Here is a 121,896-nt window from a genome sequence, read left to right as displayed (position 1 = left end):
TTCATCATGATGGAGGCATCAGTGTTAATGGTATTTGGCCATTGGGAATCTGCTTACTTGTCCTGGCAGGGACAGGAGGGCTTTTTAGTGAATGTCTCCCTTTTCCCCAGCACAAATTTAACTCCTTTGTTTATAAAGGAAAAAAACAACCCCAACCATGTGGGTTGTCTTTCACACGGGTTAAAACAAGCAAACTCCACCCTAAGCCGCCCAGGACTGAGCCACTGTGGCTGCCCTGGCTCTGGGGCACACGCCACCTCCCACGCAAGCAGCTGCCTGCATGCTCGCTGCTGCTCTGCTGTGGGCAGAGAGGATTTCTGCGTTTCTTTTTCATGACAGCAAACACATCTCCCCCATGACAGGATGAGTGATGCTGTTCCCTCTGCATGTGCTGTTGGGAGCAGTCACCAGCTCCACTTCCCTTACCTTGTCATTAAGCAGCAGAGACATTGCCATTTTGAATTCAAGGCTCGAAGCCAGTATGATTTTAATTTGAGTGATAAAACTAGAAGGGCTCTTACAGCAACACAGCTTCCAGAATGTGATTCAATACTTTTGGGTTTAGACTAGCAGAAAGTGGGAAGAGATCAAAACCCATTCCTGGAGGAAAAGAGCTGCTGCTTCTCACCAGAGACTTATCACACAATGCAGCTGACATGGGAGATGCTGTCATTGTGTGACAGGTCTCTCTGGAGGTCCCCGCAGTTGAACAAGAAGTTTATTTGGAACAATAAAATAGTAAACTAGATGTGTTGAAATCCAGCAGAGGGAGAGGTTATGGAGTACAGGAGTATTTTCCCTGGTAACACCCTGTGGATGTGCAGCAGTTCCTCAGGCATTTGGGGATTTTTAATCTCCAAGAGTCTTCCACAACATATCTTCAGAGTTGGGGTATGTGCTGACCCACATGGCTGTTACTATGGAAACCATTATTCTAACGTAGTAAAAAATAGTCATGTAAACCCCCTAAAAAAGGCTTAAGCCTTTTGCTATTTATCAAGGAATAGGACTGTCAGGTATATGGGGATAGCAGCAACTTTTCCAGAACACTGTCCTGCTCGGTATCAGCCGAGGGTGGTGGGCACCTACAAAAACCAGCACAAAGCTCTGCCTCCTCAGACCTCCACCAGATCTCTCATCTGCAGTGGTGAGATTCAGCTGGAGATTTGGAAATGAAACACCATTTGCAGAGTTCGCAGCTGTTTCAGTCCACGGCTGCTATTCACATGGAGAGGCTGCTGGCTTTCCTGAAGAGCCCAGGGACACATGCTACCACAGCTACACTTCCCCAGTGGCAGAGAGACCAGTGCAGAAAGAGTTCAGGGCATGACACCCCTATGCAAGGGAAGGAATTGAGGTTTAGTTATCTTAACAACCACTTCACTAAAGGCATATGGCAGGCGACGTATTGGGATGTTGAGTTTTTGACATATGCCAGAATTCTCTAAAATTGAGCTTTTCTTCCTAAACTGCCAAAATTTTTAGCTGAATCATGGAGATGCCATACACTCAAGAGTACTAATATATACCTCAGACATCTTCCCAGATCTGCTTTTTTTGTGCTTTTCCGGACCTGGAAAAACCAGACCATCCCAAGCCCTTGCCCCAGACTTTGCAGACAGAGCAGCAGCAGGGACAAAGCTGCAGTGGTACAAGGGTGCCCACCTGGTGCCAGTCTCCCTCCTGACACCCAGACCACGTCCCTGTGAGAAGAGGAGTTTTCCTGGAATGAAGTGGGTATCAGAGTGCAGCTGGCTGGATTACTTTGCACATCATCTTTTCCAAAATGGTCTTTGACAGCAAGAGCTGCGTGCATTAAGCTTGCATGCGTGGGCAGCGCTTTCCTGCTAATGCATGGTTGGAGAACTAGGTCTAATCAAATGCAACATTAAAAACTCATTTATTGAGGCACAGGTAGTTAGTCTTGTTAATGAAGGAGGCAACTGTTCATCAAAGAAGCATCATAATTTTTGGAATTTCCAATATACATAAAGACAAAGAGTATGACACAGCAAAGTCTCTGCTGCTTTGGCTTTTAAGTAGAGAGAATCTCCTTAGAGGATAGGTTATAAAACTTCTCCAAGTAGTTTATGTGATCTTTAGACTGCTTGCACTCTTCTGTTGTTTACATCAATCTTTGAGTGAAAGTTATTTAGCCTTGGTTATTTAGCCTAGTGATTTTTATGCTCTTTGTGGTGCCACTTCACTGCACAATGGGGATGTTTCTGACCCTTTTATGTGCACATTTGAGGCCTGACTATATACTGTGAGGACTCTTGATTTTTCTAAAAATACCAATCTCATATACCTAATATGCTGTGTTTAAAACAGTAGCTGTGAACAAGCCTCTCTTCCTCCTCCTTAATGTCACCTCCTGCTCACCATGTTAAGATGCCTGAAGACTGTTTCTGTATTTTTCCCCTCCCGTTGTGAAACTTTTATAGCTGAAACTGAAATAAAACCTGACTCAGGTTTGTGGGTAACAAAATTCAGCCCCACCTACTGTTTGCTTTGCAATGCTGCCTGAAATATCATTTTAATTTCACATTAGTTGTTTGCCAAAGGGGAAGCCCAATTAAAGAAACGAAGAAGAAATCTGTTAATGGCACTTTTCATGAGGAACACCACAGTAACAAAGCAGTGTGCATGCGAACACAGAAAGTGAGAGATGGTGAGCCCTACTGTGCCTGTCAGCTTGGCTGTTGTATGCAGGGAAAAAGAGAACAAAATTTACAAGGCTGCTGCTCTCTGAAGTGGTATGTGAGCTGCTGGTGAGCCTGGGAAGGAAACAAAAAAACCGATTCAAAACAATTGAAGAACAGTGTGGAGGTGCTGGGAAAATAAACCCATCGCATTCAAATTTCAAAGGGTTCAAGGGTGAAATTAAATACTATTTCCTTAGATATAAGAACCACTTTTGGAATAACAACCCCATAAAAAAAATATCGCAAGAGATTACAGCCCGGCATTTCAGGTTTGATAGACTTTGCTTTTTTTTCTACCCCTCATTGCTGAGCACAGTGTTTTATTAAGGTTATAAAATCAAGCCTTTCAACAATTCTAATGGGGTATTTTTGCAGGGTAAACTTCCACTTTTTTTACAATAATACACAAGTAGGAGAAAGGATCTGTAAAGCACCAGAAAACTCTCTAAGTGTACCCACACTGCAGGGGCCTGCCTCTCTTTTGGGGGGGCTGTCCAGAAAACTGGTGAGCACCTATTTTTCTATCTCAGCATCCAGGACTGGGGTTGACATGAAGATGAACTGTAGGTGCTAGTTAAGAATAACACTCCACAAATTAAAAACCTATACTGAACTATTTATTTTGTGCACTCACCTTTCACTGCAGCACGTACCAACTGCTGAAGGGAGCAAACAGAAATTGGTTCCATCACCTGAAGCTGACAGTCAGGTTTTCAACCAGCAATTCGCCTCATGAGATGACATGATTAGGCTGCTTGATGACAAGCAGGAGTGCTTGATTTTCTGTAGCAGAGCTGTATTATGGCCTGCATTAGTTTGCTAGGAAATCACTTTAGAAGAGCATAAAGGGTGATGCATTTGAGTTAGAGCTGTAGTACAATAAATGCCCCAAAAGTACCTCTGAAGTGGGCTTTTCCCATAAAGTTCTGTAACAAAAGGAGGTGAAAATGACCTGTCTCTACATATCACAGTTGGAGAGGTATGTAGATAGTCTATCAGGTCACCTGACAGTGGATATTAAGCATTAACGTATTTCAAATGTTATGTGTATTAACTGACAGAAATTGAATAGGTAAAACAGGTTTCTGGCTCACAATAAAAGATGAAATGGTGTTTTATATATGTTCCATATATGAATAGCTGCTCATGTAAATCAGTGTGTGTGCATGGTTGTTGGGACTATTTCCTTTATGCCTCCTGTATCTAAAGAATTTTGTGTATTGCCCCAAGCAACAAACTCTGTAGAGAAAAGTTTCAGGCTTTAAAGCAAGGTTATAACAAACAATGAGATTACCACACAGAGCACACAGTTTGTGTTAGCAGAGAAGAAGTTTAATAAAACAGTGTTCTTACATGTTGGATTCACAGATTTGTAGTACATGAATGAGAAACACAATCTAGTTTTCCCTCTCATCAATGACAAAAACCCACAGGCTGCCATCCTAATCTAAGAATGAGCCTCCCATACATCTCTTTTACTGTTCAAGGTATTTGACTTTTTGCTATAAAAGGAATTCAGGGCTACCTGTGCAGGGAGTCCACCTGAACAGAAAAATTAGGATGGGTCCAATTAAACCACTATTGTCACCTTTCATTTGCATTTCCAGGCTGTCCCATATTATTTCAGACCATATTATGCATGTCCTGACTCTCCCCTATGTCTACCTCCCTGCCAGCAATAATACATCCAGGATGGAATTTAAATAATTTTTACTGCCATCATCAGTCACATGAGTTAGGATAATGAAGAAAACTTTCACAAAATCCATCATTGGTTCTATGTTACCTGAATTGTTTCTCTCTGCACTTCTCTGCTCTTTGCTTTAGACATATCTTGTGGTTTATATCATACAAGGGAACAGCCAGACACACCTGAGAGCAAAGAGCCATCCTGAGGGGTGAGAGGAAGGGAAAACCCACCAAAGAAAACCCCATCCTGAGACTAAGACCACATGCCTGCTTTCTGAGATCAAAACTGAACAGCATTTCAGTTTGACTTAAGGGATTGTCTACCCCGGCCATCAGGCGTGTGCCGACCTCCATGTGTATGACCCAGATTTGGATGGAAAGCACTCCTCTGTAACCCAGTCCTCTCAAACTAACATCACACTGGTGGTGTGGTACAAAGGAGGAGGCAGAGAAGAGCCTGTTTTTAAAATCTGAAACACATGGCATATGTTACATGCAGATCACTTGGTTTGAGTGTGCCTCACTGTCCCTCTACACCTAGGAATTTATGAGGCACTGCTTTAGCAAAGTTTTCTCTGTTTTAAGGACTGCAGTTGTTGGTACCACTTCTGGATGACGCCACTGTTTATTTTTTCATTCATCACAACACACCTAGGGCTGATTTAGATGGAGGCACGTTGGCAGAGGCTGACCAGGTGTAGTATCAATAGCAAGGAGCCCAACTTTTTCCCGGTATGTACACGACCTTTCACAGAGACTACGCAGTTGGGTGTCGAGGTAGGGAAGGGATCAGAACAAGTCACAGGCAAGGACCACAGATGCGACTGTCAGGGAGAACCACACATGGAGCATGCAGAGGGTTTTTTTTTACTGTTTTCCACAGCTTAATAAAAGCTTCGTGTTCCTTAACATTCATGTGGCATGTGAACGGGCAGTGACCATACTGCTGACAATGCTGCCCTGTGCCTGCTGAAGCTCTGCACTGCACAGCGACGCAGGGTTTCGGGGCCAGACCCACAGAGATATTTAGGGGCCTAACTTCTATTTCAGACTTCAGTGGGAGGCTGGTGCCTAAATAGGAGTTGAGCACCTGATTACCTTTGCAGGTCTGGGCTTGCGTGGAAGCAGCCAGGAGGTGCTCCACGTCCCTTGCCTGCCCACAGGAAACGCCACTCTTCTCCAGCCGGCGGTCGAAGCGTGGTGCGGTGCGACCCTGGTGTTGTGAAGTAGCCGTTCTCCAACTGGTGACGGCCTGATTCACAACACCAGCTGCTGCACAGCACCTGAGGGGGCCCCTGGCCAGGCTCCCTGCTCCTGGGCTCCTCTGTGCTCTGTCCTTTTCCTCTGCAGTCCATCTTCTACACCACTGAGTGCTGGAAAGCAAAGTGACAGGGTTAGATCCATCGACCTCAGCAGTTACATACCCCTGTCTGTTTGAAATACAAAAGTGTGTGAAGGGTGTATGCCTCCAAGAAAAAAAAAAAAAGAAGAAACAGAAGTGGCAAACTGGCTTGGCACTCAAGCACAGAGGTGGCCATTGCAGCACAATGTGTACTGCAAATGTGTACAGCTGCACTCCTGCAACTCATTCCCTGTGCTCATCTCATGAGAGCCGGAGGCTGGAAGGTGGAGGAAGCAACCTAGAAACTCAGCCAAGCCCTCAGAGACATGGGAGAAGCAGGCTGCTTTTTCACAGATCCCAGGATGTTTTCGAAAGGAGAGCAGGGCCCGAGGGACGACTTTGCTTCCTGAGTGCACTGTGGCCATGAGCCTTCATGCCTTCACCCTGTCTGCTCCTCTGAGGTGGGTGAGACACCAGCACGTGTGTGGTCCATTCCCAGAAGCTTCCCAGCACACTGGCATTCAGGAAGGTGCTCCCCACCCACAAATGTCCTGGCCTGCAGGCCCTTCATTCCCTTCCAAGGCACCCATCCCTCAGAAGCTCTCATAAGCTGAGGGAGACAACCCACTGCTGACCAGGAAAAATGAGCTTTTTGTAAAATCACAAGGGGAGTTATGGATTCTGAGACTCAAGGGGAAAGGAAATCTCCCTCCCTGTGCAGGACTGACACTGGTGAGCATGCCAACCATCACAGCATGCACACAGAGTGTCTCTCGAGCAACACAAGGGCTCAGGGTTTCAATGCTGCACCACTACAGACTTGGTCTTGGGAAGAGCACAGCTCCAGGTGGTCCTGCAGCTTTTCAAGCAGAAAAAAAGAGGTGGAAACAGACATGGTTCTTCCTGATTCCCCACAAAATGCTGCACTGGTGGTACAATGACTCACTTGTCAGGGCTGGGTCATTCTTTGAGGAGTTACCAACAACTCCTAACTAATCTAGGGTTAACTAATCTAGGCACTTGTGAAAAATAAGCAAATAATAAACTTTATCTTGTGTATTGGAGGTCTTCCTCAGCAACCAACATCCAGAAGAAGGCAGAGTTTCTGTGAGCTAGTTCAGGACTATCCCTGGGATGAGCACTCATTGAGGAAGTCCTTAAGCACATTGGATAGAAAGAAAGTGATATACAGCCTAGCACACCTCCAGGGAGAACTGCTGGTTTTTAATAGTTCTCCTGAAATGGGCTGGATTTGGAGGCATAGGAAGCGTCCCTCCCTCCATGCCCACTGCCCAATTTAATCCAAGGGAAACTTCATGCCCCTGCAGAGAAGGGAGATGTGTATAGTCCCTGGGCAGAGAAGCGAGTAACATATACACTAGCAAAAAATATTCCAGAGAGACAGGTTATGCAATCTTGTTGCTGTAGGAAATGGAAATAAATTTCTTGACACTCATGCATGGGTGCACACTTGTAAAGTCCCACTAATGTTGTACTAACAGAGCTTTTATTTAAAGAGCAGTTTACAAAATTTTAACATGATGAAACAAAAAAAAAAGAGTATTTACATTTTATGTGTATCTAATATTCCCATCAACCTTCAACTCTGAAAGGAAGAACCAGAAAGGTGAACTTGTGTTGTGGCTGCTGCTGATCAATGGTGACATGCTAATGCTGGATGAAGGGGACTCATCTCACCAGAACAGATCTTTCACTGTCTGTGGTAGCACTGAGCACACTCAGTGAGCCCCACTGTGTCACACACAGAGCAATGCCAAATACTTTTAGTACATTCTCTGTTCCCAGGGAACACTAAAGTCTGCCACTAGTACTGTGGGTGGGAGAAGGGAAAGCAAATGATATGAGCATTTTTCAAGGTTGCTGAAATCCTTCTGAATCCTTGAATACAATCTGCACCGAAGCATATCAGATTACTTTAAAAAAGCACACTACCATATATGCATTGCTTGTAGTCTAAAAGAAGCAAATTTAAAGGCCTTTTCAAGTGAAAAACCAGAATTACGTGTTGTATAAATGAGAAATGAACGCTTAATCTACTTTCTCTCTCCTTAACACACCAGAGATGGAGGTTGGTTTTCTGCTTCTTTATGCCCTTGGTCAAATAGTCCAGTGTAGTCTTTGTGTACACCTAAAATTTTTAGATTTTAATACTCTTCCATTTTTACTTAATATGATTTTATTTAGTCATCTACTGGCAGTAGCATTCAGGTTCTTTGGCACTACATGGTCTGAAAGCTTTTTTACGATTTCAGCTTGATTGCACGCAGGGAAGTTTAGAATCTCCTGAACAGCTGAGTAACACACAGTGAGGGAACCGCATTCCCCCATGGCTGGCTAGGTCCAGAAGCCCTGAGGAAAACCACCAAACCCAAATATTTACTTTCGGATAACACTAGTGCATTAGGAGAAGAAAGTCATCTCCTATAAATAGGAAAATAAACTTCTCAGTTTGCGGGGAAAAATATCCACCAACACAAACCCACCCAGTAACACAGATAATCCTGCCTAGGAATTAGCATTTTTGTGTGTGTGTGTGTATACATGTATATATATATGTATTTAGAAACAGGAAAGAGTAATAATAAGCCGTGCCAACGAGCTGGTTTTTGTACACTGAGTTGCAGGCGGTGAGCAGGACTTGGGCATGGGGTCAGCACTAGACTCGGAGCATTAACTGCAACCCCACCCTGAAAGGTTATTATCGCCCCTAATATCCCATGCAAATAGATTTTCCTGCTTTGGTCACAGCAGTCTATTAATTCAGCCCTCTTGTCTGGTACATCTTTATCCTCTGCAGGTTAATCCTGCCAAATTCCCTTGCTGTAGTACATGTCACACAGCATATAATATCCAACAATGAAATTTTGCTAATCCTGTTTTATCAGCTTTGTTGCCTTGTCTGGTCAATCCAATAGTGAAAAACCACACATAAGGTTTTTGCCAAGATCTCCCTCTCTTTTGCCCCTCCACCCCCCTCCCTTTTGTATAGTTTCAATTAAATAGTTTGAGAGCAGAACATAGCATTTGGATATCTGCCAATGTCCTTCAGAAGCAGAATGTCAAGGCACTTAATTATATAGGTCTCCCAATTCTTTCAGGCGCCCCACCTACCCAGTCAGCTGAATTTACTAAATGCAAGTGTAAAAAATCAGCTCAAATCTCCTTTTAAAACACTCCCCATGCATTAAGGACTTGGGGATGGCTGAATAGCGACATATTTATCGCCCATTATCTTAGTAAAAGATTAAACAAATGAGTAAAGACTGTCTCATTAACAGTTCTTTGTTGTCTTGTTTACTGTTTAGTGGACTCATTAACATTAATTATTAGAAGAGGAACATCAATTATTGCAATAACCTTTGTTAAGCCAAGCAAACTGACTGCTAAACAGCAAACAGATCCTCGTTTACCAGTCAGGATTTGCATGGACAGAAAGAAGAAAAAGACAAAAACCCTATAAAATCCTCAACATCACTCTAAGGCAGGAGAGATCCAGTGTCGCTTGTTAAGTCTGGCATCAGCAGCACGTCCTGCTCCAGACCTCTAGACAGAGAATAAAAGCGTGAGTAAATTCTGAGGTTAACTCCACGAGACTTGCTTACCCAGCTCTAAGTGGCGAGATGTGAACAAAGGGATCCCTACTTCCTCTGGCGCTTGTAAGGCTGTATTTATTACACTAATGATTTTAACGCAGGGAACAGCCCTTTCTCTCCCTCGTCATCAGCGCAGTGCATATGCTTGTATAAATATAACACAGACTGCAGCATCGATTTCAGGATTCTCCATCGACACGCTGCTAGAGCTGACTGCTTCACTACCTCAGGTGAAGGGCATTCTCACAGTTGCAAGATATTATGGCTCAGGCTTTTTCCTCCTCCCTTCCCCTCTTCCTCTGATTTCTTTTTTCTTTTGAGAAAACCAATCCCAGGTGGAGATCTCCTCCCCTGCCTGAGCAGAGATTCGATGTTGCAGCAGCATTTTAAAGACACCATATATTTCAGCAGCTCTGGCAGGAGTTAAATGCCAGCAGTAGCACATCCATTATTTAAAATACTCTGAGGAGGAAAGCTGAGTCACACTAAGCTGGATCCGTCACCTCTGACACTGCTTCTCAGCCTAAATACAAGTGCTAGCCTGTGCCCAAGAACAGAACGAACCTTTGCAGAAGTACCCTGAGCCAAATCTAGAGATTTAAGATTATATTTATATACAAATAGAAACAAGGGCAGCAAAGTGCTGCACTTTCTGCAGATGCTTCCACAGCTACACGCAGTGAGTGAATACGCAGATCTGTCCTTACACCAGCCAGGTTTAGAGAACAAACCCTTGCAATTTCTGAGCAGCTGCCCTGTGACAGCTGCCCCATGCCTGGTGTCACTAGAAGCCTTCCTCTTCATGTCCGGCCTCAGCAGCGAGGTCCAGCAACACCTTCCCCTTGCTGCCCTTGTAATACATTGACTGTGTCTGGATCTCCCCACTAATTAAAATGTGAAACAATTAAGCTGTTTGCTAAATGAATGATTCTGGCCCTACAGCCTCCTGGCCAGGGAGAGAGGTCCGCAGAGACAGCATAGCCTGTTACCTCGGCATGACTTTGTGCTGACAGGACAGTCCATCCGTCTTCACATCTTTGGACAGCTGTGCTTACCTAGCAGAATGCAAACATCTCTGAACTTTGCTTACTGGATAAAAGAAAGCTTTCCTATTGCATTTCCTCCTACAAGATCAATCATACACGCACGGGCCAGACACAGCATCCCTGTGTTTGTAATTAATCGTGTAAAGGAAGAACATCTCTTCTCAATCGATTGTTATATTTGTATGCAGCCTTCCTGCAAGGGAGGGAGTAGAAGAAAATAAAAGCCAGTAGCAGACTAATAATCAGCTTATTTCTAATAAAGGCTGGTACATGCTATATATGCACAGCAAGATGCTTTTTTAGATGAGATGATTCTGTTGGAAAAATCACCTTGTAATCAATGTTGATCATTATTGTAATCATGTTGACCCCCACAGCACAACCTGCTAGATCATCTTCCTCATGAAGAATAATTTCCTGCCCTCTCAGAGAAAGAGGGGTATGCAAAGTTATTGCCCTTCTGAGGCTGACCAAGACTCAAATTAGTGGGCAGAGGGAATCAAGTGCACAGTGTTTAAAAACAAAAAAGGGTAAGTAGGTGCTTTACAGCAGATCTGAGGACCCAGGCTTGCCTTATTTCTACTGTTTTAGATCAGTCTGTTTCATTGCATGGAGTGCACTGAGCTCACTGACATTTACACTGGGCCAGAATATTCTTTATAATGAGAAAATAAATAGTCTCTGAGACATGTTCAGATGAAACGTACACTTCTGATAGGCACCATACTAGTCTAGGGTGCTGCTGCCCATTTTGATTTAAAGGAATAATATGAAGATTAGCTTGCTGAATGCAATATTGAGACAAGTCAGTGCCCTCTTCCCCATTAGGCAAACAGCAGCAGTACAGAACCGCTACCATTCATGACAGAGCTCACTCCGTGGTACTTCACACAAGCTGCTTCACAGGGTCTAATGCTTTCATGATCAAATATTCAGAAATATTGAATTGTACATGTCTGAGAAGAGAACATCCATATATTTTATGAAACTGATTTACAGCAATAGAGAACAGCATCGGTATAATTGCACTTTAAAATAAAATGCAGGTGTGGTATTATCTCCCTGACTGCCAACACTGCAGCCTCATCTGCAAGGCCGGTGAAGATCTGGAAACATCCTTCTTCCCATCAGCACCCCACCATTGCATCAGGTAACAATGCAGTCCTTGATAAATGCTCTGCTGTGGTACAGCCTCTTTCAGGACAAAGGCTGATCATTTTTATTTTGTACTGCTCCTTTCTAATTTAAATATCCTTTATCTCCACAAAAATGGAAGTTTTGCCTCAAAGGAAAAAGGACCTCAAATATCCACAAAATACCTAAGTGGACTCAAATTATGCAGTCTTCACTTGGAGAAATATATATATATGATTTTAATAAAAAATTGGATGCCAACACATCCATTTTAGAATTTCTTTATCAGAAAGTACATCTATGTGGCAACAAGCAGGCTTTCATCTGGGAAATCTGTAGCTCATTACCAGATTGCCCATTCACTGTTTATAGGAATAGCCAGCAAATCATTGCTCTGAACCCTCCCACTTGTATTTATCTGCTCCCTGCTCGACAGAGGGACAGCCCTTGGACCGGGGATGCTGGCATCTGAAATGATGGATGCTTCAGGAAGAGCATCTGAGTGGCCAGGGCCTCCCTCCCAGCCACAGCAAAGGGCATCTTCCCTCACCACCAGCAAGGAGATTTCCACAGCTGCGAGGTGGGCAGAGGCTCAGAACATGAGCATCACTCTTAGGATGTCTCATCTCTGCCCCTCCTTTACCAAAAAAATCTGGATGAAAAGAGTGAAGATGCTGTTTGCAAACACTGACCACTATAATTAAGGCACTGTTCAAACATGCAGTGTTTGATAAGGTGCAAAGAAGATACAGTCTGGGCACAACTTCACTGGCAATGTAAAATACAAAAGTGGTACATACTCGACTAAAGGACACATGGTGAGCCCAGGGCTGGGTACTGAGAGGTTACTGGGTAACCTCTGCCTTCTCTGTGCGCCTGTTTAACAGGAGACTTCAGACAATTGGCTGACATGGAAGTTTTGATGCCTTGCCAGTTGCCTTGAGGCTTCAAATCTTAGAAGATGAGATTTTCCTGTGGCATTTGACTTTTCTGCCCGAAGCCCAGAGAGCTGAGAAGGAGATAGAATAGAGGTGAAAGTAACCCACTACAAATGATAGTTCACCGCATGTTCTAAGTAAAACATACATGGAGTGCAAAGGAAGGGAATTTTCCTATTCCCACTTCTTTCATATCCATGTGACCATCACGGTCCTTTGCCCCTACATATACTGCTCTCAGGTCTGGAAGACCAGTAAGTGCAAATCATTCTTCAGGAAAAGAAGATCCCAAACTCCTTTAAATTCTATCTGCTGTTTGTTACGCTTTTTTTCACAACGAGCTACCATTCTGTTGCCAGACCTAGAGAGGTTGGAGACACACATTTCTCAAAGCCGGAAGGAAGACAATAACAATTAACAGAATTATTCAGTTCTGTTGAAGCCAGATAAAAACCACGATCTGCATAAGAATTCAAAATTATATCCCTAATGAAATGTAGTTTCTGGTCCCAGATATTTTTTCCTAAAAAAAAACCCCAAACAAACAACCAAACAAAACCAGCCAACCAAATCCCAACTCCCTTCAAAACCCTCAAAAAATCCTCCAAACAAACAAACAAACAAATGCAACAGCCCAAAGCAACTCCTAAGGATAAGTATGCAAAAGCTTCCCTTTCCTTAGCAGAGTCACAACACAACCTATGTCAGTGGAAACCAGCTGCACAAAGCCAACCCATCTTTTGTTATTGAACCAGTGAGAAAATATGAATCAAAGTGGAAATACTTCAGAGATTTCCATTAAAACTGCAGACTTGACAGAGAATCACATATGGTCAGTTGTACCACACACACAAAGTCACAGTCCTAAATCCAGCTGGTCTCCTTCATCAGAACAGGATGCGTCTGTCTAGCAGTAGTCACTGAAAGAGTGAAGCAATCTAGGATCTGGAAGAGAGCAAGCTGGAAGGAGGCATGTTTGAGGATTTCCGTTTAATTAATAGCGATAGATTTTATTATCCTCTGCCTCCAGTTTTGCTCTTAGTTCTTTTCATATTTGCTCTCTATTAATGAACAAAATATAACAAGGAAAATTAAGCATAAAATAGTTTAATTAAGCTTTCTTTTTTTTTTTCAGGGGTGGGGGGTGGGGTTTGGAAGCCCAAACCAACCAGAACAACAAACGTGCAATAAAGAAAAGTAAGCAAGACTACCATGTATTTCGAATTCTTATCATACAATATTCGTGTCTCTATGGGGGTGTGTGTTATTATGGCACTAATTTGTTTAACACAAACAAGCATAAGCAGCTGAAAATGAAAACCTGTACCTAAAGACATGGCTGACAAAACATACTCATATGTGCAAATAGGATGCTGGTAATAAAGCTAAGCTGGGTTTATTTGCACAAATAAGAGGGTTTTTTTCCCTTCCCCAGCAGAGCTGACAATAAAAGTACTCCTGTCATCACCACAGCCTCCTGCAATGCTAACATTAATTTTTTCTCTGTGTTCATGTGTGCAGGCAGCTTTTGTTAGCATTTGTCTATAAAATCATAATAGGTGTCTTTCCTTGTGCACTGGCTTGTGTGATAGCGGTTTAAGAGACAAAACCAAGCCCTGTCTTTAATATAGTGTTATCAGAGGCATCTCCCTTGGGGAGGGGTTATGGCCATCTAGCAGACACCTAGATGAGATATGTGCTTCTTTGAAGAGATATTGCTACAAAGCATTTGAGAGAAAGAATGGATGCTTAGTTAATAGATGCGCATAATTACTAATCTGTGACGCTCCTTAATGGGGGATTTTGACAGGCAGTTTTGAGAGGTATCATAAAGACATGCAATAGTGCTGCTGAGTTTGTAACTCATTCTCCTGGAATCCTCTAAGCTTAACTTTTTATTAGCTGTAATTTTTTTTTCCTCCTCCAGTGATTATTTGGAGTACCCAGCCCATTGCTGCCCGTCCCTCCCTAGGAAGCATGTTAGCACACGCATCCAGATTTCCCTCATCTGCACGTGCTGGGCACAGGCACTGCATCACAACTGAGCAGGATTGGTTCCAGTGGAGGAGAACACTGCTCCTGTTATGAGAGAGGTTAATGTGAAGAAACTACTCTAGAAATGAAAAGGAGTTAAGGTGAAAAATCTAGGGTGAGATAGGGTGTTAATACAGCAACACATCTTGGGAGGCCAGTCACCCTGAGTCAGGCTGAAAGTATATGGGGACTATGTTTTGCTCTCACTACTGGGGGCTGCAAAACCATGTATACCAGTTGGGTGTAATGGAAAAGACCATGAAACTCAGAGGCAAGTGACTGCCTTCCCTCTGCATCCCTGCATGCCAGCACAGCTGAGGGCAAGATTTCTGATTCTTGCTATTCCTGTCCTGGAGAGGCAGGATGGCCTGATTCACTGCTCAGCTGGTTTTGCTCCTGTGATTTCAGGGGATGGCCTAGATGTGCTGCAAGGAATTAACCCCTCGCCCTCCTTCCTGCACATGCCATTTTCTTGTGAAGTGTAGTATCGAAAGAAACCACTACGACAACATGTCTCGCTGTGCGTGAAAATGATCAGCACAAGCACAAAAAGCCCAAGCCCCACTTGCAGACTGTTGTGAGTACTTTAAAGCAGCCTACATTTGGCTTTTGTCCTCATAGTTCCTTTTGACTTCTATTCTACCTGGGCATCCTGGCAGGAGGTGATCATTCTTGCTAAAATCCCCTCATTTGCCTCACTGTCCATCCAATATCAAAACACACCAATGCTTTAAGCAAGCAACGCAGAAGCTCCCAGATTAACAGAGCAAAATGTGACTGAAAATGCTCATGAGATCACGCGTGTGACAGGTTAATGTGGACTTTTTTTGAAGGTGAAACAGAGGCGCTGAGGTCCAAGGGCAGCAAGTGGCATGCTCCCAACCGCAGCTCATGATGAAACAGGCCACTGGGTGTCTGCGGCTTTTCAGAAGCCCTGTCATGCATTGCAAACATATTTTGAAAGGTTTTATAAACAAATCCAAAGGAGGTTATTAAATTCATCATTCTGTGTGCAGAAGGCATGAAAAAATTGTTGTGAATCGGGTAAGTAAATAGAAGTCTAACAGCAAATAATAAAATGACATAAATAATACAAGAATGATGACTAGATTGCTGTATTTTGAGCAGATTTCAGACAGATGTGAAACAGGTGGTAATTATTTGCTACAGAGTAACTGCAATTTACTTGAATTAACTCCATAATATATTTTGGCCAGAAATACTGGTATTAAGGCAATGTTTTCTGAACTTCTTTAGGGAAAAACATCAGTTGTGTATCAAGTTGCATTTCACCACAGCGCTCGTATTTTTTTTTTTTATATTGTCAATGCAATACAAACATTAAAGCAGATCTCTAAGGTCATGCAAGCAGCCAGGGCAGCAATGAGCAGGGGCTCTCAGCAGAAAATGGACACTGGCTCCCTGCAAGAACTCCCTCTTCCTGTGGATTTCACCCCAAATTCCAACAGAGGAGCACACCACATCTTCTGCTGCCATGCTCAGAAATTTCCCTCTGAGCAGCTCCATGGGCAAAGCAATGGGCTTGCAGGGTAACTCCTGTGGCTCTGCTTCCATCATGGACCTAGCTACTGCATCTCTCCTGGTTTCAGGTGCATAAACTAATTAGAATGATGTTCCAGAGGAAACTTGCTCTCGGATTTGGCACACAATTCTTTCAGCACACAATGATGGACAATCTTAATTTCCTTCAGATGATCCTGCCAGATGTATTAATAAATTAAGACACAAAAAATAAGAATAGCAGGGTCAGAATCTCCACTGGAAAAAAAAAAAAAAAAAAAAAAAAAAAAAAAAAAAAAAAAAAAAGGAGGAAAAAAGCATTAAGCAAAAAGTATTAAAACTACCGTGCAAGGCACATATTTGCTATATTTAGTTTTTTACCCTACAGGATGATAATCCTAAAGTGGAAGGAAAAATGTGCTGAATCACTACATCTAAAAAAAGGTATTCTTCTTTGAGCAAAATATACCAGCCATGTAACACTGAATCTGAGTGCTTTTGACCCTACATTAAAATACTTCCTGAACTGAGGGAGATTAAGGAAAACCTGAGACCTTCCCAAATACATGCTTCAGAGGAGCAGGGAATTAAATCAGAATTAATGTAGTCGGAAGTTGGCATTCAAATTGTTCTGTGAAAGGAGCACTCTATCTGTTTTGATAACCCAAAGCTCCATGACTGCTGCAGGACACAGGCATTACATGAACATCAGATCCCAAACTGCCTACCTCTTTCAGGAATAAGGGCAAGGGACCCAACCTCGGCGATGCTATGCACACACGTTATAATTTAGTCCTGCAGATCCTTCATCCAGTGGCAAGGCTGATAAAAATGTGGGGGAAAAAAATGCAGATCCTCGCTGTAATTTGCAAAAGTCTGGTGTAGGAAACTTGTCAAACGCATGGGCAATGTGCATGAACAGAGCCAGCCTCTAAAAATGTACGCAAATGCTGAATTTTTGAAGACATATTTTAAAACAGGAGTCATATTTTGTCAGCTAAAACATAGTTTTACAGAAACTGTTCCTACCTTGCTTGAATATACTATGGTACCATATGGCAATTTCCACCAATGGTGGCAATAATTAATTTTTATAAAAATAATATCCTTTTCCCCCTCAACAAGCTTTACAGATGAGTATAGGGAAGAAAACCACACTTGAATTAAGCAGATACTTATGACATTCCTCCTGGCCATATAATGTGATTTATTGAGTTATACTGCAGTCTTTGGCTTTTTAACCAGATTAAGGCTGAAAAAGAAGCCAGCAACTAAAACATTTTTCCTTTTTTATTTGTATTATATTTAGTTATGTTGTATTTTTAGTTAAATAAAGTTGTGGAAGAGTACAGAAGCTACAAGACCTAATGGCCCGGATATGTAATTAATCAGATTTCAAAAGCAAGGACCTTCTATCTACATAAAACAAATAGAATCTACCCTATTAAGATAACCCATTCAAATCACAAACCTGGCTGCTGCTGGTGAGAATATTTTGCTTGGCAAAGGTCCTAAAGGTTCTAAAATTATGTATGCTATTTTTATTTCCTCCTTGGATTGGATTAGTTACTAAGCAACTGAAGTGTTCAGTTCTCTTGGTTAACAGACATACTGTATTTCATAAAATTGGTTACTGTATAGGACCTAAATGCCTGTGAAGAAAAAATAGAATCATGTTTTTAGGGGACTATTTGAATGGTTTTGTGTGATGGACTGTCCCAGCTTACATTTTTAAATGTACTCTCTGGGTTGCAAGTTTTTTAGAAGTTTTATGTCTAGGTTAGGTTTTTAAGAAAAGAGGCATCTCCAAGTCAGAGTCCTACTTGACAAGGGAATTTGATCACTTTTCATTTCCTAATGATGCCGCTAAGGAATTGGAGGTATATAATCAGTGTAATGCTCTTTGGTGCTTTAAACAGAAATAGGACACAGCTTAATAAAAAGGGAAAAAAAGGTAAAACCTGGCAGGGAATATAAAGAAGATGCCCTGAAATAACTCTCCTTTGGAGTGAGAATGATCAAGAATTCTGTCATAGAGGCAGAATACTGGCAACATTCTTTAAAGCACATCCAAAAATCCTACCTTTAGCTGATTTGATGGTATCAGTTGTAAGTACATATGTCTTCACACTGTCATACTAGGGTGGAAAAAGTACTTCAGGCCTCCCAGGACTATGAAGCATGCAGCTTACTGATGCTGAAGCCCTGTAAAAGCTCCATGGTGCACCAAGCGGTTCACCTTCACAAACTATCTTCCTAGAGCCCCTTAAACGGCTTAAAATGTGGAGCTGGTGGTGGTTTGATGTTTGATCCCCGTGCTCTTGCTTGTTTGCTTAACCCCAGCTGAAACTTCTGGCACCTAGAAGGAGTGATATGCTAGCTTTTACATAAAGTTACTCAAAAACAGTCCTTGGGAAAATGTGTACTACCAGACACACCCTGGAACCTTTTCTGAAATTAAAGACAGTGCTAGACAAGTCAGCCTCCTCTCTTTCTGAGCCAGCTGATTGCCATGTTTCCACACCCATGGTGTGGTGTGGCTGTGAATCCCAAACGTGCTCAGACATGCCTCAGACAGACAGAACCCACAGATGCTTCTGGGTCAGACATGAAGAACACACACTTGTGTGCCCAGCTGCCACATCAAAGACCTTCCCTGCTCCTCTGCAGCTTGGTCAGGTGAACTGCCTTTCTTTGCAGTCTCCAAGGAAAAAAACCTGACAAAACATTTCGGAGCTCAGGGTGCACCAAGTACCTAATTTGGCTTGCTTAGTTGTTGTGCAGTGAGGAAAAGCCAAGCTCATGTGAAGGGGTTGCCAAGCAGGGTGTCTCTTCCCTCTGCAAAGCCCTAGGGAATACCTGGTGAGCACTGGGGCAAAGAGAGGTGCTGGAGTGTGTATCAGTAGCGCAGTTGCCTCTGCCATCCATTTGTTCTGGGCAATGTGTTTAAGCTCATACACATGAATAGACTCTACTGGATGATGCTAGAAGTAATTTGAAATGCTTAAAGCAGCTACTCCATAAATCATTTGCATTCACTGGGTTCCACCTGGGCCCCCACTGTACTCTCTTTCCTCTGCTTGGCTTGACAGGCAGAGCACAAAATGGGTCACTTTCTGTTCCCTTGAATATTTCATCACTAAAAAGGGAAAAGCAAAAGGTCAGTGTTCAAAGGGATTCCTTGTCCACATCTCTGTGCAACTTCAGCAATCTGGGTAATCTCAGGACCAGACCCTTCAAGATGCACACAAGACCTCTGACAAAATCACTGCCCTCATATCACAGTGCTTTCTCCTGCATGGCTCCTTGCTGTCTCAAGGTTAATATGCACACACACAAAAATCTACTTGTAGGTACTAAGGCTGACCCGCAGCATGTAGTCCACTAGTCTGGAAAGTAGTTCAGGCAATCCAGTGCCTTCTTTCAACTGCAGGCTATTCTTTAAGCATCGCTCTTCTACAAGTTTTAAAACAACACTTAAAAAGAACCATTAGTGATGCCTGTGTAGGTACCACTGGATTGCAAGACAAGAAATGAACCCACCTTCTGCAGCACATCTGTTCTCAAATCTGCTCACTTCAGGGCCCACAGCCTTTGCACAAGCAAAGATCCTTGCCTGAAATCTGACAAATGAGCTATTTCAGAATCAAAGGGAAGGGAAGAAAAATCCATAGCTGTGACAACTCCCACCTCTGTTCTCTGGCCAGCTGCAGGGAGAGTGGAATTTCGATCACTTCTGTGGTCCTATTTAAGCCCAAAGCAGGCAGAGCTTTACCAGTGAGAGCCAACAGTACAAATGCCATCAGGAACAGTGATGCTTTTTTTCAACCAGATACTGCACCACAAGACAGGCTGCTGCATGACTCAAAATAAATGTACTTTGCGTACATTTGGGTGAAAAGCACATTTACTTTAAATTCTAGGAATTTCTCAGCTTTTCCATCAGGAATTCCTGGGGTATCATCCTGAGTCAGCCACGAGGAGGACAGCAGATGCAGAGGATCCTACGGGGTTGATGCTGGGGAAGATGGAGAAGGAGGGTGAGCAATGTCTCAGCCCCTACCAAACCAGAGGTGTAGTTTTAAATGGTGTCTAAATACCAGTGTTGAATAGTGACATGAACGAAATGTACTGGAAAACACAAAGCATTTAAAAATCAGTGGGGAGGTATTGAGATGCTGATCTGCAGTTCCAGTAAAGGACAGTCAGCAGTGCCAGTATGCACGCTACGCTGTGGAAGCACACCAGGACCCTAACACAAAGCAAAGCACAAAGCCAATCCTTTAGTTAGCTTTTTTAGGGTCAGCTTCTCTTGCTTCACCCGCCCTTTGCCTTAATGTGCAGTGACACAGCAGTTCCACCAGAGCATAATGGCTAAGCAAAGCTAACACGATTTCAGGTATAGGCACTGTTATGCCAAAGAAATAATATCAGAACCAATGTTTCAGCACCAGTGTGAGTTTGCTGGCCCCGCAGACAGAGAAATATTCCTGGTGCCCTGAGTTTCCACATCCAGAATTGCCATTCTGCTAACTACCTGTCATACCATTTCTTATAATGCCACAAGTGTGCAACGCAAAAATTCTTCAGAGATCCCTTTTATCGGATGTAGTACTGAAAAATCTTGGAGCAAAGCTGCTAGGAGGTCTTCATTTTTGACAAGTGCATGGTCCTCCTGACTTCGGCAGGACTGCTCACCTCCAGGTCTACCTAATCTACAGCTGAGCTTTTAAAACACTCCTTATTTTGAAGTAAAGAAATGAAGCAAGGAGGTTGAACCTTACAAAGGAAGGAATTCTAATAGAAATGTCTGACCAAGCATGAACTTTTATACCTTCAATTTATTTTCCAATACAAGCCTATACTCCTGCAGCTTGCTCCTGTGGGATGCAATGCACCAGTGGCTTCTAGGACTTCCCTGCAGCAGGGGATTGTCATCAGCTGCTTCGCCCTTGCAGCTTGAGCTCTGACTGCCCACCAGCAGTAATACTCAAACTACACTACACAGGAACTCAAACTGCACTCTTCCCACTTCCCAAACCACAACTGTACAAGCCAGCTGCTGATTTAAATGGAAATACTTGCAGGTTTGCAAAACCAGGTCACAGGGAGGGGGGAAAAAAATGTTGTTTTGTAATGCCTGGAGAAAGTACATGTGGGAGAAATGGGGTTTCTTTTCTAGGAAAATAAATACACAGGGAAACTCAAGTAAAGGAAAATGAAGCCTCGTTTCTGAATCGGGACAAACGGCTGTCTTCCTGGCACAAGTAAATTAAAGGTGAAAGCTTTGTCAGGAGCTGTGCTCTGTGGAAGACAGCTAGAGAGAAAAATTTAAGATTTCTGGGACAGGAAGAGTCACAAGAGATGAACATTGATGATTTAATTATCCAACTGGAGGGATAAATTAAGCTTTTGACTTGGAGTTGCATATAAAGAGAGCAATTAGACTTCTCTTTAAGAAAATTAGCATACGGTTTAAGAAGGGAGTAGTAATTTAAAATGCTAGTATGACATTGTTACTTATATGCAATGGTAATAGATCTGTATGCTAGACAGATTGAACCAGATGCTCCATTGTTTTATATCAGTATTCCTTTTCCTAAACCAGCAGACCTGGAGCTGGTTTTTACTGTTAGAAGCTGTGCCCCAGTAAGTCCATTTTCAGTGTGGACACAGCCTCCACTAAAACTCACAGAAGTTTTTTCCATTTCCAAACCCACACTGCTGCTGTGTATCTTGGATATGTATTATTCATAGATTATTAATCCCCTTAAAATAGGTCTGTGCTGTGAATCTGCTCTTGAAATGAGCTTTACATATGTGCACATATGCTTAGTTTGAGTTCAAGTTTTCATGACAGACTTGTGTACAACAGTAGCCTGTATTAATCCACTCTTCTTATAAGGATGCCTGTGTGTTTGCATATATCTCTACATATGCACCTTTACTCTCCAGGCTCTGCTGACACTGCATTAAAAAATTCCAGTGAGATGAAGTTGTTTCAAAAAAAAAAAAAAAAACCTGCCAAAACATCTCCATCAAAATTCAGATTCCCCAAGTGGGTAAATCAGTATGAGTCTTCTGACCAAAATCAAACCCTACCAATCTATTCTAGCTAGGGAACAAGTCCTAAATAATTATAAAAATACTTAGTAATTTATTTTAAGTTTAAATTATTTTCCACATCAGAAGGATATAAAACAGAAGCTTTTTTTCTATACTGTGCACCAACTTGCATAGTGGATATAAACTATGCTCTCTGTTTGGAAACCTACCAAAAATTGTTGAGAGAGATTTCATCAGTACTGAGACGAGCACTTTTGACCCCATGTAAGATTTTGCTATGGTATTCCTATTTGAACAAGTAACAATTCTGAGGAAGTCGATGTTTGCTCTGCTATCATATTTCTATCTAGTAGCACTTTCCGGAGCGAAGAAATTGCTCTATCATGCGTGCAGAAGCACTTGGCTTGCACATAAAAAGTCCCTGGAGGGTTAAAAAAACAACAACCCACCACTTTTTGAAACCCTATCAACATGCATACAAATTGCACAGCAAAGAACTGGCTAGTATAAATTTGAATGCATTTAATACCAAAGTGAGGAGCAAGACTGTAACTCCGAAGCAACAATCCATCCTTTTTGCGTACCTTACTATCAAATAAAATGCTTAAAAGAGGATTAATTTTCTATTTATGATCTATTACCAAGCACTTTTATGCTCAGATAATTAACTTCTCTAATAAAAAAAAGAGAAAAGAAAAATTATAAGTGAAGGTTTCAGTGCATTTAAATAAGTATAGATTAGTTTAATTTTCATGTTTGAAGCCCTGGGATCTCAATAGTGAAAACCTAATGTGATTTGACCTCTTTTATACAGAAAATAGGTCAATGAAAAGAAGATATAACATCTGCAGCTCTACACGTTTCCTACATTCACCAAGTTTTTATTGCTAGTAGTACTGGAGGGGAAAACATCAAGAGTAAACACACATGTGGAAGGTCTCACTGTTAGTCACCAGTTAGGAACTCCATTGTCTACATAACTTCTCACTATAACACACCATCAGAAATGACTGGGATGTACATTTACAGTGAAAAATAGCAGCTCTGCCTTTTATAAATCAGAGAGTGTGACTTACTCTGAGCTGAATTTCAGCTGTGAACACTTTGGAGAGTGTAAGAGCAGGAAGCATCGTGATGACTGAGGCTGCTGTGGGAAAGCTTCCTTGGTTGGATGTCAACTGCTGGGGTGGTGCTGGCATTAATTGATGCTGATGTGGTCCTCATCTGCTCCCAGGGGACTGTTCAGTCAGGAGCAAATGTGTGTTTGGTCTGCAGCTCTCAGGGACACACCCAAAAAGCCTTGTGCCAGCAGGAACAGACCTGTTCACGCACACATTACACTGGTGTTCCCTCCAGAACAGACCTCCCACTGATAGGTAGGAGCAAGTCTTTAGGAAAAGGAATATTTGTACTTTTCCGTTCCTATGCTGACACTTGCTGCTTGGATAAACATTCAGGTGTTTGTTTATTTTTTCCTTTATCTGTGCAAATCCTTGAAAACACTGTCCTTTGGGAGCAGGTTCTTGGAACAGCTGCCCAAGATGACAAGTGAATATTTATCTCTCTGCGTGGTTTAGTATGTAACGACCCTTGTCTCCCACTCTGCAGGTCATATTCTTATGGTCCAGGCAGCACTTCTGAGGAAGCTGTAGAGAAATGTAGGGAGTGGGCTGAGGCTGCCAGGTGGCCACTCTGTCTGTCTGTCTGTCTATCTATCTATCTATCTATCCATCTATCTAATCTCCCAGTCCCTGGTGCCACCCCATCATGCAGCATCAACTGTGAGCTCCAGTGGGAAATCGCTCTCCTGCTTCTTCCTACTCAGGGAAGTTGCCACTTGCCTTTTAAGTTTACAGGTATGCATCACCAAACAATCCCCAAGAAAAGGGAAGACATCCAGACTGATGTTAAATGTCTTGTTCAATGTCAAATGGCAGCCAGCAGCAGAACTGGAAATGTAAGCCTGGGTTCCGCATGTTGCAGACTGCAGCTATGTTTGCTAGCCTGAAGTTTGGCATGCACTTCTGAAAATGGGTGCATGGTAAGGAATACACTGGAGTATTCAATACCTTGTGTTTTCTTCTAACATCACCAGTAGTCCTCATAGAAGTCTATGTAGACTTAACTGTTTTGAAAAGGCAAAAGATCACTTTATTCGCAGGTGAAACCAAAATTACTCTCCCATCCCTTTCTATATTCAGGAAAACTGACTGAGTACAAAGTATCACGGATATAAATTAGCAAATACAGGTTGTACATACTTATTTAATACAGATTTTTTTTAAACACTGGCCCAAGCCTTTCTTTGTATAACATTGTGGGATGCCACTGTCTTACAGGGAGACACATCTCTCTGTTAATCCTCTACCTTGCTGTACATAGGAACAGTATGTCTGAGTTACTGCTAGCATGGGTGTGAAATATATTAATGCAGATCTTACAAAGGCTAGTTTTGGAGGTTTATAAAAACCTGTATATTCTGCTGAACAATTAGTTCTGGCAGCAAGGTCTTTAATCCAATAAAACCTCATTATGTCAATAACAGACCCCATGCAACATGCAAATCATACAGCTTTAGTGTCAGCTCCCTGCCTGGTCAACGTTAATGAGAAGGGCTGAGGGGGGATTTTCAGGGGTTTGGACACTGCTTCGCTTCAAATACAATTTTGTTTGATTTGCCTTTTTTTGGCAGCAGCCCATAAAAACCAAAGGGCGCCATGGCATTCCCAAAGCACATTGGGACCATTTGTGTGCAATGTGTGCTCCAAAGAGGTCAGAGCCAACACCAGTGCAGTGGCCACTGCTTCTGGTTGTTCTCTTCAATTTCAACACATTCAAAGCAAGACAAATTTCCTTCCCTTTTGCTTTCCAGTAGCTTCCCTCTCGCCTCAAGATCACTAGCCCCTCCCCTTATTGCATCAGTCTCAGCCACACAGAGATAAAGACTCTTGATTTGTTTTTCAGGAGCTAGGGAGAGAGAGGGGGGAGAAAAAAAGAAAAAAAAAGGACAAAAGCACCAGTAATAGAGGAATTCAGTGTTTTCATCAACTCTCCCCCCACCCCACCTTTAAGCATGAGCTCCAGTCAATTCCACCCAGACAATAAAGTCATTTGTCACTCAAGGACCTGCACAGGTTCGATACCTGATGTAAAGCAGATGATTGCTTCCATTGATTCAGATGAAATATCCAAGCTGAGCTGCAGCCAGGCGTGGCTAGAGCGCATGCACCATTTGTGATGGTTTAATAAATAAACCATTGATTATAAAATGAAGCCTGATAAATCCTGACGGGGCAGATCTGCAGCTGTACCTCTCCTCTGACTCCTATAATTAATGGCTTAGTGCTGTGCTACTGCTAAGTGAGGACTCGCTCATCTAGAAGCAATGGCACATGTTAGCGGCATTTATGCAAATGTGCCTAATAACTGCACCCGGCCTGACTGACAAGGTCACTCCTTGCTTTGGCGTTTTTCTTGGTGGAGACCATCAGTGTTGGCTGGGATGTCTTGCCACAAGACAGACCATTTCTTCAGCTGCCTGATAACACAACAGGATGTCAGGCATGCATAGCAAATGGGGATATGAGCCCTCAAATCAAGCAACCATCAGAAGATGCTGAGTGAGAGATGTGAGAACTGACTGGGCTTTGGATGCTCTGCAGGCTGGGAAAGGGACCATCCCACTCCTGGTCACAGGTTGAAAAAAAGCTTGACATAAGATGCCCCTTGACAAATAGCATCTCACAAGCCTGAAAGAGAGATCTGGGCAACTGTAGACAGATCCTTGTCCTAAGGAAAAAAACTACTGTCTTGTTGTGATCAGTTGTCTAAATTACTTCTTTTTGTCTTGAACAAGCGCTGGATTTAGAAGGACACAGCCAGGAAATACTCTTCCCACCACTGTGATGCACAACCCTGAGCTCAGCCATGACTCAGAGGCCTTCAGCCACAGTCCCCAGCGTTGCCAGCTTTTGCCTCAATCTGCATGGATGACATCAGGAGAGAAGGATTGTATTGCTCTGTAACTGATATATATATGCTTTCCCAAGAATGTATTTCAGTATCAAGACAGGCTAATACATGTGCAATTAGCAGTGGAATTGCTTCACTATTTACCAACCTATTAGACTCTCCAGTCAAAGGAAGGTTCCAACTATCAGAAAAATCTCATACAGTAGCTAATCATTTTTATGTGACACATTTAAATTCATAGTACTTAAACAAGGCTGCAGCTTCCTCATGACATTCTTCTACTATTTCAAGGCAAACCACCACACCCTTAAAAGGTAAATATATTGGAAAGGAGAATGGCAGAGAGAGGCAAGGAAGTAGGGGTTTGTCTTAAATTTCTATTTGATTCCTTCTTCCCTTACTGGAGACAGGAACAGACATATGATTAAAAAAAAAAAAAACAACCCAACACAAATACACTAGATTTTAACATGGTGAATTCTTGTAGTGTAAAGGAGTGACTTTGCCCATTTCAATTTAAATGGAAAATGAGCTTTCTTTGCATACATTTATGTGTAGCTCTACAAAACCCATTAAATAACATGAGGGGATTACTGAGCAGTGTCCATCAGAAAGTATTCATCTGAAGTAATTCTGTTTCCAAAATGAAATAAAGTGCAACAATAAATAACAGTTAATGTGTAATTCAATGTAAAATCAGGATCAACCCTTTCTTTCTTTAGACTTGGTGCAGTATATGTGCTATGCATTTTTAATACCTTTTAATAATTTAGGAGAAATCATGCAGAATAAGACTAACAGGAAATAGTCTAAGCTCCTAATTTTAGGAAACAGCCTATAAATTAAATTCCAGGAGGACATAAGTTCTTGATTAAAGGTAAATTTTTGTTGTCACACCCAGAAAAAAAATGCAGCACATTGAATCTTATTACTCTAATCTATTACCTCTGCTACTTTAATTTAGGAGAGTACCACAAAGTTGACAACTAAAGAATCACAGTGTGGGACCTCAGTGTGCTACATTCTGCCCACCCACTGCAGAATGAAGAGCAGCAATCTAGAATTTGAAATCTTAAAGCAAAAAATGGCTTCTTTTATAATCATGCATCAGCTTCTGATTTTTGGCAGCCACAGCAAATGCATTTCTGACTCTTTCCATTTTCTTGCTGGCTGGTTGTTCACCGTCTCTCTCCCTCCTCCCCACCTGTCACTCCTGACCCTTATTTCCTGCACGCGGTTTTCTGTCCTTCCCTTGGATCTGAGTGCCTGATAAACCAGGCATGCAGGATGCTGATTAGCGCTGTCGGCTTGAAAGTTTCCCTAACCCATTTCTCAGGAAATCTCGCACAAACGCCTATCTCCAGCCAGCACATGTGGCAGGGATGCAGCGGCTCACCTCTTATTTCAGAAACACCTGCAATAAATTAGAGAAAAGCTCTTAGCCCAGGTGTTGAAAGGCAAGAGTACATAACAGCCTGGCTGAAGCTGGAACTCGAACCCAAATCCCACTGTGTGCTTGTACTCTTCCCTGCAAGCTCATTGCGGTGAAGGGTGGTAGTGGGTCCATGGAGGGGAAATGAAAGGCAAAGCATAATGCATGAGCTCAGTCAGGCAAATAACATTGCAAATGAATAACTCTACTCACACAAGCAGTCTCCATAAATCCCAAATCATGTTTGTGTTCAAATACTTCCTCCCACGGCTGCAAAATGTGTGAAGAGGCTGAGAAAGAGTCACCCATAACTACAAGGATTCACACCTCTTAAAGCTGTCCTTATTAAAAACAAACTGTATTTACCAAAACAGTACACAAGCATACTCAGCTGTCTCCCTTCCTTCAGTCGTCTCACAGAGAGCTCCAGCTCCTCCAGAGCAGACCAAGAAGGATATGCTTTTTCAGACAAGGGGGTTGAAAGAGCATCCACTTCGACTTGGGGGATTCACTGCAGAAACTACCCAGTTTAAATCACATTTTATAGCTTGTGTCACACAGACAAAATAATTTAATGGCCTCTCCTGGCTTTAAAATATACCTACCTATTGCATCACAGGTGGTAAACCTTTTTACCAAGAGAAGGGTAAGCTTAGCCTCAATAAACAGGGCTTTTTAAAACCAATCAACCACAGCCCCAAGTAAGCCAGCTTGTGAGAAATTTGTTATTGTGAAAAAGATGAGTTTTGGTAAAATCTCAGCGCCTGCGACTTTTGATGAGTTTGTACTAAGCTCTAAATACTATGTAAAATAATGCTTCTTGCCATAAAACACTATTATATTTGAAAAGGAAATTGTATATAACGAGGAACAGTACGAACTCAATTAACTCTACTATAAGCTAAAAATACCTAATTTAGCACAGTGTTTCAGAAACTGAACCCTAAACATGAAAAATCCAGCCATTACACAGCATCCTGCCCTGCAGAGACCATATCAGGTTCAGCCCAAATAAAAACAAAGAAAGAAAACACTGCATGCTGTTCCATTCAGTCCAAAGGGAACTAGAATATTTTAAAGAGCTAACTGCACTTAAAATTCACTTAGAGGACTTACACAGCAGCTAGTTATAAATGAAGTAATGGATTTCATGATTTCCACTTGACAATGTATTTAAGCAGGATGATTTGTGTGCACAAAGACAGAAATTTAGCTATCTGTCCTTTATATTTAGAATAAGTGCCCAATATGTTATTCTCCCCCAAACTGGTGTTTGCACATGACACCTCTCCTGAGAAGAAGGTGTCTCTGAAGGGGAAGTGCTGAGCCACAGCCTCACATTTCACAGCCAAAACAGCAGCTCTGGAGCCTCATGGACTTTTCCCTCAAAGACAAGAAGCCCAAGGCATTTTTCCCACACCTAAATGGACACAAGACTTGGAGATATCATTGAGAAAAACACCTTCTGATCTCTAAGGAGCTGTGCAATATTGGGATGTGCAGTGGTTGGTCCTGGTTATGTCCCAAGCACAGCACTTTCAGCGTATACAGATCTTCAAAGCACTTGTATCTTGGAAAAGTTTTCTCTGTCTGATAGCTGCTGCTTTTATAAAGGAAAAAAACAACAAAACAAAGAACAGGGGAAATTTTTTCTGTCCTCAGGGGAAGAAGCCCAGTGTATTCCCTTTAAATGCAAACTGAGGATAAGAAATTCAGTAAAGCATAGAACAAATGTCTTCCTCAGTTTTCAAACAGGAAACACATTTCTGGTTTTCTTCTGCACATACAACACCTCTCCACCTGACATTGATCTAATATTTTGAATTTCTCAGCAGTTTCAAACCTAATTAAAAAAAAAAAAAACTACTTAGCAGAAAGATGTTTTCCTCTTTTTTACTGCCAAATCTTTCCACCTCGTTACTGGCTCCAGATGTAAAGTGTGCAATGCCCAGGGAACCAGTGACAGATTTAAGAGCTAGCCCCTGATGCCCATGCAGCATTTCAGACTAGCACTTTGGGACCAATGTGACTAACTGGGAGGTTCACAATTTTCCAAATTAACACAGAATAACAGCGCTTCCTTTCTCATCTGGACCCAGCAGCAGAAGGCATCCAACTTCTGGGGAACAGTAATATAAGTGCTCCCAAACAGCAGTAGTGGATATTTTTATACAGCTTTTCTATAAGTTATACACTGCATAGAGCCAAATAAATTGAGTTTTTTTAGCCTCACGTAAAGTGACCTGCATAACTTAAAAAAGCAGCTTTATTATCTAATAAAACCTTCCATCCCACTGAATCACCCTGTGTGTTCACACACAGAGAAATAAAATGTGTGTGTGTGCACACGCAGCCCTATCACGTATCCTCGCGTTTCGCCATCTGGCATCCTTCTAGGGATTAATAAAAGAAAAATAAAATTAGGTTTAAAACACCACATACGCACCCAGGGAATGAGAACTCTTACAGAAGGTTTTAACAACCTGCGTGGAGGCGTCACAGGACGGACAAGGCAAGCCAGTGAAGGCTGCGAGCGCATGTCAGGAGCAGAAAATGCACATTTATCAAATCAGCGGGCACAAATAGTTACAGCTATTTGTGTTTTATGTAGCATAAGTAAGCTGCAGACCAGCACGACTGATCAAAGCTTGCTCGAGTCCGGAGGAATTGAAATATGACAAATGGTAATGTGACAGAGAAATGTCAAAATAGATGAGGAATTACACATGCCAGCGATTGAACAAAGACTAGCTGAGATTAAGTCAGAGACAAAGATGAAATGCCAGATTGCCTAAAGCTAATTATCTGGACAATTAATGGAATGCCTGCAACTCGTTTTGATTATTAAGAGCACAGTCAATCGGAGAAAGGACAAAGCTATTTGCAAGAGTCCGCACTGATTTCCTCGGAAGTGGATGCTGGCAATGAAGTGGAAGAAATTTGTACCCTAGAGATCACTAAGCCAGCTGCTGAACTATGGTACAGCCATGTCACCTGGTACCAAAATTATACCAATCCTTTCCTTGGACTCTCCCTGGTGTCAAAATTCAATGCACATCTCATCTACAAGCTGATAATTTGACTGGCATACTAGATAAGGAAAAATATTTGTGTGTCTTTGATGCTACAACACAAGACACATACAAGGAAGTAATTCTATGCCCTGACCTCCCAGAAATTAAAACGGAACTTTGTCCTGTTCTCTCTTAATTTCTTCATGCACCAGTTTTCAGGAAATTCGTACATTCTTCTATATTTATCAACTCAAGAGCTAAATGTGGTTCCCAGATAAATTCTTTATGTGATGACACTTAAACTGGCCGCAGACCAGCCAGATGCAAATACCTACTCACTCAGCTAATATAAGGGAATATCAAGATGTTTAATAAAAATACTCACTTACTTAAAAAAAAAAAAAAAAAGAAAAAAAAAATGAAGGAAGAATAAGGTCTAATACCAAATACAGAGAGACTCTGTGAAGAGTTATCTGAGCCTTTTTCTGTTACTGGTACAGAACTACCTTAGTATCTGGGATGAGAAATACCCGGCAGGTTTCCCTTCTAAGCCCACATTTGTGTCAGTAAAAAGCACAGAGGCCACATTCTTTTGAAGACATAGTACTACATTTTAGCTTTTTTCCCCCCACTCTAGCGAGAATCTGGGCAATATGTATGCATTCACCACTGCCATTAAGCATCACATCCATCAGTCGAGAGCCACTTTACGCTGGAGAGCAGAGAGTAGAAATAGATGTGACCCAACCCTGGTGTTTCTCTGAAGGGCTGCCCCGCAGACAGTCCCTTCAAATATCAGATGTAAATCAGAGCCCACATCTCAGCTGAGCAAGTCATGTAGTGCAGACTCCCAAGCCCCAGCTCTGCCAGACCCATGAGGGTGAGCAGCATGGCCACAGCAAGACCTGCTCATCAGCCAGCTCAGATCTGCCAGGAAGAATCCAGGGCCTGGATTTATTCACTTAGGTTCTGGCATTGACTGACACAGTTATGCTGCTTTCAGCACTTTGGTAATTCTTTTGCACACATGTATATTCATTTTGGAGCTTTTTACATCATTTAACAGCTCAAGATGTAGGAATTTCCAGAGCCGCCTTGATCCTGAAATGAGGATGTCTTTCAGCATTGGGATCAAAAAGCCAAGCTGTTCCTGCTTCATGTTTAAGTTCAGCTTTGTTGCCTTAAAAAGTGAGAGTCTAGAAGACAGCATGTGCTAGAGAATGGACTACAATTTGCTGTGCTTCTTGGGACAGACTCTTCGTGAGGTTAACAGCAGTTTAACACCCCATGCAGAGATTAAAACTGGTTGTACAAACTCAGTTCCTGAATAGGCACCGTATTTTAGCTGAGGGGAAGGCAGCCAGCTTTGCAGCAGGGAAACCAACTTCAAATAGGCGTACTAGAAGGGAGCCCATGCCTTCAAACACACTTCATCCATCCTTGGGTGACAGAGATAAGATGTTGCATTGGGGAGCTGCACTTCCCATTTTATTCTCTGCACAAGAGAGGCTGAGAAAGGGACAAACATTTAGAGTTTTAGAACTGATGTACTACCTCAGCAAAAACCTGTCTGGTGAACAAACAGCTCTGCTGACTGGTGGGTGAAATGGCACTGGGTAGCAATCTCAATACCAGAATAAAGCAATTTTAGTAAAACCCCAATGAGGTTTGCAAGACACTTTGCACTTTACCCAACGACTGCCTTTGTCCGTGCACCCTGTGAAACCCTGACTCTCAAACTCATCAGGAGAGGAGCCCCAAGCAGGACAGATACCTACCTCCTTTCATCATCCTACACTCAATTACCACCTGCAGGTAGTTACAAGCAGAAAATATTTCAAATCCACAGGTTTAAAAAGCATTTTTTCCCACCAAAAGCAAAAAAGTACCCTAAATGCTTTTGGTCATTTGTTAAATACTAGGAAGCTTTTCAAATTATTTTATCTTGCTAACAATTAGGAGTTTTCCAGACCCTAAAAAAAAATATAGGCCAAATCTCTTTTTTGTCATGTAAACTGATTTACACTTCTGAGATGGCGATTAACATCTCGGTCCGAGACATCAGAATAAAAAAAAGCTCTCAGCATATCAGGTCCTACCACTGTTTGAAGAAAGGGCTTATACTGTTCTCAGTTTTTATTTTGGTTTGCCAAAACAAAGAAATCAGCTGTTTCCCAGGGGAGACATGACAGACACACTGATTTGCAAAACACAAATGTGATGGAGGCTGGTGCAAAATCAGACATACCCAAGGAATCCACAGCGCTCTGTCCTGCAGACTGAAGTCAAGGCAATGTTTTGAGGGGCTCAAAAACCTGATACATCTGTGTCTGCCACTGGAGTAATTTTTTTCTGATCTTTGCTCACAAAAGATGATGTAAGGATCTGAATGATTTTTTTTTCTCAAAATAGCGTGTCAGAACAATACATGCTTCTACTGGCCCCATGGGAGACACGGGAATTGTGCCAATCCATCACACTGATACCACAGTCCACCCAGAATCTACCACTTCTGTGCTTTTAAAAGGTTAAAAAACCCTCTAGGTTTTGTGATAGGATATTTTTTCCTTTATCTCAGTCTTAAATAGTGGGAAAATTATACAATCTGTATCCATTCTTGGAGAGGCAACGCAAGGGAAGAAGCATCATTGCTGTTCCCCAGATTTCTTCACAGGTTTGACAAACCCCGAGCCACTGGAAAACAGGAGTAATCAGGAGCTGAGTGCTGGCCTATGCTTTGATTCACCTTGTACCAAACAGAGCTAAAGAGACTACAGAAATAAGTATTGTAGGCTCCTGTACTACAATACATCCATCTCAAACACAGACGTGAAAGATCTTGCAAGAGTGAGGCTTTGGTAAAGTGACAACTCTGTATTTAAATGATGGTTTGTTTGGACAAGGTTTTCAGGAGGAATCCTGCACAGCAGCTGTTCCCAAGGAGCTCAGCACGAGCCAGAGTGCTCATTTTATCCTACCTTTTCATAGCCTTAAAAAACATGGTAGCATTCTCTAATTGACTACTCTTTTCATATCTCAGGAGAGGGTTTTTTCCATTACAAAATGAAACTTGTATTCTGAATCTAACAGATCTTACCTAGAGGAAGAGAAAATACACAAGTGGAGATGTCTCCTTTTCCAAAATTCTGCCAGAGTGGACTTAAGAAAACATGACCATTTTTAGACACTTAAAATCTCCAAATATGGGAAAACCAAGAAAGCTTAAAAAAAATACATGCATGCACATATTTGATTTAAATGATAAAATCCTACTCATGAAAATTAATCGGGTATCTACATAAGAGGTGACCCATATGATAGCCCTGTGGTCCCATTAATTGCATTATTCCAAAAGTCTAATAACATTATCTTTGGCCCCAGCTTCAGCAGCCTGTAATTTAACACAAGCACCTTTTTTCAGCATGCAAATCAGGTACTAACACTGCCTCTATCAACCCCTTTTGTGCTTCTAAATTAGAAAACCCAAATGTCATTTTTCTTCAGATATGAAAACACAGTCAGCATTGCTGTAAAATAAAAGTGCAATTAACTTTGCAAGAAAACTCTTGTGCAGGAGTGAAATACAGTACTTGAAAAAATGGCTAAAACCTAAAACTCTTCCTACAAATGATATCCCCAAATCAGGCTAAAATGACAGAACACAGCTTAAGATACTCCTGAAAATTAAAAGAAAATAAAAAAAAATAAACTAGTGGAAGATATTCCTCCAACACACTAATTTGCTTGCTGGGCTTTCACTGCTGCACGGTAAGAAGTCTTGCTGCTTTGGTAGTTGGAAAACTGGCTCTGTCTCCCTGCCATCTTCCCCCTCCCCAAATGAGCCCTAAACATCTAATAAATATTAGCACAGAATTTCTCATGGTTTCCTTTATCACTCAAAAGACAAAAGAAGTTTTATGAATTCTCTGAATAAAATTAAGGTTGGAGCTGCTCTATCTGAAAAGAGAAAAAGAAAGCTAACATTAAGGACTTGAAATTGATAAGTATTTTAAAATATAAAATTATCTTGGCTCTGACCCTTCTCTAAAATCAGCCAAGATTTTATAACTTGGTAAAATTAAATGCCTTATCAACACACAACTGACTGCTACCCAGCAAAGATAAATTATCTCATTAGTGCCATAGAAATCAGATGAGGCGTGCATAGTAAGTGACATACTAAATGCAATTATAAAACCCTACTGAAGTGATGTTAGTGACCTGACACATGACAAAAAACCCCAACGAGGCAATGCAGAATCCAGGCAGGAAGATGTGCTGATATTATTTCTATGCAGCAGGCATCAGATACAAAACCACTACTTAGCCAGCAATAAAAATCCCATAATCAAAAGGGTCAGAAATGTTTAAGAAATTATTTATATGCAAAGAAGGGGATATCTCTGAGAGGAGCAGAGCTACCCACTAATGCAGCAATCTGCAATGGTTGTGATGGGAGGAGCAGGTTGGGAGAGCTGCCTTCCCACATCGCTCACCTCCATCCTCACATGTGCACATAGTGCCCATCACTTGCCAGACATAAGGCAGGTTCCCACTCTTCACATCTGCAGTGGTAATTTTCCAATGCTAACTATCATAAAATGAAAATGAGGGGAACACATGGCTCAAAGAAACCTCCTCCCCTCTCCTGTCAGCAATACCAGTGAACTAAACCCTTCCTGACCAGCATTTATCCAGCTCTCCTCAAATTCCCCTGGTGCAGGAATGCTGCAAGCAGACTCTGTACTTCTCTCCCTTCTCTGCTGCAAAGTTTTTTACTAAAATCTGACTTACATTTTCCTTGCTGCAACTTACTGCTCTTTATCCAACTCACAGCAGACAGATCGCAGGCTATCCCTTCTCTCCAGCAGGCACACCTTCCAGGGTCACACAGACTAGCCAAGAGACCCGATGACAGCTTCCATTATTTCAACTTGCTGTCCACATCCTATTTCCTAAATATATTGTCATTCTCCTTTAACCTTTGCCCTTCCCTATATTTTCCTTGAAGGGTTGTGCCCCAAAGCGGACACACAAATGCCCCATCTGAGTCCTTCTCAGGACCAGCTACCTTAGAAGATTAATTCATGTGTCGTACATGCAACACTGTTCATATCCAGCAAGCTGTCATCTTGCTAAAGTATGTCACTGTCAACTACCACCTAGTTTTCAGACTACAGAAAGACACCCCTCAGGAATCATCCCCTGCTTGGACAGTGAATTAGGCAGCCTGAACACTACCCTCTGCCTCATGGAACTTCAGCCTCCACAAAAGCATGGTCTGCCAGTAGACCACAGAAAGACTGGCACAGCCACCTCACCCGCAGAGACTGCTCTGAAGAAGTGCTGAACTTCACCTTTCACCATCAGCCTCTCACACCATACTTGGTGCCCACTGCCAAGCACACAGCTGAAGGCAAACCACAATGCCTGACCCCAACCACTGATATGGAACAACCCAGCAAATGTCCACAACAAAGCACCTGCTTCCCATCAAACAGCTCAGCACCTCTCCAGGAACCTGAACATGAGACCTCTACGATTTGGTCTCTGCTTGAGGAAGAAGCTCTGTGGAGGGCTTAGGGATAGCTCTTCCCAAAACACCATCTTGATGGCCGGTAAAAAGGATTTTTCTTTTTTCTGACTTGTGGGTTTTTCTTTCCCTCCCCACTTCTGACTTGCATTAGACTTTTACAGTGAATTTGAAATGCAAACTCTTCTTCAGGCCACAGAGCTGAGGGAGTCTCCTCTGCCTGGAGCCTGTAGCCACACAGCTCTCTGCTGTACCTCGTATCCAAAACAGCACTGCTGAACAGCACTTGAGTAACATGACATGCTAGAAAAAGTAATCAAAAACTCTGTTAAGTTTCATGAAATAAGGTCAAAGCAACATACACCTGTACCTGGTACAAACAGGCATTTTTACACTTTTGGGGATTATTATATCAGCGATGGAGAGCCTCATTTCTACAGGGAAAAAGACAAGAGGCAGACTGCAGCCTCTTGTCTTGCAGTCTGAATGACATGAGGCCTTGCTATGGAGCTCACTGCTCATTTCCATCACTCACCAACCCCATTAAAAAAGAGAGAAGGGGAAAGGTTTGAAAAAAACCCTGGTACCTCTACTTCACATTGCCAGCAAAGGAAAACCACAAACATGTGCTTTTTCCATGCCATTGTCAGATGATCCAGCGATTTTGTTCACCTATTGAAATGAGTCAGCTTGAAATGCTTTCCTTAATGCAACTTTTAGCTGCCATTAGCACTTTTGTGAGGGGCACTGCTGGTGTCAGATGTGGAACAACCATGTCAGAGAGGGAAGCAAACATTTTCCAGGCACGTTGTTTCATTCTGCAATAAAACAAGCTATGCTGTTCACAGAATTACTTTTTATCCATCGCTTTACTCAGCAAGACAGGCCAATACAATTTCTGTCCTTTTCCTTTCTCTGTACAGTTCATTTTTGTTCCTCCTGGAGGTTAGGAAGCAAATTTTGACTGTTTTGAATTCATCAATGCACAGAGGTGTAACACTGTTTAACTGTAGGTATGTTGCTGAAATGCAGTTTTCTATTTTAATACATTAATTTTAACCACAAAATTAACTATTGGTGACAGCAGTAAACAGAAATGACCCATAGAGATCAATGCATTTTCATTTAAGTGTATGATAACATGGAAAAATTACATACAGCAAAAAGATCTCAGTATGTTTAGTTCTGTTTGTGGGCAGTGTTCAAATTCCTGGGTATTAAATTTGAAGGGTTAAAAAGTTTAATAGGACTAATTTGGTGGTCTACATTATCCAGTAGAGATATTTTGAGGCATTGCAGAATGTCTCTTGTGTTGCCTGAGATACAAGCCAATGAAATAGAGATGAGGGTTTGTTATTGACCAGAACCAATTATTTCTGCTGGGAGAAAAGATCAATTTGTGATAAGAATTACAAAGAAATAACAAGGATAAGAATTTGAGAAATTTTGACCTTAGTGTAAGTTAATATTTTCATTGGAAAGATTTAAATACAGCCTTTATTTTATAGACTTTTATAAAGGAAACTAATAATGATTTTTAAAAAGGCAATTTTCATGGTCTTGACGAACAGAAAACACTAATAAATTAATATTCTCTATTCTGGATGCCTTAGAGCAGGGTTTGAACTCATCTGCCCATGTGTACATAAGAATGCCAAATACCCTTTCCTCCGTTCACACAGAGTCTTGCATGCCACAGACCCTGCTGGAAGAGAGCTCCTGCAGAAGCGCTGGTGATTCTGCCCATCTCCTCACAGGCTCACCTTTAACTGCCCTAGGAAAGAGATCAGTCAAGAGACTCACACTCGAACTCCATTAACTCTTCTGCCTCAAAGAGTGTTCCTTACTGAAGAAGTGCTTTTGTTCCACGTGGCAAAAACCATCATCTTTTCTAAAGAACAACATCTAGGTGCTCGTTCAGTGATGCTTAGAGCTGTTTTCAGCAAAGACTGCTGGGTTCTCAGGTTCACAGCCCTCCTGAACCATGTCATTCCTGCATGCCAAGGCAGCAAACCATGGTTGGATTCATACCTAGCACAGATCCGGCCCACAAAGACAGCTTGGTTACTCCCTGTGAAACCCCACTGGACTCAGAACATGCAACATTTGCTCAGCTCAATCACCCACAAGTTTCAATGAAATTTTAGCTTTTTACTTCCTTTCAGTCAGTGTGCAGTTAGTCTGATCTTCAGTCTCACATTCTCTTTGCAGTGGTTCTGCCCGGTTTTCCAGCCTGTTCAGCTCATTGTCTCCATGCTTGCTCCCCTTTATCTTCCCTGCTCTCTTGAGAAAGTCTGCACTGCAGAGCCTCCTCCAACAAGGTCTGGGACAAACCCTGCACTGCTAAACTGGGAGACAGATAACAGAGTTTATGGGGGGCCATAGGGATGAGTCAAGCCCTCATTGCTGCAACTATAAAAAAATTAATACTAATATATGCCTTCTGACTGTGTGCTAAGATAACAGAAGATAAGAACTGGATGCAAAGGGGCATTTCATCTCCAGCTGCATTCCAGCTTTGGAGAGTGATGGCAGAGTGGGATACCATTTGCAATACCCCTGGAGGATTTCAGATAGTGAGTTTATTATAATTTTAAACATGTTTTAATTAACAAATTCTTCTGTAAGCCACCGTCAACGGCAGTTTCCATGGTTGCTGCTATTGGATATTGCAGAGCACAAAGTGGGGCTGCAGCAGCAGGGGGAGGCCACACACTGTGCTGATGGGGAAAGGGATCACTGCTGCCCACCAGGACCCTGACTGAAGGGGCAGATACTGGTTTTGTGGCCCTCTCCACTCGGCAGGGATCTCCTCCCAGGAAGGCATCAGGAGAATGGTGACTCCTCCATCCACTCACTGCTAGCCCCACTGGGTCCTCCTGTAGCCCCACTGGCATGTGATCAGATCTATACTTCCTGTGGGAGAACAGCCACATCCAGTCCTGTCCCACACCCTAGGAATGTCCCCACGGTTCTTTCATGCCAGAACGGGTACAGCCTTTAATTTGTTCATCTCCAGTGTTCAATCAAACAATCTACAGTAGGTCGACTTTCTGATGGGAACTAAAGGCGATTCTTTAATTAGATTTAAGAACTGCAACACTTGAAGTTAAATCACGCTTAGAAAGATGAAAATTGAAAAATGATAACTAATGGGATTTACAGATGATTTCCTTTAAAAGTAAAAAATTATTATTACACACATGTACCCCAAGGACCTTTCAATAGCTGTTAAAAATACTCCTCTTAACAGGAGACAATGAGAATATATCCACTTATATGGAAAGATGAACAACAAAGCTTCTGCTAAGACATTTTTTAATAAAAGTAAAGATTCCCAATTATAGACTACAGCCTGCAGTCCCTTCCACCTCCTCCTCCATTTCAGAGTCTGTATTTCTTTAGCAACTGAAAATTATGTCACACCTAGGTAGTATTGGGGCCACATGTCTGGGTTCTGATCTAAGTGACATTGATGAGGATGGCTGTAAAAAGGGACATTGAATCCTAGCTCAGTGACATGTAAGTAAAGTGAAAACAAGGTTTGAAATATTTGTCCTAGTGCTAAGTAGTATTTCAACCCAAATTTAAAGCCATCTAAAGAATTTAGAACCTCAATTTAGGACCTGGCTACTACAAAGAAGCCAGGTATGATACTTCTAGGTAACCACTGCATCATTGGGGATTTCTTCAGCAGTGACAATAGTGGACAGAAATTACTGCTCATGGTTTAACTGTAGGGATAATGCTAATGTCAATGTTTTTCCCCTGTAAACCCAGGGAAACTCTCTTTTGCATCACATTCATCTCTTCTGACACAGCCCCTAAGGCCAACTAACTCCAACAGGAGCAGATACAGACTCAGAATCTGCTTCATGGGAAAGATCCATTTGCTTAATTAAGTGTATAAAAATTGAACATGTAAAGCTATTCTAGCTGCAATCAAACACTGACTGGTGCACAAGGCTTCTTGTGCCATTTGTTTCCCACCTCTGGTTTGTGGAAGTCCGCTGCCACGGCAATTGCTAAACCAGACAGTCCAAGATATCGAGTGCCAGCATCTACGCTGGTGCAAACACACCTGGAAACTCCAGGGGATGTGATGAACCAGGTAGGAATTCTTCACAAATGTACTTTATCAGCAATTTGAATAACATCTTCCTATATCTGTACAAAACACTGTCTCTTATAGGGGACCCAAAGCTGTCCTGAAAGGAAGCATTTTAAGTTTTTGACTCAAACAGATACTAATAAATAACAACATTTATTGTGAATTTTGTGGTCTTAATTGTACATTAAAGGAGTTAGCAGCAAATCTAAAAAGACACAGAAATCTGTTCTGAATCCACAGACCAAAATGAAAGAGGATCATGTTTCATGACATAAATAACGATATAATAAATATACTTGCATAAGACAGAAGAAGGACAAAAGCTATTGGTTTTCACACGGATTATGTTAAAAAGTGTCATACAGAACTGGTAAAAGAAAAAAACCATGATGACAGCTTGGCATCTTTTACCTAGCAAGGCACAATTCTTGCACAATTATGAACCCAAAAGTCACAATTCTTGCACAATTATGAACACCAGCTCTTTGATGGTTCATTATGTGCATCAGGATGATTACTGCACTTGCAGGGGTTAGGTGCCCTGCCCTTAAAACCAGTGGCAACCTTGGCAGGGCAGCCAAAACCTGCTTGTTTGAATCCTTGTCCCTTCAGTGTCTTTAGAGCATGACAAGCTAGCAGAAGCTGGCATGGCTTCCCTGTCTTTTCAGCAGGGGAAGGTACCAAAATCCTGCTACTGCTCTCTGGCAGGCATCTTTTTCCAGTGCTGCATTTATTTCCAAGGAGAAGCTATAAATTTGATATTGCAGCACTGGAACAAACAGTTTGTTCTAGTCAGGGTTTGCCAGGCAGGAAAAGCTGGGTATTTCAGCAGCTTGGTGTTCCTGGGTCAGCCAGTAGAAGGAAAACCACCAACTCAGGAGCCATAGAACCCTGTCGCAGCTTTCCTTTCACAGAGTGCATCATTAAAAAAGGTCTTGCTTGACTAGGTAAGGCAATATTTGAAGACTTTGGAGAAGAAATTATTTGAAAGTTAGAATACATATAATCATTAGAGGTAGCATTGTGATACACAATGTGATTTATAAACTGATTTCATGCCACTGCCACTTCAGGCCCAGGAGGAATGCCTTGGTAGTTATTTGGCTATGAGAAAAGCTTATCCATTTGCTCCCCTGAAAACCCAACAATCTACTGTGTAGCAGGGACTCTCTTGGGGGGTGCATCCTCTTCATTCACAGACTCTGATAGGGATGCTCTATCAGTTCTTTTAACTTCATCCCAAATTATGAATGCTTTCAAATCTGACCAGCATTAAGAAGCTTTCTTGCTTTTCCTGGCAGCCTGCAGTGCAAAAGTGTTAACTCAGGAGTTTATTCTACAATGGATAATAAATGACATTTAGTGACATGATGGCTACATCCTGGCTTTGCAGTATATAGATGATCTCAGAAGCCTTATTCCTTGTTTCCCTAATGCAAGCCTTATTCCTTGTTTCCCTAACATGCTGCACACAGATCAGTGTTGTCAGCAGTCTGTCTTCAGTATTTTGATTAATAATGTTAACGTGATGTTATATTTGTGCTAATAGTGAGGTTCTTTTTCTTTTTCATTTAAACTTTTATGAAAGCATTATTTTGTGACTAGCAGGTTTACTTTCATGGCTACGTTTTTTCAAAATGAAGGCAAGATTATTGGAATCAAAAATTACTTTATTTCCTCTTTAACTGAGAAAATATCTTTTAGAGATTATTTAAATCTTATCCTATTCTCCAGTTCACACATCCATAGTGAGGTTTTTCTTAGAACATACAAGTAAAAAATCACTGAACTTTCCTGACATGAGATCAGAGGACACACGGATTTCCCAATCAAGAACTAATTCAGTTTTAGAGTTCATTTTTGCAGTATGCTTCAAATTAAACACTTCCAGACCAATGACACCTCATGACCCATCAGCATGCCTGGTAGCCGACATGTTCTCAATCAATGCCAACGATGTGGCATTTGAAGACGGTAGGTCTCAGCCTTCATGAACAAACAGGGTTAAATGCACAAGTCAAGACAGGCTTCACAGGAGTTTGATATGGAGACTAAAATAAGAAAACACCAAAAATGTGTTTGAGATGCGTCTATCTCACATTAATCATCAAGGAAGCCCTAACAGGACCACACTGGTAGTATCCACAGTCCCTGTTAAGCAAAGATCTGCCTTCTTTCCAATCCAAGAACTGGCTCATGACATCAGACTGCAGTCTTCAAAAGGCCACGGCAAGGGCAGGATTTCTATGCTCACTAATTGCAGAAATTTGCTCTCCAGCTTCAGGCATCTGAAGGGCATGATTCACAGTGTCAGCAGGAAATGACGGGGCTGTCATGGTCCTCCTGGCAGCAGGAGGAAAGATGATGCAAAAGTGAGTGAGAAGACTGGGGATGACTCGACCATGAGGCTTTGGCACATCAAAGACAAGTCATGTTTTTATACATACAGACAGGAACAGGAAGTTCCACCCCTCACCAGCATACACCTAAAACTGTCAAGTGTCTTAGCTGCCTCACTGAGAAAGAAAGAGAAAAATTAATTTTGGAGCTGATTTTAATAATAGTTTTGCACATCTACATTTTTTTTGTTTCTTCAGTCCTTAGGAACAGAATTTTCTGGAGGGCTGCAGACCCAGGATGAACCATATGTGGAAAACCTGACATTTTTCCTCAAACACACAAAAAGGAAAGAATGTAGAAATTGTATGAAAACCAGTCCTACTTTCTTCTCCCACTGAGCAGCAACCAACCACTCAAATCACTAAAAAAAAACAATCTGCAATTTTCCTCCAGATGAAGAGCACAGGGGCTTTTGGTACATATGCACCTAACTGTGGCTTTCTGTGAGCACAATTAATATCTCTAGTGCAGCTAACAAAAGCAAAGCTTTTTAAAGATACAAAGCTGAAAAAAGGGATCTAAGGCTGAGTGAGCGGAGAGAGGAACAAAACACAAAAGCAGCTCCAATGCTTAAGGCAACCTACACGCACACCATCTATAGATGAGTCTCTTGCTATGAAATGCATTTATATGGATCATTATCTTCACATGATACCTAGGCATTCCAGAAGCATTCAAGTGACCACATTATGCACGGCTCAGCACACTGCTTCCGTACGCACGTGGGTGGCTTTAAAGAATCCTGAAATTATGTCAACACGATGGGGAAACGGGGGGCTTCCCATCAAAGGAGAGAAAGAACAGTAGAGAGTGCATGCAGAGGGCTGGGCCCAACCTATCCATTGTGCTGGACATAAAAAGCAAGACTCGTAGATGAAGTTGAAAACATAATTTTAACTCAATGGAGGACAGATGTCGAAAACATCAATCCAGCCCATATGCAAAGGATTTCATTACCACCTTTGCTGTGCAGCTCGGTTCATACAGGGAGAAGCTGGGAGAAGGCAGCAAGAAGAAAACAATTTTTAAAACTTTTGTGTAGGTGTGGGAAGGGGGAGACGGCTGTACAAGCAAATTGCTTTGGAAAATTGGCTGGTGCTGGGTTAGGGCTGAAACAGGAATTTCTGTAAACTCTGCAGTGCAGCAAAATCTGGGAACCACAGCAGAAAAAAAAAGACAAGTGGACTTTACTTGAAGTTGCCGAGTTGTGTCCCTGTGCAGCTTCCTCACTGAGCTCCCAGCTGGCCCAAGAGCCAGCTGGACCTCCTTGCCACTGCCAGGTACCTTATGATGGTAAGACAGGAGGCATTTTGCTACTCTAGCTAATTAGGAAATCCTAGAACTAACCTCAAAAAGAACTCTCAACTCCCATCTTACCAACCTCTGCCTCCCCAGTGTTTTTAAATTCTGTTTAATGGAAACCCTTTAGAAAGGCTCCTACAGCCTGTGCCTGCATGGCACATGTCTGGGGACAGGGACTGTCTCCATGCTGTCACAGGGAACTGGTTCCTGGTTCCTGCTGATAAGGAAACACGCTATACATTAATCTCCTTTTACAAAATCGTATAAAACCCTAATTACAACCTCATGCCTCCACAACAAACGCATCACACATTTAATTCATGCAGAAATGTCAGCCCTCAACATTTTTTTTAATGTGGTTGAGTTTGTAATTAAGGGCTTGCTTTGTTCGGCAAGTGAGGTATTAGGGTGTGACCATGGAGCCCAGCTCTACCACTATTTCCTGCAGGCTTTTCTCAGATATAAGCAAAACCAGGACAACTGACCACATACATTAAGAAGGTCATCTGTGTGGTCATAGGTCTTACAGACCTACTTCTGGAACAGAAAACCTTTTGTGAGCCCTGATCAATAGAAATAATCAGACAGGTACTTAATTTGAACACCTAGCAGATGTTATAGTCCAGGTAACCATTAATCCATGTGCTTCTCTCTCTCTTTGTGTCATTTCAAAGAGAAACAGACCTATCTTTCTTCTTTTTATACGTAGTTAAAAAAACCCAAAGAAGCAATTAAGCAGGATCTTTGGTGGTAGAGCTTAAAAGAGATTTTTAAATTGGGTAGAAGGGACACAAAGTACAGAGCTTACACCCGTCGGTCACTCAGCCAGCAACAGCCTCTCATTATTCTAACACAGATCAGTCCTGAAAATCGGAACTCAAATCTTCTTCAGAATTCACAAAAGTCTTCTTCTGGGTTGGTAGTCACCTCTAGATGCTCTGACAATCTAACACATGAACTTTGCTATTACCTAATGATCTTTGCTGCGAACACAGAGCTGCATGCAAAGACCTTTAAGATGTCAAATGACAAACATACCATGTCTACCTAACAACACCCAACTATACTAAAGGCTTGTGACCCACTGTGGTGTTAAACCCCATGAAAACCTTCCTGTTCTTGGTTCTTCCTGCATGAACTGCATTCCCTTGACTTCTGGATAACAGACAGATTTCCAGGAATTAGCAAATAAAAACAATCCTGCCAGTTGTAATGATGTTCCAAGCTTCACAGTTCTGTGGTGGAAACTGGAGAGAAGAGTCTTATATTAGCATATGGAATAAATTCACTGATTAGGCAAGAAAAACATTTCAAATAAAGCAGGACACACAGCACAGCCATGTTTCACCTGTACGCAGCCATGGAACTATTTTGAAATTATAAAGTTATTGCAGTAAGTTGTCTTCTGGAATATCATGCAGCAGACATGACCAGAATTCACATCACACTCAAGCAGACTGACCATGACTGTGACTTTTGGATAATCAGCCTTTGAGCTGTAACACGTGAGATGAATGTAGAGAATGTCAGTGGAGAGGCATACAAAAACACATACTGCCCTTGTTAATCACATGAGATTCCACCCTGCCCTATCCAAAGCACTGAGGATAAGGCCTTTGGAATGCTTATATGAAAAATATTAAATTATTAATAAAACACTTTGCCATCAGTAATGGCAGTGAAGGAGGCAATGTTTTATGTCAGAATTTAACAGCACAAAACCCAAGAAATTTTAAAAAGCCTAAGTTTTATAAAACAACTAATTTGATTAAACCAAATATGTAGTAAATATATCTTTAATAGATTTTATCTCATGTAATCATGAGAACGACAGACAAGAATCTCCAATTTTTTGAAGTGACAGACTTATCACATGCTTAATTTCAAGGAGCCCACTGGAAAATAAATACAACAGGAACATAAAGAAAAAAAATATTAGTTTGTAAATGTTCTTCACGTAAAATATATCAAGCAAGAAAGTGTATTTAAGATCTGGATATGAAGCGAAGTTATTGCATGCATGGCTGGGTGCACTAAGAAAAGTTGGATCTGTGCTGTATTGCAGCACAGGTTCTGCACAGACAGCTGCACTCCTTCAAGCTGTATCGGAGATATTGGATAAAAGTCCAATCAATGACTGTAAGAAGGGAATAAGCAAAAGGGAAGCACAGGCAAATTTAATTAGGTTCCTACCCAGGCTTATGACATATATTACAGCAGAATTTATCAGCCAAACTGACCAAGGCTCCATTGTCCAGGAAACGGACTGAAAATGTGCAAGCCTGTATCTCAAAGGCCTTTTAAGTTAAGAGTTATTAGGTGAAAAGAGCAGAGTAATAAAACAGTGGATGTGGTTATTTCTAGTCAATCAGAAGAGACAGTAACAGTCCTCAATCTGCTTATCTACAATCCATGTTGCACTTCCTACAGGACAAACCAACCAGAGATTCTGCATTGAATCTTTTGGGAAACAGTCACCAAAATCACAGAAATCCACCAAGACTGGAAGTTAGTTAAACCATCTTTTTCAATATTAGAATTGTTCTGCACCTATCATCTTCCACATGATTATAAATGTAGGTGAAACAATCATTACAAAAAAAATCAAATTTCACTGGAACTATTGTTATTTTCCCTCAATAAAGACATTGCCTACAGTCACTGGGTCTTGATTAGGGGACAAACACTTTTCGTGATTGCTTTCTTAGACTGTTGGGATTTAAGCCTGCCAGGACATAAGCTCAAAGAATAGTATTGGCCTATATGATTGAGGCTAACACACCTTCAAGATCTAAAGCAGGGCTTAGCAAAAGCACAGAAGGTTGCTCTCTATATCTGGTATCAGCCTGGGAACCAGAGCACCAGAACCAAGGATAAAGACAGTGGTGAAAACTGCCCTTCTCTCGATGCCAAGTACTTGGAACTGTTACCCTCAGAAAGCTCCAACTGAATCAACAATGTGGAGTCTACTGGCCAGGAGGAAAAAGAAAGGATGCTGCAGTCTTGATGCTCCTTGATCACGCACTCAGATTGCTGAAGCCATTGTCTCATTGGCTTTGCCATTAACAAAGGTGGTCTTTTTCTTCTTCCTTGCCTCAGTAAAGATTACTGGTAACTAATCAAAAAACATTTCTCCAGAAATCTCTTCATTCTGAACAAGTTAGCAGAAATCCGTGGTTTTCTATTGACATAAATGCATATTGTCAGTGCAGGAACCCTACTGAGCAGCAGCAAGGCTCACTGTCCACACCCCTGACACCAGAGAAAAGGGACATGTCACGCTTGCCAGAAATATGTTGGTCTGTGAGCATTATGCCACAGTGACAATTGAAAAAGCCATGATCAACACTCTCCCTAAAAATAAGGCAATTCAAAAATGTCACTTCTGTTGTCACAGTTGATGTCACTTAAGTGTCACTTAGAGTTAATATTAGACTAATCGAGCCAATTATAGAGTACTTATAGTATTTAATAGCCTCTTGGATCTGACTTTTGATACAAAAATCTGCATATTCCTTGATGTTTTATGAATTTAAACCAGTTCAAAGCTCAACTCCAACAGAGCGAGGAGCGTGCAAGGTGTTGAGAAAAACCTCTCCACTGTTCAAGCAAAAAATGATGCGTCACTTTACCAGCCACAGTGGACTTTCAGCCGTGACTCAACATGAACAGCTCTCTCACCACATCCTGAGCCCTTCCAGCCCCTCTGCTAGGAGCCATGGGCTCAAGAAGGATTAGCTTCTGCTGCTTCATTTCAGAGGTAGCAAAGGCTCACGGACAAAGCGATGCAGATGGATGGAGATGCTCAGGCACAGAGACACCTCCCTCACCTCCCTCACTCAACAGGTGCCCCAGCTACTTGCTCAGCCACACAACCAGGACCACCTGGTAGCAGTCCCTGTCTATATTCCCACGCTGCAGTTCATCTATCCCTGGGGATGAGGCTTGCCTGGAAACCTGCACGCTGCTGCTCCAGAGTCAGAAGAGGTACTTCAACACTCCCACTCATCTGCTGAGGAAGCAGAACTGGGCAGAAATTTTTCTCTGACATCTATTTTCTCCTTTCTTTAGTACGGAGGCTAATGAAGAGTTTCATGAACACATAATTGTCATGCACAGCAGTTTAATCTCCCTACGCGGTGTTCGTGGTCTAAACACACAAAGAAGATACATTGATTCTCACGAAAATTAATTGTTGGGCCATAAAACAGGCAGGAGGGAGGGACAGCGATTTATTTCCTGAAGGAAGAAAACCATACCTTTGTGATAACAGGTGCCCTTGGGGGAAGGTCAGAGCAAAAGCAGCTAGTGTCAGGAAAGTGACTTTGCCTTTTAATAAAATGCAATTTCTTAAATGAAGACATGAAAGGCAAGTGGGTGCAAACTCACGTTTTCTGAATTACTTCAACCCCAAAAGGCAGCACTCCCCTTCCTGTTAGAGCACTGAGAGCAGAGGCTTTGGAAGGAATGGACACCAGAGGCTCTACCCAAAGCACTTTCTCCAACCCTTTCTCACACATACCCCAGTGCACATTTCTCCTGCAGAGGCAAAGGCTGTGCCCCCCAGCCAGCCTGGAGGTGCCTGGTCCCACTCCTTCAGGTCAGGCTGCTTGCAACACACCAATCATTTCCCAACTTTTTATGAGCAACAAACAGGGAAAATAGTGAGGAAAAATAGTGGAAAACTATTTTCACTGAGGAAAAATAGTGAAATAGGAGAAAGAAAATAATGAAATAGGAGAAAGAAATAAATAGGAGAAAGAAATAGTTAAATAGGAGAAAGAAAAAACTCACTACATTGGCAGGTTTTATTTTTAAAGGGGTGGGTGTTCCGAATATTTGCAGCAGTCCTCAGGGAGACAAATGGGCTGTCCATGGATAAAGTGGACAAGGGTGTACGATATGGACATTTATCATGTGCACATTTATAAGCTATGTGTGCTTTACAGCATAATTAATCAGTACTTGTCTCCTATTCTGTACACAAATGCAGCCTCCCATCTTCCCAGGCACATTTGATAACTGATTTACCTCCTTCTGCTATGCAAATAATCTTATCCTTATGGAACAACCTGGGTGAAGTAATTCAAATTCCCACGTGTGGAAACTCAAAAGGGACATTGGAAGCGCTGTCCTTGCACATCCTTGGTACCTGCACGTTGAATCCCTGCAGACTCCAAGGCGCATCCACTGCCGCTCTGCCACGTGTACATACAGAAATATATGTAAGACTGTGTATATCTGACTTGAGCAAAAGAGAAAGAAGGGGAAAATTGTATCCTCAGGGAATCATTGCTGCTCTTTAGCTCTCACCACCAATGCTGCCTCATTTTGAACCTCGTCCTGAGTCCTAGGAATAGAAAACCAGTCACAATCCAGAGAACAAGCAGCCCTCCTCTGAGGTCACTCAATTAGAAGTCAGGAGACACAAAACAAGCAATTACAAAAAATACAACAGACAAATTTGGGTTTTTTCCCCATGCAAAAAATCTCACTTGTATCATACACAGAAAAAAAAATATTCAGCGTGATGTAAGTGCCCTCTTTGTAATTATAACTCACCACATTTTCACGATTTCTTACTCTGTATTTACTATTCTGTTTTGCTGCTGCAGAGTTTCCTCTATTGCAATCAGTGTGGGTGTCTGGAGTGTGAGCTGTTAAGATTTCTGCTCCTCCCCTCACATCAATATGCTGGCAGTTATCATAAGCAGCTACAGTACAGATCCTGGTTAGATATTTGCAAGATCTCACACAAAAATATAAGAGCTGCTAGATGGAGGAATTCTTTTTCCCAGTAACTCAAAGTTTAAGGAACATGTACATACAATTTACTGGGAATAAATAAGCAAAAAAAAGGTGCAAATTCTTTGTGGGTTTATAAGCCTTATGTAAGCAAGACAATGTAGTGAAGCATCCACTGAAACACCATTCTTTAAAATTAATTTAGAGGAGAACTCACTGGACTTGGAAAAAGCAAAGAATATATGTTATGCAGAAGTGCTACACCCACGTAAAGTAAAGGAAAAAAATATCCCTCACATTTCGGATATATATCCATTCCCTTAACATGTAAATAAAAAGGAAAACCAAGATAAATTGAAAAGAAAGAGAGCTATATATTTGTATATACTGCTCTTTAAATCTCATATGCATATTCGTGTATGCAAAGTGCAAAGATCAACCCATGATCAACCTTGCTTTGTGGACAGTCACTTACAAAAGGTTAACTTCTCAAGAAATGAAGAGGGCTCAGACAAAAATAAAATTATATTTTTTCAGCAGAGGCCAAATCACAGCTTATCATGTAATGCAGTCCCATATTACCTTCTATTTTGTTCCCTTCTCGTGGATGCCTCACAAAGCACTTCCATTTTACACAAGGGCGCACCCGAAGTTCAGATAAAGAGGAATCCTGCAATTGTTCTTCTTTATTTAGAAGGCATGAAACACGCATCAACACAAGATTAAATTTCTATGTTCTTTGAGGAGCATTAAAGAGGAGCAATGCCAGCAGCTTATGTACTTTTTCACGTATTTTAACTGCAAAATACCAGCACACAAGCATTCCTCAAAGAACTTGTGTGAATTTTATCAATGGATCATTTCCAGCCCCTCCAACATTTCATCTCTGCCTTCAGCAACTAATGAGTTAAAGATGATAAATACCATTAACAAAGGAAAGAGGATCTTTCCTTTGTTTCCAAAGAATGCGGAAGCCTGAATTCTGGCGATGTATTTTTATATTCAGCGAAGTTCCCTAAGTGGACAATTTTGCTTCTAGCTTTGTTTATTATTCTACCTTAAAAAAAAAAAAGATGCTTTGATTATCCAGACAGCAATCATACTATAAAAGTAATTAAAATTTTTATTTCCTATTACTGATTGCATCTGTGTGTGTATTTTCCCCTTGTAGAAAAATAAGAGGAAAATGTACTCCAACACCTCAAAATCCATACCGTCTGATTTCATTTCATGGAGAAAGTCTTACCAGGGGAAAGGAGAATTATATATAAACCCAATCATAATCAGTCATTAAATATTAAGCCACCAAATATGCATCTGAACAGCATTTCAGATGTTAAATTTGCCACTGCTAATACAAAAAGGGCCTAAATAAACCACCCATGCCACAAACAAAAAAAAAAATGGTTTTAGGTTTGTTGGTTTTGTGTATAAATTATAAAACACAAGGCTTGGTCCTTATGCTGGTTAATGTTTAGGTCTTCAATTAATTCTGAAGGGATTGTTTCACAGAGTAAGGAGAAAAGGATTCACTGAGCACTAACAGCAGTCATAGCTTCACACACCAATTTCACAAAGAAAGGTCTCAATGATACAAATACTGCACACATTCATAACAGAATTTACTGAACAGACTATAAGTTAGCAAAATATCAATAAAAACCATTGACTCAAGTATCTGATTAAAAACACAGAGCATTTTATTGTTCTTTTGAACCTGTCAATTATGAGCCTTATTGACCTTTTCTGTAATAAGGGGGCAAATGTTCTGTGTTATTCAGCAAACAAAATTACCAGAAGTAACAGACAACAAATTTCCCCAAGAAAAATGGCTCTGTTTTTAAAAGTTATTTGCAAGTGGGCTCACATTTTAAAATTAAACCCATTTAACTAGTAAAATCTGCGCATTTACATTTGAAGTCTAAATGATATTAGCATTACACTGCAATTCTATCAGAAAGATTAGAAGAACAATCAATATATTTAAAAAAGAGACAACTATCTGTAAGTATAGACTGGACTAATAAAAGGGGAAAAAGCTAAAGTTTTACATAAAGTGCAATTTTGCTTGTAAATTGACTTCAAGTCTCACATACATTTAAAAATAATTTCATTTCTACCTCTTAGCTTTGGACACTATTAGAGAAAGAAAACACTTAAGGAACAAACATTGTAAATATTTATGCTTTTAAATTATGCCAGACAGTGAAGTTATTAGCATGTCCATTCACACCCCAGTTTAACTCGGCTCTGGTCGAAACCACGAGGTACTGTTCCAAGTGAGGCACCTGGCTGTCAGTGCACATACCCAAGGACAGGGTCTTGGTATGGAGGAGAGAAGAAAGCAATACAGCAAGGGGCTTTAAAGCGTGGGATAAATCAGAGGAAAATAGTATTTCAAGTTTTCACTGAATGTGGGGGAAGAGTAAGGTCCATCCATCCTACTCAGAAGGCTGCCTGCTGAAATCCCATGAACTGGCTTACGCAGCACTTCCAAAAACAACCTGCTCACACCTCTGCTCTTTCCTTCTGCCTGATGTACCCTTATCCTGCTGAAAAAACAGATACAACCTGATTCTCAGCTGAGGGGTTTACTGTAGTGTATACAGCAGACATCATGCTTCCCTATATAATATGATGTTCCTTGCAGTCAGATGCTGTTGGTCATTTGCATCTATAGTAACGGAAGAATAAAAAAGGCAGGGAAATAACTGCTCTGTCTTTTTCTTTCCAAGGAGTTACACTACCTTTCTGCACATTTCTAAACTTTCAACTGAAATAATGCAGAGGGTAGAAGCAGCTGAAAAGGATCTGGACCCGATACCAGGATTTTTCCCCCCCACTTGTCTGTGACAAGCTAGCAAAAGTGCATACCTCTACATTTAAATACAAATAGGAAGACTGCATTGCAAAGGAAGTGCACACAAGGACAGATGTTCACATCTCATACTGGACTGGAGGCAAACCTAAACCTTTATGATAGGAATACATCTGATATAGAACCAATTATAGAGACTTTTTGCCATACACTGTGACCACTAATATTTTATCACTACTTTTGCAGAGCAATCCGCAATTAAAGAGATAGCATAAAGAATGAAATATTTTTAAGTCCTTCTGGCATAACCCATCCCCTGAGTTAAATGCTGACAGCTAGAGAAAGAACACGCAGAGCTATCTATTCAGAGGCAGCACCGTGAATACATTCAATTAAAACTGCAAAGCATCATCTTTGGAAAAGGGGATACGGCAACTGCATTTCCCACCAGGAGCCAGACCTCGCCTCAAGTGATACACTACATGCTCTTGCAAGGTGGAAGATTTCATCCTTCCCGTGACAAAAAAAAAAAAAAAAATCTGCAGAGGAGGAAACACTTACCTTCATTTCTTTTTGGAGAAAAAAAAATAATAATAAAAAAACTATCAACAAAAGAGGCCGGCTCCAGCACCTTGAACAGCAAACGCATCTAGAAGACGCTGGCGCGAGCGAGCGGAGCCGTGAGGCGGCAGCGAGCGAGCGAGGCAGGGGCGACTGTGGCCGTGCCCCCTTTCCCGGCAGCAGGGATGACAATGCGCGAACACCCCCTCCACGGCACAGCAGGCAACTGTAGCCAGGAGACAGAGGTGCTTAAATTAGAAAACCGCTGCCAGAGGAAATAAACGGGAACCACAGCGACCCCCTCGACCCCAGCCGCTATCAAATCCGGGAAGATATAGTGCACATCTGTTTTACGAGGCCCCCAGGGAGCTCCAACTCCAGCTACTTACCCTGTCTGCATTATTAATAGATGTTAATGGCGCCATTATATCGAAAAGAAGCCTCTTCCTCTTTATATTATGGAAATTCCAAAATTCCAAGTTAGGTTTGTTTGTGTTTTTTTAATTTAAAAAAAAAAAAAAAAAAAAAAAAAAGAAGAAGCAAAAAGCCCTACACACCATGAGGCAGCAAAGAGCTTCTTGGTCCTGCAAACTGCAGAGCTGCACCCTCTTCCTTCACCCTGCCTTCCCCAGTCATCCTCAATATACTGATTTGGTAGACAAAATCGATTCAAAGCAGCAAACAACTGCAATAAAGCAAACAGGCAGACAAAGACTTCCTGCCACACGGCAACTCCTGAATACACAATTTTCTTTTTAATATGGTTCTGAAATTTTTCAGCTAGAGCACATACATTTATTCCCATGCAAATGGTGCAGTATAAAGAATAGCCTAATCCCACACCATTCCGATTTTTCTTACCAAAATACATAGTTTATTTCTTCAGCAGAAGTTATCTGTCACCTCAAAAAGTATTATTTAGACTGACTCGATGATAAAGTATCTTCTGTCAAGCTTTTGATTTAGTTGATGAATAAAGGAATGTGATCCTAAAGTATCCCTAGGCTGTGTTTTGTTAATGCCTGGATTTCCTCCGGGTCCATTCATCCTCAAGGTAGGTGTACTGCAGTCATGCACCAAAGTGTCAAAAGACCTTCCACAAAAGATATTGACCTATTTTAATCTGATCCATGTATAAATGCAATGGAGCTACCACTGGGAATAAAGTGAACCAAAGATGTATTTTTAACCCCTTTATAGCACCATATGCAGTAGGAACAAATGCACATCAATAACAAACATACCCTCAAAGACTGCATGAGAATGCAGTTTGCTTTAACTGGATCTCTTCCACTGATGTTAAGAGTCATGTGAAATGCTACTGCTGCTCAGAGAGCCAGGCACACCTCTGCACTTTAGCATTGCTATCAGATAATTTTGACCAGCTTAAAAAAAAAAAGAAAAAAAAGAAAAAAAAACCAAAAATCCAGAAATGCCAAAATAGTACGCTTCCCCAAGATAGCTTTTACTATGCCACACAAGATAACTATTTAAACTCAAATAAAAGAAAAAACCTCAACATCTCAAACTGCAGAGGAAAAGAAAAAGGCATCCTTAAGGATGGAAATACCCCAGCATTAATTGCACGATGAAATTTTTTGCGTACATGGGGGCAGGCTGGGGAGAGCGAACGTGTCAAGAATCACCTTCTTGTGCTGCAGATGCATGCTGCAGCTGTTTGCTGGCTTCCCACAAATGAATGAAAAGTGCCGCTAATTCTTCCAAGACAAATGTAACCGATTGGCTTTGTTGCCTGCTCGCCTCTGTGGCTTTTGAGACCACGCAAGTACGCTGCAGACGCAAAATCACAGGGTCTGGCTGTATTAACTGAATTACAGACAGCGCTGATGTGATCATCTTCATCTCTCTCTCGCGCTCTCTAATTATTTATCCAGATCAAGTCTGACTGCTGGAAAATTAGCTCTCTACAGGAGGTAACCGAGCTGAAAGGTTCTTTTTACCAAGAAATGATGGGCTGGCCTCTAGCAGTACATATGCCAGTGTGCAGTTGTAAGGAAATGTCACAAGATGTAAATCTGCAAGTAGATTTCTCAATCTCCCAGAAAAAGAAATAAGACATTTTTAGAAGATATATATATATATATATATTTCTTTTTATACAGACACAGAAAATAAGTAACCGCCCAAATTCCTGACCCCGAACTTAGAAGAATTTATTTAAAATGAAAAGAGAGAAGATGTATATTAGTCACATCTTCTTTTCATTGCTTTACACGGTCAGTCCCACTTGCCTGTGTATGAATAAGTTCATACAGTATTTCACTTGCCCAAGATTTTCACTTCTTGCCAGCAACTGCAATGAGACCAAGTTTTAGTTCCGATGCTTAGGGGGAGAAATGACAGCAGCATTTTAGTTACTGAATCAAGCCAACCCACAGCAGAATGAACAAAGCATAAAAAACCAGGATAATAGGGTTTTTTTTAAGCTCAAGGTACTGTTTTAGCCTGTAGCGATCTAAAAGCAACTGTGAATGTAATTTTTTTTTAGTTAGATAAATGGAAAATAAAAAGTGTTAAACCAGCGAGACAAACAAGGGTAGTTTAAAAGGAAAAGCTTTGAAATTATTTTCCAATTAGCGAGACTGTCATTACAAGTCAATTTGCTATACTGCATGCATATATGGACGTACACGTTTTTAATACACTTTAATGCACGCTTTGGTCCAATTCTAGTCACATGTAGGCCAGTATAAATTTTAGTGCTAGAGAGCTTTAACTTACCATTTGAAGCATTAAACACACAAAACGTGGACATTAAAACAGTGCAGCAGTATGAAACAAACATACTGATTTTGATAGCTACAACCTTCGAAACTTAATTGTTTGGAAAGCAAAAAACGAAGCAGATTCCAGGCTGAATCTCTCTGCTTGCTGCACTTGCAGCAGTTTCAGCACGTCAAGCCTCCCTCGATCTTTTAATTGCATTGGGTGTTATGCATGCCAGGGATGGGTGAGAATAGTTGTCAACCCACCTGACTGCAGAACAAAGAGCATTTTTTCTTCCAGCATTTGTTACTGATGCTTGAGCCACACCCTGCGTCCTTACCGAACACACTCTTTCTCACATTTTCCTGTTTCCTTCCCACAAAGAGAGACGATTTCTTCCCAATAATAAAATAAAAGCCATTCTCTAAAATTACTACCCTGGGTTTCACCATATTTTGAATCCCACGTGGGTTTACTTTTAAGCGACCAAGGAGGATTGCGGGTGCTGCTGCATTTTCCACAGTGTGGGGAGTCCCTGAGCTGGGATGCCTCAGCATCCCCACAGCCTGGCTCCCCTTGCTCTGCTTGGGATAGTGCTGGCAGAGGAGGGGCTTCACCCTGGTCACCCAGCCACAGGAGAGAGAGGGCATAGCCTCCAGAGCACTTGAGGGTGGGGAAAAAAAATCCCAACCAACCAACCAACCAACCAACCAACCAAAAAAACCCAAAACCTAATGCTACAACAAGAGGGAAACCCCTTGCCTGGCATCACTACCCACCAGCCCCAGGAACCTGCCCGTGAGGTTGAAATGCTCTGGGTGGCATTAACCTCTACTAGCTTTTTGCCAAACCATGTGCTCCCTGTCACACTCCGTCAAATCCTCCAACAGCTGGCAGTTATCAAGGTTGAACTCCTCCTGGTCTGGTTGATCCGCTGCTCTGCACAAAAACGCTTCTGCCCTTCATTTTTTTGCCTACATCCCCATTAGCACTGCAAATCACACACACTGGTCTCTTCAGTATCAGATACAAGAACAAAATCCCTTATAGGCTGGCTACACAAAACAAAAAAACCTATAATGTTTTTTGCAGATTTGTATAAACAGGTATATTCCTGACTGGATCTATTTATAAAATGACCAAGCAATGTAAAGAGAGATACAGACAATGCAAAAACTGGTACCCGCAAAGCAACTCACATCCCTTTTCCTGCCTCTCTGAGAAAAATCTCCTCCATCACCTCAATTATCTCTTCCAAAAAGTCTGGGGGTAATCAAACACCAAAGCTTCTAACACTGCTCCCCACCAACCATGAGGTGTAGCAACAACTTGGCTGTGGTTTTGGTGGCTCCATACGAGCAGTTAGGTCCTAAGCATCTTTAGAGTCAACAATGCAGCCCTGTCCCTCTGCATCTCCTGCGGCATCAAAGTTGCACTTTCTGACCTAATAAAAGTAGCAGGAATGGTGGCTTTCGCCAAGTTTCAGGGAAGGTGGAGTTAAGGAATGGTATGATTTAGTCTGGATTATCTTTGCAACCAGGAGTAGAGGGACTACTTATTTTTTTCTGTTTTCCTGACACGGCACATGCATCCAAAGTGCCTCCCAATCCTAGCCCAGTTGTCCAAACCAGCTTAACGAGCAATGCTATGGCCTCTGTGAGGTTTGGTGTAGGGCTTTTTTTTGTTTGTTTTAAAAAGAGCTTTTGTTCAGCTGTTCCTTGGTATTTGGTATGTTATCATCTACCAGCCATGCACCCCTGAAGGGAAGCCATGGTGCTCTTGGGCTGTGGCTACATTCTGCGTCAAACAGAAAACCGTTTGACGCAAAATCAAAGAAACCGTTGCCACTTGAACCTTCGAGATGCAGAAAAATAAAACTCTTTAAACTTTTGATCACATGACTGTTGAATAACCAGCAAAGACAGCTTTAAAAAAAAAAACTGAAACAATCTGTATATCCCTGGACACATTAGACTGCCAACTGCTGAATGTTCTCGTTACTATTTTGAAATAGCGTGTGGGTGGAGGTTCCTCCTAAAGCTTTCTACTGCTACTGCCACCATTGCTACTAATGGGGTAGGTGTTTCCAGAAATCCCTGCTCCTAAGAAGAAGCCTGAACTTGCATCTGTGCCTCTGCTGGGATGCACTGAAGAGAGGAGTGTCTTGCACCATCTGTTATTTGCATCACCGCTGCATGGGGATGCCAGCCTGTGACAGCACCCAGACCTGCTGCAGGCACAGTGGCAGCCAGGGAAGAACAAGATGAGCCATGAAGGGAAGTCACCAAGACTGGGATGACCACTAAGAGACAGGCATGCAGCAGAGTATGTGACACTGATATGACTGGGCAAGATCTGGCAATCTCCATGAAAAACCCCACTTTCCCCGAAAAAGCAGATTAGTGGCTTTTAAGGCACCTTGTTGGTGAAGACATCACAGTATGAGAGTATGGGAGGAAGGACTCTCACCCCAACTCCACAGGCTTGCTCCACTGTGAGTTGCCACACTGTTCACTCCAGCCTCACCAGGATTCAACACGCAGTGGACACACATGGCACAAAATCAGCAGCTTCTCTCCCCCTCCCCAGTGGCAGTGACCAGAGGTCCTTCCTGTATCTCTGGGGCAGACAGCAGCAGAACTTTCCCGGTGCACTCATCTGTGCAGCAGACTGCACCCTGCTAGGTACCCATTTGCACTCAGATGGAAGTGTCTGCTGAATTTTCACGGAACCTTCAACTTGTTTTCCTAACACTGCTGGATTATCTTTTAAACTGATCAACCCTGCTCAAGACTTAGGCAAATGGGTTTTACACAGTCACTGTTATGTTGCTGAAAGCATGTCTGAAGGAAAACCAAGAGGTTTCCAGAGTATTGACACTGCATGAATAGAAAACAAGTCCTAAAATAAAAAAAAGCAGTACAAAGCACAACAGCTCTCAATATAAACAGGTATGTGAACATTCAGCACCTTTCTTAGAGATGCTCATGTTGAACCTGGTCAGCTTATCCACTTTTTGGCATAGTAGTTGTACCTGCTGAGACCAAAAGAAAACCAGCAGATTTTAATGGGAGTAGAACTGAACTAGCAAGTAACAGCACTTGTTGGTTTTTGGATTACGAGTATGCTGATAATCCCATTACCATTCAACCTCTGCATCCCTCAAACAGGCTATTTGTTTCCCAGTTGGACACCAGTCTCCTGGCACATGGACAGCAAGAAGATGCTCCCAGGTTCCCTGTACCTGCATCCACAATCCCCGTGAGTCCCCTGCAGCACCTGGGTGACCCACCAATTCCCTTTTCTGACATATGCTGCATCTTCCCTCCCAGAGAACTCACCTCCCATTGGCTTTCCCTGGAAGGAATCCTAATCCTTCTGACCTTTCTGAATACAAGCCCTTCCGGTCTTTGTTTTCTTAAATAATCCCTATCTTCAGTTGTGGCCAGGCACACTTACTTTTTTCTACTTTCCATTCTTCACACAAATTTCAACCCTCTATGCAAGGCTGTAAAGTTGTTGCTGTAGGTCTTTGGGAGTCTTCACCTCTCTCCCAACCTCCTTTACTTCCTCTGAAATCACTTTCCTAGTTAAAAAAGCCTGCAAGCTGTTTCTTGACTATACTCAATCCTCCCATCACTTTGTCAGGAGCACTGGACTGTCTTTTACAGTCAGAGACAGTGATGATAAATGACAGCCTCCACAATCCAGCAAGTGCTGCTGTCCAGGGGCAAAAGTCACAGGCAGATGTGGAGCCTTCCCACTGAGAACACCACAGAGGGAAGAGAGCACATCACTCACAGCAGTAAATCCCATCCTCGCTCCAGCTGCTCGGCTCCAAGTAGTGTCAAAGCCCCCTTTGCAGGCTACAGAGCACACTGTGCTTCCGAGTCTTATTTTGCCAGCAGTCTTTGTTTTCACTTAAAACACAAAACAAGAAAAAAAGCATCTTCTGTTATCCAAAAGAAGACTGCATGCAACCCTGTACAATCCCTACTCCAGCAGCTCTGATATTGACAGCCAGCTGGATAATGCATTCAAGCACTCTGGGGATCAAACCCTTTATCCAGGAAATCTGTTCCTGTTTGCTAAAGGAGCCCCTGGTGAGTAGGTTTTGAGGAGTGGAGATTCAAACCATGCTTCCCACCTCACTACTAACCAAAGTGGGTTAAGAAGCAGGAGTGCCAGCCAGAAGAAGACAGCCCTTCTTCCCAAAGAATCACAAACTTCTTTACAGATATTAGACCTCACAGCATGCTTGGAAGATGTCAATAAACATAATTTCTACCACCTCACCCAAGTCTTCGCTTAAAAAGCAATGCTAGAGGGAAACTTATCTATGTATCTAAGGTCAGGCTTGGCATTTGTGACAGATTGAGCCATCTTAAGTCCCTGCACATCCAGCCTTCAATCCTAGAATTAGACACTAGGCAGTGCCTCTAACTTTTAAAGAAGAAGCATTGAAGGAAAAGAAAAAAAAATTACAGTCTAGCTGGAAACCCACTGGAAGACCTGAAGAGGTTGTACTTCTGAAATCAGCTGCAACACCATCCTCCCTTTTGGAAGCGAGCTTTTCCTTGCCAGTACCAGCTCCAAGCTCCTCAGGCTGTGCCCATCCTCAATGGCTCCCAGAACCAGTAACATACCAGACTGGGATGGGGAGAAAGAGGGGCATAATTCACACTAGGAGTGTGGGGTTTTGTCCAGTCTTCTGTCTGGTCTTTCCTTGGCTCCCTTGGACCTGCACATCAGCCAAGAGCAGAGATGTAAAACCACAGCCGCCAGTGTCTTCACCAATACCATATGTACCACAGCATGCCAAAGGTGTTTTCATTGGCTTCCAATGAACCTGAAGTCCTTAATGGTGACTTGCAAGCAGAGCTAGTGCCAAAGCACTGGTACCTGCTCTGGTACAGCAAGGCTGATGATCACCTGTAATACAGGTGGCATCAGTCACTGAGGGCTAGATTTTTCTTTCTTTAGGCTAGACTACCCTGTTCTGGTAAGCTGGCTAACTCTGAATTGGAAAGCAGGGGGTAAGACACTCTTTTCTGGTGCCTTTTGCAGACCCCCCTCTCTCGGGAGGACGCTGTGCCAGGGGAAGGGGACGCACAGCCATGATGTGGCCACCAGCAGGGAATGCCTCGGCTCAACTGCAGTCAATAGCACCATTCCCCTGGCAGTGCTTTTGGTCTCTGCCTTGCTAATATTTGTTTTAAGAGGTCTGATGAGTCAAGCTGCTCAGGATGAAAGTCCACAGCCTGCTGGCAATGTGAGTGAGAACACGGAGCCTGTGCTAACAGAAGATGCCAGGAGTGCAAGGTGCACCTCAGATGAGCTGATGGGACCATGAGCCAGCAGCGATGACTTGGGGCTTACTGCTGTAAGCCCAGCCAAGAAAAAAGAAGGCAGCCATTTTCCTGCAGTGTGCTCCAAAACGGTTTGTGGCATCGTTGCCTTGATAGTTAACCAAAATGATAATTTACAGTACTTTTTTCCCCAGTTGTAGTCTAAATCTAGACTAGATCTGTTTTCAGAAGCATTCTAATTTAGGCTTACAATTTAGTAAATCCTTAAAATTAGGGATTTCTTAATTGTCAGCCACCAAGACAAACATAGGTTTTCAGTAGGACCAAGAACAGCCTAAAACTCAGCCAAAGCTATCCATCCCAGGTGAGGTCCACGGGGGGAAGTGTGACCCATCAGAATGCCAGGGAACTTGAGTCCAGCTTTGCAACTTCCTGCACAAAAAAAGCCTGCATGTTCCTTCAGGACTTACATCCTTCATGTAAGTAAGACAGAGAAATGAAATCTATTCAGCAGGGAAAGCAGTCTTTCACAAAGAGAAAATCCACATTTTTTTCCTCATCTCTACCTTCCTTGCTCAGATTTGTCTCTTTTATGCGTCAAGAAAAAATAAATTCCAAATTTGTAAGAATTAACATCATATTGCTGCATTACAGAGGACCACAATCACTACAGAGGATGAACAGCACGAGTCCACAAGGGCAGCTGTGGCTTTATATCAGCTAAAGCGGTCACCATTTATTTTTCTTTATCTTGAAATTGATGGGTTTGCTTTTAAAGTTCAAAAGTATTAAAATGGGATCAGACCCTTCAGTGGAAATAAAACAACAAAATCCAAGTCTCTTGGTTTGTTTAGAAAGGCCAACCTTCTTCCAAAACACTCCTAATTTTAATTCATTTACATGCTAGACAAACAGTTAAAAAGAAAAAGGAGCAGACTCCCAGCCATTTTTCCACCCAGTAAGACCCACTGGGCAAACAAACTCATATTCATTATTTACCTTGGGGCAGGACCCCGACTCCTTAACCAGGTTAAGGGCCCCATTGTGTTAATCTTTACATTAGTCTACTGCAACGTGCCTCGTAATTAAACAAAGTAATGTCAATCCCTCTTTAGTAAGGGGGCTGGGACAAATGACACCAACCCCCTCCTCCCTATGCAGGCACTGTGGTATAATCTGCCACTTCCTATAAATGCTGCCATTCGTCTTTTCTTTAGATGCTTTGCAGGAGTATTTCCATATAAGCCTTATTATAATAAAAACGACAGTGTGACAAACAGCTTTGCAAATAGGTCTGCTGCTCCAACAAAGCACAGACACAACACGCTGATTTGCAGCAATACCCCGCAAAATTCAGAAGTGCTACTAGTTGATTTGAAATCCAGTAAATTTAGGTGGTTGCTTTATCTTCTTCATCACGATACCTATTTCCTTGACAAAGCTGAAGAAGAAGAACATGTGCTCAATGCCTGCAACTGTTCCCCCAATCCTTTCCTTCTCCTCCCCTCCAATTTACATTGATTACAGGTTTCAAAGTCTTAGAGATTCATTTTTAAGTTCTGTTTAAAATGCTGATTTTTACTTGTTTTCTTTTCATCCAGATAAATAATGCTCAGATGATAAATATGTACCATTTACCATTTATACTTTTTCATCTTATTGAATATTCTACAGCAAGCCTAAGAAAAATCAGTTCCTGGATAGCACTTACATTTCCCCTCTCTAGCCTATTCCCTGTTTTATCTATAACACAATACATGAGCCTGTGTGTGTTGTATTAACGCAGACACCCGTTACAACATTCAGACATTAAGTGAAGCAGAAAGGATCTGCATCTTAAAACGTTCACTGCTCATTAAAAAGTTTGTCTAATTTTATGATGACAGTTCAGCGCATACATTATTCTCTGCGAAACAGTGCCCCAGTGTTAAGACATCACCACATCAGTTTTCTATTCAGTCTTCACTGAGAGATGAGAAGCCACCATTTTCTTTTTGATACATGCAAATTAAATTGTTTGTCTCTACAGAAAGTGTAAACCACAGAGAATTCTGCATTTCAGTGGCGATACTGTCACCTAGCATTAAAAACAAGTATTAATTTGTAAATCAACCTCCTCAATCGTGTTCAAAGGAAGTAATTAAGCATTTAATGTACTAACAAACCAGCACAAATATTAGTTCTGTTTCCAAGGTATCTCACAACCATATAAAATTCCCCTCACGCTGATGATCTGCATCAGAACAGACTCTTCTACACCATTCTCAATAGATGCAGGCTTACCAGAGTCTTGCACAAGCTATACAATTTATACTGTTTCAAATTTAGCAACACATAAATAGCTGCTTACACATATCTGGGACTATTAGACTTGATTTTACATTCTAGAGCATTAAAAAACAGCAATGTCTTGCCAGTATCCTGCTTACGAAATGCTACAAATTCTTTAACAGTCATGCAGTATATTCAGCATTAAAAAAAAAAAGCTCAAAATAATTTCTCTAGCAAGAGCATTTAGGAATGCCTTACCTCATTAAAATAAAGTTTTAAACAATGTCTACATTTAACTTACATAATGCTCTGGGTTTGCTGTAATTATCTGGTAATTCCAACTATTCAGTAATACAGGAGTCTTAAAGCACAGCTTAGGAACAGGAAGATTTGTATTTTCCAGCAACCCTGTGAAACTCTGGTGAAGTGAGTTCATTGCACTGACAAGAAAAGAAACCTCAAAAACAGTCAGGCAAAGTAGTTTAGCACCTGTATACAGGGCTTTCTTTCGCTCGAGGCTTTAATAATTTCAACAGGCACAATTTCACAAATTATCCCTCAAACTCGGAATAGCCATGCTGCGATAAGAACCAAAGCTGCCAGAGTCGTGGCTCTCCAGTTATGCACAAAAATCCTGATATACTGGGTGGCGACTGAAAGATACATTCATTAACTTTGTTTTCTTGGTTTTAAAAAGGTCGAGTGGGATGCTGACTGCCAGTCAACCACTTTGTTTCAGGCATTTTTATTAGACAAAAGGCTTACAGTTAGCACTGCACTGTGCCCCACCCAGCTGGCTGAGAATTGTCATCTTCTCACTCCATTAGGCTGTAGGGCTGTATCACAATTTCCTAATTAAGCATTCCCTCGGATACATGTGTCTACCTTATAAACACACTCTGTTCTTTCCCTCCCCTCCTAAATAATCTTTTGGCAGGTCAGGCACGAGGAAAAAAAATAAAACAAAACAAAATAAACCCATGAATGAAACAATGAAGGAACAGGATAGTACTGACCTTTTCTTGTAATAACGTCTTGCATCTCTCCCTCCCTTGCTGGTTTCTTAAACTAGGAAACCACTTATTTAAAAATTAAGTACCAGAAGGAAAAAACCCAACCCTTCTTCAAAGCACCCACTCCTCCTCAAAACCAGGCAAGACTATATTGGCAATTTTTTATTCTAAATATATTTCAAGAATGAGGATTTTTCCATGCACACATCCTACATCAACCTCACCCTATTTGCGTATGACATATCAAATGCAATGGGTAAAAGAAGATGAAGTAAATAGTACTCTTTTCTCTCCTTGCACCATGCATATATATTGACACTACGCAAATGCACAGTATGTGAAAAGAATGTAAAAAACTTTATGCTTGTGAAATCCAGGGTATGAGATTTTCAATAAACACATGAATTTAACCATTCATAAAAACAATAAATTACAAGTTTATCATGAAAGAATGTCACATTTACTTAACCCCTGTTTATGTGATTTGAGGCAGCCATACCTTATCATGAAATACCAAGTACACACTGTGAGAGAATATTGAAGACACTGCTAGAGTACAGAAAACAATTTCTGTTTTCAAAACAATTCAAAGTAATAGAACATTCTCCCAGGTTTATGTACTCTCGGTTTAACTAAACCTCTCATCTAACATATTATGCTAATACAAGCAAAAATGGAGCATCTCTTAGCTTGATGGATTAAAGGGGAAATAGTCAGGTAGGACAGTTTTCATGAGAAGGCCCAATTCTTCCCTTCCTTCTATTTTTAAAATTGATCTTATGAGCACCTGTTATTTTTCCTCTCCACAGCATCTTTTAAAAACCGCTCTTACATAGCCAGCCAGCCATCATGTCTATACACAGTAGCAATAGTTTCAGAAATGTGGACTTCTTTTCAAGGTAAAATGTAGACATATTGTGAAGAAACCTTACTTCTTGAACTAATATTTCTCAGGACGTATTTGACAGAGTCCTATTAACCCACAATTACTTAACCTGTGGTGAAATGCGGCCAACTCTTCCCTTCTGAATGCGCATTTAATACGTTGATGTTTCATGCTGGTAATACAGTTTTCATTCTTATTGCATTAAAAATACTATTTCCACATTAAATAAGTTGAATTCGTTGCCATACCTTACTTTTGCTTTTCAGTTTTCATCTCTTCCTTGACTGTTGAGTAGTATTAATGGAATCCTTGGGGTTCCTACCTTCCAACATTTTAATGGTTCAAGCAAGACCATAACATTGTCACAAATTATTTGAAATACATCTCATTCTTTAACAGGGGATAAATGCTGATAATGCAAGCACTGGAAACACAGGTAAATTCTTTCCTAGTTACTTTTGTTTTTTTGGTATGAAAAGCAGAGCCTTTCAGATATTACCCATGATGCCCCAGAACCAAAAACATCTGCAATATGCTACGTTCCCCGTTTGTCGCAATCAACCCACCTATTTAAAGCAGGGGGAAGAGACCATTAATCTACTGAAATACACACACACACACACACAGACCCACCCAAAATTCATAGAAAGATCTCTTGTACTTACACGTTGCACTGAACCGCATGCAGGAAGGTAGCTGTGTCAGTGCCAGCCATATTGAAGACCTGCAAGACCCAGGTATTTGTGAAGATGTTATTTGATGGCTCTGTGACTTTCAGCCGTAAAATATCCCCCGCTTCCCTAGAGCCACCTACAATTTTGCTAATAATGTTCTAATTTTAAACGTGGTGTGTGAGACACAGGGTAAGGAGAAACGTTCTAGGTATTTTAACCTCTTGATGCTACAGCTGTAATGCAAGAATATTTAAGAAACACCTGAATTGCCCCTTCATGAGTAACTATTTATTTCCTGCTAAAGCAGAAAGGGGGTGGGGGGTGTGGGGGGAAGCAAGCCCTTGAGCCATGCAGTTCACACCTTTAGAGGTAACGACCCTGCTTGGTTAGGACAACCGGTAGGACACGAAAGGTGACATTTGGATCAAGGTCTCCTTCTCAAACACTTTTTTCCCTCTTCTCCCTCCAAGTAGGTCACTGCTCTGAGCTGATTTTGTGTAATTGGTCTAGTTTGTTAAAAAGCAAAAAGAACCCATCATGCAGCATATGCTACCAAGAGAGCTAGTGCCCTACTGCAGAGGGAGACAGCTTGCTAAAAGCCATTACTGCGAAAAGGGAGCATCACCCACTATGGCCATTTTAAACTTGCTTCAGGTTGTGGCAAAGTGGATTTCTCAAAACCACGTCAGTAGAAGCAGTACAGCAAAGGCGTTTCGTGGTGGCTCCCCGCTAATGACTGCACCGAGCCACAGCCTGGTCAGCAAACCACGACTGCACGAGGGCAGCCGAGCTCTCATCCCAAACACGCAGCGCTCAAGCTTTACCTTGGCATCCCCCCTCCCGGGTGACAGCGAGATGTGCTGGGTCGGTGCGGAAGCCTGATTGCTCATTCCCCTCGCGCAGTCCCTAGGAAGAGGTGGGTGCTCTGGGGTGCTCCCTTGCCCGGGGAACAGGCAGCACCGCTGTTCTGGAACCTTCCTGCGCATGCCAGCCCAGTGCCTGTATCCCAAAATCTGCCTGGCAAAAGCGCGCTCCTGGAAAGCGGCTGCTCTTCCCGACACACCAGCAATCAGAAGAGTGCTTTTTCATATGCTGTATTTCCCAACGAAAGCTTAAAGTAATTAATTGTGCTTTCGCTTGCTCCTTATGGGGTACGTAGTGGCTAGAATGTGACGCCCGTTAAGTTCGGAGGGATTTTAACTAAAAAACCCCACAAAGCCCAAAACCCAACTGAGACCGGAAACACACGCTCCGACAACCGAGGTACAGCAGTACCCTTTTCCCCGCAGCTGCTCTCAGGGACGCGTGTCCTGCAACCCCTAGTCGTACAGCCCCGACTGCACCGCGCCCGCGGCGGGCTCCGCATCGCCCCGCACCGCCCCGCAGCTGGCCGAGGCAGGGCCACGCGCGGCTCCTCCGCGCCAGCCCGCGCAGCGCTGCGGGAAGGGCAGGTCGCCAAGGCGAGCCCCCCACGCGAGCATCCTCACCGGGCGGCGGCGGCGCGGCAGCCCGGCCCCCGGGATCGGGGTTTTGTTAATGCTACTTCCCAGCTTAAGGAGTTCTAGAAACTTTCCGGGAAGCGCCCGGGGCGAGCCAGGACTGCGCCCGCGGGCTGCCGTAGTGCAGGTGCCCGGCCCCGGCCGAGAATCCGCCCGCACCGGCACCGTGACCCCGGGGCGGGCAGGACGAGACGCTCCGCTCCGCATCTCGGCGGGTCGGACCGCTGGGGGTCCGCGGGGCTGCACCCACGGGCGCGGCGGAGCCGCGGGGCTGTACCGCCGCCCCCCCGAAGTCCGCACCCCCGCCACCGCCCACGCCCCCGGCCCCCCAGTCCCGCAACAGGTACGACCCGGGCGAGCCCCCGCGGCCGCCGCCCCCCGGCACCTTCCCACGGCGCCGGCGGCGGCGGCGCCGCTCCCCCGCCCCCCACGGGGAGGGGAGGGGATGGGATGGGGGGGCCGGAGCCCCGCGCCCGCCGCCCGCGCACTCACCCCGCAGCAGCCCCGGCTCGGCACGGCTCGCCCACCTGCCGGGGCCCGGCCCGGCGCGGCAGCGGCAGCGGCGGCTCGCAGCCTCCCGTACTGCAGGAGGCAGGCAGGGGCGGGGGCGGCGGGGCCGTATATACCAGGCACCCCCGCCCCCGTTCGCGGGGAGGGGGGGACGGTCGGTGCGGGGGGGGCGGTGCGGTGAGCGCGCGCGCGCGGCGACGGCGACGATCAGGTGACGGGGCAGCCCCCGACACTGCGGAGCCGGGCGGGACCCGCCGGGCGGCGGCCGTGGGGGGCGGCGGGGGGAGCACCGCGCCACGCCGCGCCACGCCGCGGGCGGGACGTGCGGGGCTCTGGAATGCCGCGGGAAGGGGCCGGGGGCGGATCGGGAGCGGCTCCGTTCTGGAGCGCCGGGTCCCTGACACCCTTTCCCCATCCCCGTCCATCCCGACGCGCACCCGGCCGCCCGGGGACCCCGTGCAGCATCGGCTGGCCCGCGCCGTCGGAGGTGCCGCTCCCGCGGCGGCCCTGCCCTGCCCTGCCCTGCCTCTCCCCGGGGGTCGGTACCGATCGCTGGGTAGCGCCGCCGCAGTGAGTTCCCCGGTGGCGAAGGTCCCCGCGGCTCGGGCGAGCGGGGGGAACAGGAAACAGCGTGCCCAGGCCGTTCCGAAGTGGGCAGAGGGTTGTGCGGGGGGGCACGGCGGGAGGAGCCGCCTGTGTCCCCGCACCGCGCTCTCTGCGGGCGTGGGGACAGTGCCTGCGGTCCACGCCTATGCTGCGATGAGTTTCATTAAACACTGACCCCGGGGTTTTCTATTGAAAAAGCAGGATCGAGAGGGCTGCACGCTCTCATTGAAAGGTACTGTCAGCTTGCAGTAAGGGTGAGCTGACAGCTCGCTTTTACTGCGTGATGCTGGTGAACCTCCGCTTCTGAAGATGAGTGCTTGGTGCAGCCTTCTGCGGGGGAGCACCCGCCCTGCCAGGGTCCTTGTCTCCTGCCTGCTGCCCACGCCGAGTGCTGGAGAAGCAGCAGGCTTGGCTGGCACGTGACCCCCACTGCTTCCCACCTCTGAAATCTGGTGCCTGGGAACACTGAGTTAATGCAGGCTCCCGACCCCTCTGCTGGGCAACGGGGCTGCTGCTCTCCAATGTGGCATCTCACTACCCCCACCCCTCTGGAGAATACACCCGCACATTTCACCTTGCTGTGTCTCTTCCTGCATCCCGATTTTGTGTCAAACGAGACTTTTGGACAGACGAGAGCTGGGACGAACTTCTGGGAGCGCCCATCTGCATCAGCAGGGCACTGAAGTGCATACCAGGTCTCAGCAAGCAGCTGCGGGCTGAGCGACACGTTCACAACCCTCTGCTTCCAGGGGAAATTTTGTATGTAAAGCAGAAAAAAACCCCACGACTCCAAAACTGCACTCCCCCTTCCAAAAGAACCCTAATCACCAAACCCATCCAAACACTCTGTTTGCTCCTGCTTGCCAGACCAGGCAGTAGACACTCCTACCCTGCTGACATCTTGTCCTAGGGTTTTTTTGGGTCCACTGATGCCGAGGGGCAGGGGACAAGTCCCGAGTGAAGCCCCAGCTCTGCGTTTGCCTGTTCCATTCCCAGTGTTCCAGACCCGTAGCCGCCCCACTTTGCTGGTTCCTCTTGCCTGTCTGCACCACACAGCAGGGCTGGTGGGCAGCCCCCCGCCCTGGGCAGGCACACCCCAGCCCCTCTGCTGCCATTTCCATGTCTCTGCAATTGCTATTAGCTGTACAGCTTTATGTGCTCCCCATCTTTGCAGGGCTTGATTGTCATGTTGCTCCTCCCTGCAAATGGCCTGTTTTTAGGTAATTCTTGTGGAGGGAAGTGCACTGGCGCACAGCTGCCACTCCTGTGTAGGATGATGTCCTCCTTGGGATCAGGGCCCTTTTGGTGGCATGAAATATGTCTAGATGGGTGTGTATTCTTCAGATCAAATCCTTAGATCAAAATGTGTCTATTTCCATGGATTTTTTTAAATTTTTGTGGAAATATTTTTCTAATGTTTGTATTTTATTAATTTCATTGCTGCAACCTTTACTCATTTGTGTAGTCTCTGACAGAGAGGAAGCAGAGGTATATGCTGGGTTGCACATTTTTTCCCTGATGGAATAGGTACCCTTCACATTAGTGCATTAGCATCTTCTTCTCCCAGAAAACTCTTGAAGCTTTAACCTTGCAGCTTCCTGCCATGTAATCAAAAAGCTGTGTTTTTCCTGCTAGAAATTTCTCATAGGAACTTGTCTCTCTGACATGATCCACTTACTGTTTTTTCCTTGTCAAGTGCAGGCTTGTTTTTCAATAAAAATAAAAGCAAAGAGCTAATTCTGAAATCCTTAGTCAGACAAAGCTTGCACTGAAATCAAGGGGAGTCTTGTCTTGGTGTAAAGATTGCAGGTTGAGGATCAAAATCATTATAATAAAACATTGTCACAGGAGCAACATCTCCCACTTCAAAAATAAACATCTTTGCTCCAGTTAGCTATTTATGTAGCTGCAGGAGACTATTGATTTAGGAAAGCTTTCTGGTGCACAGATGCTCTAAACCCTTAGCACTACTAAGAAGCAGCAAAGCTCGGGAGGAGCAGATTACAAAAGAAGTATAATATAAAACTCTGCTTTGTTTTGCTCCTAGCAGTACTCAGGTTAAGCCTCTGGCTCACCTTCACCTGAAACACCTGACACATCTTTGCCTCATCCTATGCTCAGATGTTCCCAGCCAGGCTGCACAGCCAGTAGAATTAAACATTTGCCCATGGTGGGGACACAGGGCTTCAGAGCCCAGCAAAGGCACTGAAGAACAAGGGCTGCGTCCCTGCTTGAGTGTGATACACCTGTAGCTTCTCCCTCCTTGCCTAAGAGGCTCCTACAAGAGGGACTACAGAAGTTTTGGTAATTGTTCCAAAATAAGAACCAATTTACTAATCCATCAGTAGCACAGATCGAGAGGCGGGGCAGGCAGAGAGAGGTATGAAAACATGCACAAGCAGCCTGAGTCAAACAGAGAATTTGTCATCATATTTGTATAAATTTCCCAAATTTCTGTAGTAATGTAATCATCCCATTATACTTAAAGAAGAAGAATACTTTCAGAGTTACTTTTGAATACATTAGTGTACATTTGTGTACATTACATTACACAAAACAGAAAATTGAAAGTCTTTAAACAGTGCTATGAAGTGTTTCCAAAGAGTCTGCCTCTAATGCCAATGAATAACAAAGCTGCAAATAGCAGAAGGAATTGATTACTTTTGAGTCTTGCAACTTACAGTATATAAAATTGCTTTTAAGGTACATTTCTAGGAATTAGAGTGGTGACTTAAGTGGGAAATGAGTTGAGTTGAAAACCTGCTAAAATTATTTCTATGGAAGAAGATGGAGTCTTTCTCACTGCTTCTGACATAGGCTTTTCCTCACCAGGTGTGTAAAGAATTACATTCTTTGTTGAGTAATGGCCACCAAGAACGAGCCTGTTTGGCCCCACCCCAGAAGACATTGCTACTCTAACAAGAAATAGATAAACTTGAGTCCACAAGCAAATTTTTTTCTCAAGGGAAGGCAAGTATGGTATTTCCGCACTAATGCAAACAGATGTTAACATAAAAGAAGCTGAAACAACAAATCACTCAGAGAAAATCTAAGTTGCTCAGCCTTTAATCTATTTAACATAAATAACTTCCATAACTACAGTGAATAGGGCAGTTGATCAGAAGTTGTAGTATGGAGGCTTGGAAGTCATGGTATGAAATCTATTCATCTTACATCCCACGTCTCAAAAAATGGCAATATCCGTGTCTGATATTCTGAGAAATGCCAATACCACATAGCTCCCTTTAGTGGCCTGTTTACGTAGATCCCAGCTCTCTGCTGGAGTGAAAATACTGTTTTGGTGTAGTCAGAGGACACAAAAGTAAGTTGAATGCACTGGATCAGTACATCATCATTTAACATCCTTTTAGGGGCAGGCAGATGTGGTAGTTCAGCCATCAGGCAACCCTCATGACATATTCAGAGCTGCCTTCTGGTTACCCAGACACTTCAAGCTCCTCTCCAAAAAGCAGCAGGTGAACCCTGATTTATTTGCAGTTTGTGAGATCAGGGTAGGTGCTGTCAGAAGCTGGCAAACCCCATTTACCTATTATAGTCCTGTGGACTCTTGTCTGTGAGCAGCAGAGCTTGACTTGAAAAGCCATAGAAAGACAAAGAGTGAACTTGTGGTTGTGTTGGGAGCACACTTTGTAGATTAGGTTTTATTCTTGCCCTGAGCTGTGGGTACCATTGCCCTGCTCTCCTGTCAGCTGCCAGCCCTTTTCCCTACAATAGAGACATAATATTGCCTTGCTCTGCCATGTCTATTTAGGACCTAGACACCAGTGACCACAAAATAATCATACACAAAATGGGGCCCTGGACTTAGCTGAGAGATCAAGGCACAGCAAAAATGATTTGCCCATCTAGTACCCAAATGGGGCCACATGCTTGCAGTAATAGCAGTCCTAAAAGCAGCAGACTGCAGCTCAGACCTTCAGAGGCTTGCCAGTGTCCCATGGGGCTTAGGGGAGAGACAGCCCTCTGCTTCTCTCCCTCTACTCCAGCAAGGACTTTTTTGGGACCCTCTTACAGCATATGTGGGTCCAGCAACCCTCTATAGGACAGGACCTAGGAAACTGTGGGAGAGATTTCCACATATGGCTGCAAAGCTGCAGAGTGGCCCAGGGGACATTCCTTGTCATGTCCTTAGTCCTCCATCAGGGAATGATGGAGCTGGGCCATAGCAGATGATCTAAAAATATTAATTTTAATAAAATTTAAATGTTTAATTTTAACTGTAGGATGTCTGAGTTGAATTGACTGAATCTAAGGGGTCGATGCTCATAATTTCCAATGGGCTTGCCAATTCACTTAACAGTAGAAAAATAAGGAAGGATCACAATTGCCACCATCACCTTGTAACCTTTCAACCTTGTAAAACTTTGGTTTAACACATAGACTGCTTCTTGTTCTTTCCCATACACTGTCACATACAGTGTTTGTAAGAGTCCTTTGTATGCCACCTGCCCTCCAAAATGCAAATCCCCCACTTAAAATGAGAGCAGTGGGCAGCCTGCAGACTACAGGTGACATAAACTGGAGTTCAGGAGCTCATGATATCATAAAATGGAACACAAGCTGCAATGTTTGCATTTAAATTGAGCTCTCTGAACAAATGCTTTGGAATTGTCCATAAACAAGGGGTTCCAGTAAAAATGTGACTAATGCCATTAGTCATCAGAAGTGGACCTTCCGCATTGCCACAGCCACCAGTGGCAGAGTTCCCGTTGCCTTCAGCAGGAGTAGGTTATGTTTCTAGGAGATTTACTGCCCTTACCTAGCATGTCAAAACCGTCAAGGTCCACAGTATGTGAAATGTAATGCTTAATAGCAGAAGAAACTACTGTTTTGGAACACGAGGAACTGATGTGAAAGGGGCAATAAAAGACTGCATTAAATGATGATGCCTCTTTTGAAAGGAAATTCACAGGCATCTGGGGCCATTACCTTTCATATCCCAGCAATCAGGAAATTAACCTTTAACCCTTCTCTGTTGACCTCTCCTTTCTCTTTTTCTGTCATTCATTCTTTTTTCCTAATGACTGAAAAAGATAGATACAGTCTATGATTTATGCTTCCGAAGGCTACAATCTGTCTCCTTCCTATACCTTCCCAAGCGCTTCAATGTCTATGTTCACTCAACTCTAGAAAGAGTCAAAGCTTCACTCAGATTTACTTCCATTTCATACTTACCAACACCTGAATGGTTTATGCTCCATTTATTCCAAACCCCGTGTTACCTAATTACCCCTGACCTCAGAATAAATCTTACTCCCATCTCTGCTGTCACCTGGAGGCAGGCAAAGCACTGGAGGTGTTTGGAGCCCTCTGCTTCAAGGAGAGGTTGGACCCTTTGGACTTGCACAGGGTGATGCAGCAGAGGGAGAGCATAGAAATACACCACAACCCTGTTACAAAACCAAAATCAGGAGTAGGAGTCGCCTCTAACATCTCATCCCGAGGGAGAGGAATGATGGAATGAACGACTGTTTCACCCTCTGATCCCAGGGAGACCTGGCAGATACAGCATCAGATAATAGGTTTCAGAAAAAGTGTGACAACATCACTTCTAAGAACAGAAACGGTGATTATAAAGCCAAAAAACAATGTTTACAGCACTTCAGGGCTATGATGACTGCATACAAAATCTCTAAAATGCTGTGGGTTAGCAATATTAGCTTTATCAGGTAAAGAACTAGAAGAGTGAGACATACCCTCTTGTCATGGAAAATGGAAATTCTGTCTGAGTAAGTTCAGAGCAGCCTTTGCTTGCAGAGCAACTGAAAGTCCTGAGTCATCACACTCAAGCGGCCGGCTGCAAATCCAGCACTGAATTCCCACCTATGTTCATTGCATGTATTGGAAAACAAGTTTTGCTGACATAGCTGCACTTCACTGCATACCAAAATGTGAGTATCTCCTATGTTTTTGTTCTCCTTGAAAGTTTCCCGTCCCTGCCTTGGGTCCTGCCTCTTACCGAGAGCTAAGTCTGGCATAACTAGTCCTCAGATCATCGTGCTCAGACACGTAGTGACTTGGTTCTTGCCTACACACCTGGTTTTTCAACTTTTTTACCTGAAGAAACCAAAGGTCCTTTAAGCCTTACTAAGGTCACACTGGCACTGTTCAGCATTTCTGGAGTCACCCTGAAGTTGTGTACCAATTTAGTCTTGAGGGATGGCTTTTCTTCCAGAACCGTCTAAGTTCTTGCCCAGAGAAATGATGACTCTGTGGGCACCGCCTGCAGTGCCTGATCACTGGCCCAACTTTGAAGAGAAGATATATTGGGAAGAGGTGATTTTTTCAGGTTACTGGATAGCATGATGGAGGGTAGTAGTCTGCTTCCCCACCAGAGCCGCACCATCACTGCTTGTCCCCTGCTCTTGTGCAGAACCTGCCAGCTCACAAGGCACCATTCCGTTTATTTCCTCTGGCCCCTGTCAGAGGATTTGCTGCTATTTGCAGAGAGCTGTTCTGAAGCTTCTGGGGAGGTGTAGTTTTAGCTGGTGTGTTTGCCAGCCACACGGGGTGACTGCCTCCTCCCCTGGCACTGGCAGCTCCAGCACGCTTTGCTTTTTGGTGGGTGCTCCCATCCCTGCAGGAACTGCAGCAGTGGCACATATGCATGGGACAGAGGGGTGTCTCTGGGACCAGGAGTGCTTGAGAGACAGCATGTCAAGGAGCTGGTAATAGAAATAAATGAAGGCGAACCCCCCTCCTATTGTCCACAGAGGCTATTTTTGGTGCAACTATTTTAAGGGTTGTTCTCCTGGCATTCCACATCCTGACATTTCAGCACATTTCCCTCACCTACTGTCTGCATTACTGGGTTTTCAGCTACAGATCATCCCTATCGAGCCACTGCAGTGATTTTTTTATGCCCTGTGTTGTACGCACAGTGTCATCAGTACCTTATATTTGTAAAACCACAACTCCAGGAATAAAAGAGGGGTAACCTCTCTCCCCCTGCCCTCAGCACTTATGAGCTGCATCATTTTAATATTCAATGTACGATGCCTTAGTTGAGCAAAAACACACTTTGTGCAGGAGCTTTTTAATAAAATAAAAACATGCTCCAAAGTGACCCACATGGCAGGGGTAATTTAGTATGCTGCTCTTTGTCTTTCTGTCTGCTCTTTCTGTCTTACTTTTGCTGTTTACAGATTTTTTTTCTCATCTGTTTGCACAGGGAATAGATGCTGACATTGTCCTTTTCATGAATAAATCTCTTTTTAGCGTGTTGGCCAGCACAATAAAAAAATTATCAAACAAATTAGAGCCTGAACCTGCAACCTTTTCTGATGAAAAGAAAACCTGTTTGTGGGCCAGCTCCCTGGCTTACAAGGGACTTTTTCTGGAGGAAGAGCTGCTCACGTGAGCTACACGTACAAGGTCTCAGAATTTTTGTGCTGCAGAGCTTGACTGTCAGCCAAAGCTGGAGGCGGCTCAGCAAAGGGAATGAAGGTGGTTGTCAGAGACGAGCCTCAATTTGCTCTTCATCTGCCACCTGCTGTGTTGGAAGGACCAAAGGTTGCTGTAGTTTATACCATGGCTTAAAGTCTTTGTGGAATGGTTTGCCTCTAAAGCAAGAATTATGTCTGTGGCAGCTTTTGCAGCAGGAGAAATTTTAATGGTGCCTCCAAAATGACATGGATTGCAAAGTAGATTGATGGGAAGAAGTACCCCCAAATCAGTTAGATTTGAAGGCAGCAGCTGAGCCTCAGGTACACTCTGAGGTGTCGGTGAGGTCAGTGAGGAGGCCGAGTGTCTAAAGGAGAGGCACTTGCCAAAATTGCTTTTCTGCCATTAGCCATGGGGACCTTCCTCTGACCTATTGTGTCTGCCCTTGTGTTCAGAGCCAACACCAGTGATTCCCAGCTCCAAGTTACAGTGTTTTCATTTGGCTAGATCCCAGAAAGCAAATGGCAAGGAATGGTCACGACATGGCATATATTGCCCCAAGTGCCATGCCTTAAGCTTCCCGCTTACCTCCTGCCTTCAGTGGGAGAGGACTTGTACCCATTCCTGTGCAGGTGTTGAGGGACCAGCACAATGTAAATGCTTATGACCTACATCCTCACCAGCTCAGCTGGAAGTGGATACCCTGGCTGGAGCAGTTTGCCTGGCTCAGAAATGCCACCCAGCTTCAGCCAGGGGATTTTGTGTATAGATCAGGAGTTGTACGGGACAACATCTGAGAAACAGCAGAGCTCTGCAGCTGAGGTCATCCCCAGCACATGTCAGCTGCCCAGCAGTGCAAGGGTCCCCAAGTGATCTTGCAGGATGAGCAAAGCATCTTTTCCTGTGCAAGAGACATGCCTTCTCAGGGGTTTTACCCCAGAGAGCATCCATGGGTTGTCTGCTGCCTGGGGCCCCCCACTCCGGCACACCTTTTGCCAGGCTCCTCCTCTGCTTGATGAGGAACAACTTCAGCTTTCTCAGCCTTTCAAAAGATGAAAGCTGAGTTGCCAGAGACAATTCCAAGTTCACAGGGTTGTGGATACTGACTGCCCAAAGGTGGAAATAACAGCATAGGAAGTGTATGTACAAATAACTATTTTTATCAATGGATGGATTGTAGTAGGTGCAGTAATAAAAAATTAAAAACTGGTATGACTAACCCAGGCTCTCAGCAGCCTTGGCTCCCACTGTGCTGAAAGTGGTATCAGCCTGTCTTTTATGAGCTGAAGACTACCAGGTAAGCAAAACTCTGCTTGGTATCTTCCCTTGGCTCCAGCAAGAATAGTCAATAAGGCCTTTGTGTTGTGCCTGGCAAGGGAACGACAAAAATAACTGCATCTTCAGCCAAGAAAAGCCCTGCAAGGGTAAAGATGATAGGATTTCAACTAAGCAGCAGAAATGCACTTTGGTATGAATAACTTTACAGGCTAATATGCCAATGCATGCAGGAAATGTGGTTCTGCCAGCTAGTATTGGTTGAGTGTATTCAACAGCAGCCGGGAGCCGGACACCAGTTTTGACACATGTGGGTGGTTAGGAGAGTTTTAAAGGGTAACCAAGAAAATGCCAGCAAAATCCTATGAAACAATGATAGTTTTACAGAACCAGATATGCAAGATGGTTTAGTTAGTAGAAAAAAAAAAAAAAAAGGAAATAAAATCCAGAAGGCAATAATTCAATCAGTGACAGCTGACTGGACATATGTCAGAAGGGAAGGCTAATTGACGAGACATTTCTGCAAATACCAAGATGCAAATAAAACCAAGATTCTCCTGCCTTGTGCAGTGCTGCCAAAGGTCTTCAGGCACAGAAGTCCAGGAGCAGAGTCATCAGAGCCCCCCTGTATATGAAATAACAGGCCCCCAGATCTGACCACTGCCACCCAGAAAAATCTGTCTTTCTCCTCTGAAGGGGAATCAGGGCCCCTAAGAGCATGAAGGAGGTTAGTCATGGTGGTTGTGTCCAAGGCCAGAAGGCTACTCTCATTTCTTCTTGCTTCCTCTGCCCCTCGGTGTAGCACATTTAATCTCTGTATGAAGCACAGGATGTTCATGTTTGCCTGAAGCACATATTTCAGAAGGACTTCAATAATTCATTGAAATAATTAAGGGTGAGGAAATCCATAACTTTCTGTAGCGGTTTGCTCCCACTGCCCATCAACCCTAGTGCTAAAAATGTGTGCCATATTTCTGATAAAACAGGTCTGATCTCACCATTCAGTCTTTCATATTTGCTGTTCTTTTCCTCCATGAGGTTAAAAGAGCTCCTATATGCCCAATATTTTTCCTCCCTTTGAGTGGAAAAAACTGCTGTCTATCAAATCATTCCTCAGTCATCTTTCTGACGAGCTAGACAGATTGAACTCCCAGCCTTCCACCAGAGAATCACTCCTTGGTTATCCAGTTGGTTTGGAGCTCTCTTCTTTACATCTTTGCTGACTTTTTCCAAAGACTTCTGGTAACACGGATGTCAGAAATACACTCACTGTTCCCAGTTTAGTTTCATCAGTGCTGCATAAGATGTGATTTTTTTTTTTTTTTAATAGATAGCTGTTTCATCCTTGGCTTTGGGATCTCTGTATTTTTCTGAAGGACCCACCCCAGGCTATAGACATTTTTTCTAGAAGCATCAAGCATCTGTGCCTCACCTTGTGCTGCTTGTCCCCACAGCCACCACTTCTTTTTCAGGATTCAGAGTCCTCCTCCTCCTATTTTGGAGCTGGCTCATCCATTCTTTGCTGAGAGTCCCATTCAAGTCCCATTATCCTGGCACTTGCTTAATCTTGGCCCTTTATTTTTTAGTGTCTGTTACATTGTGAGAGCAAAGGGATTCTAGGGGTGTAGATTAACAGCTTTTATTGATTCCCTTTCTCATACACACAAGACTAACCAGCAAACATGAAGTGCAGGAATATCCAGAGAGAAACTGAGCACAGAGAGCATTGTACCATGTCCACATCACCCAGGGAAGGATCTCTTTGAACAAACAAGATTTCCCCGAAATCTGGAGGGACTTTGCAGAACTTGTGAAATTAGAGACAGTTTAGGTCTTTGGGTCTCTGGGGAAAAAATGGGAGTGTGGTTTGGGATCAGAGCTGGGAAGCACAGCTCTTTTGAAGAAAAGAGGGATAGTTTGCTTTGTGATAACCACAAGAGATAATGAGGGAACAAGTTTTGAGAAATTTTGTGCTGAAAGTTTTTTGAATTTCAGCAATTTACACCAAGTCATTTCTTCCAACATGCAGGAGACAATTTGTGTGAATATATTTTTGATTACATGATCAGTGAAAGCTGTACATGAAGCAAAATCTTTGCCAATGTTGTTAGAGATAATGGCATTAGGGAGAAATCCCAAGCAGGGGTAATTACTCAGTGTTTAGTAGGCCTGGTTATGCAAGCAGCCAAAAAAGCAGTGAATGTGAATACCTCCAAGGAAGGACTTTTCTTAATGATGATTCTGTTGTATCACCATCAGGCATTTGTTTGCTTGCAAAGGTGGGGTGTGTGCTGTTTATTTCCCTCAACTGATGTACAAAAGGAATAAATAAAGCTTGGCAAGCTGAAGTGAGGAAAGATGGGCAAGTCAATAAATCACAAAGTCATTAAGAGCAGGGAGCAGGTTTTTTATTGCATTGTGAAATGCACAGGAAGCACACAGGCATGAGTCCAGTCACATGCATATTAAGAGATGAGCCATTGCATTTTGAAGATTAATATTTAGTGAACAGGCATCATAAAAGAGGGCTTTACAGGAGTCAAAATTAGAGGCTGTGAAGAGGTAATTGCTTGCTGTGACCACAGACTTCACGGTGGAGCTGGTTTCCAAATGCAGTGCAGTTTGTTATCTCATTCATTGTGGGACCATGGTATTGTGGAGTTGTGGAGGAGCAGGACAGCACTGTAGGGCAGCCTTGGTCACTTCACTTGCTTTGGCTGAGTGAGACAAGGTGATGGAGAAGAGGGAGAGGAGTCCATCTCCAAAAATAGAGTCCTTCACTCCCCGGAGTCCATATCAGATGCATTAAAGTAGGGTAGGTAAACAAGAAACAGAGTCTTCTCCCTTATTCCCCAGCCCCGCTGCCAAGGACTACAGGTACAGCAGAGCAAAGCAGGAAGGCCAGTGGGAAGTGGAGGTGCTCATCCTCAGACTGTTTAGCAGATAGGTGGGTTACCATGTCTGCTCGAGGTGTCCACCAGGTGCAGCAGCAATGCAGCCTGTAGAGCAGCTGGGTGCTCAAAGGGATCTGGTGATGTGCAGCTTGTTACAAGGGAACTGGAAGCAACGGCCAAGAGGGTAAAATGCTTGCAGGTTCTCTCAAAAGGCACCTTACTACCTGGTGACACTAAAGGTATTTCCAGTTATCAGAAAATGTTTTAAAAGGAAATTAAAGTAGGCAGAAGCTAAGCAGCTGGATAGACTGTCAAGGATGTCCTTAAGAAGCGTAGGTTGTGCCCACACCAGGGAAAACAGAAGACCAAACAAGTGGAAATCCATAATAAAAGCAGCCAAAATAGATTTTTGAGGAATAATTTCATTGTTGGGCATAAACCCAACAACAAAACCATTTTCAGCTACATCAGGCAGAGGCTACTTACCAGCCAACACATAGGGCCTAGAGAGGACTGTGGGGTAATGGGAGTACTCAAAGATGACAAGATCATAAGAGCGAAGGCAGACAAGATCTCTGTGCTGGTGTTTGCTGGAGAGGAGCCTCATGAGACTTCCCATGCCACAGCTTTTTTCAGCTGGAGATGAGCAAGAAACAGCCTCAGATTGAACTGTCAGAAGAGGAGGTTTTAGAACAAGTTGATGAAATGAATAACAACAAATCACCGGGTCCAGCTGGGGTTCAGCCTGGGCTCCCGAGGAGACTCAATTACAAGACTGCCAATCTATTGACCACGATATGTAACCCCTGCCTTCCATCAGTCATGTGCCAGGAAATGGAGGTGGTAAATAGGACACTCTCTTTTTTTTTTTAAAAAAAAGAGCTTTGGGAAACCACATTCTTGTCTGTCTGCCTTCCCTTCCAAGCAAATTGTCAGGCAGTGTGATGGAAAAAAGACCAGACAGACGGGTTGTATTGATACCAAAGATCTGTTACAGCCCTTCAGAAGAACTGGTAGGTCTGTGGATGAGGATGACTCTCTGGTCACAGTATATTTGGCTTCCCCAAAAGGTGATGACAAGTCTGTCACCCAGGTGTCTGCTTATCATTTAGGAAAGCACACAGATGTGTCTCTGTAGTGGTAGAGTTGATGATATGCACTGAGTTTTGCTCTCACCCTTGTCTGTGCGCTGGACTGAGCTCTGCAGGGCCTGAGGAAGAGTCACCTGCCCTGTGGCTCATACCCCACTTGAACAAACATCACTGTGTCTTGGAGCTCCTACTGGGGATGTGGAGTCAGTAAATACCATCACCATCATCATCATCATCATCATCATCATCATCACTGACAGAGTGCCTTAGCTTAACACAAACCCCATAGTGCTATGTGATATACAGAGACAATAATAATGAAAAAACTGGGTTCTTGACCATAAATATTGTAGCTACAATACATACAGTAGATGCTTAGAAACCGTATCCAAGACTGGCTTTGATTCTTCTGTGAGGGATGATTTCATGTCTTGGCTGTTCCAGAGCACACCACCAGGGCTAATATTTGGGTCAAAAAACCCTTTTAAGCCCACATCCTTCCCTGCAGCACTGCTACCTGACCACCTTTTTGCTTGTACAGTGCATTATTCTTATCTTGTTCTTTTATTTATTGGATTGTGTCTGCTGCTGGAGACAAGACCCTGGGTTTTCCAAGTTGGCTAATCTCAACTTGCAGCCTGCTCGTAAACATATTTAGTTTGGTCTTACCTGCAAGAAATATCTAAACTATTCAAAGAAATCTGAAGAATTACCATTTTTGAGCTAGCTGCCTGGTTCCTGTGCCCTGATTGGGGTGTCCTGGAAAGAAAACTTGGAATGGTTCTTCTGTTTTGGGATTCGTTTGGTCCTGTTTTGCTAATTAGTGTGAAAGACCATTGCTCAAGGTTATAAAATCAGCTGATAAACTTGTTTACGGGATTTAAAATATAAAATCAAACAAGGAGGCTGCTGGATGTGCATTTAAAAATAAATTTCTGGTTTTGCCTTTGAACAGTAGTGATATATAATGTGAAGATTAAAATGGAGGATGAGGAAATCTGTTGCTTTGAACAATTTAATCAGTTATTTCCATAGGAGCATGTCAGGGAATCAAGGACACTTGATTTCCCTTCATTGTTCTGCATAACTGAATATATTTAGGTCATTATATCTGAAGAAACAAAATAGTATTTTTAAAAACAACAACAAAAAGAAGAACTGTGATAGAAGCAGCAAGTTGAGCATGGAAAATCAGATTTAACAATTTTCAGAGTCCTTTTTTCCCATTGATGAACTGGGGATTTACATGTCTAATGTCTTAAATACCCTTTGCCTCAATGAGAGCTGACAATGGGAAAATAAATCCTGCCTGCAGCCCATTCTGTCATATGAATCGAGCCTATGAGTTGTACAATTTCTAGGTGGGGTATTGGCTGGGGTGGAAAGCACAGCCAATGTTCATATAATAGGTTTTCATCTCTGAAGGCAAATGTCAACATCATTTACCTCTGGGATAAGTGAGACCTCCTGAGGGATCTCAGCCCTGTGTGGAGGGGTCAGAGTATGAATTCAATGCCCACATTTTTAGCAGATGTGAGATCAGGCTGGCAGCCATGTAGGGAAAGGCTGAGGAATGTTGTGAGAGTGGGATATGGTCCAAATCAGAATATATTTTGAATGTGTAAGAAGAAGGACCAGTGATCAGAAATCAATTTTTCTGTCCTGAGCACCAGGGGACAGTTGTAAATAAGTTTCAGTAGCTGTTTTCTCTGTTAATAAAACAAGTCATGTAAACACATCCTAGACGGCCATCCATCAGAGACATTTTGCATCACATACGTTTTATGAATATTAGATAATGGAGGAATGTAACAAATAGCCATTTTTGTCTCCCTCTTGAATACCAAATAACGGTTATTAGTATCTGTCAAATAAATAATGTGAATAATTTAACAAGACATCACTATTGTGCAAGAAATGATACCCCATTCTATTAAGCTTTGGAGTCAGTTATTGTGCTAAGATAATAAATACATGCAGTAGCTACAGCAATTATGCCCTAGAAATCTACTTCAAGTGTTGCACTGCTTTAAGAAAAGGAAACCATTCGGGCTCTCTGCACACCATGCAAATTACGTGCCAAATCTTCTGTTCATGTCAACTGGTGTGGCTCCAGCTGTTCCAGCTGTGCTCTGTATATGGTGCCCTTCTGTGGCTATATATGCACACACCTTCCTAACTCCAGCTCCTTAATAAAAGTATTTGTGACATTATCATGTCAACTTGCCCTCTGTACTTAGCTTTTGAACCTTTCCCAGCAAAATCTGCCAGAGGTTTTGCAGGTAGGTTCCACAAACCTGCATGAAAGTATGGAACCAGGCAGGGAAGACAGATCATGTCAATGAAGCCAGTATCCGTCCATGCCATGCACCTACTGGAAATCTATCCTAATGTTGTTGGTCAGAGAGCCACAGGCATGAAGAAAGGTGTAACATGAAATATTAGATTAAAAGGGTTTCAGTGATCACTTGGAGGTGATGCTCCTGGAAGGTATTGGCCTCCCCCTCCCAAACAGGGCCACACTCACCTGCCCACAGGCTTAGGATTGCATATCAAATAGCTTACAACTATTGCAATGATCTTTCTAGATTCCCACTTGTTGCTTGTTATTTAATCAATCAAAATAACTTGGAAAATATTATTATTTAAAATTACTATTTAGAACTGTAGAAGCTATTCTACTTACAGAAGACATTGGGGCCATTACCTTTTGCTGGTATTTTATGTGATAAAACATTTCTTTCTGTACATAGAAAAGTGTTTGCATTATTTTATTGTTGCATATTTGCATATTGTTTTCTGTGCTGATATTTACCGCTCATTATTTTTTTCTCAGAAAGAAGCTGAGGGAAAACATGCATCTCTCAGCTGAATTTTGAAAGCTTCACGATGAGGGTTGACAATTTTTTTGTGGCCAAGACCTTGTGTCAGGACATGCTTTTTACCATCCCCATCCCAAACTTGTTTAAAGTACAAGAATATTAAAAAACCCCCTCCCTTGTGGGATGCATCTGCTTATTAACTACTTGTCCTGTTGACCACATGGATGTTATCTGACGCTAAATGATGGGACTAATTTTTTCTTATCTTTCTCAGGAAGAGGATGCAGAAGTGTGCATGAAAAAGTAACTGTCTTAAAGCTAATAAAGGAAAAGCCTCAGACATTGAAAGGTGCAAAAACTAAGACAGCCTGGACAATTGTCATTTGATTGTGGTACATCTACAGTATCTTAGGGCCAAACTGAGTTCTCTAAAGGACAACTGGGCTGTGGAGCGCAAGAGATCAGCACTGTGTACACCAAGGGTTTGCTTCTGGAATTGATCAGAGCTGCAAAACCAGCTGAGTGGTTCTCTGCATCTCATTTCTCACACCAGCAGAACATGAGTTGCACATGGCAAATCACTGTGGGCAGACAAGGGCCTGTTTATGGCACAGCTGAATCCTCACCTGGAATCTCAGCCTAACCTTGTTTTCTGCCACAAAATCCCTTTGTGATGGTGGAAAGGCACATGAACCAAGCTATTCAGAGATGGCAGTTTGCAGGTTGTGGTACCCAGCTTGAAATCTCAGGATTGGTCTTGCAGGAGTACTTGGCATGCACAGTTGCATCTGAAATCAATAGAAGCTGTTTTCTGAGCCTATAAAGTGCTGTAGAAAATATGATGTACTATGAAATGATAAGCCTTAGGCATTTCAAACCCTCCATCCTGACTTAGTGGGTAGTTTGGAGTGTTTGCTCAGTGTGTCTTGGCTCTCTATGCATAACCATCTCCACTGATAATTCATCTCACCAGAAGCACCCTGAGAGTCAGTTAAATGTTTGTGAAATGCTGCTTTCAGAGCAGGGTGTGAAAAGTGTGCAGTAAATAAGACAGTCATGCATTGATGATGAGGACAGGCAGGACTTTGAAGAGCAATTAGTGAGGGCGGGGTCAAGTGGGAAAAAACCTCAGTCGGATAGTGAAATAATTAAAGATGTTTTGTAACCCATGTGCCCATAGGAAGTGGTAACAATTGCTCAGACAACCATGCACAATTAAACATTCATTTAGGAGGTCTTGTGCAATGCCATTCACCAGTTGCTTTGGTATTTTCAAGTGAGGTCTGAGCACATCCCCTTGGTCTAAGAAAATATGACTGCATCCATATTGGTATTTTTATATCAGATGAAAAACTGATACTTGTGTTTCAAAGAGCATCAAGGCACAAATACCACCTCTGCTGGCAGTGTTAAATGGCCTCTTATTTAATATGAAACTACTATTTCATATGAATTTTAATGATGTCGAAACTGGGAAAGCCCAAAAACACACCATAAAAAGACCTCACCAAAACTCTGTGGAAGGGTGTTGCTGGGCTATAGAGATGCTGTCTGCCTACAGATGATTTCATTTTTCAGTTCCTTTTCTTCTCCTTGAACAACCTGGACTTTACATGTCTATTACATTAAATGTAAGAGACAAAAAGGGAAACAAAAATGGAAAAAATAAATAATAAGGCACATTAACAAGCCCCATCCAAATTCACATTTTCAGCTCAGTTTTCAGGGGATTAAGTTGATGCTGGATAAAGTTCTGCTTACAGTAAGATATTTATTCCGTCTAGTAAAGGAGGACACAAGCTTGGTAAGGCTGCTGAGACCGCAGATTTCCATTATTGTATCAGCTCTTGCCCCAAGTAGTGGCACGTTGCAAAAATGTTATTTGAGAAAATTACAATAATGTTTTCTGATATCTGCTCCAAATACACAAAATGCAAATTGTTTTGAAAGAGATGAATAGTGTATTGTGAAGCACCATGCAATTAAATAATTGGTTGTGAACATCTTTTCTCATTAAAATGAAGCAATTGTAAATAACAAAATGATATTTAAATGAAACGGTATGTAAGGCCAGTAAGAAAGATTTGCAAGAAACATTTGTAATTGCATTATCTCTAAGTAGAAAATTTATAAATTATAATGAATTATACAAACGTTTCCTGACATGAAAGGGAAATGTTCGATCAAGAGGCTGAATATGTAAGGATTAAGTTCTTTTTATTGAGAAAGTTTCTCCTGCCTGTATACAATATTCATAAAATGTGTTACAAGTTTATAAATAGAATAGATATTGGTTAAAATATGAATTTAGTATGGGAGGTATATTTTAAATATTTAATGAAACAATTATGCTGTATTAAAACTATTTTCTTTATTTATTGGATTAAAAATTCACAGGGATTTTTATTCCTTGCATCTTTATTTGCCATAGACCTTATTAGAGTTATTCTCCATACATTTTCTGAATCAGCTGAGTACTAATAATTTTCGCCTACCTTTTAGAATAGGTGTACTTTGTTCTTCAAATGTGTTACAATATACAAGAAAGTGGACTCTGAGCCTGTCTCAGTGCAGATCTCCAGTGCCTTTGAGGCAGTTAACTGAGCCTTACTTTTGCAAAGGGGAGGTGGGATGAAGATTCAATCCCAAATATCTTCCCTGGCTGAACTTCCAGGTGCTGCCCAAGCTGAATCAGTGGTGAGGCGATCCTGAAGTTAAGTTTCTCACCACGGAAGCCACCCAGGAAGCCACTGCGCCTTTCGTAGTACAGACACTGCTTGAAGCAAAGGGCACTACCACCAGGTCCTGCACCACCTTAACCAGCTAATTGGATTTGAGGTGAACCAGCAAGTGAAGAATAGCAATCCATGCACAGGCACAGAGGTACAATCATGAAACAGAAAAGGAATGGTCACAAACTCCTGGCTGTTTACAGTTTGGAAAATAAAATGCTGTTCTGACTGCTAATGGCTGCTGATCAGAGCTGAAGCACCTCTTCTATAAAGACAGAGAGTTGCTGTTTTTCAGCATGGAGAAGAAAAGGTTCCAGGGAGACCTTAGAGCATCTTCCAGTACCTAAAGGGGCTGCAGGAGAGCTGTAGAGGAATTTCTTACAAGGGCATGTAGCAATAGGACAAGGGGGAGTAGCTTCAAACTAAGAGAGGGTATTATTAGGAAGAAATTCTTCTCTGCAGGCTTGGTGAGGCACTGGCATGGGCGGCCCATAAAAGCTGTGGATGCCCCATCCCTGGAAGTGTTCAAGGCCAGGTTGGATGGGGCTCTGAGCAACCTGGTCTACCTGGGAGATGTCCCAGACCATGGCACGGGAATTGGAACTAGATGGTCTTTAAGGTCGCTTCCAACCCAAATCATTCTATGATTTTATGACCTCTTTTAACTTGTGGAAAGTTAGGTTGGAGACCTAATTTCATTAGTAAGGATCGATACTAACAGGCCTAGCATCTCAGCAGTGCTATCAAAGAAGTTAGAAACTCAGAACTGCAGTGACATTCTTGCAAAGAAGCTTTTAGAGAAGGATTTAACACAATATCAGCCAGGACAACCATTACTGGCAAACTTCATGTAGGATTTATCCAGAGGTGGTTAAAACATCCTGTGAAACAGAGACAGAATTCAGTGTTCCAAGGTCAAATTTACTGATAACTGCACAAGGATGTTTCTACATTTTGCTTTGCCCAAGATATCAGTGTAATACTTGCAAGGAAACTGTTTTGGAAAATGGCTCTCTGGAGTGCTACTATGCTGCTCTGTGCTCTGGAGTGTAACAAGGCAGAACTCACATCTCATTTCAGGCAGCGTTTTTCTCATAAGAGAACTGATCCCCGATTAACTCTGAAGACAACAAAATGCTACCTGTAGCCATTTTATTTTTATATGCTGTGGAATAAAAAGAAGCTAAACTAAGTGGTTTAATTGATGCAAGACCCACTGCTAAAGCAGCAGGTTTTATTACATGATCAATTTAAATACAAAGAAAGAAAAATCTGCTATAGCAGACCCTAACCTGGGTACTGATAGAGCACTGTCAGCATTTGCAGTAAAGGCCTCTGCATCTGACAACTGAATTTATTAGAAAGAAGGATCTGGGCTCCAATGGATTCAGTCTTAATGAAAAATTCATGGATTTGTAAGTCTCCTTTGAGCTTTTTGAAACATTAAAACCTATTTTTATTTGTATTACCTTGATTTTAATGATTTTTCTCTTATTTGTGAACTGTGCACAAATACTGACCTTGTCAGATGCCCGTTCCCTCCACCAGTGGAAGGACCCTGGCAAGCTCCCTGTACTCTGCATCTTCTGCTGGGCTCAGAAAGAGTGTCTAGCTGATGTGGCTGTATTTTTGCTCCATCCATATGATTAGTTTAAGAATATATTTATAGAATAATTATCTGAACGTAGTGTAACTTGATGGAGGAGTGCTTTCTAAAATCAGATGAGTTGAGCAAGAAATGTCATTTGTGCTAATCTGTCTGAAACTGGGTGAGTGTGACATGTGCTGTAGAGAGGAATTATCACTTCTGCAACATTATAGGCCAGAAAAAAATCTGTTTATTACACAAAATGTAATGTATTTATAACAAAATTTTAACTTATTCTCACTCATTTCTGTCTAAGTTAATGGGTTATTAATTTGCATTTTTGGATATAATTTGAGGGGGGTAGGACAAATTATCTCTAGCACTGCAGCCACTTAACGGTAACAATTACATTTTCTTTTTAATAGAGTAAGTTAATTTTTAAAGTGATCTACAGAGGAACAGATGGGGGAACGAATTCTCTGTGGATATCTTCTGCTACACCAACACTCAGAGCACAGAACAGTGCCTAGTGCCAGGCACGTCTACCTTGCAGTTCTTTCTTCCCTTGTTCTCCTGTTATCTTGTGTCAGATGACCAGAAATGGAAAAGCAGCCTCTGAAGGTAAAAATTCCTCTGGTGTTTGAGCAATCTGCTTCACAAACAAATTCCTTGCTGGGCTGCAGCATCCAGCATCAGGATCCCATCTTAGAGGCTTGTCTGCCTGTCTGTAAGCATGACAGGCCTCCAGCAGCAAGGGAGGAACGTGGCTGCAAAAGGGAAGATGGGAGGGGAGTCCAGTGAAAAACACAAGAATAATTTACTGCTTCTTAATTTTCTATTTTGTCTCCCTCTGATTTGTGGAGTCCTGCTACACAGGACACAAAAACCCCACTGGCTTCAGTTAAACTGGGATTTTGCTCCAGATTTCATCGTGCTATTTTCCCATAAATTACTGCTCCACTAATTTATTTGTAGAAGAAAGAGCAGCAACACATCAGCCATAAAGCAGACTTGAACTGTGGGTTTTCCATGCCCTGTAATTTTTGAAGGAGGTCTTGGACAAGGGGAGCTTGGAGGCTGGAGACTTCTTGGAAGGTGCCCTGTCCTCTCTTCCCCATGCACACATCCTGATGCCACCAACGGGGCTGGATAATGACGCCTGATAGTTTTAATCCAAATTTTTAAGCCGAATGTGTGCCTCAGGTTACCAGCAAGAGCATGGTGTCAGTTCAGGCACCTGGTTCAGAGCTGCTGCAGGGAATAACAATCCCACTACTGCAGGAGGAACAGCCATGGGTGGCTCAGGCTCCTTCAGTGTGCCACATCTGCACTAAACAAGAAAGAAGAATCGTGCAACATGCAATTAAAAAAAAAATCTTTAATAACAGTAATTACAGCAGAGCAAGTAGGACAGAAACTGATAAACCCCTTACCCTTCTTATTGACTTATGTTCTCCTTTAAAAATGCTGCCTACATCTGCTACCAACCTCTGAACCGCAGAGAGTGTGCAAAAGCTGAACATTGGTGTGTGAGAGAAATGCACCCTAGCCCATACAGCATGATGTTGTGAAGCATTTTTAACCCTTCTATTAAAGTGATTTACATAACAGGTAGAGGTGATTTTGAGAGGTCTGTATTTACACATGTAAGAGATTGAGAGGGGAGAAAAATCACCTTAGTAAAAGCTGGTGCCTTTTCATTTTCAAAGAATGAAATTATTGTTTATTGTATTCATTGCTAATGACAATAATGTTGTGTTTATCTGACAAATTTAGTTCCAGGCCTTCAAAAGAAGGAATGAGGTGCCCCAGAACTGTGCTGTAATAACACTGTATCTGCCTGAGCTCAGACAAGGAAAGGGAGTGCTCGGAACTGGTGGGAAACACCAGCACTCCCAAGAAGGACGTGTCTGCTGCCTGGAGAAATGCCTTCTGTGATACCTGGAGAGCATGTGGACAGACATCATCCCCCTGCTACTGGACAGGGGTTTGCAACATGTAGATCCCAGATGAGAGATGGCAGGATGCTGTGGGGCATCAGTGACGTTTCTGGGAAGCGTCACTGATGATTTCTTAGACCACAAAGTCTAAGCAAAAATGAAACACCCTCTCTGGAAAAAAAATGCAGTTATTTTAGAGTATTTTAGAGTCATGATAAGAATTTCTGGGAGTCTTTCAATTTCAATTGAACCTACCCCCTCCTGACTATCGCCCTCCATCCTAAACAGACACCTACGCGCTCATGCAAGTTTGATTTTGTAGAATCATAGACTATCCTGAGCAGGAGGGATCATCAAGGATCATCTTTTCCAGATTTCCTGCCCTGTACAGGATATCTTGAAAATTACACCACGTGCCTAAGAGCATTGTCCAAACACTTCTTGAACTCTGTCGGGCTTGGTGCTGTGACCACTTCCCTGAGGAGCCTGTTCCAGTGCCCAGCCACCCTCTGGGGGAAGCACCTTTTCCTATTATCCAACCTAAACCTCCCCTGACTCAGCTTCATGCCATTCCCACAGGTTGAATAAACCAAGAGACCTCAGCCACTGCTCATGTGGCACCCCCACCTCAGTTGTTCCTTGTATGGCTTCCCCAGCATGTTATTTCACAGTATGTTATCCATCTGGATGGCCCAGAAATGGTTGGGCCAGACTTCCAAGTACTGGGATGACCTCACCTCAAAAAATAGCATTTTATTTGAGGAGATGGAGATTTTAAAGCCCAGGTTTACTGCTAGCTGTTTCTGGGCTCCCTGAGCCTCCAGCAGAGCTGGTTTGCCTTTTGGCCAAGCTGAGGAGCACTCCTAAAGGTAAAACACTCTAAATGGCCTGTGTCTGTGTGGATTAGAAATGAATCACTCTTTCAGAAACAGATCCTTTAAAACAATTGCAAATTGCTTTGGTGGGCATTGTATTAGATTGTGCTTTATATGTGACCAATCAATATGTTTGTGTATATAAGTATGTAAAGCTGCATCAGTTCCTAGCAAATGCAATATTCATGTAGGTGTGGTGTCATGGGCATCTCTCCCCATTTCACAACAACCAGAGAAAAGTCTGCAGTAAGTGCAGGACTGGCAATCTCATATCTTGGCTGCTCAGCAGTGAGGATCCAAGAACAGCACAGGAAAAAACGGATACATTCAAATTCTGATGGCTTTGCAGAAAAAGAAAAACAGGCATCTATTCCAACTACAATGGTAGTCTGACTCTTTTAGGAGAGCTTTCTCTAGGTTTGCCAGTGGTGGACTTTAGCAATGGCAAAAGGAGGCTTCTCAAGGAAGGATTAAGCTCTTATAATGAATCCTGGATAACTGTAGACAAGTTGGGCTCAGTCATTGACTTTACCTCCCTTTTGACACAAAACTACTGGTTCTTCCAGCATGAGTTAAGGAATGTCAATTTACACCCCAAGATTGATGTGCACAGAGATAAATGAGAAATAATATGTACCCCATCAGGATTTTCCCTCCATAAATCCAATTTCTGACACTGTTATCTTATGAATCTCATTACATGAAGGAAAGTTTTTCACCACCATGGACCACTCCTCCAATGTGTCATGAAACCATTTTTAAAATGCAGTTTAGTTGGCCTACTTCCCAAAAAATAAAAAAAAAATACAAAAAAATAACCTGATTCTCACCCCTACTAGTTGCATCTTACATATCCTTCAAGAAACAGCCAAGGGGCTTAAAGAGCCAACCCATGTTATGGGTGCCAAATCTCTTAGTTTATCATTTAGTTGATAATACACTTCAATCTCATTACTATTCTATCATTAGGATCTGAGTGTTTTGAGTGTTTGACTAAGTGTTTTTTTTTTTCTCCTCAGAGGTATATGAGATGCTGCCTCTCAGCAAGGTGTCCTGAAAACCTTTTCTTAATGAACAAGTGATTAAAAGGCTTAAGTGCAAGCAAGCATCCAAAACACAAGCTGCATTATCACAGAATGAGCCAGAAACAGGCTAACCCTCAGCGCTGCTGAGGGCACTGAGGTCCTTCACTCAGATGCTCTTGACACTCTCTTGTTCTCTCTCAGTGGTAGCTGCTGGGCAGTGTCCCATGGCAGGCTGTGCTGTGGCCCAGATCCACCATGGATGTCTGTCTTTGCCTCTGCCATGCACAGCAAAGCCACGCCAGGGCAGAGCTGGCTTTTCCCTTGTTCCAGTGTATGTCCCTGTTTCTGGTCCCCAGCAGCTCAGGAACATGTTGTGAGCATTCTGCTCCTACCTAGGCTGCGCCTCCTTTGAGGTGACTGCCAGGACTAGCACAGACAGGGAGTGAGAGTGTGACAGAATCCTCAATAGTTTGTACTTCTGTGCTATATTTCACAACATCAGATTTTAGTATTCTGCTTATTTAGTGTTTCGTGTGGAGGTACAGTGAGATAACACCTGGACTTCAGCATCCCTTCTCAAGGCATGGAGATGACTGTCAAAGGAACACATATGCAAGGAGTGTTAGCCAAGGAAATGCAACTTTCCCAGAGTGGAGCCCTGGTCCTTCAGAAATCAGGGGAAGTTAGCCAATAGCTGAAGCAGAGATCAAATGTCACCTCATTTTCTTCACTAGATGTGAGTGTTGTGCAGGCATACCGAGGGTGCTGCTTCTCTGAGGGATCCCTGGGTACTTGGTATCTGCTTGCTCCACAGTTAGGTATGAGAGGAAGAGGAAGGCTCTGGGAAAGCAATGGTGGGTGTTTAACACACCATGCCAAGACCTCCAGGACCTCAGCACAGAACCAGGCCAATGATGTGTATCTGGACAGGATCCTGCTGGTGCCATAGGCTGCTTATTATCTGAATGAAGAAAGGTGGAGAGATAAAAATAAAACCTTCTCCTTGACCTTTGCTAGAAATTTCTCTTCCATTTGTTTCTATTTCTGCCCTCTTCTCATTTTTTTCCCCAGTAACTGAAACAGCAGCACGAGCTGAAACTATCTGTCATTACCCACATCATTTTCTGTGACACTGGTTCAATTAACTGCCCTTACAGATGTCTTCATGTTCGTGAGAAAAGAAATCTCATTTTCCTGGCCCTGGAGAACCTATCTGTAGGGATGTGGCCAACTTTGCCCTGTTTGCTGCCCCATGGAGTTGTCTGGCCGATGTGTTCTGTGGTGGCTTCATCATTTTCTATTTCTTGCTGACCCCAGAAGATGTGGGTCCCAGGTGTCTGCACCATCCACAGCATCATGTGTGAATTTCACTACTACTGAGCAAATTAAGCCTCTGACCTGGGCTTCCCAGCAGCCAGTGGGTAACAACCAGCCAGTAAAACAATCCTGTGGTTATTTTACTCTTGTTAAGCAGTTGTGAAAAGCTCAGAAGTGGCTTTAAGGGGCTGCCTGAGCAGGGATCCTCACTGATGGCTAGGTCTGCTGAGGGCAGGCACAGTGGCTGAGACCTGAGGAAGAGCCATTCTCTTCTCTGTACCACAGCTGGAGAAGAGCTGCTCAGTTTGCCTGTTTCTCTGCTGACTGGTCTATTCTGGATCATCTTTCTATTGCAATTCTTTCTAGTGACCTGAAAGAAACACCATTGGCTCTGATTTAACTTGTGGTTTCTATATAGATAGCATCTAGGCACTTACGACTTCCTCGTAGATTGTCATTAAGGACAGTGTTAAAGGCAGTGCTGTGTATTGATTTCCAGCACTGCCTTTTTTCTTCTAGAGGCACCTCTTCTCCTTCCAGTTGTTTGAGATACTGGCAGAAAAGGAACATTTTGGAATTGCAACACAGGGTTATGATCTTGCTTCAACTTAAGAAGACTTTTGACAGAGAAGTTAGTACAATCCAGGTTGTAATAGGCTTATCTGGTTCCAGACCTCGGTTAACATCTCATTCTTCTTCTCCTGAAGAGAAAAGGCAGTACAACTCATCTACTATACCTCGCCCAGGGCTGCGAGCAGAGTGCTGATTCACTGGAGAGCAGGGAATCCAGGAGAAATACATTATTAACTTCTCACCCTGTTGGTAGTCTAGGTGGAGGGGGGAGTTAAATGGAAGCTTAGAATTAAAAGTCTGATTATTTGCCAGGGAGATGATGACAAAAATCAAAAAGGAAAGCACATTTTATTTGCAAAGTTCAAGAAGGGTATTACAATCAAGAAGAGGAAAGCAAATTGAAGCATTAAAAATAAAGCACTTGATAGAAGCTCTTTGAAAGGGTGACTAAAAAGTATTTCACTCAAACTGTCTCATGACACCACCACATTCCCTTGTTCTCTTCATTTCCCCCCCAAGTCACACCCCTTAATTGGATTACAGCTGTTTGTGACGCCATCCTGACTGCAGCCATGGTGTGCCTAAGCACAGGCAGTTTCAGGCTGTGCAGGAAGGCGCTGCTCTGGGTAACTCTGACCTCTGATCTCCAAAACCAGCTTTACAGTCCTTGACCCTGTGCTGGGCTGGGTGTTGCCATAAGGTTTATATCACAAGACAGGATGGTTAAGTCGCTAGGGAAGTCCTGTTGAATATTGAATTTTAATGCCCTGATCTATAAGGAGTGGAGAACTTTGTCTCCTTCCTTTCCTTACAGGATGTGCTGGCCAGGCCAGCCTCTTTTTAGCTTGGTCTTGCAGTGGAGAACAGGAGAAGCTGTAGGAAAGAGGTGGGAACAGGGTGTGTGCCACTGCTGCTCTCCCATGGCCACAAACCCACTTACACACTTCACCATCACATTTCACCTCTCTCTTCCAAGGAGATTGCCATCTCCCTGAAACTCATCCTTTCCCACAGCAGAATGTCAAAGAAAACCAGAACATTCAATAGTCAGAAAAAACCTCAGCCAGACCAGTTCTTAAATGTAAGCTGCTTTTCTTCAAAAGCATACCATAAATATTTCAGCAATTCTTCTGATATTAGAATTACCCAGATGGGCTGAGATAAAAAAAAAACATCTCAAACAATCACAGTGTGTCAAATTGCATTGTATCAAATCGCCTCTGCTTGCAGGGTATGCACCAGAACTGCGGGAATGGCAGGTTGGATTGCATGGGCAGGTCAAGTTCTTGTGTTGTACTAAGCTTTCTGATTGATTTTAAAGGCCTATTAATTGTTTTAGTGATGCAAAGAGAGCTGTTGACTTAATTCCTCAGTAGTGTGGAAAATGCAAAAGCTGGGAGCAGGGAAGACAGAGATGGTTGTAGACAGAAGAGGAGGTCAGGTGCTTCCCTTTGGGGTCTTCAACCTTGTGGGATGGGCAGTCTGGGACATATCTGATAGGGGAACGGGGAACGACACTTCTCTCAGCCTACCACCAAAACAAGTACCTAAAAAAAAGAGGCATTCCTGAACTTCTTGCACAACAGAAGAAAATGTGAGAGGAAAGCCAAGCCTGTGCCCAGCAGACACTTCTGTGGAAGCATGGGCACACTGTCTTGCTGTGCAGGCTCCTGTCCTTGCCACAATGCTTGTATGCCTGGGCTTTGCTGAAGTGAATGTAAATACAATGCATGGGATTTGGGAGAGACCTGGCACAGGGAACTAACAGAAAAGCAAGGGGAAGGATCTGGTACAGTGTGAGATAAAATGAAGAATGGAAGGGCTGTGGGGTGGCAGCAGCCTTATCGTGTTTTTAAGCCTCAATCTAATTAAAAGAGATACATAATTAAAATGAAGTAATTAACCATTTTGTAATTAAATACAAAAATAATTAAGCTGAAATTGAGCACGATAACATCCAATTGTCAGGACAGGATTTATTAGTACTTTAATCTGATGAATTATTTTCATTGTTCTACTGATTGCGTTCCTGCGGAAAGAAATTGGTCATTTCTGTAAGAAGGGACACAAGTTGTTATTCCATGTCCTCTGGGCTTCCTGAAACCTGAACAATGATACAATGAGTATATAAACCATGATTCCACGTTTCCAATAAAGGGGTGCATTTTTGTCAGTGCCCCAAGAATTTAGTATTATAATCTACGTTTTCCATCATACTTGTTTACAGCTATTTGGTCTGTGCAAAATGTAAAGCACTTAGCCTAAAAACTGACTTTATTGCTGTATGAATGGTGATGTTCTGTATGGAATTTCAGATCAGAAGAAATACACACATAGACATGAAGTACACTACAGTGTAGCAAGTGAAGGAAAAAAAATACAACCACATTTTGAGAAGCAGACCCTGAACTATCAATGTTTATCAACCTACTTCTGTTTCTTTGCGCTCATGCATAATGTGTTTACGTGCTTTGCAAGATAAGGGTAACAAAAAGTGGGGTTGCAAATACCCAGAGTAAGTATAGGCCACTTATTCTAATGCCTTTGAACAGATTTGACTACACGGCTTTAGACTTCCCACCTTGAGCAGAGGATCAAAAAAGTCTTTTTTTCTTCCTCTAAGCCAAGTGACACCTCAGTATCGCTCATCTCAGAGCAAGGGCATGTCTTGGTGCCTTGCTTGTCTTCCGTGGAGCTGCAGTGATTTATGAAATAACTGAAGTCATCTGGGCAAAACACAACAAAGAACAGTTAGAAATACTGTAAGGATGGAGATCCATCTTTCATTTGGACATTTTCAGCTGACAAATTTCTTACTGGTGTGGGGATTTAGGACATTGGTAGTGTCCTTCATTGCTCTTTACTTGAAGCATATTGCTATTTGTGTAGCTTTTGGTCTTCTGTGCTACAAGTCCTGTGCTTGCAACAGTGATGGAGTGAGCCTTGTCCTGTGTGAATATATATTAGAAGCTTGCTGGACTCTTCCAGACTAAGCATCTATTTCAAGCTATTACAGCTGCCTGTAACTGAGGAGAATGGTGACCTGTGGACCTTTTTGCAGTCTCAGTTCTGCACTTGGAAAAAAAATAATAGACGTGTATATTTATCTGTGAAAAGAGTCATCTCAGTTAAGATCACAGGAACTGCCGAATTTTTCAGCCTTGTTGGAGATGGGATACTAGGCAAGCCTGGCTTAAACACCTCAGAGAAAGGCATAAGAAAACCAAGATGAGCAGATGTCTAATGATCTGCTCACATATTTCTCTAATATTTAGACTGGTGTAATGCACAAAAACACAAGTTAGGACCTATTCCAGAAACCGTTGACCAATTTAAGGAGCGAACTCGGTGGTGGTGGGCAATTAATGGGAAATCTGTACTGCAAAGAGAAAGCTGTGTTAAGTGATATAAAAAGCATGGTAGTGGTGAGTTGTATAGCCTAGAAAATACCTATCCTGTAGTAAATGTCATCTGATTTTTCAAGAAAATGATGGTCCTCCCCCACAAAGCTGAAAATATGATGCTAAATTCCCTTCTAGATGCCTCAGTAATACTGGAAAGATGTCAGAGAGGGAAAAACTCTTAAATGAAAAACAGAGAAAGTTGAACAAGCTGATTTATGGGGAAAGATTAAAGTAACTAAACGCACATCACTCAGATAAATGACAACTCAGGGGAACGTAATTGTCGACTCCAAGGACTTGAAGGATTTGGCACCTAGGAACGAGAAGATTCCCCAGGGCCACGCGAGGCTGGGAACTATATAATGGGGAGTAATGGGTGAAACTGCACAAATGAAAATTCAGGTGGAGGCATGAGAAATGGTTCCTTATGGAGACATTTCATGAACTATGAAATCCTCACCTAAGGGGACCAGTAAAATCTTGGGTTATTTAGCACTAGGCTAGAAAAGCACTCGAAAATGTACTAAAAGGCACAAATCTGCATCTGCAGTGGGTTCACTGGGTAAGTTATAGCCCTTTTCCATCTCTCTGTACTGTTTGTTTGTTTGTTTGTAACAAAGCTGGGCTATTTGTCCCTCTTCCCTCCACACTCAGCATCTTTTGTGGCCCAAGCCCTGTTGAGCCCCATGTTCTGATGCAGCAGATCCTCTGAGCTGAGTCATGCCTCGAGGGGAGCTGACACCACACCGTGACGAGATGATTTCTCTGCGTTGTACCCTGCCAGAAGGATTGTCACTTGCTAATTGTATAGCATCTCTCGACTTCCACGTAGTTCTGCTGGCAGCAGCAGAGGTAGCGGTCTGCTGGCACGCGCCAGTGGAGCCTGCCCTGGGTGACAGCCAGTCACACGTATGCAGCAGCAGAAACAAAACTCTTGACCTTCACTCCCAAAGACATGGACCTCTGTGGAAGGACCCACCCAACTAGCTGGTCTACAGAATTTTGAGGAGTTAATGCATGCAATTCAGTAATGGATAGCAGAGTGAATAAATAAGTTTTATTACCTGTGACACCAGATTGCAGAGTCATTTTAGGCACATTGTAATACTCAGAACACAAATTGATCCAGGGCATAAAGTTTTCCAAGAGGCAATGGATTAAAAATATTTCAAAGTAAAAACAGAACAAGGATATCAAGACTGCGTTTTGCACCAGAGAACAAATACAGGGGCCCAGACTTTACCCCATTATTCATCTGCTTCTTTGATGGCAGCTAAGCAGAGCTCAACTGGTCATCCTTCTCCCAAGCAAGCTGAGACAGTGCAGAGCCAGCTTCACAGCTGATACCTGAGGAACAGCCAGTTCCCAAGCTCACCACATGTTCCACTAGCTGGTGGCAGGAGCTGGGGAAGGGGTTATTTTGACAAGTTAGACTGTGCCCACACTGAGATCCATCCCAGCTCTCCCTGTGGGGCCGTGATTTCTGGTACAGGTCAGGCCAGCCCCTGCTTTGTGCTGGTGACAAGGATAGGGACAAGATGTGCCATCAGACTAAGACAGGCAGAGGCAGCTCACTGCTGTAACTGTTCTGTGGGTAGAAACTGTTCATTACCTTAATCCGTGCTAGCCAATGAAGAACAGCCAGACAGATTTTTTTACCTCTTTGCCCTTTCTGTCTGGTTTTCCTGCTTCTAAATTTTTTACATGAAAAAGAGGAGATAGGGCAGAATGAAAACGATGTCAGCATCAAAAGGATGATAGTCTCTGCATGGATGTCTACATTTTTCATTCTTACAGGGTGGTGCTTGCATCAGTCAGTATTTGCAATGCCCAAGAGTGCCTGTTACCAGCAGCCAGGATCCTCTTGACTGGCTGGGAAGAAAGCAGCAGTATAAACGTGTCAATAGAGCACCAGCAATTTGTCAAGCAGCTATAATGCACTAATCAGGGGGGTGGAGGGGAGAAAACCCTGCCAAGACTCAGCCAGCTCAAAGGGAGCTGCTGCTTGCGCACAGTGCTGGGGCTCTTTCATTTGTGGGCAAGCCCAGTAACTTCCCCAGTAGCTGATCAGTTCTGGGACTGAGGACGTAGCCTTGGCTGCCCTGGCTTCACAGGCTGCCTCTCGGCTTCTCTGCCTCCCTGGTCCCCACACAGCTGCCCTGTGCTGGCAAGGAATGCCATACCCCAACAGCAGGAGATGGTGGCACCGAGCATCAGACAACCCTCTAAGCTGGCCACAGTTGTCCTCTGCCAGTCTGGGATCAGCTCAGAGACTCAACACTGTCACCTACTTGAAGGTCAAGTGTTTGGCCTGTTTAGAGACAAGTAATTTGCCATGAAGTACCACTTAACACTTGATTTACTGAGCTTGCCAGACATAAGAAAAAATATTCCAGTCCTTATGTCGTACTCTCCTTGTTTTTTTGTTAATGCAGCAGATTTCAATCAAAAAAGTATTTGAACAGCACTGTCAGGCACAAATAAAAATATAACCATGCAGACAGGTAGCAAGGGAAGAAGTGCTGCAGTCTTGTGGAAAACAGGGGGATATTTCTTCAAACCAGTCCTTAAAGATGCTTAAAGATGCCAGTTCTTCTCCCCACAGTCCTTAAAGATGCTTAACCCTCCCATGGGATTGCAAAGAAACCTTTGGGAAAAGAGATCTCCCCTGCATCCAGCATTGTCTACATTCCTCTCCTCTGCGGTCAGAGCAGATAGGCGTAGTATTGATTCATTACTTCAGGATTTTTGTGGGTGGAGAGAAGGCTGTACTGCGTATTCCCTGTGCTATCTTATCATTAATGCATTAAGGAGCTGAACAAGCAATAAGGGCAAATGGACTTCAAAACACAGGGAACCGTCTCCACAAGGCTCAGGCTGATTTACGGCAATTACATCTTGGCAGCATCGCCAGAGCCCATTAAGCCCCGCACCTGCCTGTAACTTGAACATCCCCAGTTTCGAGGGGGCACTTGCCATTAGTCACCCTGGCACTGCCACGAACCCTCCTTGTCTGTGATGGAAGGCAAGATGTAAAACAATGTGGGTAGGATTAACAAAAATTTAATAGGCTGCAGAGCACAAATTGATCTGAACTTCAGCGTTGGATACTGTTTCAGATACTGGGATGCTCTGCTGGCCTCCTTCCAAGGTCTGAGGGGAAGGGATTGGGGACGGAGCCTGGAGCCATTGCATTTGACTCAGGTTTTCCTTGTCTCTCCACTGGTATTTCATTACCAAATGTGGACTGGCTGCTCAACTATTAATTTTCTTTCCCTGTTTTTTAATTTTTATTGTTTTTAAAAGGGTGTTTCTTTGTGACACCGTTACTTTGCAGGGCAGCTGTGTACAAATCACCAAGTGAAAGTGTAGCACTGATGGAACCAAGGGGATGATTTGTGGAAACCCCACTGAGGGATGATGCTACTCGCTCTGAGGGCTGGGGTGCAGGAAAACTGGGTTTGCCATGTGCCTGCTGTTTGCACCATGGAGGGAAACCAATGGCAGGGAATATCACACCAAAAATACAAAAAGGGGGTATACTTCTGAGCATTGGTGCACAGAGGATGCATAAGAAGCCTCAGTGCTCAAAGAGATGAGTGCTCAAAGAGATGAGGATGGATGAGGTTTGGGGGGAAAAGGCAGAGAAATATTTCATTCCAGATACCACCAGCACAAAAGACCTTCAGAGGAGTTAAAATTTACTCAGTGATCCAGAAGTGTTTATGGCCCACATAAAATTTACCAGAAAAATGTCAGATGTCAGTGGATTGTATTAAATGTAAATATTACACAACTCGCAGCCTCCGTTTCTTATTACAGCTTGGCACGTAGCTCTCATGGATCTCCTGTTTGAAGGGGAGTCTCTGGAGGTGCTTCTGCTTGGCAGCAGGTCTGGAAAGGTTTCAGCGTGAGCTGTGCTAGCCCGTACCTCCCCTCGTCCCCATGAGACACTGCCAACTGGCTGGCAACTCTTATGGTGGCAAACGTGCCTGGTCCATCAGAGAAACCCAGCCTGATGTTTCTGTGACAGACACTGCTGTGACACTGATGTTCATCACCCCTAAAATGGGTGTGCAATCTGGCAGCACCCCGGCAGAGGGAGGAGAGGGCAGCAGAGGGAGGAGAGGACAGCAGAGCATGGTCTCCCGGGTACACTGTTTCTGCCTCAGTCCCAGGAGACACTGAGGTGGGTACTGGCTCTGGGCAGTGTGTCCTACAGGTGATTCAGGAAGAGCGGAGAGAACATATGGGCATTGCTCCCTGCTTGGAAGACACTCAAGAGCACAGTGGCAGTGGGATCATGCAATTGTTACATGCAGTTGCATTTGATAAAGGGGAAGACACTTTGTTAAAGCTGTCCTTGGACTTGGGCAAGGCCCACCAAGGCTGAGTGCAGGCGCAATGCAGCTTGCTCCAACAACTTGTCTGCATCAAGCCTGAGAGACATCTGGCTTGCTTACAGTACTGCTGGGCCTCTATTCTGTTTCACTGGCTATTTCATTTATTTAACAAATCACTTCTTGTTTGGCCTGGCCTGTGGATCTCAGACGATGTGTTGTGTGCGGGATGTGACTCAGGGCTCAGTGCATCCTTTCCGTGTTGAGAACCTTGAGCAGTTGTGATGCTAAGTCACATCAAGTGTTTCTGCAGCCAGGCCAAGCTGAGGCAAATGAGCCAGTGCAGGGCATTGCAGCTCATAGCCACAGATGCTGGGAAAAGACTCCATGCCCTGGAAATGCTGTTTTATGTTTCCCTGTTGTTCACTGTACATGTTACTGTCACAGTACCAGCTCTTACCAAAAAATCTCCAAAAAACTAAAACCACACAGAAGATTTTTTTTTCTTGCTTTCTCTTCAGAATGTGTGAAGGAAAAAAAGAACAAACCTCAATACTTGTGCTACAACTTATGCCATTTAAAGCTGCAGTGGATTTCAGTGTACTTTCCCCCTAAAGGATTAACTTCGACAATACTGTTCCTGAAAATCCCTCTCCTGCAGTCTCTGGGAAGCTCACTGACACAACATACGCACAAAAACACAGGAGCCTGGCCCATTCCTGCTGCAAGATAAAGGAGGCTCAGAATCATATTTCTACTATAAAAAATACATATACAACAGGCTTTAGGAGGATCTCATAACAACTTAAGAAAAGTTTCTGGGATCTGTTTTACAGATAGAAAGATTTTACCCTGTGCTTTAAGCAGTTGGCTATTTTTAAGTCAGGAGAATGTACACTAGTATTATCTGGAAATAGTTTCTGGGAAGTAATTTCAGTTCCTGTAGGCATGTAAACACAGATGATCCCCAAATACAATTTATATCATGTTTTTCTGACACAAGAGCCAAGACCTATTAACAGTTCATTCATGTGTTTTTCAGGAAGCTGAGGAATCCTGTTGATATTTGGAGGAGGGAGAAATTTCCTGAATGAGCAAAATCTTTCTCTCCAATCATTACTGCAGAGCCACGCTGCAGATTTGGCTTTGAGAACAGATACTTCTTGTGCAGACCAAAGAAACAAACTCGCTAAAACCATAAAATGAGATAAGCACGTGCAATTTCTGCTGATATTCATACAAGCCGAGTTGCCATGTGCTTATCAGAGACCTTGGCCTTCATGAGAACAGCAAAATGTTTAGTCATCTCCTCACTGTTGAGGAGCTGAAAGATGCCCCAGCAGCTCACTGATCCTCCTGGCAGACTTAGGCTCAAGTACAGGCTGCAGTTCTGCATTTTGACTTCCAGAAGAGTATTCGGAAAAAATAATGCAGATGTTTCCTGCTCAAGAATCCCAACTCTGGCAAAAGTCATTAAAATAATTGGAGCCATTATTCAGGTATTTTGACCTGGCTGTATATAAGTGTGATTGCTTCTCCCCCTGTAAAAACACCTGGGCATGCACAGGAAAATTTCATATGGGGTTTAGGGCTTTCAGTCTTAGAGGTATGAGAAATATGCTGGGAGCCCCCATGGACACTTTCACTTTCCTGACAGAGAAAGAGCATGTTTTTTCCTGTCTTATTTGACATATGCAATAAGAACACTTTGCTTTCAATCTGTTAAAGCAAGCAATTGCTGCAGAGGTGAGAAGATCTCCTTGAATGGACACAGTTGAAAGGTTAGCAGTGTTTATTGATTTAATAACTCTCATTCTTTCTCAACAGATTATCTTTCCAGAGACATTAGCAGAGGCAGAGCCCAGAAGTGCAGAAGAGCATCTCTGATATGTTAGGAATGCAAAGGACAGAGAGGGAAGGTGGTGAATTGCTCTGGTCCTGACCTATTAAGCCCCAAGCACAGATTGGAGAATAGGAAATCCATGCACCTATTTTCTAAAGGGAACATTTATAAGGATGTTTCACACTAAGGGTGTCCACCACACTGGTGTAGAGAGCAGGTAGGGAGAGATCTTGGCCCAGAACTTCCTTCCCCTGCAAGCGGATGAGCTCATGGTGACCAGGGAGGAACCTGAGTCATGGTAAAATGCTTTTCCAGAGGCAGAAGTGTGGTATTGAAGCCCAAGTGTGTTGGTCCTGAGCAACAATCAAATGCCTGCAAAGGTACTGTGGACTTCACCAAACCTGGCTCAGTCAGAGCACTGAAGGGATGAACAGCCTGGCCCTACTACCCTGCTTTCCATTGCCATCTGGTTACCTTTTTTTTTTTTTTTTTTTTTTCAATTTTCAGAGCATCAGAGGAAATGAATGACAACCCTTCATGTTCCCTTTGGCTCCTTCCAGCAAAAAAAAGGGGCTGAAGTACCATACACTTGGGAGCTGAACAGCCTTGTTTGGAGCAGGATGAATGTCCATGCAAGAAGTATATCCCACCTCTCAGGCAGTGCCTGGGACCTTGTATTCTCACCACTGAGATCAGTCCAAATCGATGTGCTGCTTCTGTGATCTCACTGTGTGTACTGGAAATTCCTTTTCTGAGTATCTGACCCTACCTCTTGATGTAGGTTTGTTGTTCTGCACAACAGACTGTATCCTGTGGGTCTTCTGCACGATTTTTGGAGTCAAAGTGGGCCATCTCCTGAGCTGCACTCTGTACCCCCACAGACATGGGCGTGCTGAGACCTTTAATGGCTTGCTAATTGCTCTGATTACAAGTCAAGACCGAAGAGGAATTGTTGGATGATGAGCTCCCTGGCAGAAAAGAAGATACCAGTGGAACATTTTTGATGAATAATTCAGTAAGCAGGAATGGGAAATGAACAAGTCTTCTGTCTGCTAAAGGGAAGAAAAAAAGACCAAAGAAAAAAAGAAGAAAAGACATGTCCTGCCTGAGCAAGGCAGACCACTCTGAGCCTGGGTTTCAGCTCATGAAGGGCAGCACAGCCTGGCTTTGTAGGCGGTGGCCGAACCTTTGCGTGAATGCACCACAGCCAGTTACAAAACACTTTGTATAGTGGAATCCAGCCCACCTCCCTGCAGTGATTGCTGCAACCAAGGGCGAGCTCTCAGGGTCAGGCTCTCATGTGCTGTAAATCCCCCAAAGTCTATTCAGCTGAAGGAACATACACTAGTCACAAGGTGGCAAGCCATGGAAGCCAAGATAGAGTGTTTTGGAGAGAGGGCATAACAGGTTTTTTTGCAGGTGTTTTTAGCTTTGTGTTAGTAACATTGGGAGGTCTGAGCACAAATGTATTTCTCCAATATGGAGAGGAGCTTTCTTCAAGTGTGGATTTTGTTTCCAGACCAGAGGACAATGTGTACATACAAGCCTTAGTGCAGGACAGGAGAATTCACAGTGAGGGCTGCTTTTATTTCATGCATCTACTTCAACATGACAACAGCATGTGACAATACCAGTGCAGCACTTTCTCCCCATTTGTGATGCTGGAGCTGTGATCTCTTTTTTTCTCTCTTTGTAGTTTCCAATTACTCCTCTCACTTGCATTCTGCAGATACAAACTTAAGTTAATCTCTTCACTATCGAAGATCTGCTCTCTTAATCCAATGGTGGCAACAGCAGCAAACATTTCAATTAAAACTGTGTTCCACAAAATAGATGTATTCATTATATTGTCTTCTTTCCTTTGCAAGAGAAGAACTAATTGGGAACAGACATGTGAAGGACTTGCATCCAGAAGTCTGCAAATAGAAATACACTGGTTACTCTTCCAGTGAGGAGAGACAGGGGCTTGACCTATCAAAGCAAACTGTCAGGGTGGAAAGCAGAGGAAGGGAAACCAGTGTGCCAGGAGTAAAAACTTCTGCCCAGTTTCCTCTACCATTCCTGGACCCATCCCAGATAATTTCTCCACGCTTCTGGGAGGTTACAGTGCTCCAGAATGGGAAAGAGATTATTCACTGGGTTGATACAAAGTTGTCCTGGGTAGTGGGTCTGTAAGGACCATCCTGGATCCTTGCTTTGGCACCTAGCCTTAGGGCACTTTCCATGGTCTGCTGCTAGAGGATGCCACAAGTGGGAGCAAGGGAGAAACTTCTGGATTAATCTCCAATTTATTTACCTGTTCATGTGCATAACTTAGGCATCTTCTGCAGTTTGCTTCCTCCCTTGGAGTCAAATTCAGGTGCTGGTTTGCAGCATGGAAGTTTTGGATGCATATCCTTGGCCACTCCAGTATTATTCAGGAGCCTCATTCTGCTGATGCAACCTGAGAAGAGAAGGATGGAATCAGCAAAGTGTTGTGGTGTGGACTGGAAATCTTCTTTCAGATTCTTCTTCATGGTCTTTTTCTCCACAATCATAACTCCATAACACTTTTCTTTGTGCCAAATCTAATTTCAATATCTTAAACAGGAAATATTGTTGGTTTTTTTCAGTGGAAACAATAGACACACCCCTCCCCCCCTTCAAATGAGGTGGGACTGAAGTTTCAGGCCCTATTTTTGATGAAGGTTTAAGAAAGTTGTGTATAAAAGTTCCCTCATTAATAGACCCTGCAGGATATGGCTCTAGGGCTATATGTGACAGTCACAGACCCTGACTTCAGACCCTTGAATATACAACCTTTCTTTACTGTAGTTGCATCATCTCTCACTAGTTCTGAATTCAGTCTCTTTGAAAAGTGTGTCTGTGAGTAAGGGAGCACAAAGATGATTGTAAAGTAACAAAATATTAAGGAGGAGGCTTATGTAAAATCTGGGAGATGCCAAAGTATTCATGATGCAAATGAGCTTGCAAATACAACCCATCTGCTCCGCTTCAATACTTTCCTGACAATTCAGTGCGATATTTATTTTGTTAAATAATTTTCTGACCTTCCTCTTGCCCTCCTTCCCCAAGGAAATAACCCTGACCTTTTTTCTTTGCTGGGAAATCCTTAAGAGTGGCTTCTAAATTAAAATACATTGCAATAAGAGCAAACACCAAACATCCTATAAATGAAAGCAATTCTATATCAAGAGGTGCCAAAGTCTTGCTAAGTATGACAAAGAGCACTTCTGCTCCTTAGAGAAAAGGGAGACTTTGTTCTTGCAGGTGATGCAAACCGTAGTAGGAAGGATTCAGTAACAGGCTGTGCTGGTTTTGGCTGGGGTAGAGCTAATTTTCTTCACAATAGATGCTATGGGGCTCTCTGTTTTGGATTTGTGCTGAGCACCGAGTTGATAATTCAGGGATGTTTTTGTTACTGCTGAGCAGTGCTTGCACAGAGTCAAGGCCTTTCTGCTTCCCACATCAGTGAGTGGGCTGGAAGTGCATAAGAAGTTGGGAGGGAACACAGCTGGGATAGCTGACCCCCACTAACCAAAAGGATATTCCATACCATATGGAGTAATGCTCAGCATATAAAGTAAGGGAAGAAGAAGGAAAGGGAGCATGTTTGGAGTGATGGCATTTGCCTTCCCAACTCACTGTCAGATGTGATGGAAACCTGTTTTCCTGGAGGTGGCTGAACACCTGCGTGCCCATGGGAAGCAGTGAACTTGTTCTTTGTTTCACTTTACTTTTTCTTTACCTATTAAACTGGCTTTATCTCAACTCACAAAGTTTTCCGTTTTCCTTTTCTTTCCAATTCTTTCCCCAACCCTGCTAGTAGGGAGTTAAGCCTGTGTGGTGCTTAGCTGCTGGCTGGGGGTAAACCATAACACAGTGGTAAATAAGATGTGGTTTCAGGCAATTTCCCCTAAATCTCTGATGGGCTTTTCATGCTAAATCAACCCAGCCACAGCAGAAATGATTCCTGAGTTGCACTTGGTAGCAAGGTAACTGCTATGTGCCCCAGTTTAGGCACATCCCATGGGCTCCTCCAGGCACCCCCATGACTGGAAGCACCAAGCACTGCGAGCGGTAGGGCCACATGTGCCCTCTGGGCAAGGCAAGGGACAGCCGTGGCAACGCTCAGCTTTCACAACAGAGGTGAGGGAAGACTTCACCACTCAAGCAGAAACATTTTCAGAATCAAGAGTATAAAAATAAAAGGGAAAAAAAAACCAACCAAACTTTTAGAAGTCTCACAGCTGCTATTGCCGATTATGTGTGTGACTCAGAGGGTAGACTTCATGCTATAAATGGAAATGGGTTACTTATAATTTGACTGATAATGTCTTAGTTTTTGTAAGAAAAATGTCTTTTGAAGAAATACTATAGTGGGGTGGCAAGCTGTACCATATGTTCTTTGCTGCAGCTGACTTTATAATACATCTCAGCTACACTTTAAACTGTATAGCACTGATTGCATTGTAACTCCTATGTCCTCTGCAGATAAAGTTATGGAAATATAATGACTGTGCTTCAGATACATGCCAGTGCTGTCTATACTATTTCAAATCATCAGACAAGAGAAGGACACCTGCTTGCCTAGGCTTTCCCCGCTTGTTTACTGCCTTCTGTACCACAGTGAGGGAGGCTTGCGGGTCCCCTAGGGAGAGTAAGCACCAAAAATAAAAATTCATGCTTGCTGGAGCCATGCTTTGACTATGTAGTTCTTCATGGCAAAGCGTGGATGCCTTGTGCCCTCACATAGGGAAAAATTAGTTACTACAGATGACTGATCCTTCAGAGGGCTAACTGGGGAATGGACAGCCAGGAGAAAACCTGGAGGTTTCCCTCCTTGACCCTGAAAGAAAATAGGTCTGGAAATGACGGTCATTGTATCCCAGATTCATCTCAAAATGTCTTGTCTGTTGGGAAATTCCTTGGACAATCTTCTGCTGTACCTCCAGGAAATGCTGATGCCGTTTGCCAGAGCTGTGGTCTGGCCAGCACTCTGTGATTATTGGTCTATTAAATTTTGATAATGCGAGAAGGCTGAAGCCACCCAAGATGCTGTGGTGTGGCCTCCTGGCACTACATGGCTGGATCAGACCTAGCAGAGCCCTGCCTTTCTCTGCAAGATGTCTATCTGCACTTGCAGCCTGGCTGTGTGTAGACATTTGCAGGGAAAACAATTAGTCACTGTAAAGTGTCTGTGTGAAGAGAGCTGTAGAAAACAGTTGAAAAGAAACTTTCTCTCTGTTGAGTTTGATGCAATGTCTTTGGTCATGATTTTACCAGCAGGCCACTGTCACCACTGCCTTACTTAAGATATTTTAATGAAGGGCTGGGCCTAATAGTTGTCACTACAGAAAATCTGTCTGCACGACACAGCTGGTCTCAGTCCTGAGCTGTTCAGTTTCTTCTAGGGCTTTGTCATGCCTTATGGCAGGGAAATGGGATAAAGTCATGGGGGAGCAGCAGGCATCACCCTGTAAGGAGTCCCTAAGTCCCCGTGCCTTACCCTTTGCACCCTCCTACTGCCCCCATTGATGCTGCTCTACCACATTTAATGGTCCTGCCCATTGTGCCAGACCTTGGCAGCCCTTCCCCTGGCTGCCTCCACCTTATTTCCTGCCTTCCTGCAATACTTTTTTTTTTTTTTTCATAACACTGCAGCTTAGGGACTGGGCTAACCTAACCCGTCCAGGAGTAGCCAAAATCCCAGGCAAGGCAAGTGCTCAGGCTATGTTTTTCCAGTAGTGGACAAGGCAGGTTTTCCTTATTCCCCATGTGCCTCCAGCCAGGTACTAGAATAATGTCCTCTGCACAATTGGGTATAGTGGCATTAGGCACATATAACTTCAGGAACTCAAAAATGGACCATTACAAGGCAGAGGGCTTGATCGTTCTGCACCCTTCTCAGCAAGGTTGCCTTGAAAGGTTATAATTTAACCCACATGGTAATTGCAAATCATTTTATATAAGGCCACCAGTGAAAAAAACAGGAAAAATGTAGTGAGACATGGCAAGAGGTGATGGTTTATGCATTGCAACATTGCACCCCTCCTTCATATACATATATATATATATATATCTGCCTGAATGCACTGTATCTACTGAATGCCTTATGGGATAAGGAATGCACTGGCTAAAGGTTGAAAGGAAAATTTAATATCAGATTTAAATGGTGACTCAGTGACTTGCAGAGAAATTCTTGATATGCTGGATGGGTCAGCACTAGAGTGGGAGTCAGTGTGATTCAGAGGTGTGGGGAAGGGTGGTGAGGTGCAGAGAAGGGGCCAAGGCTGGGAGAGAGGGGCTTTGAGGGCAGCAGGGTAGGAGGAGCCCTTGGGAAGCTCTGTGGGCTGGAAGGATACTGTGGGAAGGAGCTGAAGGGTAGGTGAATGCCAGCAGCCATGGCAGTGGGTGATGAGCAGATACCTTCTGTCCTCAGTTGGTAGAAGCTCTCATGAGATTCTAAAATTCAAGAGAATGACTTTAGGTGCCAAGCAAAAATGAAGTGTGTGTGGGAAGAGTGCTGGCCTGAGGAAGGAGACTCAAAAAAAAATTCCCCACAAAAGGTATTGTGGCTTGGTTGCATAAACATAATGTATGGGTGAAAATGCCACATAGTGGGAGAAGCAGGACAGGAGCAAGAGCACCAGAGCCATGGCATGCCTGCAGCCTCACAGTGGGGCATCTCTTGAGCAGTGGAATGGCATCCCTGCAGCTCACTTCCTTGCCAGCAGTTTGCAGCATGGGTGATTTGGGGCAGGGAAGGTGATGCTCTTCCAGGGTTGGACCTCTCTGGACCACAGTGTCCTGAGTACTGTCTGGGTGCTGTCATAAAATGTCACATCAGGAATAAGAAAAAAGGAAGGCAGGAGAGAGTCCAAATCTTGAAATGCCCTTACATATGCTGTGAAGTCAGTATCTGATCTCGAAATAAAGTTTCAGTAAAGTTGACCTAGAGATGGGAGTCTGTCAGCAGGCAAGAAGTGAGAGGCTGATTGGTCCCAAATACTGCTAAAAGATGATACCCTACCCAGCTCAGCCACTGAAGGCTTCCCCAGAAGGCAGATGGGAGACAGCCAGGAGATAATCCACACAGTGACAACCCCGAGGGGATATCTGCACTGCTATCAACCCTGGCGAGATATGGACTCATGGGAATCAATGAAAGAAAATGCCCCTATAGAATGGAAATAGATCTGGAAGGAAACTGAGCAACCATCCCTCTAATGCTCACATGGTCCTTGCATGGCATGGAAAGGAGTAAGCAGGTGGAAATGATGCTGAGGCGGAGACTTCTGCTGCCAGGAACACGGGAAACACGAGTGCCAAGAGGAGCCAGACCACTCAGCAGAGGCCAGGAGTGAGCCGTGAGGCTGCTTTTTGAGGACAGAGCTTCAGTCTGCAATGCTGATTGGTGAATATTTAAAAATTGCTCTGCCTCCCAGCAAGAAGACAGGACATGGGATCTGAAGGAATGAGCTGCTGCTAAAGAGAAGACAAGTCAGGGACCTGTTTATTGGAGATGTCAGTCCTTTCTGTTTCTTGTGAGGCTATTAGCTCTGATCCACTCCTGACTTACAGTAGGCACAATTTTATTGCCATTTGCAAGTAATTAATGCCTGCTGCTCACTGTTTTAAGCAATTAGGTGAACACATCTGCTTTAATATACCTCAGAGTAAGTATGGTAGGGGAGAATAGTCCTTACATCAGTATTCATCAAATTCCATCAGCATACTTGTACTCCTATCCTAATTTCTTTGTCAGACACAGAGGAAATAGACTGGGAAAAGAAATCCCACATAACTATCAGGCCAGATACCAATGCTTTTCCAGACTGCCATTATTACCCAAATACAAATTTTCAGCTTGGTGCCAGCACTGGTGTTGATGGAGCAGCCTATGGAAAGGACTGGTTCAGGTCAGCAGAGGGGTTTTGCAAACATGCTAGCAGAGGTGTTTTCACTCCTCCTTATGCACAAAACCATAGCTGAGTCTCTAATAGACTCTTTTTGTTGTGATCATCATCTTATAGCTGGGTAGAAAACCTGGGTAGAAGCCCCCCATTGTTACTCTGGTCTGTGAGCTGATCCCTTACAAGTCCTGCTGTCCTGTTCCATCAGAGCAACAGGCAGAGGCATGTTTGTTCCCTTCTCTCCCATCACTGAGATATCATTTACTATTAAGTCACAGAGGGCCAGAGACCTCAAAGGCAGCAAGGGAAGATTTACGGCACAGTGGCTGTCAGTTGCTTTGGTCTAATTAAATGGTTCCTGCCTCCTTGACTCGGTTCCAGCGCAGCAGAGCTTGACTTGTTAAGCATTAGGGAAGTGTCCTGGCTGCTCACTGTTACTAGTGCCTCGGATCCAAAGTGTGACTCTTTGGCTGAAATAAGCTGTAAAATCCTGTCACTGCCTTCCACCCCTCTTCACAGGATGGATGTCCCTGCAGGTGGGTGCCTGCATCTGGGATAGCAGCAACAGAGTATGGAGCACCACAAACAGGCAGCTGGAGAAGGGGCCCACAGAGCCATTGCTGCCCTTGAACCCTCTTTGAAGATGTAGGCAATTTTCATCTTCTCTGCTTGCTTTTCAGAGGGGCAGTGGGAAGCTGGCAGTAGAAGAGCAATCTAGAGGTGAGGACCAATTTCAGTGGGGTCCCATGAGGTCCTCTCCATATGACCCCAAGACTCTCAGGCAGGTGCTCTTCCCCTCCTTGCCCAGAGTCACCCTGCCTCTCCTGGGGCACTTCCCAGCCTGCCCTGCCATTCTCCAGATTTCTAAATATCTGGAAACTGAGCTGAGTCCTTCACCCAATACCCTCAGCCCACCCTTTTCATGCCAATGAAGTAAAGAACAGGTCACGGCTCAAGTGTGTCTATTCACCTCAGTCACTTGAATTATTTTTGATTACAGATTATTATTTGTGTCTTGTTAATAAATTGGTTGGTGTTAATTGTCAGAACACATGCTACCCAATTGGCTCTCCACATCATACGTTACTCCCTCCCTTCCCTGACTGGATGAATCAAATTTTATTAAACAGCAGCCTTCTTTCTCCCTTGCTTGCAGATGATGCGTGAGCATTTGTAGCTACTTGGCAATTCTGTTGTGAGACAATAAAAGAGCTTTTCAAAATGCCAGGAGAGGAAATACAGTGTGAATACTCTTGCAAATATTTACTTGTGCCCTTATTTGCAATATTTTATTGTGTAATGGATTTAATGATGCTATTTATCAAATAATGATGATTGCTGTCTTTAATGAATTCAAATTTAGCTAAGCAATTTCCAGAAATATTTGACAAAATTAAGAGAAAATTCCAGTGCACTAAATGCAAGAGATAGGGGAAACCAATAGAAATAATTACAGCCGTACGATGCCTAGATATGTGCACGAATGTGTGTTTCTCAAGCACCTTAGAGGGAAAACAAGCAGAGAGTTACCTCAGATGCAATCCCAAATTAACAAATGCTGTATCTCCACCTCTTCAATTTGGCAGCACCCAGTCAGGACACAGTGGACTGGCCTTTTCACTGCAAGCAGGGCTGAGCAAAGACAACCACATCCAGAGGTCTGTCACTTCAAGACAGAGCTCTGCTAGAAGCTGTAGTTTAGAAACCTGGGATGTTTTCAGGCTTTGGGGTGGTTTCACAAGCAGGGCTGCCTCATTCCAGCACCCTTCCCAGCTCTGCTCTAGCCCCAGTGCCACCCCTTTCTGCCTCATGGGAAAAGAGAAAAGGGGTTCCAGCAGTAACAGGGATGACTAAGAGCCCCTCAGGCTTAATGCATTGGTCAGTCAATGGTCATGGAGCTGTGGCTGACGTTTATTCTGCACAGACCAAGGAATTAGGTGTGGAGACATTCTTTCCCTACTTCTTTCCTGTTGTGCATTATATCTCTGAAGCTTCCAGCACCCACACAGATAATTTCTTGCCATTTGACATAGCTTTATTGGAAAACAAGAATTACGAAAAATGTTGAATTTCAGAATGATTAAAGAAAACACAGAAGAATGTAGTGAAATCTTCCTGAGGTGGGCATCAGCTTTTAATGCTTTTCTTTGAAGGATTTTTAAACGTATGTTCCTAAAATACTGAAGACAAGGTCAGTCTAAGTCCAGTCCCTTTCCCTGGAAGCTGAGGGCTGGACATCTTTCTGTGGCAAAGACTCGAAAGGCTTTATCCATATAGAGTCTATTGAGTCATTAAGCTGAAAGTGGTGAGATGCAAAAATCCCTCAAAATCTATGGGATCTAGGCTAGGCATATGAAAAAGAAGCACTGAGGACACATTCCTAGCCTAGTGTGAAGGAACTCCTAGTGAGTGCCAGAGAATGGGACCATCTCCAAATACCAGAGTTTCATTTAAATCAAGCACACTCTTTTCTCATCAGATTAAAATGAAGGCACTGTCTTTTTTCACATTGCTATTTTGACTTGTTTGAATATGCAACAGCAGCTTCTATTTCCAATAAACGCAGTAAATACGGATTCTTGGAGAGCCAAGATCCTCTATACTAGTTCTGAAGTGCCCAAATCTTCAAAGCATGAAGTATTTCCTCCGGCTGTCCATGCACGAAGTTGATTTATAACTAGTTTTCTGTTCAAACCACTGTAATTTTGCGAAATGATAGCAGTATTGATTCCAGTAAGAGTTTCACTTTGCTGAAACTACCAGGCCAGAGGGACTAAATGGAGCCTTGGAGTGAATAATATAGCTTTCCACTTTATCAATTTCATCTGTTTTGCTCTCCACCTTCACTTAACAACCTACATCTCTTCTTTCCTTCCTTCTTTTCCCTTTAAGTCACTAGTTTTTTGCTCTGGTTCACAGCTATAAATGATTGAATGTATTTTCTTACCTGGGAACTCTGAGCAGCATCAAAATACAATCTGAACAATGAATAGACTGCTTGACATCTCCAAGTGGTTCATGTTGCTGTGTGGGAAGCTGAATTCTGGCTCCGAAATACACTGAATTCTGGAGGTGAAAGAAGAAAATTATTTATCAATATTTTTCAGTGGAAGAAAATATTTCTAGTTCAGTATTTATTAAAATAAAAAGCAATAAAATTTTTAGGAGAAAAATGAAATTCTTCAGTCTGGGCTAGATCCTGCTGTCAGATATATTGAGATGAATGAAGATAAACTTTACTGAAGACAATGAAAATATCTTGGTATAAAACTGGTCTGAAGACCAGTTCCACAGAAAGACAAATTCTCACCTATATAGGAGACAAAAAGGGGACTTGGATGATATTTCTGGATCTTTAACCTCAACAGTGATTTAATTTAAAGAATAAGGAAGAATTGCAGATGAATTCCATATACATTCCATCCACACTCCTTGTGTGCAGGTGTGGCTGTGCTTCCATTTCTAATGTCAGAGTGAAAAAGCCCAGAAAATACAAATGCTTCAGTGGCACTATTAATTCAGCCATAGGCACAGCGTGTATGTCAGCATAAATCTTCAGTAGCCTTGCCAGCTACTGAAACTGCTGCTTCTGCATTTGCTTTCTCTGTACTCACTGACTTAAAGAAAGAAATTTCAGAAAACCAGAGGGCTTTAAAGGTGTTAGGAACAAACACCACTTAGAAAAACTAAGAAAGAGATAAATATTTTATTTTTCTTGGCATGCATACAACATAGATTTATTTTTGCAAATGGACCATCCAAGGCTCTGTAAGTTTGAAGATTTTTGAGGCAATTATTCAGGAAAAAAACCCAGAAAATAATATAAATAGCATGATCAAATAACACTTTGGATTATATCACAGGAAACATGGTTTAAAACAAAACTGAGACATGCTGCATTTCTCCCAAACATTTTATGCAGTGGTGTGGCTCCAGCACAGGGATATCGCCAGTCAGCACAAGGGGTCAGATTTGGAGGTGGAGGTGGGTTGCTGCCTCCATGCTGGTGCTAAACAACCACATGGCATAAAAACTGTCTGCAGCCCATCCCTATGGCCCCAGGGAGAGGAAATGGCTCAGCAGCTCCTGATGTGAAGAAAAAAGTGCAGAAGGGAGAATGCTCCTGCTCGAGAACCAAGCCAAGCATGAAATTAATATTTCCTTTATCTTAAAAAAAAAAGAGAGAGAAAAAAAAGAAAAAAGAAAAAAGAAAAAAGAAAAAAGAAAAAAGAAAAAAGAAAAAAGAAAAAAGAAAAAAGAAAAAAGAAAAAAGAAAAAAGAAAAAAGAAAAAAGAAAAAAGAAAAAAGAAAAAAAAAAAGAAAAAGAAAAAGAAAAAAAAAGAAAGCCTGTAACATAGGAATAATTGTAAACTTGAAAGCCTGGGGACTGGCTTTGAATCTCCTTGTGGGAAGGGGAATGCTTTGGCTGGTTCACTTCTCTCCCTGTTGAGCAACACGGAGCTGAAGAGATCTGGAATGTGCCACACAGTTAGACTGTGATACCCAACATTCTGCCTGGGTGAAATCCCTGTAGGTCTTGTATTCTCAGTCCCCTTGGGAAAACTTCACCCATGAGGCATAGGTAGGGCCTGTGCAAGAGCTCAAACCCCCAGGAATGGATTAGGATGGGAGCCTTGCTGGACCACCTTCTGCCAAAAAACACTGGAGAAAAGTGGTGGGGCTTCAGAGGGGTTTTCCCTTGAAGAAAATGGAAAACAGTCCTGTGCAGGGCTGTGCATCAAAAAATATTTTTGCTTCCATGGTGGGATTTCATTAAATGCATTGCATTTCTTCATCTCTCCATTTCCTTTCAGGAACTGATCCAAAAGGTCTCATATTTGGAACAATGGGCACCAGGACTGACCAAAACTGGGGTGTGAAACTAAAGCCTGGACAACCCAAGAGGTATGGGATTTAATGAAAACTGCATCTTAATTTTCCCAGAAGAAAATTGCTCAGGATTTTTTTTTTAATTTGTGTTTTTGCTCACTCTCCCTTTTTTTTTGACAACCACATCTCAGCACTGCCTCACCCCTCCCTTCTGTTCAGGGTTTCCTGAGGAGGAACAGCTCTGCATGCCCTGAGCCCAGCACAGTGTGGCTGGTTCATTTCTCCTGGCTGGCTTGGCACAGAACTCTGAAGCTTCCCTGGCACTCCCCAGGGCAGGCAAACTCTCAGTGTTGCTGTCACCACCAAGCGCTTGAAGCAAAGCAAATGAGCAGTGGGGACTGGCAAATACCCTGGCTGGCAAGCAGAAGCACAACCTCTCCCTGTGAGGAAGAGCCACATCCACCTGGAATGGGCACATTTTGGAGGGTGCTAGGATGGGTGGTGGGCAGGTAAATACCCAGTATGTCATGCACTTCCAGCCTTTACTCCCTGAAAGGTGAGATGAAGGAGGAGAGACGGCTGTTATGCATTGAAAACAAATGACCCAATCTTGCCCATTCTGGGCACAAAGCATCACAACCTAAAAGGAGGTTGTGATGAGGTGGATGTCAGTATCTTCTCTCAGGTAACAAGGGATAGGACAAGAGGAAATGGCCTCAAGTTGCACCACAGGAGGTTTATACTGGATGTGAGGAAAAATTTCTTCACCAAAAGGGTTTGTCAAGGCTTGGAACAGGCTGCGCAGGGAAGTGTCTGAGTCACCATCCCTGGAGGTATTTAAAAGCCGTGTAGATGTGGCACTTAGGAACATGGATTAGGGATGGACTTGGCAATGTCTGGTTAAGAGTTGGACTCAATGGTCTTAAACACCTCTTCCAACCTAAAGAATTCTATGAAAAAGAGCATAATTATGGAAAAGGTAGCAAACTTTTCAGCACAAAGTAAAAGGCTAAATAAATTTGTATGGCTTTTCTAATTTTGAAAAACCTGTCTTTGGGAAACCTTGAAATTAGGCTTTACCTGCTCCATTCTCCTGCTTTGGCTGGCTTGAATTGTCACTGTTTCACAAGGTCTGACATGCAACAATGTTACTGCTCAGGGCATCGTTTTTTTCCTGACATATGTCCAAGTTTTTGGTCACTTCAACATACTGAAGCACAGCCCTGCTTTGAAAAGCCACAATCTCCTAAGTCATCAAGCTGCTCCTCCTCTCAGCTAGAAACCCAACGTGCCTTTTAAAAAAAGGAAAATAATTGCTTTTTTCCCCCTGTAACTGCTATTTCAGAGACAGCCTGGACAGTACAGGAGGAGATGGACTCTGGTGGCTCTGCAGTACCTACTTTTCCAAAGGAAAAGGGTCCGACAGGAGGAAGCAGCTGGGGTAAGGAGCCACTTAGCATGCTTGGGATCCCACCACTTTTTGGTCCTTTTCCCTGGTAGGCTGCCACCCTCCTCCTGCCCTTGGTGCACCCACAGGCCTTTAAATTTCACAAAAGCTCTTTGGTTCTGGAGAAAATAATAATTAGAAAGAAAAAAAGAAAAAGCAGAGGGGGAAAAAAAATCCTCCTTGATTGCTGAGGCGCTGATGGCAGGACCCCTCCTTCCCTGCTGAACCACTTAATCAGGCTGGCCCCTGGCAGCAGCAGGTGCCCACCGGGCGACCTCGGGAAATCTCCTCATCATCGGCAAATGGCCCTGATGATGGCTCAGCAGGGGCCTTGGAGGCCGGCTCTTAGCGAGCTCAGAGGAGCTTCTCCGGCAGTGCTGGAGCTTCCCATCCTTCTCCAATGACGGAAGCAGGGAGCCAGCTCCGCGCTTTCCCTGGGTGGCTCCCTCGGGCTCTGGCTGCTGCTGGATGCCCAGCCTTGACTCCTCGAGGCGCTGGCAGCGACAGCACAGCCCCGTGCTCTCAGTTTGGAGACAGAGGACTTATAGCTTCTTGGGGGAAAAATGGGATTTCTGAGGAAAGGCAGCATCAGGGGGCCACCTGTGACACAGACTGGCTTGACTGACCATTTTCCTGGCATTGCACCTTTTTGCTTACAGCCACGTGTCTGTAAGCCAGACAGGCACTCTCTGCTCATCCTCAGGGAAGTTGTGCCTTCATGTGTGGTGCCTATATAGGGCCTTATTCCAAATCTGATCCAATCTGTCTGTATTATGGAAGAAAGCACAATTTTGGTATAACCTTAGTGCTTTTCCCTTGGCTTCTGTGCCTACCATGAATACCAATGTCTTCCTGTGACCCACAGCTCTCTGCCTTGGGCATTAGCAGTGTTATGTGGCTGCCCTACCAACTTCACTGGAGGTGACATGATTACAGCCCCTGTCTCCTCTGGATAAATGTCTTCAGTTGCTCAGCAACCTCCACACCAGGATTAAATTAACTTTGATTACAATTACAGACAGCACAAATCAGCCTGCACCATCAGAAGAAAGCAGTAACATGGGTTGTTTTATTTTTTTTTTCCTGGAGGATTTTCTTCTCAAATGTTGCTGTTGGGGGGGAGGGTGGAATTGCATCTCACCTCTTTCCCTCCCTTGCTTTGTGTTGAGCATGGATGCATCCCAACCCTGATGCTTTAAAATGCGGAGTGGGATTGAGCACAAAAGAGTTAGTTCATTTACATGCCTGAAAATATTTGCCTGCTTGGGAAAGAAAAGCAGAGAGGAGGCCCAGGTGCTGAAGGCAGCTTTGCTCTTATGTCAAGGCCCCTAAACTTCCTCTGGTGAAACTGATAGGCTTAAATACAGCTACTCATCACCTCCATAAGGCCTTTGCTGTCACCTCCTCCAGGTGCTCAAGTTAATAATAGCAACGTGCAGTTGTTATATATGGCTTCATGGCTCCCTGGAGCAGACTTCCTGTCTGGGAGGTGCAGCTCCATAAAATCCCCAGGTGATGAGGAGCGCAGGCAACCAGCCCCACAGGGATCAGACCTGTGGCGCACAAAGTGGGAAGATTAATCATCTCTATCTGCTGCTCGTGGTCTTCTGTGTCTGCACCTGGAGGAGACTTGCCAGGGTGGCAAGATGCTTTCATGATGCCCAGCATCTTTCTGTGTGGGCTGCAGTGGGGTGACCTGGACTGGCAGGAAAGCCTTTGCCTGGGGTCTAGGAAACTGAATGTTGCTTGAAGCACTGCCAGACTGTTCTGCTTCCTGTTCTTACACCTCTTCTCTTCACCACATCCCTTTAGCCAAAACGAGGCCTCTCTTTCCATGGTTTCCCCGCTTTCCCAGCCTGTGGCTCTGGAGAGCTGAGTGCAGCTGGCCACCACCAGCCTGCAGGAGGCCTGCTGGCATTGCTCTGAAGGAACTACTGAACTGTTTCTTTGGGGAAGGACCTCCCTCAGGTAGATGGAGAAGAAGATGGTGCAGAGTGGTGAATCAGTGTGGGAACTGGGACTGGCAGCACCACTGAGAGTCACAGATAGCTTGGCTGTAGACAAAATTAATGTTTGTTTTTTAGATGCCTTAACAGAGGGGCAGTGTTTCTTTTCTCCCTGGGCGAAGAGGAAGAGGAGGAGAAGGCAGGGCAAGGCAGCAGCTTTTGCTCCTCTCTGTGGTTCTCTGGCCAGAGACTTCTGCCAATGCAGTAGGTGAGGACATTGGCTGCTGCAGGAATTGGCCAGCAACAAATGACTGCTCCCATGTGGGAGTGGGGAAGGAAGTGTGGAGGCTCATTACATTTAATGTAATTACTCTGGACTTAGAGCAGGGTATGTGACAAAGGAATTTGGCCATCTCTTATTTTCTTCCCTCCCTCCCTACCTCCCTCCCTCCCTCAATATTCAACAATATAAGAGTCTGGTCATGCCGGTTTGTGATCCAAAGAGGCTCTTTGCAGTTCTCCTTAAACAGGGACTCCTCTGGTCTTGCACAGGTAGAAGTAACATGGGAGAACAATTTCTAAATAGGCCTAGAATTTGGCCAAGGCTGCAGAGGTCTGATGCAGGTGTTCTGCCCTGGCATTCTTTACCTGCTGCCCTCCCTGCTTCTCCAGAGAAGAGTCGAAGCTGCTCCTTGGCCTTCTGCTCATTTCCTGCACAGGAGACATTGGCCAACTGCAAGTTCCCTTTGCTTGTGACCCACCACTGCACCTGCACCGCCTGCAAAACAGATAGCTGGAGAAGCATTGGCCAGGATGGCCCAGAGGTGGGTGGAATATGGGGCTCCACCCACTCCACCCTCCTCAGCTGTCGTTTTTGCTTTCCTTGTTTAATTCTGGGGGAGATGGAGATGGCCCAAAAGCTGTGGCAGTGCCGTTCTGCTCCCTCAGGAATGCACCTCTCCTCACCTCACTGGGATTGCACTCCTGTCCTGGCATGGAGCCCCCGGCTCCCAGGTACTGACCTTCCCTCTGGAGCTCCCAAGGCTTGTCCATGCAAGCCGGGCTGGGGCCATCTCCTGCTGGATCCTTCATGGGTTACTCAGGCAGGTACCCAGGCTGTGGCAGTGGGTGGCTACCTGCACTCTGGGAAAGCATCCAATCATGATCTATCACTACTCACATCTGTCTTTCAGTGTCTGCTTTCTCTCTCTCCTGAGTGTCCTGATGTTTCCTGACACTTTCACCTTCCTCTTCCTTGTGTGCACCCAGGGGAAAGTGTCTTTGACTCACGCTCCCGTTTCACCGTGACGCATTTCAGCCCTGCTGCAGCCTGCTCTGACCACTCGCCAGAGCGCAGCACGTCAGACAGGCCAGAGGTTGCCATGATTTGTCTTTACAAATCACATTTCTGATAAGGAACATTTGCATTGACCAAGTTCGCCTTTCACAGACTTGGTCAAAAAGATCACTTTGATTTTGAGATCATCTCAGAGTGGCAGGTCCATGCTCACCTTTTCCTAGTCAGGATGGACTTTCAAATGACTTAAATGTGGCTTGTGTCAGTCCCTTGCTGTAAAAAGAAAACTTGAGCTATTGCTTGGTATCTTCATCTCAAGGGCTCCTGTGATACCCTCAAGTAGTTGCTTTGGCAGTGGTGATGGAGGCATCCAAAACTAGATGCCCAGGTGTTCTCACTGCCCCTACTGCTCTTCTCAACACCGTTCCTGGCCATGGCAACCTACAGCCTCTGGCAAAGGTGCTGTCTGTCCTCCATTTCCCTTTCAGGAGCAAGTGTCCACAGCATCCATTTCTCCTATGCAGATAAACCCAAGTTTCAGAATATGAAGAATTTTAGGTCCATTTAAATACTTATTTGCTAACACAAAAGCAAGTGCCCCCATAATTTAATATGCTTCTGGAAGTAATTGGATAGAAGTCCTTTGTTTCTTTTCCTCCTGTCATCTTGCATTTGTTTAATTTGACTGTCGTGACATGAAGTGACAGAGCCCATGCTCCGTTTCTACAGATAGCAAAACTCCAGAATTCTTCTTTCTGCACTGTTAGAAATTTATGTATTGTCCCCATTCACTCATGCATCACTATTGTGTCAGATTACTGACCCCCTTAAGAATAAATGTATTTTAATACAGCTGACCCAGAAA

General features: G+C 43.2%; 1 protein-coding gene and 2 long non-coding RNA genes across 4 annotated transcripts; 1 reads left to right on the top strand and 2 right to left on the bottom strand.

Moving 5' to 3' along the window:
- Positions 1–4,015: 4,015 nt before the first annotated feature.
- Positions 4,016–68,699, bottom strand: LOC137483054 (actin nucleation-promoting factor WASL-like). 2 transcript variants are annotated; one of them, XM_068205850.1, is made up of 3 exons: positions 67,849–68,699; positions 65,849–65,907; positions 4,016–5,767 (listed from the first exon to the last, which is right to left on the bottom strand). In XM_068205850.1, the coding sequence occupies exons 1-3, from the start codon at positions 68,289–68,291 to the stop codon at positions 5,652–5,654; spliced, it is 618 nt and encodes a 205-aa protein (XP_068061951.1). In that variant the 5' UTR covers positions 68,292–68,699; the 3' UTR covers positions 4,016–5,651. The 2 variants fall into 2 exon arrangements, with proteins under 2 accessions (XP_068061951.1, XP_068061942.1); XM_068205841.1 differs by lacking the exon at positions 4,016–5,767 and adding an exon at positions 58,614–63,090.
- On the top strand, positions 36,797–44,473 carry LOC137483062 (uncharacterized). Its single transcript, XR_011004333.1, has 3 exons — positions 36,797–37,057; positions 39,475–39,562; positions 44,302–44,473. It is a non-coding gene; the product is annotated as an uncharacterized lncRNA (long non-coding RNA).
- Positions 68,700–113,039: 44,340 nt separating the features above from the next.
- LOC137483049 (uncharacterized) lies at positions 113,040–119,327 on the bottom strand. Its single transcript, XR_011004330.1, has 3 exons — positions 119,167–119,327; positions 114,459–114,577; positions 113,040–113,765 (listed from the first exon to the last, which is right to left on the bottom strand). It is a non-coding gene; the product is annotated as an uncharacterized lncRNA (long non-coding RNA).
- Positions 119,328–121,896: the final 2,569 nt, after the last annotated feature.

The sequence above is a fragment of the Anomalospiza imberbis genome, chromosome 1 (assembly GCF_031753505.1).
Source record: "Anomalospiza imberbis isolate Cuckoo-Finch-1a 21T00152 chromosome 1, ASM3175350v1, whole genome shotgun sequence".
NCBI classification, from domain to species: domain Eukaryota; kingdom Metazoa; phylum Chordata; class Aves; order Passeriformes; family Viduidae; genus Anomalospiza; species Anomalospiza imberbis.
Note: the sequence above shows the minus strand (reverse complement) of the source record. Positions and strands in the feature narration are given on the sequence as shown.

What these genes read in the sequence shown, in the direction of transcription:
- LOC137483054 (XM_068205841.1), bottom strand. Translation starts at nt 68,291, where the DNA reads ATGGACGGGGATGGGGAAAGGGTGTCAGGGACCCGGCGCTCCAGAACG. An exon ending in CGAGCCGGGGCTGCTGCGGG is followed by an intron (nt 65,908 to 67,848) that starts GTGAGTGCGCGG and finishes TGGGTCTTGCAG; the next exon opens with GTCTTCAATATGGCTGGCAC. An exon ending in CATGCGGTTCAGTGCAACGT is followed by an intron (nt 63,091 to 65,848) that starts GTAAGTACAAGA and finishes TTTTAATGCTAG; the next exon opens with GTGACAGTATCGCCACTGAA.